The sequence below is a fragment of the Eurosta solidaginis genome, chromosome 2 (assembly GCF_040869045.1).
Source record: "Eurosta solidaginis isolate ZX-2024a chromosome 2, ASM4086904v1, whole genome shotgun sequence".
NCBI lineage: Eukaryota > Metazoa > Arthropoda > Insecta > Diptera > Tephritidae > Eurosta > Eurosta solidaginis.
The window spans coordinates 77287815-77431993 of NC_090320.1; the positions used below are offsets into that span (position 1 = coordinate 77287815).

At 37.6% G+C, this 144179-nt stretch overlaps 5 protein-coding genes across 11 annotated transcripts; 4 read left to right on the plus strand and 1 right to left on the minus strand.

The window, feature by feature from the left end:
- The first annotated feature begins 15542 nt into the window (after window positions 1-15542).
- LOC137239988 (uncharacterized) lies at window positions 15543-47105 on the plus strand. Of its 4 annotated transcripts, XM_067765844.1 has the most exons (6): window positions 22951-23136; window positions 35015-35085; window positions 35149-35356; window positions 46181-46252; window positions 46415-46607; window positions 46681-47103. In XM_067765844.1, the coding sequence occupies exons 2-6, from the start codon at window positions 35031-35033 to the stop codon at window positions 46858-46860; spliced, it is 708 nt and encodes a 235-aa protein (XP_067621945.1). In that variant the 5' UTR covers window positions 22951-23136; window positions 35015-35030; the 3' UTR covers window positions 46861-47103. The 4 variants fall into 4 exon arrangements, with proteins under 4 accessions (XP_067621944.1, XP_067621943.1, XP_067621945.1 ...); XM_067765843.1 differs by lacking the exon at window positions 22951-23136 and adding an exon at window positions 15543-15695 and having other exon boundaries at window positions 35015-35356; window positions 46681-47105; XM_067765842.1 differs by having other exon boundaries at window positions 22950-23136; window positions 35015-35356; window positions 46681-47105.
- Window positions 35370-46174, plus strand: LOC137239987 (uncharacterized). Of its 2 annotated transcripts, none has more exons than XM_067765840.1 (2): window positions 35370-39138; window positions 39200-46174. In XM_067765840.1, the coding sequence occupies exon 2, from the start codon at window positions 42423-42425 to the stop codon at window positions 44433-44435; it is 2013 nt and encodes a 670-aa protein (XP_067621941.1). In that variant the 5' UTR covers window positions 35370-39138; window positions 39200-42422; the 3' UTR covers window positions 44436-46174. The 2 variants fall into 2 exon arrangements, with proteins under 2 accessions (XP_067621941.1, XP_067621942.1); XM_067765841.1 differs by having other exon boundaries at window positions 35370-35643; window positions 35699-46174.
- A 5258-nt stretch (window positions 47106-52363) lies between the features above and the next one.
- On the plus strand, window positions 52364-53944 carry LOC137242227 (uncharacterized). Its single transcript, XM_067769594.1, has 2 exons — window positions 52364-53552; window positions 53621-53944. Exons 1-2 carry the CDS (start codon window positions 53039-53041, stop codon window positions 53677-53679), a joined length of 573 nt encoding a protein of 190 aa, XP_067625695.1. The 5' UTR covers window positions 52364-53038; the 3' UTR covers window positions 53680-53944.
- Window positions 53945-62205: 8261 nt separating this feature from the next.
- fon (fondue) lies at window positions 62206-78941 on the plus strand. 3 transcript variants are annotated; one of them, XM_067765848.1, is made up of 8 exons: window positions 62206-62381; window positions 69806-69821; window positions 69978-69995; window positions 70192-70266; window positions 76989-77749; window positions 77897-78004; window positions 78072-78580; window positions 78649-78941. In XM_067765848.1, the coding sequence occupies exons 1-8, from the start codon at window positions 62327-62329 to the stop codon at window positions 78799-78801; spliced, it is 1695 nt and encodes a 564-aa protein (XP_067621949.1). In that variant the 5' UTR covers window positions 62206-62326; the 3' UTR covers window positions 78802-78941. The 3 variants fall into 3 exon arrangements, with proteins under 3 accessions (XP_067621949.1, XP_067621948.1, XP_067621947.1); XM_067765847.1 differs by having other exon boundaries at window positions 62207-62381; window positions 77816-78004; XM_067765846.1 differs by having other exon boundaries at window positions 62207-62381; window positions 76989-78004.
- LOC137239991 (uncharacterized) lies at window positions 76925-93383 on the minus strand. The gene is made up of 4 exons (XM_067765849.1): window positions 93164-93383; window positions 79737-80003; window positions 79519-79659; window positions 76925-79454 (listed from the first exon to the last, which is right to left on the minus strand). The coding sequence occupies exons 1-4, from the start codon at window positions 93249-93251 to the stop codon at window positions 78964-78966; spliced, it is 987 nt and encodes a 328-aa protein (XP_067621950.1). The 5' UTR covers window positions 93252-93383; the 3' UTR covers window positions 76925-78963.
- Window positions 93384-144179: the final 50796 nt, after the last annotated feature.

A 144179-nucleotide genomic window follows, 5' to 3' on the forward strand; every position in this document is an offset into this window, starting at 1 on the left:
TGGCTAAGGGTGCTTTCACATTTTTCTAGTGAAATTATTTTACTCACTTGTTGGTACTTCTCTAAAAATTTTCAAAGTTAAGAGCTGCAATTTCACAAATGAACAGGACACAAAATGTGTTAGCAAATTTCTTGTATACTGGATATGTTTATAACAGTGCTTCGCGAAATTTTTTATGTAAATGGGCAAGGGGAAATAAACTTCAATTGCCAAGTCTGATGTTGCTTTATATTGTAACGAATTTACTGAAATTCCGCTTATTGCAAATCTTCTGCTAACGTTCGAATCGCTAAACTGTTGAATAAATAATTCCAATATTAAATAATGCAAAAATGGACTTTATTAAAGTACTTCACAATAACACTTCTATTGCTCGCCAGATAGCGTCTTAAATCAAACTGATTGTCGTGTCTCTACTGTTGCCGCTTTTATACTGTCCGGTTTCCTCACCGGCATATTTCTAGGCGCTTCTATTTCCAGAACTTACTAGTTAGTTATCAGCTATAAATTTCTAAGCTATAACTACAGATGCACGGTTTTTATAGCTTCTCTCATAGTCCATGCGCTTGTATATGTGAGTAATACTTGCACAATTACTGCATACTTTCAGGAGTATCTCAGATATCTGCATGTGGTTGTGCGTTGCTTCTCCGCTGCGTGTAGGTACATATGTGTAGACATGATGATTGATTCTTTTATGTAGATAAAAGTGACTGCCTGCCTTATTGTTGTGTGGCTTCATTTACTTAGCATTCGATCTTTGCGTCGTTTTGAAGCAAACATTGCCGACATTGCAGCTGTCTTTGAACACCCGCATTTCCATTGCTATGGCAATGCCAAAGTAACGAAAAAAGGAATTCAAAATCTTATGTCTTCAAATTTTTAAATTTCTTTTCTATTAGTATTTTTATTTTGGGTACATACTTTCGTTTTCTATCAAAAAAATTTAGACTTTTATATTATTCCTAGCGACAAAATATTAAAGTGTGAATTTCTTTTACCTTCATTGTGGCAGGGAAACTTTCAAAGTGACGCCAACTCATAAGTCAAACGTATTCGGTCTTTTATTCCGCAACTTTCTTTGTCCGACATAAGAAATTTCCGGACATATTAAAAACAGCTAACAAATTATTGCACAAAACTTCATAAATGAAAAACGCGAATAAGCCATGGGAGTTGAGATATTTTCATAAATTCAATTAAAATATGTTGAAACATATTTGTGAGGTCCGAGACTTTTGAATATGTGTACAATTTTCTATTTTCTCATATCTAATTCCAGTGTGACCCTCGTTTTCCTTATAATGACAAGGCGGGAAAAATTATAAGTTCATCTTTAATTTTATAGCATAAAATCATGTAACTAAAATAACATTTACTTTTTGTTAAAATTGTTGTCATTCTTAAGGAATGAGTAAACAAATACTTATTCCATTTCTGTTAAACTTATAAACTGATTAAAGATTTTAACTAAAATATCGATTTTGGGTTTTTCAATATTTTAAAAATTACTGTACTCGAAGAATCTAATACTTAGTAAAAAACTCCATTCTATCAAAAGAAGGGGTATAACAGCCAATTAGTAATTGTCGAAAAAAACGAAGTAATTGAAAAATTCTTAGTGTAACAAATATATTTGTGATTCAAGCGGTGATTTTATGAGGTCATAGTAACTTTTTGGACCATAAGAAAATGTTTTTAAAACACAAGCACTGCTTTCAATTACTTGCAATTCATTTCTTCTCGGCATATGTGAGGAAGGTTATGGTAAGATTGTATCATCGTAGTTTAGATTTGCTGTTGAGTGGCCGGCCAATTGCTTTGTACGTGGCTAGCAACGTTTCTTCATCTTTTCCCCAAGTGCTATTGGCAAGCGACTTTGTACTTTAGATACAACTTCGATGACATACGTCTTGAAGGTGAGAGTGTGACCGAATGTTACTGTTGTTGTTGTAGCCATAAGGTTTCTCCCTGAAGGCTTTGGGAGGTGTTATCGATGTGATGGTCCTTTGCCGGATACAGATCCGGTACGCTCCGGTAACACAGCACCATTAAGGTGCTAGCACGACCATCTCGGAAACGATTTATATGGCCACATTAAACCTTCAGGCCATCCCTCCCTCGCCACCCCAAAATTCCATGAGAAGCTTAGGGTCGCCAGAGCCTCGTCTGTTAGTGAAACAGGATTCGCTGCGGATAGGTGGGGTTGACAATTGGGTTTGGAGACGCTATATGTAGCGCTGGCAACCGGAATTGGTTGCGCTACACAGCCCCTTGAATCTAGTATTTTAGTCGCCTCTTACGACAGGCATACCTACCACCGGTATATTCTGACCCTCTACCCCGCTGGGTGAACCGAATGTTACTCATAAGATATTTTAACGGCTGACGATCGGTAGCGCAACACCATCGACGTGAACGTCCAATATTCCACATCGCAAAACAGTGACCGTGGATTTGGTCGGCCAGGTTCAGATAATTTGCACTTTATCTTTTTATACCGCTCACGCATGTCTTCGAGTCACCGGGGTTGTATCGCCAAAGGCGGTGGATAAATTATCATTGTGTTTTTTCGGGTTAGATAAGGACTTTACAGAATCTTTTAATTAATTTTTAAACATATGTCAGGTGAGCTAGAATCATAGCGCTGAGCCTGGTGATATTGCAGCACAATGGAAATCAATGTATAGATCCCAATGTCCAACCCTGTATCGGTATATTCGTATTCTGAATCTGCAGAAGTCGTAGTGTATCCTTCGACTTCATCACGCATGGTAGCCATACTTTACCTTTTGGTACCATGGGGATTTGCGCTTTATCCAGCACCTCGAACTTCGCGTTCGTGCCTTGGCTTTGGAGGTTTGGAACCACTTCCTCCAGCCACACCAAGCTCGCAGACGCTATCATCTTCACACCAGGGCCTTACGTGGTTGTTCCTGTATCATCTTAAGCATTAAGTTAATAATCTCCTTTTCCACAAAACTCCACCTTTCAGTAGTCAGCTGTCCGGAAGGAATCCTACGACCAACTATTGCCAACGTCAGTGACTACCTTGCCACATCATTCATATTCTCGGAAAAAGCCGGAGTCTTAGCTTTATCTCCCTTTGGATTATCTCCTACTTCTCTAGTTGGCACCTCGCCACTTTTTATGTACTTACTCTGACTTGCAGCTTTCGAGTTAGTTGCTCTCTCGCTATTGGGGCCACCTGTCCTACAGCTTTAGGCCTACTTATCTTGTCTATACGGCTGCCCTGCCTCGCAGCTCTGGGACTGGGCCTTTCGGACTCTTGAAAGCAGACTTTTCGCCTTCCGCCGAACGGTGCCTCTTCATTCTGCTATTCGAAGCTTCTTCCTACTCGAACCGGTTGCAGTGCTGAGATGCAAAATCTATTCAAATATTTGTTTTTCCTTTTTGTACCTTTCATGAAAATTAAATGGTATATTAATTTCGATCTGGTTCTCGGAAATTGTATGTCCTTAAAGGAGAAGAGAAAAACAAACAAGCATAACAAAATGACCAGGATAAGGAACTGTTGCTATCCTCCGTCTGTCTGTTTGAACGCAAGCTATTGCCTCAATTTTTGACATTTCTTGAAATTAAGAGAGCGAGTATATTTTGGTGCCCCATACAACCGATTTTTCAGAAAAAGGAAATTTCGCCAATTGGTACTTGTTTAAACAATGTGGCAAGCATTGGTGTCTGGAAAAATCGTCAAAAACGCCGGAAAGAAATTACAAGGAAATCGCTCCATAAATTAATTTTGTTTAAAATATGTCGGCCCCTGGTTAATTTCCCGGAAAAATAAGAAAGAAAACGGACCAAGCTGTGAATCTAAAGCATCCACAATTCTCCTTGAATATATAAAAAAATATTCATTAAAATGGGTCCAGTTTTGTAGGAGGAGTTTAGTCATAAACACACGTGCATTTGATGTACACATATATTTTAACGTAGGTCTTATAGGAATAATGGGGATACCATTACCTAAAAACTCACAAATTTTGCGTAACGCCTCACTGCCAAAGCGAGAGAGATGATAAACTGTCTAACATAGTCCTTGGACCTGGTACCAGGACAAACATCGTACTGTGAGGAGGTGGAAATGCAAATATCTCGACTTAAAATCAATGAGGCACAGAAGAACATCTGACCACAAAACTTTTTAAACAAGGAAGCGAAACGATGCATAATTTTTACGCAAACTTTTAAATACAAAAAAGCATTAGGCATTCACAAATGTGGTAGCACCTGGTGCCGCTATACCTTAATTACACTTCACTTCAAACGCTTCTGAGGTTTTATACGGACGACTTGTCATTGTCTGCTCTAATATTCAGCCCTATTCTGTATTTCGACTTGGATTGGAATTTTTCGATTTGGCAATTTTGTTTTTCTGTGTTCCAATCTCTTTCGATCCAACTTCGAATCGTTCGATTTTGTGTATTCTGCATTTGGATCGTATTTCCGTTTTTCTAAGTTGCAAATTTGTTGGCGGAAAAATATTTTCTTTTTATTTTTTTATTAATATATAACAGAATTTTAACAAAAATGTAAGTAAAACTTGTTAAGAAACGTAAAGGGCTTGATGGTGATTGTTTTTTATATGTTTCCAGGTCAAAAACAACATGCCGATGTCGAAGTCCTTGAAGGTATTTGCCTCGCAAAAATATCTAACACATAGTTGAAAGCATCCTTGCTAAGTCGAAAGTTTTTTTAACCTAAATAAGAAAATAAGTCATTAAACTTTACCACTTTTAAGTTCAATTTCTTACAATTCGTCACTCATCTCACATGGATTACACAAATCTCACAATATTTGCCTTTCCATTCTCGCCTGGCTATTATCGTATGCGTTGCTGGGCTTTTGATTTCGCTCTGCAGAACTTTTTGATTTTCTTCTACTTAATATCACCCGCCTATGGAAGCAGAGGTAGAGGGCGGCCCCCACTCCGTTGGAAGGACCAGGTGGAAAACGATTTAAAATCCCTTGGTGTGACCAACTGGCGCCGGTTGGCGGAGCGAAGGAGCGACTGGTGCGCCTTGTTGGACGGCCATAACCGTTTAGACGGTTAAGCGCCAATTAAGTAAGTAAGTAAGTAATATCACAGGTGTCACACAGCCATTTTCAAAGTTTTTTCTAAAGTTATATTTTGCGTCAATAAACCAATCCAATTATCATGTTTCATCCCCTTTTTCGTATTTGGTAGAGAATTATGGCGTTTTTTTTTCATTTGTCGTAATTTTCGATATCGCAAAAGTGGGCGTGGTCATAGTCAGATTTCGGCTATTTTTTACACCAATACAAAGTGAGTTCAGATAAGTAAGTGAACTGAGTTTAGTAAAGATATATCGATTTTTGCTCAAGTTATCGTGTTAACGGAAGAGCGGAAGGACAGGCGGGCGACTGTGTATAAAAACTGGGCGTGGGTTCAACCGATTTCGCCCTTTTTCACAGAAAACAGTTATTGTCCTATCTAAGCCCCTACCAAATTTCAAAAGGATTTGTAAATTTTTGTTTGACTTATGGCATTAAAAGTATCATAGACAAATTAAATGAAAAAGGGCGGAGCCACGCCCATTTAAAAATTTTCTTTTATTTTTGTGTTTTATTGTACCATATTATTACTGGAGTCGAATGTTAACATAATTTACTTATATACTGTAAAGATATTAAATTTTTTGTTAAAATTTGACTTAAAAAAAAATTTTTTTTAAAGTGGGCGTGGTCGTTTTCCGATTTTGCTATTTTTTATTAAACATACACACAGTAATAGGAATAACGTTCCTGCCAAATTTCATCATGATATCTTCAACGACTTCCAAATTACAGCTTGCAAAAGTTTTAAATTAACTTCTTTTAAAAGTGGGCCGTGCGACGCCCATTGCCCAAAATTTTACTATTTTTTTTTCTATTCTACGTCATAAGTTCAACTCACCTACCAAGTTTCATCGCTTTATCCGTCTTTGGTAATGAATTATCGCACTTTTCGGTTTTTCGAAATTTTCGATATCGAAAAAGTGGGCGTGGTTATAGTCCGATATTGGTCATTTTAAATAGCCAAATTTCATCAAGATACCCCAAAATTTACTCAAGTTATCGTGTTAACAGACAGAAGGATGAACGGACATGGCTCAATCAAATTTTTTTTGGATACTGATGATTTTGTCACATAAACACATTCCAGGTTTACCCTAGGTTCATTTTCCTACATTGTGATTTTCCCTTATTTTGCCTCCAAAGCTCTCAGCTGAGTATGTAATGTTCGGTTACACCTGAACTTACCCTTCCTTACATATGTAACAATGTTCTTATGAGGGTCATTATTTTGGCGCGTTAGAGCAGCACGACAATCAATCACGAATACCGTTGAGGCCAGATTATACCTAATTCTATTTTTGGGTAGCAACAATGAGTGGCGTCTGTATCATAAAAAAAAAGGAATTAACCAATAATATAAGCCAAATTCATTCTTTTATGCGTTTTTTAAACATAATGATTAGTTTTTTAAAAATTGTTCACTTCTGTTTTCTTTAATTTACATTTTGGTATCGTCAGCATAAAGCTTAATAGACGCATTATGGCAGCAAGTGACTATATCGTTAATAAATAGAGTAAATTATATTGGGCCTAGGATAGATCCTTGCGGAACACAAGACATTATTGGTTTCAAATCATCACACTGAATTTGCTGAAAGCGGACAGTGAGATAGCCTTGCAACTGGCCGGCCGCTGGCATGCTACTGTCCCTAATATTGTCAGCGACCCTAAGAGATACTCAGTGGAAGAAACTACACCCCTGTCAAAATACCGCCCTCAGAACTGCTACACGTTGTCTTCTTATGTCCCCAGAACACTATTTACACAGTGAGGCTAGAGTACTCCTCATAAGGGACAGAAATGAAATGCTGAGCAAACACTTTCTGCTGAATACCAAGAAACCATTTTTTAAATACAAAAAAAAAAAAAAAAAAATTTCAGTGTATATAGAATTTTGTACATGTATTGTTATTTATTATACAAAAAGGCGGGCACTTTGTGGTATGCCTTATGGTACAAAAAAAAGTTTGAGTGGCAACACTGCTTGCAGTTAGAATAAAATAAGAACATGTAAATATGTACGACTTCACTCGAGCTGGGTGATTCCCAATAATAAAATTTATTGAAGATTCTATTCGTTTCGCAACTATTTTGCGCCTTCTGTCATCATCAAGCTATTATTATTATACTCAGTTGAGCAGAGCTCACAGAGTATATTAACTTTGATTGGATAACGGTTGGTTGTACAGGTATAAAGGAATCGAGATAGATATAGACTTCCATATATCAAAATCATCAGTATCGAAAAAAAATTCGATTGAGCCATGTCCGTCCGTCCGTCTGCCCGTTAACACGATAACTTGAGTAAATTTTGAGGTATCTTGATGAAATTTGGTATGTAGGTTCCTGGGCACTCATCTCCGATCGCTATTTAAAATGCACGATATCGGACAATAACCACGCCCACTTTTTCGATATCGAAAATTTCGAAAAATCGAAAAAGTGCGATAATTCATTACCAAATACGGATTAAGCGATGAAACTTGGTAGGTGAGTTGAACTTATGACGCAGAATAGAAAACTGGTAAAATTTTGGACAATGGGCGTGGCACCGCCCACTTTTAAAAGAAGGTAATTTGGAAGTTTTGCAAGCTGTAATTTGGCAGTCGTTGCAGATATCATGATGAAATTTGGCAGGAACTTATTACTATATGTCTGCTTAATAAAAATTAGCAAAATCGGAGAACGACCACGCCCACTTTTCAAAAAAAAAATTTTTTAATTCAAATTTTAAAAGGAAAGTTAATATCTTTACAGTATATAAGAAAATTATGTCAACATTCAACTCCAGTAATGATATGTTGCAACAAAATATAAAAATAAAAGAAAATTTCAAAATGGGCGTGGCTCCGCCCTTCCATTTAATTTGTCTAGGATACTTTTAATGCCATAAGACGAACAAAAATTTACCAATCCTTGTGAAATTTGGTAGAGGCTTAGATTCTAGGACGATAACTGTTTTCTGTGAAAAAGGGCGAAATCGGTTGAAGCCACGCCCAGTTTTTATACACAGTCGACCGTCTGTTCTTCCGCTCGGCCGCTAGCACGATAACTTGAGCAAAAATCGATATATCTTTACTAAACTCAGTTCACGTACTTACCTGAACTCACTTTTTATTGGTGTAAAAAATGGCCGAAATCCGACTATGACCACGCCCACTTTTTCGATATCGAAAATTACGAAAAATGAAAAAAATGCCATAATTATATACCAAATACGAAAAAAGGGATGAAACGTGGTAATTGTATTGGTCTATTGACGCAAAATATAACTTTAGAAAAAAACTTGGTAAAATGGGTGTGACACCTACCATATTAAGTAGAAGAAAATGCAAAAGTTTTGCAGGGCGAAATCAAAAGCCCTTGGAATCTTGGAAGGAATACTGTTCGTGGTATGACATATATAAATAAATTAGCGGTACCCGACAGATGATGTTCTGGATCACCCTGGTCCACATTTTGGTCGATATCACGAAAACGCCTTCACATATACAACTAAGGACCACTCCCTTTTAAAACCCTCATTAATCCTTTAATTTGATACCCATATCGTACAAACACATTCTAGAGTCACCCCTGGTCCACGTTTATGGCGATATCTCGAAAAGGCGTCCACATATAGAACTAAGGCCCACTCCTTTTTAAAATACTCATTAACACCTTTCATTTGATACCCATATTGTACAAAAAAATTCTAGAGTCACCCCTGGCCCACCTTTATAGCGATATCTCGAAAAGGCATCCACCTATAAAACTAAGGCCCACTCCCTTTTAAAATACACATTAACACCTTTAATTTGATACCCATATCGTACAAACAAATTCTAGAGTCACCCCTGGTCCACCTTTATGGCGATATTTTGAAAAGGCGTCCACCTATAGAACTAAGGCCCACGCCCTTTTAAAATACTCATTAACACCTTTCATTTCATACCCATATCGTACAAACAAATTCTGGAGTCACCCCTGGTGCACCTTTATGGCGATATCTCGAAAAGGCGTCCTTCTATAGAACTTAGGCCCACGCCCTTTTAAAATACTCATTAATACCTTTCATTTGATACCCATATCGTACAAACAAATTCTAGAGTCAGGCCTGGTCCACCTTTATGGCGATATCCCTAAATGGCGTCCATCTATAAAACTATGGCCCACTGCCTCTTAAAATACTGTTTAATACCTTCCATTTGACACTAGGTTCTTTTTACAACATGGTAATTTTCCCTTACTTTGTCTCCACAGCTATCAACTGAGTATGTAATGTTCGGTTACACCCGAACTCAGCCTTCCTTACTTGTTATTATTGTATTTTGTTTCAATATTACTTATTCTATATTTAATAAGGGAATATTCGCATATTTTTGCAACAACATAAATTTCTCTTTTTTGTTTATTGCTTAATGTTATACCTTCGTTATTTTATTGTATATTTATTCATTCCGTCGAAAATTAAAAAAAAGTAAAAAGGGAGGGCAACTATGTATACACCATTGATCATCATTAATTAGTGCTTAACAGGCAGTGGCGTTGTTGTTGTTGTCGTAGCAGTGCTTCGCCCCACCTAATAGGTGCGACCGATCACAAATTGTCATCAATATCCTCTAACGGGAGTCCAAGGAAACTTGCTGTTTCAACAGGGGTAGACCATAATGAGAGGGGTGTTAGAGGAGTTGGTTCCACATTACAATTAAAGAGATGGTTGGTGTCATGTGGGGACACATTGCAAGCGGGGCATACATTTTGTATGTCGGGGTTGATTCTGGATAGGTAAGAGTTTATCCTGTTACAGTATCCAGAACGAAGTTGAGCTAGAGTGACTCGCATTTGCCTGGAGATAATGTGTTCCTCTTCCGCAAGTTTTGGGTACTGTTCTTTGAGTACTGGATTCACCGGGCAATTCCTGGCATAAAGGTCCGACGCCTGTTTGTGGAGTTCACTAAGGACATGCTTGTGTTTTTTGCTTCCTACGGCTGAGTTCTCAGGTGCCGTATTTCGTCATAATACTTACGGAGATGACTCCTTAAGCGCCTAGGCGGTGTTGGCTCATCAATCAGATGTCTGTTGGGATGCCCAGGTTTCTGGGTATTCAACAGGAACTGTTTGGTTAGCATCTCATTCTCTCCCTGATGGGGAGTATTCTCGCCTCATTATGTAGATGGTGTTTTGGGGACATAAGAAGAGAGCCCGTGGCGGTTCTGAGCGCAGTATTTTGGCAGGCCTGTAGCTTCTTCCAGTGGGTAGTTTTTAGGCTTGGCGACCATATAGGGGACGCGTAGCACGCAAACGGCTGGCCAATTGCTTTACGTGTGGTAATGAGCGTTTCTATGTCTTTTCCCCAAGTACTGCCAGCAAGGGATTTGAGGATTTTATTACGGCTCTGGATTTTCGGTACAATTGCGGCTGCATGCTTACCAAAATGTAGATCCTGATCAAACGTCACACCCAAGATTTTGGGGTGTAGGACATTCGGTAGCGTAGTGCCATCGACGTGGATGTTCGAAATGGTCGACATTTGGGACGTCCATGTTGTAAATAAGGTCGCAGAGGATTTAGTCGGTGCTAATGCCAGGTTTCGCGAGGCGAAAAAATTGGAGAGATCAGGGAGGTAGCCGTTTATTTTATTGCATAGCTCATCGATCTTTGGGCCTGGGCCTGTGGCCATTATTGTGCAGTCATCGGCGTAGGAAACGATTGTGACTCTTTCCGGTGGTGAAGGTAGCTTAGATATGCAGAAATTAAACAAAAGTGGGGATATGATACCACCCTCTGGCACCCCTTGTTTAATTCTTCCTGGTTTTGATGTTTCGTTTCTAAATTGCACCGATGCCTGTCGATCATCCAGATAATTTCCGGTCCACCTTTTAAGACCTGGGGGAGGGGTAGACGCTTCCAGGTCTTGAGATAAGGTGCCACGGTTGACCGTATCAAAAGCTTTTGATAGGTCTAGCATAACGAGTACTGTTCTATGGTCGGGGTTTTGATTTAAACCGCAATTTATCTGGGTGCTAATGGCATTTAGCGCGGTGGTGGTGCTATGGAGTTTCCTGAAGCCATGCTGATGACAGTCTAGCTGCAAATTTGCTTTGAAGTAGGGGAGCAAAATGGCTTCACGCGTCTTGGCTACTGGCGACAGGAGAGATATCGCGCGATATGACTCTCCTATGTTAGCTGGTTTCCCAGGCTTTAGTAGCGGGACCATCTTGGCCATTTTCCACTTTTTGGGAATGACAAAGGTGGAAAGAGACAGGCTGAAGGCATGTGATAAATATTTGAAACCCTCTTTCCCTAGGCTTTTAAGTATCGGCATGGCTATGTCATCTGGGTCCACTGCATTGGATATTTTAGCATGACCTATGGCATACTCAACCTCTTTGGCGGTGATGGTAATTGGTGACGCGCTGAATTTGTGTTTATGTGCGTGTCTGTTGGCCCTCCGTCTATCTTTGTCGGCAGAAAGCGCTCGCTCATTTTTTCGCATTCGACAGCACTTTATCGCCAAAGGCGATGGAAAGTTTGTCATTGTACCTAGACGGATTCGATTGGGATTTTACAGTGGACCAAAGTTTACTTACACCGACAGAGAGGTTACAACCGCTTAGGTGCTCCTCCCATTTCGCCGGTTTGTGTTCATCCACAAGCAATCTGATGCGTTGGTTTATATCCCTTATTTGGGAGTCGCCGGGATCGAGCTGTCTTATAAGGTCACGTTCTCTCGTTAAATTTGCGGCCTCCTCCGGAAAGTGGGGCTGAATTTCGGGAATTCTACCGGAGGGAATGAAGCGAGCCGTGGCGGATTCAATGACCTTGCGGAAAGCACGCTTCCCTTGGCGGGCATCAGTCCGGATAGGGAGGGCAGCAAAGCGGTTGTCTGTAAAGGATTTGTATTCGTCCCACTTTACTTTTTTGAAGTTCATGAAAGTGCGTTTTTCTGTGGCGATGAAGTTGGCGGCACGCTCGATCGAAGGAAGTATAGGCAGGTGGTCGGATACCAATGTTACCATCGGCTGCCAGTTGACGCAGTTTACGAGTCCTGCGCTCACGATTGATATATCCGGCGAATTGTGACAGCTTCCTACCATACGTGTGGGGCGTCCCCATTTATTGTGCAGAACTTCGTTTCTTCTATTGGATCCGCCAACATCTCACCCCTACTGTTCGCCCGCAAGTTTGCCATAGATCGTGATGGGCATTGAAATCGAATAAGATAATGCGATTGTTGCCAGTGAGTGAGGCGCTGATACTATGGCGGTATCCCCTGGGAAACAGGGTGCAGGAGGGATGTAGATGTTGATGATTTCTAGGTTTGCACCGCCTGACAGGACAGATAAGCCTTGACGTTCTAAGACACTGTCCCTGCGGCCGATGTCAGGATCAAATGTATGATATTGCACAGAGTGATGTATGATAAACGCGAAGCCGCCTCCATTTCCGCTCTCGCGATCTTTTCTGTGGACATTATATCCAGAACAGGACTGCAGAGCACATCTTGCTATGAGTTTAGTCTCTTGAATCGCAGCAATGCGGATGTTGTGCCGGTGGATGAAATCGGCTATATCCGTCATCTTCCCAGTTAATCCATTACAGTTTAACTGCAGAATTCTAAAGTGCAAGGGGGAGACGTCGTCACTCTGGGGGTAAGTGACCGGTGACTACGCCTGTGTTGTGGAAGGCTAGGACGCAACTGCTGTTGTAGCCCTGGGACTGGACGTGCTTGGGTGAGCATTGGGATACTCGGTGTATTTGGGTATACGGCCTGGCGACATGACGCAATGAAACCCGTCGGGGGGTTGCCGTCGTGGAGACCAGAACATATAAGAAAATGGCACCGTCCATTGCAGGAGCTGTATGTGCTGGCAAACGGTGCAAAGGGAGGTAGGGACTAAGAGTCTGTTTTCCTGACCTACACAATTGCTGCCGGAAAAGAGGTGGGGAGAAGACGGGGGCAGGGGCAGGTGCTCGGCATTGCCCCCGACTCTACTACGGAGATTGTAGGTATGAGTGGGAGCAGCCGTATGAGTTGGTGGCGCCATGGGGCGCGAGCAGCAGCGGCTACTTGTTGTGGGGCTGCTGGAAGGTAGTGGGGCGCTAAAGCGTAGACTACGGGTTGCCCTAGAGCGTGAACAGCAAGGAGCCATAAAAGATTTATAGAAGGTACGTGTACGTATGGTTTTGGGATCTAGCCCAGAACAACCTGTCCGATGCAACCATCCCTTAACCGAGACACACTGACAAGAGTATGACTGTCCTAAAAAGCTTCTTTTCCGGCAGATGCAGCAAAACCATTTCTCAGGACCAGTTCCAGGAGACGGACCCGGATTGGGTTCGATATCTTCCCGGAGCAAGAGAATATGGAGCAAAGGAGCTGCTCGGAGGATGACAATTTGTGGGAGGTACGCAACAAATTAAATGGGGTTACACTGAAATGACAGTCCTTGGTCGGGAAAAATCCCGAGTCGCTCCGGTACACAGAACCACCCCCTTGGGAAGCGAAGCAGTAGCGTAGTGAGGTTTTCTTGCTCCTGGGGCAAAATATTTTGCTAGAAATTTCACATTCTGCGGAAAACCCAACATCTCAGTTATTATAAAAAAATCACTTATAATAAAAATACAAATTATCCAGGAAGTTCTGCTTCGTGGACCATTTGGAGCCCCTCTGTTAGTAGCGCCCGGGGCAAGATGGCCGCGCCTCCCCCTTACTACGCCACTGGTCACAGGAGCAGAAAGACAGGTTAGATTTTCCTTTACCTGCTTTGCAGAACTTAATGAAAGTCTCCCGATTCCTCTGCTACCAAACACCGGCGTCGGAATTATTTACGGGCTGGAGCGTATTCATACATTAGGCTTTTATACGTTTCGCTATGTTCATATATGTGTAAAGGTATTTTATAACCATCCATTTTTCGGGAAACTTTTTCTCAAATACTAAAAGCGCTATCTCACTTCTCTCGACACCGCCACGATTCCGAGTCATATATAAAGGAGGGAGTGATTCGCCGTTTTGGTTTTAGGCTGTCATTGCTTTCGCTGCTGTACTGGTTGCCTACAGGAAAGTTCTCTTACATCTGTCGACACACATTTGGCTGTCATGCGCCGTTAATTTGATGAAAGCAAGTACTTTGTCGATAAGGCTTCAAGAAGCTTTTATCATTATCTCGATCTGATCTATCAGCAAAGTAAATAACGCTGTCGTTGTATTCGTCATGTACAACTCTCTGAACGTTCTTTCAGAATTGCCGCATACGCAATTGACAGCGGTGTAAATGAAATGACTAACAGGCGAGATGGAATTCTACAAAGCTGGAGAGGCTAGTGACGGAGTTCTGCGTTTATTGGGTTGTGTTTCTTCGATGTGCAGACTGTACTGAAAAACTACTTTTGGGAATCTTCAAAATGAAAAGTACTTACAAGTTATGAAATTTTTCCATGGGTCCCCGTCCCTAAATTTTACCAAAAAAGCTTTATAATAACAATTCTTTTTATATATTTTGTGGTATCTCATGTTAAAAAGTAACACTGTTAAAAACTTTAGCTTACATATAAAATTGTTTGGACAACATATGTATTTTTTTTTTCAACCTACCTAGGTTAGGTTAAAACGACTGGGCCAAGAAGTTGCGTCTTAGCGGGCACTTAGGCCAGCAATGAGCGCATTGTAATGCTTTAAACGGTAAGTAACCATTACTGTACCAGTTACTGCGACTCGAACCACGTTGGGAACAGTAAAATTAACTATCGCTACACGCTTTTCTCCTCCTCAATACACTTGTAGCAGCGGAAGTAACGGTAAGATTCAAGATATCAAACAGTGATCAATAAGAATTCTTACCAGGGCCGAAAGCTCTTACTTATTCAGGGTCAAAAGAGCCTTTGTGCATCCTGGAAGCGCTAACCAAAACTTGATAGGGGCCATAGCAAAGAAGTTAAGTCTTTTCAGGTTTTCCCCTTCCTCTGCTTCCAAACTTCGGAGTCCACTGAATTACTTTCTTGGCAGGAGCGTATTCGACTATTCGCAAAACATGACCTAGTCATCGAAGCCTTTGGGCTTTTATTCGCTTTACTATCTTCATATCTGCGTAAAGCTCATCATTATACCTCCTTCGAGACTCCCCGTCATCATCACTGATATGACCATAAATCTTCCGGGGAGTTTTTCGCTCGACCACTCCAGGAGTCATCTCATCTTCTCTCGACACCGTCCAGATTCGGAGCCATACATTAGGACAGGTATGTTGAGCGATTTTTAGGGGTTGATTTTTGTTCGTTTAGAGAAGAATTTTCAAGACCCAATACATTTATTTCGTTAATGTAACAAGAAAAATTAACAAGATTTCTACAAGTCACCTTTTTACACCAAAGTCTAAAAAAGGGTTAACAATGCTGTCGGTACTATTTAAAATGATGCTTTCACGAATTTACATATAAGTGACAGACTAAATACCTTTTGAGCTTATTCGTCAAATGAGTATCGTGCAGATAAGACGCTTTCCTTGTGGTCTCCGTCATAAGATAAAATTCATAACCAATCATTTAAAGTTGATACTTTCGCGCAGAAGAGAACAATACAAAAGAGAGAAACTGGGTGCAGAGTGAGAAAGTGAGTGCAACAATTAATGAAGAATAAATAAGAAAGTTTCTTAGCCATTGGTTACAAGTAAAACATGGTTGAATGATATCATTTAAGTGAATTGATTCAAATAATAAACACAATAACAAATATAAAGCAGATAACAATTTAACAAGGTGTGCTCGTTAGATGTTGTGATGTATGGTTGGAGTTAGTATGTGCAAAAAATCGTATAATGTTATACTTACTTCGCTAAGCTATGGAAGTGGGTCTTTGTACTTCCATCCGAGTGTCTTATAGCTTTAAGGAAGCATTCGAAGTGGCACGCCAATAATTACGAAAAAAGCTTGGCCTAAATAGAAAGAAATATGATATTCGAATATCCAAAAACCGCTTAAAATAAATAGCTTAAACATATTAAAATATGTCTATATAATTATTACTTACTTACTTAATTGGCGCTTAACCATCTAAACGATTATGGTCGTCCAACAAGGCGCGCCAGTCGCTCCTTCGCTCCACCAACCGGCGCCAATTGGTCACACCAAGAGAGTTTAAATCGTTTTCCACCTGGTCCTACCAACTGAGTGAGGACCGTCGTCTACCTCTGCTTCCATAGGCGGGCTCCGATAGAAACACTTTCTTGGCCGGAGCATCATCTTTCATTCGTGTATCATGGCCTAGCCAGCGCAGCCGCTGCGTTTTAATTCGCTGGACTATGTGAATGTCTGCGTATAGCTCGTACAGCTCATCATTAAATCTTCTTCGGTACTCGCCATCGCCAACGGGTAGAAGTCCATAAATCTTTCGAAGAACTTTTCTCTCGAACACTCCCAAAGCCGCTTCATCTGCTGTTTTCATGGTCCATGCCTCTGCCCCATATAGCAGAACAGGTACGATAAGTGACTTGTAGAGTATGATTTTCGTTCGCCGAGATAGGACTTTACTTTTCAATTGCTTACCTAGTCCAAAGTGGCATTTATTGGCAAGATTGATTCTTCGCTGGATTTCAGTGCTGATGTTGTTGCTAGTGTTGATACTGGTTCCCAAAATTATATTGAATTATTAATTATATTGAGTTATTGAACATTTTTCTAAATATTAATTATCTTACTTCTCAGAGGTCACTCCAAATTGGTGGCATATTAAATATATTACAAGTAGGTACGGCATATAGTTATATCTAAACTTGCTCAATTAAACAGAAGTACTTTATTCTGATTTAAAGTGGAGGTGAGACATTTTATAAAACTGCTTATTAGAGCATGTAAAAAAATTGTTTTTGTTCGCAGCCTCGGTAAAAAGTTTTGTTTAGATGCCAAAATAAGCTCCTAAAAATATCATTTGCTGATATTAAATACTAAAATGACCCCAGCGGGTTAGGGGGCTTAGAATATACCCACCGTAGGTATGCGTATCGTAAGAGGCGACTAAAATACTCAAATGATTCAAGGGATTGTGTTGCGCAATTTATAGCCTATCCAACCCAATTTTCAACCTCACCTACCCGTAGCGAATCTCGTTTCTTTAGCATCGGAAGCTCTGGTGACCCCAAGTTTCTAATGGAACTAGAGGGTGGGGGTGTAATGGCCTATAAAGTTCAATGTGGTCATATTAAATCGTTCCCAGGATGATCGATCTTGTATCTTAAAGGAGCTTGTTGCCGAAACGTACCGGATACCATCAAAATCGCAACACTACCCAAAACCTTCACTACAACAACAACAACATTGAATGAACCACATCGGATCTTTCATTTTCTTGTTTATTCATGTTATGATTCTTGAAAACTCATGTTCTGAAAAATCATTTGACATATATATGTGTTTTAGAAAATTGAATGCTCTGCAAAAAAGTTACATCTAATTTCATTTGGAGTTGGTTTTCGCTGAAAATTCCATTTAAGTAAAATATAATCTTCATTAGCTTTTTAACCATTAGACTTAGCGAAGAGTAATATTAATATTATGGTCACTTATTTCCAGAGGCATTTTTGGCATTAAATTTTTTTTCTAAAACGCCCTAATGCTTATTCTTTAAAGTGTACCTTGTTTACCAACTTAGTTTCATTTATACAAAGCCCACTAATATTTGAGTTTACTTTTACTAACTTAATTGGCGCATTTAACTTTTAAACGAGTTTAGCCGCATCTTCGCTGGGTTAACTTGCACCAATTGGTAACACCAAGAGAATTTAAATTGTTTCCATCTGATTTTTCTAGTGGAGTGGGACCACTCGTAGGCGGATTCCGATATGAATTTTTAACCGGATCATCATCTATCATTCGCATAACATTGCATACTTAGTCTAATGTACAGTTCTTAGCAAGTGTGAGTCTTCCTTGGATTTATAGGCTGATGTTGTTGCCACAAGCAAAGAAGTCTCACCACTAAACCCATCTTTTCCAGTTTTGGGGGAGCAAACCTTACGGTGTTGGCGTTCAGGCCACGTCTTAAAAAATATTGCTCTAGAGCAGTTCAGTTCTGCAGCTTATATAATTTCTTGTAACAGCAAAAAAATGCATGATAGGGGGTCACTCTGTGCAAAACCTCCCTTAGCTTCGAAGGGCTCGTAGAGATCCTTTCCACTTCTGACTGAGCTGATGGAGTTGCCCAAAGTCATACGTAAGTTTTTCGGGGAAACCAAATTCTGATATAGCCGCGGCCAGCTCCTTTTATTGCTGTCGAATGTGGCGTTAAAATCGACGAAGAGGCGATATGTGTCAATTCTTGCGATGGTCAGTGGTGGATATACCACGTCTGGAGCCGCACTGAAAAGGTTCAACCAGCCAATGCATGGTGGGCTTCAATCTTTCGCATTATACGCTCGACACAACCATATATGCGATACTAGAAAGGCTAATTTCGCGATAATTAGCACAGTTTGCAGGATATTCATTCTTTAGGATTTGCCAAAAAACACTAATCTAAAAACTAATGCATGCGCCATACCAACTCCTCACCGCCGTATTCGAGTACATCCGCATGCAATCCATCAGCGCCTACGGCCTTGGTGTTTGTTTTTTGTATTACAATTCTGACTTCGTGAAAGTCAGGTTGGGGAACCTTAAGTCCATCATCATCGATTATTAACTCGTATATTTCATCATAGTCAGTCTCAAAATTTAACGAAGTCCGTCAATCCCCCTACGCATGGACAAAGGTGACACTTACCTCCGCCTTAATGGAATAACATGATGTATCCACCTTCAATTGAATGATCTGATATATCTTCTTCTTATGGAAAAAATATAAGTCCGTGTTTTAAGGGAAAAATTATAAGTACAGCTTATACTGCGGTTTTTATTTTTTGCCCCGTTTTTACGAATATAGTTATAAGTTTCGCTTTTATTCACTTTTTCATATAAGATTATGTGTATTTCCTTGTTATAAATTAAGAATTTTTCTATTATTTAAAGTTGGAAAAACTAGTAGACAAATAGCGGACACTCCAATATACATATTTATACCAACTACATACGTACATGCTTACCTCAACATATACCTAAAAACGTAGGTGTAGTCATCTTTGCCATACTAACAGCAGCACAGACGCTAAATTCACTATGTTGGGAAACTTCAAGTTTTCTTCTTCAATGTTTTGCTATTTATTTGCCTGACTGTCTTTGTGTTTCGGAATTATATTCGAAAACAGTGTGGCGAATTCGGGAACAAAGCTGACAATTTCATAAAGTATTTGCGAAAAACATATTCTTTGAAGGCTTCACTTTGTAAATAGCGAAAATTTAAATGCATATGGACAAGTCAAATAATTAGAAATGATGCGAACAAAAATTACGAAAGACTTAAGAAACGAACTTGAATTAGTTCTCATGCGCATGTTTATGTAATGCCTAAAGATTGTACTTATTTCCTTAAACCTGCATTGTAAAATTAAAAAAAGTATACAATTTATATATAAAATTGGCAAACTCCAGGTAAAAGGCGAAGTCAACAAAAAATTCAAAATTATCTCTGTTCCCCCTTTCCCAAAAATAAATATTGTTCTTTTAACTTCATTGAAAACTCTTTAACATTAAATTTTAATCATTTTCGTTGTCATAGTTAACATTTTTTAATCACATTCTGCGAAGCTTCAGATCAGATTTTAAGGAAGTTAGCATTAACTTATTCTATTCGATTTCGTATAAATTTACGGCATTCACGTCAGCCTAACTAACAAATCATCTGTTTGAATATAATTTCTTGCTAGTTTATTTTGTTTGCTGGCTCACTTGTTACACGCGCCCTAATTTCTTCCTTGTTTGGCCTGGATGAAGGGGTAAAAAATTGGGGTTTTTCGGTGAACAAGGCCCACACGGAAAGATAGAATCAGCACACTTGCGCCTTGGCAGCAGGTCACGGTTCGCATATTCAAATTCGAAACAGTGAAGGAATTTTTCTATTTGAGGACCAGCATTTACAGTGACAGCAACGTCTGCCTAGAAATCCAATGGACAATCACACTTGCCAACAAATTTTGAGCTGAGCAGAAAAAATTTACAGTCAACGATTTTTCTGTGTACCTGATTGTTATCAAATTTGTTTCCTTTTCTTTTATTGTAATATTAGTAGATAATATTACTTTAAAATATGAGACAATAACTATTTATTTTAAACAAGTTTTTTCAAAGTTGGCTGTACCATTTGTTTTATTGGGAAACTAAGATCCAATTTGCATCTAAACATAACTTGTGCATAAAACAAAAAATAAAAATTATAAGGAAAGTAAGAAGTCATAGGGGTGCAATCACAACAGTTTGCAATAATTTCACAGCTCGGCTCTAATACCTGCTCTCTGAGAACACAAGTAAACTTGACGAGGCGCAGAAGCAGTGGAAGCATATCTCTAAAACACTTCGTGCCGCCGCCGAGGAAAAAACTGATTACCGGCGACCACGGATGCACATCTTATACTATATGACGCGTTACAAGCAAGGAAGCTGCCTACAGGTTTATGTTAAAAGCAAGCAAAAAAAAATAAAAAATATACGCACACTATTATGAGCAGAAGCAGAAAGGCATTAGTGCCAGGAGCTTCAGCTGCTAGCCACCAGTAATGACGACTGCAAAAGACCTGGTAACCGATATCCGGGGGGTACTTATACTATGGACGGAAAACTTTGCTGTGCCCCCAAATGAAAAACAGCAATGAAACGCTCAGGGAAGATGATGAACTCCAGCAATCGATGATGATATAACTAATGTTCCTCTACTCAACTATGATGAAGACAGAATAGCATTAACTAGATTAAAAAGCAGCAAAGCGCGGATGCTGATTGATTGTCTGCAGATGGTAAGGCGCATGCGTCAACTTCTATGCAAAATAGGGTTGGACGAGTGCATGCCCAACGATCGCAAACACCACTACGCTCGACTTCTTTCCTACTACAAGAAATTATTCCCTTATATGAATGGTGCCTTAACGTTGCCGATGAAGGAATTTAGCAGTTCCCAAAATTTATATAACGAGCTATGGCAGTTGTCTTAATTTTTTTTTTCTTATAAAACAATTTTTTTCAATTAAGAAAAAAAGTATATTATAATAATAATGACAAAAAATTATTGTTAAGGCTTTGAGGTCGACTCGAACCCACGATCTTACAAATCAATAGGCTGGTAAAGCAACAACAAACCGTAAACATGTTTTTGGGTGTTGGAGAAATCAAATATCTTTTTAGTAGTGTAGTGTTTTTATTTTATCATGGTAATAGCTGCCGCCTCTATTTTCCACTCAAAACGAGTTTTTGCTACTGATTGAATGGGGACGGTTTCAGGATATGGTCGTAAAAGAAAATTGTGTGTTTATTGTTCAGAGACGTTTAGGCCCGGGTTTTCAGTAGCTGGCTAAGCTAAGCTTAAACTAACTTTGCTTAAACTCTCGCCAAATATAAACTCCAGTTAAACTACTGAGCAGATTTTCAGTCACAGTTTAAGGCCGCCTTTGGGGTAGGCTGTTTTGTGCGGTAACATTGTTTTTTTTATTATAATATAATAGATAATTTGTAGATACAGCAACAGCTCGCTTTTGTTTACCCAACAAACATTGAAAACAAATATCTCTAGCGAAATATATCCAGTTCCGGAGGGGATATCGAACATCATTCTTTAATTATTCTTAAATCAGATAGTTCTCTAGTGGATATCCAACTTCATTCTCTAATCACTATCCAACATTTGAGAAATTTTGTAAAATGTATAGTTCTCCAATCTCCAAATTCGAAACCTTCCTTAAGACGTCATTCTTAAATTATTTTCCGATCTTTGAGAGATTTTGAGAAATGTACAGTTCTCAAATGAATATTCAACACATTTATTCAGCTGATATCCTACATTGCAAATCGAGTAGAGGTGGAGTTGGAAAAATCTGCAAGGTGGTACCACCAAAATCAAAAGCTTTTTATAGTAGAAATAAACACCTGCTTGATAGCAGTAATGAAGCGTAATTAATCAAAATAAAATGTATATATATTTTATTTTATTTCCGTGAAAATACTCTGGTATGGAATCGTACATTCGAGACCAGTTAGAGAACAACAAGTTGGGAATTAGATTTTTTCAGCTTTAGTGATAGCATTTTTTGCTTTATAAAATATTCCCGCTTTTGCTGAGTACGCTATGATTCTATATTTTAGAAGTATGCCTAGTTATCAACATGAGCTCTAATGGTACTCAAGCCAAAATGCTTGTTGAGTATATTCGACGCCATTTAGACCGAACGCAAATAACTGATAGGATAACTAGAGTTTAACCGTGCCATATCGGCCGTTTAAGCTCAACTTAAACTTTAGTTAAAGTAGGCTGAAAACTACAGAACAATGTTAAGCGTAGTTTAACTGACAAACTGAGTTGAACTTGAACTGAAAAGCCGGGCTATATATATATAAATATATTTTGTTTAATAAAAAAGGCTATTAACTTCTTATCAAAATAAAATTATTAAAGATAAAACCTGCTAACACAAACAAAATTATGAATGATCAATTCAGTTTTTTCGCTCTACTCTCAAATTTTGCTGCATAGAGTTAGCAGCTTTTACCGCGTCGTCGACAAAGTGTTTTATTTACCTTTACTTCCCAATACTCACAAAATAACTGTAAATTCACTTTTCCATGACACTGTGCACTCACTCATTCCCAACTTTTACAAATTATTTTGCTCCTCTCCCAACTCACGTAACTAGTTTGCTTCAAGTGAGAAATATTAGCTGAGATTAAAATCTGCCGTAAAATTCTGAGCTTGTGAAGCGTCACATAGTCGTGTTAGCATTACTAATTCTATTTCATAGATTCAGTCGAGTCGCAGCGCTCTTAATAAACTAACCAAGAAGAAGCTTCCAGCTCGTTTTGAGTGTTTTTTAGCTGTTTTTTGTGAGACAATACATTATTTTGGCATTGAACTTGAGTAACCGGACATTTTGATCATCAAGCGAAAATTGCGTTGTACTAGTACCCCTTTGCTGGGTTCTTCTGTAAGTCTTGACCTCCATTTACTTTATATACTTAAAATGTAGATTGTACATACTGAAATGTGAAATCGTTTATTCGTCCGCAATTTAATTTTCTCAGCACAATTATGTATATATGTATGCATTGAGAAATTCAAGGGTGACGGTACTAAAGTCATCAAGGTGGGATAATATTAGACTGACCAGAAAAGGGAAGTGCGTAGTTTTTGAAGCACATGATTTAAGTGTTGAAAAAACTTAAACTTTTAATTTATGAACACTTATAATTGCTAATGCAAATTTTTCATTTTGGCTTTTATGAAAAAAAAAACTTTTTAATACATTTTAACAGGTACAAAATTCTCTTTGACACGTACATAGGCCTTTAAAACTAGTCACACTATTATAAGTGTTAGGGTGGTCCATACCACGCTTTTTATTTACTCATACAAATTGCATGCTGAAAATCTGTTTACCACGTTCTGACATCTTTTGATATATTTCTGTAAACATTCTAATACATTTGAAAAACTCAGCAAAGACTACATCCCAGCAGCTGTTAACATCGTTCATATTTTTTAAAAAATGAGTTAAAAGTTTCCTTTTATAGCATCTTGTTAGATATTTATACCAGTAGGCAGATAAAAATAACGTTCCCATAAAATTTGTAAGTAAAATTCAAAAATCCGAGGCGGCATACTTCTATATTTGAGGCTCATATTTTAAGATACCGATTCCGGCATCTAAGCACAACTTTGGTTTGTGCTTCCGAGAAAAAAATAAACAAATTCCTTTTTAAACACCCTAATGTATGTACAGAAGTCTATGTAGTAAGATTTCATGTGGTTTAACCAGTTCATATTAATCGTCTTGAATTATACCATTTTCTGCTTTATTTAATTTTTAAAAGAATTTGGTATTTTCTGAATTTTTATAATATTTTTAATGTTACCGGGAGTCAAGGCCGAGGACTTCTAATCGTAGTATTTATCATTAGATTTGCATGCTGTTTTCTAAAATAGTTTTTTAAAATAGCAGCAAACAAAGTACGAATTTGTCCGATGAAATCTCTTTCGCATTATTTTGGTGATGTCAATTGACCACATTTTAAGACGTATTTTTGTTGTCTTTACTTAAGTGTAGTTTAATATGGCGTATCCAAAACACTTACCACTTACCTAAAATGGGGAAATCATTTTCTATAGAAATTTGGAAATATCTTTTTACTAGTCCCGGAGTTATCCCTTGCGAGGCTACTTTGCTTCACCCCAAGCATATCTGAGCACAAGCATGATATTTTGTGCCCTCACTCTTGAGAAAATAAATATGCATGTTCTAGGCAGGAGAATGATAAAAAATCTTCCCCATACTTCCCAAGAACAATAAGGGAGTTTCTGGTAATATATTTGTATTTCTTACAAACAAGCCATGAGCAAGTTGTAAGGAGGCCCTTGAAAACATTTCAGACGTATTCTATCAATATCGCACTTTCCTGTTTAGTTTAGTATGAAGATGTTTTTTGGAATAATTTCTCATACCTATAAAGTCATTCAGAATATTGCTTCGGAGTCAGCATAACAGCTTTAGGTCTCACCAATTTTTATGAAGAAAACAAATTTTAAGTATACTGCTCCCAATTGTAATGAAATCCATTCGTAGAAATATAGCGCCAAGTAAATGTACTTTTTCCGAAATTACTAGAAAAGGACAGTAAACCATGCATTTGTGTTTCAATTGGGCAAAATTTATTGTATCTTTGGTGCCTTATGCTTGGGATTTCTATAAAAGTATGAAGTAAAGATTCCATGCTTTATTTTCACTGAGACACATTAGTCGATAAGAAAAGTTAATGCTGTTTGATTTTTTCATTGAATGTGATTCTACTCTATGATACAATTTTTTCAATGATTGTGCTTTTTGTATTTTCTGAAAATAATATAAAAGATTATTCATGAAAAATTTAATTTTTTAGTTACATCCTAAGTATGTAGATTTTGCTAGTCGAACAATTTTTAAAAAGTTGCTAAAAAATTATCCTTACTTATTGAATTGGAAAAAAAGCTAACGGATTGAAATTTTTTTCTATAATAACAGTTTTAAGAATTTTTACAACGAAACTGAGGGATATAAACAATCACAATATCCATGTTAACACTTATTTCGAACTTTCAAACAGAAAGAAAACTATTCTTTCATATTTTTTTTCTAAAAATCAATCAAAAAACCATCAACTTAGAGAAAATGCTTCCGTGGAAAAGATTGGCATTTAAAAACTAACTACCCAGGAGAACAATCTCATATTCCAATAGCTAATTTAATCAAATCAAACTTTTTTCTGCTGGGTTATTTGATACAAATGTTTGTTTGGTGGTTTCAAATTTGAAAATATTTGACTATCAAGTCGGTTCCAGAATATCTTCTTCAGTGGGCCATATGCATGAAAGTAGAAATGTCCATTTTGAATAATAATAATCTAAAAATTATATTGGAATTTCAAGTGATTGTTTCGAAAAAAGGTTTCACTGGTTGTATGCATATAGTCCAATATTATTTACAATTTTTACATGTGCGAGTTACCTCAATGGGTAGCACACTCGTCTTTGACAGTTGAGCATTTCGATTCGAAATCCACTGCTGTGACAATACACAAGGTACAGCGCAAAAACGACCGGGGAAATTGCCCAAAAAGGGGAAATAGCGCCCGCGGATGTTATTACTTATTTCCTTGGGCGTTATTGCTCTGCACCAATACACAATTTAATTTTGTTAATTTTGTCTACTAAATGATTCTCCGTTCTTAAGAAAATGATACATATAGCCAAGGAAAATAAATAATTTAATTTTTAATAAAACTGCTTTTATAGATTGAGCAGATGATTGCCATAGTGAAAAATTACTCCCATTTTTTCTTATTGTAAAAGCTATTTTTCTTGTTTTTGGGAAACATTTTCTTAAGTGTAATGAGCCGCATCGCACAGTGATTAAACGCTGCCGATGAAGCCCCCTTAAACCACTCATAGGTTCAGTGGCTACCCCTGCCATTCCCTTGTGTCGCCACCGTAGTGAACCGAAACATGTCTCTGTTTGGCCTAATGTGTATCCAAATGTGCACTGAGGTGTCCGCAATTTACCAACTTGGTCTTTTCAAGCGGCCCACCTATATATTCATTATAAAGCGCCCAAACTAAAGTTTCTGAAAATATGTATTTGCTTCAACGAGGAATCAGGACACGTATCGTGTTTTAGGATAACGGATCAAAAACTATTTTCACTGAAACGTTAGATATGAATCGGTTAACCATTGAAACCGACAATCAATTATGGATATTATGAGGACGAACGGAGGGCTACGATTCACCATCTTAGAGCTATTGTGATTTCAAAAATAGTTTTCGATCACGGATCGTAAACACGATACGGGCACAGTATTTTTACGAAACAGTGAACGTTCTACAAAAAAAAAATGTAATTAATAAATATTTGACAATATATGTCACCCATTAAAAAGTTATCCGAATTGAACACTTAATATTTTGTGCAGTATAGTCTGTAATAAATATGCTAAATATATCTATGCAATTCTCACCGTTGTAAACATTGTGAATTCATACAAGTGAAAAACCTTTCTATTCCTCCATTGCCATACCTACCTTTGAAATGACAGCTGACAGGCAGAACGGCTGTCGCGAACGGCCAGAGAATGGAAGAAAGGTTTGTTTTTTGCTCACGATTATTAATTTGAAGTGCCATGAATTGCCCATTTGTGTTTCAAATCAGCTTTTCTTTTAAATGTCTATACAGAAAATCAGAATACATATTAATATTAATTTCTAAAATCTAGTTAATAGATTAAATGTGAGCAGCCAGTTAAGCAAGCATTTTAAAATATGTAAATATTGCAATATACCAGTCGTTTACAAAAATGTTTGAAAAACACTATTGAACAAATAACTTAAGTAATCGAACAGCGATTGAACAGGTGATCGAGGCTGTTTACTATTGTGAACGTTTTTATCAAACATTCGCATCAATTCACAATGGGTGTAAATTAGTATTCCCAGGGATAAATATTTTTATACAGTTACGAAATCCCACATTATTTTATACGAAAAATTTATAATTTTTGACATGGTTTAAATTAAAAATAATGACTTTTATTGCTTCAATTATTCGTTTCTTTCTTCAGTTAAAAATACCGTACAGCTCGTAACGAACCGTGGTGTAGAGATTTGCGTATCACGTTGTGCTTAAAGGCCAGATTATGTATGACATTTCATAATTCATTTCATTCAGGTTTACTGTCACTCACTGAAATGAATGAATGCTCTTATATGATAGGAATTTTAGCTCATACGAGAAGAAATGACTCGTTGCTTTATACATAATTTGCCCCTTAATCAATTTTAAATCGAAGATAGTAATGGAGCATGTAAAGATCTGTTTATTTGTATTTCAACTAAGAAAGAAAAAACTAATGCGTTTAGTGTTTATTTTTAAAATTCAATAACAAAATTCAAGTTCATCCGATAAGATTAATTTGTTGTAATATTTATAAAAGGTTGGCATGCCCTAAGCCAGTTTTGCCAATTAAACTTAAACAATGCTGAAATGCTTTAAAACAAATTGATTTTTTTATAATCTTCGGAATGTTAAGTGGGAAGATAGTTACTTGTAACAGGCTTAGCAACGGGGGTCGAAGTCCCGAAGATCATGGGTTCAAGTCCCAGGAAAAGCAACATCAAAAATTTAGAAACAAGTTTTTTCAATTAGAAAGTCTTTCTTAGCGGGGTCACCCGTCGGCAGTGATTTGGCAAACACTTCGAGTGTATTTCTGCCACGAAAAGCTTTCCAGTTAAAATTCGTCTTCCTTATATATGCCATTCAGAGTCGGCGTAAAATATGTAGGTCGCGTCCCGCCAATTTGTAGGAAAAAAGGAGCACGACACAAATCGGGAGAGGAGATCGGCCTTAAACTCTTCGAAGGTTCATCGCGGCTTACATTTATTAATCTTATTTACTTGTGGTCTCATAATTTGTTTATCGATAAGCACTAACAATAAAAATTGCACGATTGTCAAAAGTTTGGACGTCCAAACGCTGTTGAAAATGTTCTCTTATTTCCTCCTAAATTTGCTCACAACTGGTGCAATTATAGTCCTTTATTAACTATTCGTACAACGCTTCTATGTAGCATAAACTAATTCGTCAAATTCTCGTTATCTAAAATATGAGGTACGTTTTCGGAACATCCGAACAGTATCTTTGAATGACCATAAAATAGCTGCTTATAGACAATTTTTGGAATTTCATTGCATATGCATCTGGGAATATAGTTCATATCAAAAGCCAATTTTCTGACCCAATGGCTGGTATAGACTTGATGGAACGTCCGTAACGTTGGAAACACACATCTGAATGTATACACCCACCATCTCTGGTTAACAATACTTGGCACTTAATTTGATAGAAATTGTTCGGTAGTTTGTCAAATAAATTGCCAGTTATCGGCATCCGGGTATGGCGAAAATTAATCAAAAAGTTTATGTTATGATCTCAAACCAATTTCCACTTTATGAGCATTGAATTCTGATCTTAATTCCTGAGAAAATTACTTCCATTGTGGATAAGACAAGTGTGATAACTTCTGCATAGACGTCAAAATTACAAATAGAACCGATCACCTGATTTTTAATTGATTATCATGGTCTCATTCTGTATCTCTTTCTATCACCCGCTGACGCGACGCCATGTTGAACATCCTGTCACAACACTGCCAAAATGCTAAACAGTAGCCATCTTGAACATCCTATCAGGCAGTTGAAATATAAGATATCACACTTGTTTTATCCACAACGATTACTTCGTTTGATGGAGTAAACCATTTCATGTCGAAAAATTATTCCCCCTTTTCGTCATTTTAATGTCTGCAGTTCTTTTCAGTTTAGTATTTTTTATTTTTAGTGTAATAAACACAAATTCATACAAATGTATATTTAAATTTTTATGCCTTAATCATTTAAACAAAAAGTACTTGAAAGTATTGTGTAATTAAAAATGTAAACACGTCATTTCGAACCGGTTGAAGAGGCGGCAATAGTCTCAACTTATGTTCTATGACACCCAATCACTTCAGCGGTATGAGAATTTCATTTTATTATTATTCAAGTAATTGGGTTTTCCATATCATCTTCACGTTTTAACAATTTTTGTATTCGCTAATTCTTTTTTTTTCTTTTCTGAGAGATTTATTAATATAATGTATGTATGTATATCACATATAGATTAGACTGTCCACAGAATGTATGGGATTTGCTAAAGTTTAAAATTTATTTCGCTCCACCAGCAATTTCTGACAGATTGGATATAAAAAACAACATGCGTAAAAATAACTGGACATCTGTAATAGAAAAATTTCATACGAAATTGACATAAATGCTGAAAATGCATAAAAATTGGCCTTTATGGCTAATATCTCCTTAAGAAGTGATTTAGGAACAAATAGCGGTATGGAAACTTTTGTGTACAACACAATCAGCAATAAATTCTCCATATAAACTTTTCTACTGCAGGTGTCCTTTGAAGGACTTTTAATAAAGCGAAGTAAATTTTTTAAAAACATTTTTCTTTTAACGCCTACCAAAATTTTTTTAAATTAATGAATTATATTAGTTTTGGTCATTTTGCGGGGCGTTTAGTATAGTTTCGTTTGGCGATGAAATTTCAAGTTTAAATGCATTTTTACAAATGATCCTAAACTGAAAACAACATTTTTTTTTAATTTTCCGACTTTCCGACGTTATATATAGTGCTTCTGTTACTTACATTTGTCGCTAAGAAAGTTATTTTTTTTTTTAAATTTCCAAAGGAACTACATCAAATTATTTAATCATATAATTAGAAACCAAATGTTTCATTAGGTATTTTTTTACGCTGAGTATGAATCACTGGTTCAAAATTTTCCAGGATACCCCTTTTTCGATAAATGGGGTCGAATTATTATAATAATTTGACCATACACGCTGATCTTGGGATGCATCTTTATAACTTGGTTTCCTGCTCCCATAAAGAAAAAGATCCAGGCAACATTTTCTGATACAAAGTTGTATTCTAGATAACATGGAAAATTTCTGACCAATCTTTTAAAATATGACACATGCAGCTTACGATTGACACTTACAATATTATCCTAGGCAGAACTTTATTTTTTCTCTTGGTTGACACTTTTACGGAAATAGCTATGTATATATTTGTATATTGCAGTTATGATATTTTTATTAGATTTGAAAACATGTGATGGCAAACGAGGAGGTTTTTTAAAAAAAGACTCAAAATTTAGCTTTGTAGATAAAAAAAAGTGCGCCTAACCTCTGTTAATAATATTCATTGATATGGCAACGCTAATATTTTGCTCGTTAGTCTCTAAGCCCATTATATACTTGATATATGAACACATACATGATATTTTTCACATCTTTGTATTTAGTCGCATTATATTCATTAAACGTAATACATTAAACTAAAAGCCCGTGTCGTTAATATTTCTCTTGGTGTTCCTCCAACATTGGTTATGGGCCCAGAGACACGTGTAAAATCGAAATATTAACGCGAATCGAAAAATTATATTTGCAAAGGCAAATTAAAGAAAGTTAAAGTTTTTTATGCACAATGAATGCGACGGGTTTGCTGCAAATCGAGAAGTTGGATGGCCAGAACTACGACAGTTGGAGTGTGCAAATGAAGAGCATACTTATACATGCGGATCTATGGAAAGTGGTGGTCGGTAGACTTGTGAAAACTGCAGCGACTGCAGAAAAGTGGGATGAGCTCGATGAAAAGGCTTTGGCAACATTAACTCTAGGAGTGAAGCCGACGCAGCTTATGCATATTAAGAAATGCAAAACGTCAAAGGAAGCATGGATAACGTTAAAAAATTTTTATAAAGCAGCTGGTCCTGTTCGTAAAGTTTCGCTTTACAAAAAACTAATGAACATGCAAATGAATGAAGGTGAGGACATGCAAAAGCATCTAAATGAATTTAGCAACGTAGCAGACAAATTGGCAGAAATGGATACACCACTTCTATATGAATTGTTGGTAATTATGTTTTTGTCCAGTTTGCCTAAAAGCTTTGATCATTTTGTGATAGCTATGGAAACGAGAGACAGTCTTCCCAATTTTAGTTTTGTGACCTCTAAAGTCATTGAGGAAAGTGAACGTAAACGAGAAAAATCAGGTGATGCTAGCGGCATTCAAGTATATGCACAGGTGCATACAAATAAAAGCAGCAACAACACGAAAACAACAAAGGCAGAAAAGATTTGAAGTGCTTTACTTGCGGGCGTACAGGCCATTTCGCGGGAAAATGCCGATATAAAGAAAAGAAAAAAGTCCTTCACAGAGAGCAAAAGTCATTTACAATGTTAGCAGCAACAAATACATCGGTCATCAATTGTAATACTTAGTGCGTGGATAGTGGAGCTACAGCACATATGAGCAGAGATCGGGCGATGTTCACGAAATTTGAAGAACATACAGAGAGAGTAACACTGACTGGTGGTAAATATATATATTCGGAAGGAATAGGTGAAGTGGAGATAAAAACTGCCGAGGGTGATATATTATTAAAAGATGTTTTGTACATACCTGGCATGGGAGGTAATTTTGTATCAGTAAGCAAAGCTGTACAAAAGGGGTTTCGTGTTAAATTTTCGCAAATGCAAGCAGTCGTTTGTGACAAGTATGGCCAATCAATATTAAAAGCAAGACAAAGCGGTGGTCTATTTTTAATTGATGATATAAAAAATAAGTGTTTTAGTTTAAATAGTAGCGATTGTGTACAATGGCACGCAAGATATGGGCATTTAAATTATGCAAGCTTACAAGAGCTAGCCTCAAAGAAGATGGTTCTTGGGTTAGAAAACATGAAATTCATAAAAGGTGAAAGTTGTATAGCATGTATGAAATGTAAAATCACCACACAACCGTTTCCACATAATTCTACTGAGCGCGCTAAAGATTTGCTCGATATTATTCATACGGATGTTTGTGGCCCCTTTAGAACTAATTCGTTGGTTGGTGCTAGGTACTTCGTAACGTTCATTGACGACAAATCTCGCAGAATATTTATATATTTTATTAAGACCAAAGATGAAGTTTATGAAAAATTCATTGTATTTAAAAACTTAGTTGAAAGACAAACTGGGAAGAAGATAAAGATAGTGCGAAGCGACAACGGTTTGGAGTACGTGAATAAGAATTTTGAGAACTTGTTTAAGCACTGTGGTATAAAGAGGCAGCTCACCGTTCCATATTCCCCACGGCAAAATGGGGTGGCGGAGCGGATGAACTGAACAATTGTTGAGATGGCGAGAACGATGATGACGTATGCGAATGCTTCTGAAATGCTATGGGCAGAAGCGATGGCAACAGCAGTGTATATAAGAAACCGTTCGCCAACGAAAGCGTTGAGCGACATGACACCGTACGAGGTGTGGACGGGTAGAAAGCCATCGGTAAGTCACTTAAGAGTATTTGGTTCGACAGCGGTTTGCTTGGATAAGACTGAGAAAAACAAATTACTGGCCAAAGGCAAAGAATATAAGATGGTAGGCTACTCACTTACGGCGAAAGCCTATCGGCTATACGGCCAGCAGGGTCGAAGAATAATCGAGGCACGCGATGTTAGGTTCGCTGAATTAGTAAACAATAATGATAATTCTGCCATAGATTTGGTGGACGATATACAACCATACGTATTTAATAATGATTCAGAAGAGCAAGATGATGAGGGCCTTTCAAATCAAAAGCGTGCTCGCGAGGATGATGATGACTGTGTTAGAATGCAAAAGCGTGGTCGCGGAAATTGTTAGTTTGATAATAATGACGAAATTGTAGTTGAGGAGGAGCCGCATACACGCTGTGGTCGTGGCAGGCCTAAGTTAGAACGCACTGGTTTGCGCGGTAGGCCAAAGAAAATAAGAAGCTGTTATGCCTTTATGCTAGGCGGGAGTGCAATATCATGGCAGTCTAAAAAACAGCAGACAGTAGCACTAAGCAGCACAGAGGCCGAATATGTTGCACTTACAGAAGGCGTAAAAGAGGCGATATTTCTCCGTAACCTAATGAATGAAATTGGACGTAAGCAAGAGGTACCAATAATTATCTTCGGCGATAATTTAGGTGCGCAGCATTTGTCCAAAAACCAAACGTTTCATGGTAGAAGTAAACACATCGACATCAAGCACCACTTCATTAGAGATATAATAAAGCACGGTGATATTGAGATCAAATTTGTTCCTACTAATGAAATGATTGCTGACGTTCTAACGAAAAATTTGAGTAAAGAAAAACATTTGAGATTTTCAAAACGCTTGGGATAAAACGAGGACCAGTAACTTAACCAAAACATTCACGTTGAGGAGGAGTGTTAATAATATTCATTGATATGGCAACGCTAATATTTTGCTCGTTAGTCTCTAAGCCCGTTATATACTTGATATATGAACACATACATGATATTTTTTTACATCTTTGTATTTAGTCGCATTATATTCATTAAACGTAATACATTAAACTAAAAGCTCGTGTCGTTAATATATCTCTTGGTGTTCCTCCAACAACCTCACTTTGCATGAGTTTGATTAAAATTTAAAAAAGTTGTCTCTATTTTCTTATTATAATTTGTCTAATAATGAATTTATATGTTAAAAGTGTCAGAAAACAAGGGGGAATATACATATATATTTTTATATTGTTAAATTTCTGCACGTTTATCTTGAAAGAAATACCGGAGAAATGCAAAAGAACGAGACTACAAAGAAATTTTTGAATATAACATCTTTGAGCATTTGTAAAGCTAAAAATTTAATTTTTTACTTAAAAATAAATATTCTAACCCTGCCAGAATTTCCTATCGTCGAAATCAGTAATAACATACGGTATTTTCTTTTTTTGAAAATCATCTTCGATCATATTGCTTTACTTTTGAAATCTTATCCGTTTTCGGGAAGACTGGTCCGCCAAAGCGGGAACAGGGACCATTTAAATAGAAATTGAAGCTACTGAGTTGAAACGACTAAAAGTGGCGACGAAGATACTTTTTCTGTATCGCAAAGAAATGGATTCATTAGAATATTCTTTATATTTTGAATACGATAATTTAAGCATGCACAGAAAAGTTGCATTCCTAACGTCTTCAAAAACAGTCATAACACAAAATCAGGCAGAATTTATTTCCCAGAAGCATAACAATCACAAAATTTTAACAGACTAAATTTAGAAAAGCTTGACTAAAGTTATATGGTTGAATACTGAGGCAAATAAGGAATTACCAAAGACATTAAAGTCTTCATTCACCTCTCCCTTCCTACTTTCTGAGCCGGAGAGTGTTCAATCATTCTCACAGCTTGACCTAGTCAGCAAAGCCTTAAAGCTTTTGTTCATTTCATCGTTGACTACACATCTAATCATTAATCCTCCTTCGACGCACACCGTTAGCATCACGGACAGAACCGTAAGAGCTTTGCACTTTCTAAAGACTGTCGCACCTTTTGTCAACACCGTCCATGATTCTGAGGCATACATCAAGACATTTCAAAGTACGATTTCTTGGCAAGAGTGATTTTTCGTTTGAATATTTTTTTGCAATTCGAAAAACTATTTTCAAAATTTGCGAGCTTAAAGTAAGATTACTCTGACCGTGACTTGATTTTTAAAAAGGCTTTAAGCTTTTGTCGTCCTTTTTTGTGAATAATTAACCACGGCCTTTTTTTGTATTTTTTGTTTGTTTTTGTTCTTATAAGTGGCGGAGTGCTATATTTTTGTAAACTTTACTCTCTAAAGTTTTTAATAAAGTAACCAATTTTCGAAACTTTTGAAAATACGTATAAATTTTTTATTACAGACAACATTCCCTGGAGATGTGGAGATTACTAGCGATTTCCATAATCGCTGTAATGGTGATGAATTGTGAAGGTGATACACAAGTTAGAACGAAAAGCAGACCTAAAATTAAACTAAAATATTCTATTCCATTAGCACGCGCTCAAAAACGTTATGCAACCGAATATACAAGTAGCAACGGTGGCAACTATGCAAGCGCTGGCACAGGCAACGCAGCCAGCTATGGCGGCGGATTTGATGACTACGACTATGGCTACGCTCCCGATTATGGCTTTATAGATCCACTTTTGTTTCATCAGCAGTTAACAGAGCAAATTTTGGCAAATCATGCGGCACAAAATCAGTGAGTAATTAATTATTTTTATTCTTACATAATTTAGTACATATTTTGACTATTTACATTGGTTGGTGCATATCTACACTAGGTCGGGTCAATTTGCATGAACCCATTTTTTCGACGTTGTTCCTAGCATGTTCGCATAATTGTAAAGATATTCTATATTCCCAGGCGTGTTAATCGTAACACTCTCGTAAACATTCCGTTTCCAGCTTTTATTTATAATCATAATGAAGCCGAAATATTTGGCTTCAGAAGGGAGACTGTTCGTTAAGAAGTTCAATTTTAGCAAGGTGAAAGAGGAGATATTTGTTTTTTCTAATGAACTGAACAAGTTTCGTTTTGTAGGACTCACCCTTACTCGTTTTGCCGTGCCCATCGCAAAATGCATCAAAGTGCCGTTTCCAAAAGCTCACTAATCACTGGCAGCATTTTATCTGGAATTCACTAAGGCTTCAGCGTATGCGAATACAATTTATAATTTTACTTTGAACTTTTCTGGGATTTCCTTAATTGCCAGTAACCATACGAGAAGCAACAGCGCGCCTCTCTAAGGGTTGCCCCTGGTAGTCACTCTATATGCCAAGTCCCCGCCTGAAGTTGTTTTCGAATACCAAAATAATAATAGTAACTTGGCGCGATATACCGCAGATTTAGGCCCAGCCTTTGTTTAAATATGTGGCATGCTACGTTTAATATTTTCATTTCGACAAAATCGTTTCGAGACAATTTTTTTATATATTCTGATACAACTTTTTCTGAGACTGGAACCTTGTCAGAACCCTACCTTCCTACGGCGGAAGCCCTTATATTTTTCCTTGGAAATATTAAAATACCCGCTGATACGACGAGTAAATTCGCAAGTATTTACTTTCTGTCGGCCGTCATGGTTACTCTGCTTATCACACCGAAGATTCTGAGCTTACGCCCTGGGCAAAGCAACATAAAAATTTTAGAAACAAGTTTTTACAATTATAGGAAAGTTTTCCTAAGAGGGGTCACCCGTCTGCAGTGATTTGGCAAGCACTCCGAGTGTATTTCTGCCATGAATCATCTGTCTTGCAAATGCCGTTCGGAGGCGGCATAAAAAATGTGGATCTCGTCCCGCCAATTTGCAATAAAAATTAAAAGCAGCACGACGCAATTTGGAGGGAATCTCGGCCTAAAATCTCTTAGGAGGTTAATGTGCTTTAACTTTTATTTACTTTCTGAAATGTATAATACCTACTTCCGACAAACCGGGAGACAATCGTGTTATTTTTTTTTTTTTTTTGTGATTGATGTTCATTCTTTTAGGAATTTTCAATAAAAGAAACTTTGCTTCGATTTACGTGGTACTCCTTATACTTTTTTTTACAAATTGGCGGGACGGGACCGACATGGTTTCTGCCGACTCCGAACGGCGGATGCATTTTTACTAAAAAGCTGTAAATGGCAAAAATACTTTCGATGTGACGACGCCACACCATTTCCGAGGGGCGACCCCGCTTAGAAAAACTTTTTTCCTAATTGAAAAAACGTTTTCCTAAATTTTTGATGTTGCTTTGCCCGGCGACTTGAGCCCAGGACCTTCGGTATGGTGAGCGGAGCACAGTGTTACCACATCACGGCAGCCGCCAGATTTTACAATATACTTAGTAAATTACGATAATGGTGGATTAACTCTCTCCCCCCAAGGCAAGCCGTCTCAATTCCTGTATCCGTCCCTATGCTCTATCCCTTATCATTTCCTTTATGTTTCCCTTTCGCTCCACTCTAACATCACAAATTAGTTGGTACCAAACGGGGAAAAACATATTACCGGTTATACAGATCTGCAACTTTGTATGCAACCTGTAGAGCTATCTAATAATATAAGGAGCTTTAAGTCAAGGCTTTGTTCAGCAAAAAAAAGCATTATATATTCGGCTTTGGTCAACGCATAATGTCTAATAAGAAACATCATATCTCCGTTTTAGTTGATAAAAAAGCTCTACCTGGTGAATCCAAGTTATTACAAAACCTCGAGCACATGCAATGAGGCATCTTTCATCGGATACAACTTTTTTTATTTTACATAAATTCCGAATCTGCTAGGAACGAATTCGAAAATGTATTTGATCCATCTAAATATACAAACACGCAGCTGCTAGCACAAAAATAGTTGTGAAAAATCTTTGCAAATTTTTTGCAATTCTTTTCTTCTTTCGTTTGCTGTCATTAATTTTAGAAAAATCTCAAACTGGAAACTATGTATACCGATCTTAAAAATGTTTTCGAAAAAGTTCAAAAATTCGAGTTGCTTAAAAACCTGCTTGATTAATTACACTAGTGGACAAAATAACAGCTCGTGTTTTTGAAATACGGACATCATACCAAAAAGCACTTTGCAGTTAACTTATTACCATATAGGTGTAGTAACTGCTGTAATCCATTGCGTTATTTATTAAGAGTTCATCATAGAGAATGTGTGTAAAAAAATACAAAACATTTTTATGTTATTTGTGGCGTGTATATGTTCAAGAAGTTTTGTTTGAGTCCGTCAACCTAGTAAAACGAGCTTATATGGACTTATTCGGTTACCCATATGAAACTAATAACAAACCCTGGATTCCAAGTTTCGTATGCAAAAGTTGTGTTTAGTAATTATGCTTATAGGCAAATAAAAAAAATCATTTCAAGTACGAATCTCTTGTGATATGGCGTGAATCGTCTGTTATTTCTTTGTGGTAAACATAAGAGGAATTAGCTGCAGAGATCACTCTAACTAAATTTATCCCAACCTACTGACTGCTACCGTATAATATTACCTCCTCTGCATATCAAATTGGCTGTTATGAAACAATATTTAAAGGCTTTAGGCAAAAGTGGTTGATGTTTCAAATACATTTCTAAATATTTTCCAAAACTAAGTTTTGAAAAGTTGAAAGTTGAGATTTTCGATGGCCTACAGATTGAAAACTAATTTGTGATCTAGAGTTCACTAGCCGCTTCAAAGCACCTGAAAAATATACATGGGACGAGTTCCTTTGGCTTGTAAAAAACTTCTTACGAAACAGGAAGTTACCTAACTTCTCTGAGAAAATTAGTGATGGAACGATATTTCGCTATTGGTGATTTCATCGCCGCTATTGACAAATCGCTAATATCTATAGTTATTACAATCCAAATATATCAGTGATTGGCGATTTTCCTTCATTCGATTCTTTTGAATGACAATCACCTCTGGCAGAATATCGCCAATAGCGATTATATCGATTGGCGATTTTCCTTCAGCATGAAATTCTAATACTAATAGTGATAGCGGGGATGCAATCATCGATAGTCAAATATCGTTCATCACTACTCATCTGTGTTCTTTACTTTCCGACTGAGTAAAAAAGTTTATTGGATACAAAAAGGAATAATTTTCTCGAAAATTGGAAAAACAAAAGTTTGCCAGCTATTATTGAAAAATGGGGATAGTTGTCTTAAGAACTGCACAACGAAAAAAGTGTGCTTTTTGTGCAGATAAATTGTGGAAACGGCGAACGGAACAAAGCAAACTTGTGCAACAACAATTTCGACGACGAAGTGATGTGCAATAATTGCAAAAAATGGTTTTGCAATGGGTGTGGAAGCACATCTGGATCCCAAATTGTTAATCTTTCGGTGATGGCTAAACATAAGGAAGTCACCCTACATTCTGAAGGTCTACCTGGAGAAACAGTACTAAAAATGTTACTCGTGTAGCGTACGTAATATATTTGTATTAGGATTCAATCCAGCACAGGCACAGCACAGGAATATATTGTAGTGTTGTTATGGCGGTAAGCTGAAAATGGAGTAAATATTAAAAGGTGTATTTAAACGAATAAATTTAAATTTTAGTCAATCATGTGCAGCGGAAAACTCTTTGAACAATATTAATTGTCATCAAGAACAATGGAAACCACTTATAACTGATCGTTCGTTTTTGCCGTGGTTGGTTAAGGTACCTACCGAGCAAGAGCAGTGGCGTGCACGACAAATATCAGCAGCAAAAATAAACAAATCAGACGAATTATGGAAGGAAAATATTGATGCAACATTTCAGGATTTAGAGAAGCCAGGTATAGATACTGAACCATGACAAGTGCTATTGCGTTATGAAGATGGTTATCAATACGAGAAAGTTTTTGGTCCACTTGTGCGCCTAGAAACAGAATACGATAAAAATTAAAAAAAATCGCAAACACAGGAGGGTATAGAAATAAGATGGGATGTTGGGGTAAACAACAAAACAATATCATATTTTACGCTTGCTAAAACTGATTCGGACATGAAACTAATGCATGTGTTATTCATAAGTTAATACTTCTAGGCTGTAGCCGTTAACAGTTGTATAAAATTTGTGTTTTTGATGGAAAAATAAAATAATTATAGAAAGATACATATATCACTCGTCTTATTGTAAACAGATTAACTCAAAATTTAAGTTTTTTGGGAGAATGCAATTCAAGCTTTGTAATATGGTTTGTATATGGTTGAATTCACCGGCTAATTTCTAGGGCACTGAAATGGGTGGCTAATTTTCTGCTAAAGAATATTTTTATAATAGTTTGAAGAATTTAGTATATTTTTCCTCTGTATTTTTCATTAAAAATTGATTCAATTTACTATACAAATACTAGAAGACCCGGCAGACGTTGTCCTGCCCTAAATTTGGCCAATCTGCAAACGTTTTAATAAGCGTTTTCCATCTGACTCTGCCCTCCCCCTCTTCTCTTTTTCCTAATCCTTTTACTCACTCCTCCCTCCGTCTTTTTCGCTTCATCTATCTCCATCTTCGTCTCATTCTATCTCTTTCTCAATCTCCTTCTCTCTTTTCTCAATTTCTTCTCATTCTTCTGCATCCCTTATTGCCTGTCCCAGAAGGTGGTATGTATTTATTCCAGTCCCAGTCCCAGTCCCACTCCCAGGCCCGTGCGAGTCTCCGAGTCAGACCTAGTCCTAATCCCAGTCCCAGTCCGTCTCTGGATAATATATTACTCTGTACTAAAGCACTCATTAACAGCTTTCATTTGATATTCATATTGTATAAACACTGTCTAGGCATTCACTGGCCCACGTTTTGTCCTATATCTCGAGACCCTAGTCACCCAGGGGTATGAAAATAACCCTCTGATAAAGCACTCATCAACAGCTTTCATTTGATATCAATATTCTATAAACACATTCTAGGGGTACCCGGGTCCACTTTTTGGCCTATATCTCGAGACCCTAGTCACCCAGTCACCTATCCTATATTTAAAGTTAGATCAAACTACACACGGGGAGCAAAACAAATTCAAAATCGGTTCAGTAGTTTAGGAGTCCATTGGCCTCAATTGTGTGACACGTGTTTTTTCTATATTAATATTATGCAGCCAAATACAACTTTCAGAATAAATTCATACGGAGTATTTCTGAATACATCGGTGTAGTATAATATAGTAAATAAATCATGTTTTTATGGTGTTACATATACATATTTATTTCGGATTGATTCATCTTATATTTAAAAATCAAAGCATTTTCAATTAGCAAAATTTATAAAACAAAGATGCATATACATCTATTTTAGCTAGTTTCATCTCATTGAGTGTAATACGAGACTGAACATATTATCGTAAGCCAGTTAATAATATATATCATAACATCTCAGAAAATTAGAATTTCACATTACATCAGTTTACAATAAAAGGTACATATTTTTGTCTTTTTATTCCGACTTTGGTTCATACATTCTGTATACTAAATTAAATTAATGTATAACATTCAATCTACTCCGGTAAACAAACTTAAACATTCATTTTTTATATCCAAGTATACAAATAATTGCAGATTCGCTTATCAAAGATAAATGAAAGATTAGCCGTGTTTTTTTACACGTATATACGTTTACGCTTGCACCTAAAAAAACGCGTATCCTCACTTAGATAATGCTTAGGAGACCCATTCAGCGGCAGTGATTAAATAAATAGTTACAGAACATGTTGTACCGAAAAGCGCAGACACAAAACTCTGGTGGCCATAGTGTATAACATATAGCTCAATCGGTTGCGATGAATAGTGGATACTAGGGTGTCCCTTATTTTTAGAAGTCTTTTTTTTGTAACGCATACCCTTCAGATCGGTTCTCCTTAATCCAATATACTCAATAAAAAAATATAAGCTCATTACGAAAACTCTAAACCGTGCCGAATTACTTTGGAAACAAGTTGGTTCAGGTTCAACGGTTAACATTCGATCAAATTCTTTCAAACCCTCCCCGTAGGACTCGATTTTCTATGGAAAAACACAAAAAAAGGCAATTTTACTGGCAAAAGAACTCTTTGAAAGCCAAATACCACCAAATACCACGCAAATGCTCTTTCGAAACAACAAATTGTTCCATATGGATCACACTGTTATTAAATTTTCATGTTAAATGTTCATCCGTCAGTGGCGCCACCTTCTGTATTAGAACAACAACGCAACGCAGTGCAGCTTTATACAGAAATATAGCCCGGCTACATTCAAAACGACGACTGCGAACGACAACGGCGAAAAACTGAAGCTTGACGATAATTGCCGCCAAGCACCGACGACTGATTATAATGAAAGCGACAACGACAGTTCTGCATTAGCTCAAACAACAACAAAAAATTTAGAAAAAAGTATTGCATGTGTTAAAACAATTTATAATAAATCAATTTCAATACATATTTAAGGCTATTTGCATTTATTTTGATTTTTATTCACAAAAAGAAAAAAGGACGCCACGACCGTCGCCTGTCAAAATAGAAATAGATCTAATCTAGCGACAGCGGCATTCATGATTAATTGCCGCTTTGTCGTGTCGTACCCAAAAAATTCCTCCCCATAAGAACATGTGTAAAAATAATTTGACAGATGCCGCACCGTCGTTGTCGTCTTGAATCTGTTTTCCCTAATACGCTAGCTTTTTCCAAATAAAAACAATTTGATAATATTAGGCCAACTGATTTGGTGGCGTTTCTTATTAATAGAAAAAAATGTCTACATAACTGTTCGTTCAAATAAGACGTGCACGGATTATCATTCTTGAGTTGTCGGGTTTTTCATTTCGAAAATGTCAGTGGAACTAAGAAGCAATAAAAACAGTATATTTCTGGTGGGTGAGATTAATCACCAAATAACAGGCGCAAAATTACCGTCGAATCGTCAAATTTTTGGGGTTCTGTTTTTCAACATTCGCGAAATAAAGTTAAATATTAGTGAAAGTGCAAATCTTGTGGCTCGGGAGTGCATTATATTCTGGGAAAAAGCTAGAATACCCACCAGAGCTTTCCCTAATTGTGTTAAAAAAATTGTGGATCTTTATCAGTTCTGGCGAGAGCTGCAAAAAAATTGTAAAAAGATACCGGATTTTTATAAACGTCGCGAGGAGGAGTTTCAACAGGATTTGGATAATTTATTCGATATCGCACATGCTGATGCTCTCAACAGAATTAAAATAGAAGAAGATAAAGTATTCTTACGTAAACAGAGAGAGCCAGGCCGCCCAGGTTGCTTAATGGGTGTAGACAAAAAGTTGGCTGTAATTGAAGAAAAGGCAAGGTTAAGACAACTAGCAAAAGAGAAATATAGATTAAAACAAATGCCCTCAGATGCCGTATCGACATCTGTTGCTGCTTACAAGGATATGACACATACAGAATTACATGACAAATCTGCAAGCTCTGAAGAAAGTCTGAACGAACCGACTCCTTCCACTTCTCAATCAATTCGTTCTTTAAGTGCAGTAGCAAAAAGAGGAAGAAAAAATTTCATCACGCCAAAATTGGTTGCGACTTTAGACAGATGTCAACTCAGCATTCGAGATTCTGTTTATGTAGTTCAAGCTGTAGTGGAAGCACTAGGTCTTAACTGTGACGATTACCCAATTAACAAATCCTCTATTCAACGCATTCGAACGCAAATGAGAAAACATAGAGCAGAATCCATTAAATCTGATTTTCAGAATAACATACCCGAAGTTGTTGCTGTTCATTGGGATGGAAAACTGTTACCTAGTCTCAACGTAAAAAGCTCTAAAGAAGAACGCTTGCCAATTGTTATTTCGTTTGAAGAGAAAGAACAAATTCTTGCAGTCCCGAAATTAGAGAGCTCTTCCGGCAAAAATCAAGCAAATGCAGTACTAAATACGCTAAATGATTGGAACCTTAATGATAAGGTACAAATAATGTGCTGTGATACGACAGCATCTAATACAGGTCGCTTGAATGGAGCTTGTGTGCTTTTGGAGCAAGCATTAGAAAGAGAATTGTTACTTTTTGCTTGTCGTCATCATGTTTACGAACTTGTGCTCAAAAGTGTATTTCAAACTAAAATCCAAGAGGACAGTACCAGTCCCGAGATTCCACTATTTAAAAAGTTCAAAGATAACTGGAAGAATATTAATCCTAATGCTATCGAACCCTGCTCTAATTTCGTAAAACAACACTTTTGTGAGACGATGATAAATGAATTGGTGGAGTTTTATTACAACGAATTGGAGAAGTCAATTGTACGAGATGATCATCGGGAACTGATTGAACTAGCTATTATTTTTTTGGGAGGAAACTCTGAGAATAAAATTAAAATCAGACCTCCAGGCGCATTGCATCAAGCTCGGTGGATGGCAAGAGCTATTTACTCTATAAAGATATGTTTGTTGCAGTCTCAATTTAAAATGAGCGTCAAGGACGAACAAGGGCTTAGAGATATTTCTTTATTCATTGTGACAGTTTATGTTAAGCCCTGGCTAAGATGCAGTTTAGCAGTAAAAGCGCCGAATCAAGACTTACTCTTTTTAAAGACCCTGAAGGATTACGAAAGAGTTGACAAGTTGATTTCCAAAGCAGCTTTAGGAAAATTCAGTCACCACCTGTGGTATTTATCAGAAGAAATAACCCTGCTATCAATTTTTGACGAAGACGTTGATGAACAAACCAAGAAGAACATTGTAATTAACTTAAAAAGAGAAAGCTTTGATGATTCCGGAAAGAGATACGTTCCATCGAAGGATGAAACGTCGATATCTTTATATGGTGAATATTTATTCATATGTATTAAGCTATGCTCACTATTTACTAAACGCTAAACTTTTGTTCTTGTTTTAGAAAAATCTTTGAGTGATTTCATCACTATTAGAAGCAAAAATATATTTTCGAGGCTAAAAGTTGACTGCAGTTTCCTTCAGGAAAATATATCTTCGTGGGAAGAAAACGTGGCCTATATAGAAGCAAAAAAGAAGATTTTGTGCTTAAAAGCAGTTAATGACACAGCTGAAAGAGCTGTTAAACTTATGCAAGACTTTCATGGTTTGATAACCGCAGACGAAGAACAAAAGCAGTTCCTTTTACGCTGTGTGCAAGAACATATAGATATGTATCCAGATTGTAAAAAACAGACTTTAAAAAGAAAATGTTCTGAGTAATCCTATTAACAATATTTAAATTAAACAATCTTTAATACAAATTTCTATTATTAAACAAAGCAATGAACATTTTCGTTGATCTAGCTACTAGATGAAGAAAGAAACTGCTATTTTTGAGGCCCTGTCGGCACGGGTTAAAGTTTATGTGGAAAGTTAAAATTTGTTATTTAAGCAGAGGTTTGTATACTGAACCGAATTAGAGGGTATGCGTTTTGATAATTGCAAAACGAAATATTTCGTTCATATAGGGGACACCCTAGTGGATACACACCATTTGTAGAGGTGATACATAGAATTAGTGTAGAGGTGAAACATAGACATAGACATATTTAAGTTGCATCTGAGTATAATGCGTATTGAAATTTAGGAGTACTAATTTTATGCGCAGCAATTTCAGAAGAGTAGATAAAGTTTAACGCTTAGCAGTCCATATAAAGTTTAAGCGTCACGTATATAGATGTTAAAAAAAACACAGCTATTAATAAAAACTATTTTTCCTAAAAACTTTATTATTAACTATTTCGTAAACTAGATCTGCTAGGAAAAATGTTTTCTACAATTGAAGTTAGGTTAAAAAAATTTTCAAATCTCGTCGGAAAAAATATTGTCGAAAATAAATGCGACACTTTGGCGGACTAAAATTAATTGAGCTACTAAACTGGACTCATATCCTGTTATACGATCACTGATGAAAAACCAATTTCACTCAAATTATAACTAAGAATCTGTGAAACTGTGAAACTGTTTATAAAAATTGTAATAAAACATGTATCTAATGAGTACGTTATGTCACTAATAAACATATGTCATTCAAAGGATTCACCATTTCAGAGCTATAGTGATTTAAAAAATTAATTTCGATCACGGATCGTATAACACGATACGAGCCCTGTATACAATCTCGAAACATTTCAGATGATTTCAAAAACAATCTTAGGGCCACATTCTCTATTACGAAACGCACGTTCGTTTGGTATCAGAGACAAATCGCTAGTGTATTTGCACTATGTTAAGCGATGGCAACATATCATATACGATTGCACTCGCCTTGCTGTTTGACATACATAAAGTAAGAAACGAAAAGGCCGAACGAAAATGATAAAGAGTACTAGACGAAATTGTTTGGAGACGAACCGTTCGTCTGAGCTATCTGTCGCAATACATAATGAAGCTGATTGAAATTTTTATACAAGATAAGATTGGTTTGCATAGTTTCATTTACACAGTTCATTGCACCTTTCTCTAAAGTTAACAAAATTAAACAAAAGAAGAAAATTTTGTAAGAATTTGCCAAAACTTTTCGCAGCTATATCGACCGCGCCATATATTAATCTACTTTATCCATGTAAAAACGCATTATGAAACTGCTATGCCTAGGTTTACTTTATTTGCTCTATATATTTTCTTAGCGCTATCGTATCGGTGTTTTCTTCCGGTCCAGCTATGGTTACTGCTCATGCCGCACTTTTGCCAAACGATAAGTAATTAGTTGTTACAACAGTTTTGTGAATATTGTGCGAGTTTTTGAATGTTCCTCATTTATGTTTGTTGTATATGTTATGAAATGTTTATTTGTTATTGTTAACATATTTACTACACACGCTTATTTATATATGTGTACCATACCCTCCATGTTTTCACAGTCGTATTCAACAACAAATCGCTCAGCAACAAGCCTATTTCCAAGACGCCAACACCCCGAATTACTACGATGGCGGCGCTGGTGGTGGCAGTTATGGCACTGCGAACCGTTATGCGCCTAACCATTCAGTAGCTGCTGCCTCTATTGGACCGGGCGGTTCTTACCAAACTGCGTATATCAATCCAGAGAATCTGGTATTTAAATAAAAAAAATTTATATAGAATTTAGACCATAAAATAATTGTTCATTTATGTGGTTATTTCTTAGGAAATCCCAAATATTAGCACACGCTTTGGTGGACCCTCCTCGCCAGGCGGCTACAAAGGTGTTTCAGTTAGCTCGTTTTCCAGCAGTTCCGATATTAACGGCCAAAAGACGAGTCACCGTGCGGCACAAACAACAATCAACGACAATGGCAAAGTCACCACATACAGGGTGCAATCTTAAATACGCCAATTTATTTGACGATTTATTTTTTATATTATTTAAAAAACTCTAGAAAGTATTTATTTTACGGATGTGCATTTGTATGTATCTCTAAATCATTTAACTGCTAATCAAATGCAAGGCAACGAGTGCATAATATTGGCATAGTATTAAGTTTTTAAATAATTATTTATATTGGGCAGTTTCGAAATATATTTACAAATATACTATTTAATGTGAATGAAAAAAGTTTTGTAATTTGACTGCATTGAAATCACTGATCTTGAAAAATTACAACACGTTTTGGGCTCAGCATGTACGTGTAAACAAGGGTAGATATAACTTTGATTGGACAACGGTAGTACGGTAACCAGAGCAAAACTTTAGATGTCTTTAGAAAAGATTGATAACTTGAAAAAATTGATATGTGTTAGGGTTGACCTTATGACGCCAGATAGAAATGTGCACTAATTGTGAATAATCGGCGTGGCACCACACACATTTAGAAGAACAAATGTAGAAATTTCTCAAGCCGTAAATTAAAAGACGTTAAAGACATCATGTTTAAATTTGCTGCTCGGCCCCGCCCCTTTTATAGATAATCATCCTATAATGATCTTCCTTTAAAAATGGTTGGAGACCACGCCCACTTTTTGTATCCAGCCTTACGTCTATCCGTTAACATGATAGATTAAGCAAGAACTTAGATGTCTTTACCAAATTTAGTACACGGGCTTATCTGAACTCAAAAAGTATATGCATTGAAAATGGTTTAAATCGGATAGTAACAACGCACAGTGATCGGTTACAATATAAAAAAATCAAAGTGAAAAGCTTGCCGCCAATGGTGTCGCTAGTATCTCTTATTAGAACAGCCTTTTAAAAGGTATATTGGTTTTTATTGTGTTCGAACTGTACTCTTTAAGAATAGCTTCAAAATTGAGGTTATGGTTATAGGGTTATCTACTTTATATAAATATACTATTTTTTGTAAATTATTTTTGAATTACTGAAAAATATTTTCTTTTTGAAATAATCTTCAAAATAAAGTAATTCAAAAATAATTTACAAAAATATAGTATATTTAAATAAAGTAGATAACCCTATAATGGTATTAGATGGTTTTTGCAGTGCGAGCAAGTTAAAAATAAAGTGCAAGTTTGAGCTATTTAAAAATACATAAAATATCATTGTATTGAAATAAGTAAAAATGAACATTGAATTCAAAGATATTTACTTCATTTTGAAATAATTTTAGTGTATTTAGTTTGTTGTGTGCTTTTTTGTTATTTAAAATTTCACCAGTGCCTTTATTAGTGCTTATTTGCACAAATATTTCAATCTCAGCTAACGTTTTAATTGAGTTCCTCATCGATCCTCACGTTGGGACTTATATCTCATTATTAGTCAAACCTCTAGGATTCTAAAGTGTTAATATCAGCTGCCACTTTCTGCCACTAACTATGTTTTGCGACAGTTTTCTGATAGCGTCACACTGATAAATTATTGTCGTATGTTATATGTGCTCACGTGTTTGTGCCACTTTCCTATATGTTCTGGTCTAAACGGCGGCAACCCCCTCACGAGTTTCATTGCGCCATGTTTCCAGGCCGCAAACCCAACTACACCGGGTACTCAATGATTACCCAGGTACGTCCAGTCACAGGGCCACAACAGCACTTACGTCTTAGCCTCGCCCAACTCAGACGAAGTGACCCGTTACTTACCCCCAGAGTCACGACGTCTCTCCCCTTGCACTTCAGAATACTACAGTTAAACTCTAATGGGTTAACTGGGAATATCACGAAGATGTCCTGGAACATCAAGGCATATCTGTTCGGTCAGGCGATGTAAATTTAGAAATCATCAACATCTACAGCCCTCCTGCCACCTGTTACCCCAGTGCATACTGCCCAGACATCAGCGCACTAAATACTGGAGCTATCTCAGGCGATTTCAATGCCCATCATGATCTATGGCATTCTAACCTACAGGCGGACAGCAGGGGCGAGATGCTGGCGGACCAAATAGAAGAAACGACGTTCTGCACAATAAACGGAGACACCACACTCGTATGGTAGGAAGCTGTCACAGTTCGCCAGATATAACAATCGTAAGCGCAGGACTAGTAAACTTCGTCACCTGGCAGCCGATGGTAACATTGGCATCCGACCACCTAACCATACGCCGAGGAGCAGTTAAATAATTGTAACCTCTCTGCCGGTGTAGGTAAGCTATGTTCGACCATAAAGTCACTATCGAACCCGACTAAGCACAATGACAAAATCTCCATTACCTTTGGCTGTCGGATGCGAAAAAATGCGCGAGCGCTTTTTGCCGGCAATATGTACTGCATTCTACGGTTGACAAAGCCAGACGGCGCGCCAACAGACGCGCAGACAAGCATAAATATAGCGCGTCCCCAATTACCATCACCGCCAAAGAGGTTGAAGATGGCATCGTTCATGCGAAACCATCTAAAGCCGTAGGCCCAGACGGCATAGCCATGCCGATGCTTAAAAAACTATGCAAAGGGGGATTTTATTATCTAGCGTATGTCTTCAACCTGTACTTGTCCACCTTCGTCATCCCCAAAAAAATGGAAAATGGTCATGGTGGTTCCGCTATTAAAGACTGGGAAACCCGCAAACATGGGAGACTCTTATCGTCCGATATCTCTCCGATCGCCAGAAGCGAAGACACTTGAAACATTCTGCTTCCCTACTTTAATGCAAATTTGTGTCTTGCCAACCATCAGCATGGCTTTCGAAAACTGCATAGCTCTACCACCGCACTAAATGCCATTAAATCGCGGATTAAATTAAAAACCTCACCATAGGGCAGTACTCGTTGCGCTAGACCTGTCAAACGTTTTTGATACGGTCAACCACGGCACGTTACTGTAAGACCTGGAAGGGTCACCCCTCCCCAAAGTCTCAATAGGCGGACCGCAAATTATCTGTCTGGTTGGCAATCATAGGTGCATTTCAGCAACACAACATCTAAACCCAGAAGAAATAAACAAGGTGTGTACCCCTACAGGTACTGGATGGCGTCCTATCCCCACTTCTGTTTAAGTTCTACATATCGAAGCTCTCTTCCCCACTAGTAGGAGTCACTATCGTTTCCTACGCCGATGACTGCACATCCCAGGCTTCTAATAAAATAAACAGCTATTTCCCTGATCTCTCAAGTTTTTTCGCCTCGTAACAACATGGAGGCGCCAAATGTCGAACATATTGAGCATCCACGTCATTGGCATTACGCTACCGACTGTCTTACACCCAAAAATCTTGGGTGTGCCGTTCGATCAGGATCTACATTTTGGGGAGCATGCAACCGCAATTGTTCCTAAAATCCAGAGCCGTAATAAACCCCCAAAAATCTCTTACCGGCAGCACTTGGGGCAAAGACAAATAAACGCTCATTACTACTTACAAAGCAATTGGCCGACCTATTGGATGCTACGCGTCCCCGATATGATCGCCAATCCTAAAGGTTACTCACTGGAAGAAAATACATGCCTGCCAAAATACTGCCCTCATAACCGTTACGGGCTGTCTTCTTATGCCCCCAGAAAACCACCTACACAATGAGGCGAGATTACTCCTCATTTGGGAGAGAAACGAAATGCCGAACAAACAGTTTCTATTGAATTCCCAGAAACCTGGGCATCCCAAAAGACATCTGATGGATGAGGATACACCTGCCAGGGGCTTAAAGGGTAATCTCCATAAGCATTATGAGAAAATACGGCACCTGAGAACACAGCCGTATGAAGCAAAAAAGCACAAGCAGGTCCTCAGCGATATCCACAAACAGGCGTCGGACCTCTATACCAGGAATTGCCCGCCTAATCCAGTTCTTAAAGAAAAATACCCAGAACTTGCAGAAGAGGAAAGCACTCTCCCTGGGGAAACTCGCGTCACTCTAGCTCAACTTCGATCTGTGTACTGTAACAGGTTATACTCTTACCTATCCAGAATCAACCCCGACATACAAAACATATGTCCTGCTTGCAATGTGTCCCCACATGACGCCAACCATCTCTGTAAGTATATTGTGTTCACCCCTGTTGAAACACCAAGTTTCCTTGGACTCCCGTTAGAGGCCATTGATGACAATTTTTGGTCGCACAAGTGATTGATCGCACCTATTGGATGGTGCGAAGCCCTGCTACAACAACAACAACAAAAGCGAAAAAATGCCAGAAAAACTTTTTCTCGCCATTGATATGGAAACCACCACCGAACTTTGGTATAAAAGTTGCACAAAGTTTGATTCAAGATTTTACTTGTCTATATATATATATATAAGATTTAGAAAGCTTCAATAGTATTATTTGTGAAAATAAAAAAACGCCGCAGGCTTCATATTATAAAACGATATTAAGAAATTTTTTCGAAGTAATTCATAACATGAAATAAAAATTTAGAATTAAAAATCGCTCGATTTTTATTCTAAATTTTCGACTGCGGCGCTTTTAATGGAGATTTTGGATTTGGAATCATTGACGTTAGTTCCATCAACACTATTATACGTCACCGCAAACCTGTATTGTGGCTCCGAGATCCCCGTTGAAGAGAACACAATATCAGCTCTATCTATAAAACATACAAATTACTGCCTGCTATCTATGTAAGTATATCGAGAATGTAAATTTCCTGAACCAAAAACTTAACCCTCAAATGGGTAAGATATTCTTCTTTTTTTTGCCTTCAGAGTCCAGAATACACATTTTTGCCACCTAAAATAACGGTGAATAAGTGAAAATTACTTTTAGTAATATTTTGATGCATTATCGAATGTATTGTGACAACGCATTTCAGAGTTATTATCAGTAAAGTGCGAGCAACGAGTGAGGTTAGGTTAGGTTGAACTGGTCGCTCCATGACAACCTCACATAGACTGATTGAGTCCGTAGTATTACTAGAAGTTTGTTTTAATGACGAAACTGAAAAACCCTATCAAAAACCAGGACCTATGTTATAAAATAACTCCGTCCTCTTGGCAAATACTAGAAGCTTCCTAGGATTTAAGCCACTTGCCGCTTCTAGATCTGATAGCTGTATCACTCCTAATAGCTGAAGTCTTAGCCTGGCGAGCGCATGGTACGAGCACAAAACTTTCTCGATCGTTTCCTCCACCAACCCGAACCTCCTAAAGCTGTAATCACTGACCAAGCCTAATTTAAAGGCATATGACGCCAGAAGGCAGTGTCCACTCAGAATACCCGTCATGAGTCTACAGTCCTCTCTTTTTGATGATAAAAGCAACTTGGTTAGCTAAGGTTGTAAGACCTACACATAATCTTCGACACTTTACAGCCCCGCGCTTGAACCCACGTTTTTCCCGCTTGGTCGATCATGTGCACCTCTCGCCTTCGCTTAATCTCGCCCAGTTTAATTGGGACGTGTACGGAGCAAGCTTCAATGGATGCGCCCTTTTTAGCTAGTTCACCCGATTTTCTTTCCCATCTATTCCCATATGCCCTGGGACCCAATATAGATGTATGCTTCTCCCTCTCCCGATTCTCTCCAGAGACTACTTACACTCTGACACGCATATTGCCTTAATTGCCGCTTGACTGTAAATATAAAAGTTAACACGGTTGCAGCTTAAGCTATTCTCTTCCAGGGTTTCTACTGCTTTCGTTACGGCTAATATTTCCGCTTGGAAAACGCAACAGTAATCCGGCAGCCTGTAGGATCTGTTGATTTCCGGCTCAGCACAGTATACCCCAGACCCTACTCCTTCCACTACTTTGGAACAATCTATGTACACACGTACGCCATTTGAGCACCCTTGCGCCAACCGGCCACATCTATTGTGGCATCAAGATCTCCCTCGAAGCACAGATAGGGAATCAGGTAATATGTTCGTCGTGTGATTGATGACGCTATACTACTATGGCAACGAATGAAGTAGCGTTAAAAATTGTATATCCAGTTTAGCGTTTTTCATTTTAAAAAAAGATACATTTAGAATAAAAAAATCAAGTTCATAATTTTACGGTAAGTACCTTACATATTCTTTTCGAGTTTTAAAAATGGTTTGGAGTGAAAAAGTAACTGAAAGTTGGATTCGAAAAAAGCAAGGCCGTCTCAAGGCGGTGATAGTGGTTTGTGGGTGAAAAATTATTCCATACTGACATAAAGATGTGCTTTCATTGCAGGTGAATAATAGTTTTGTGGTAAATATGGATCGCTCTGGACGTTCTGATAAAAGGAAAATAAATTTGGAAGCATTATCCGATGAAGAATTGATAGAATTCATTGATTCCGTGGAAGTCAAAGACCTTGACTATGTCGTTGATAACGTTGAGGGTAATGACTCAGCTGAACAGATAATTGCAGAATGCATAAATAAAATGAATGAGGTTGAGAATACGGCTGCATTAAATTCATCGATGAATGTAAGTTCAATCGAAGAACTAGTAGCTGGTTCAACACTGATTTTCGACGAATCGATTGGTTCACAAACCCCATACACATCATCCACACCCATAGCAAAAAGATGGTTAAGATCATCCAAAAGGCCTATATCTCCTAACACACCAGATCCTGGAGCCTCTTCAAATATTGGCATTCGCTTATCAAAACCGATTTCCGATTTTGTACATCACATACTATATTTTGATAATTTCTATACATCATTACCTCTGTTAGTATACTTACAAGCTCGTGGAATATATAGTTTGGGTACAGTGAGAGGTAAGGGATTTCTTGGTGGGCTTGAATCGCATTTTTATTTCAACGTGAATACGATTTTTTATTTACAGCCAATCGCATTCCTGATTGCAAGCTGCCAACTTACGCTGACGTGAGCAAAAAAGCATAGAATTTTCCGCCTAATATATGACCTCATTTCAAGGAGTCGATGTGAGTAAGGTGTTATGGAAGGATAATGAATGTGTACCTTTTTTGAGAGCGAATACTGATATTCAACCAGCGAAAGGTTTTGCGCTTTCAAGGTACGAATTTCAAATGCAGTTGTATTTTTTTTTTTTTTTTTTCAAGAAAATTTATCTTTGGTGTCATTGCTGCATGCTCCGATTTTAAAACAGTTAAAACTTCAAAACACTTTTTCACCCCTCATCTTTATGTCTGGCTATGTTCATGGGTATTTACAACCAGGTCAAGTACGGGTGAACAGTTTTAGAGTGGTTTGCAGCACTCTACTTACTTGAATCAGGTTCCGCGGAACCTAATTTAGGAAACTCTGCTTTAAACAGCTATCAAGTTTTTTTTAAATTTATTCTGCGTTTAGTGTTTGTATATTATGTAAAATAATGTTTCATGATATTTTGAAATGTAACAATGAAATTGAACTAAGTATATTATAAATATAAACTGATCGAGAGAGCAATTTGTATTGATGCAGACGTCTACGTATTTCTACATCCGACTGGGCTGTAAACAATTACATATAGCATATAAAAAGAAGACATAACTAATCCATTTCCGCTAGTTTATTCATGTTTGTCTGAAAAAACAATATTTAAAAGTCAAGGTTTTAGTTTACTATCGATTCTCAAAGCAAACTAAAGCTATGCTCACACTTATGTATATGTACCTAACTACATTTATATTTTAGATGCTTATTTGAGGAAAGGGGCGATATACTCCTTGTTTTCTCTATCTTTAGTACCCCGCTTTGTAGACAGACTTACTTTTGATGTACGTGTCGTGTGTTGAAGATTAGTTTAGCCTCTCAAGGATTTTGAGCAGAGAGTTTAGTTCATTGCCATTTTAGTTTAGTTCATTACAATTGGTTGATCTTTCTCGCCTTTGCACTATGGTTCAAAATCGAAATATTGAGGAATTAAACCCAATTATCGACTTTTGATTTTCCCAAAAAAAATAATTAACTTTTATTAGACATCACTGTAGTAAATAAAAAATTTTAAAAATAATGTCAGCTGGCTACCACTTGTTTGTCAGAAAGCTTTCAAAGTCTTGGTTTTGATTTTTGTATTCGTAAAACAGATTTTACTCAAATTATATAAAAATCTCAAGTGGTGATAAAAAGCTAACGAATTTGAATAAAGGGTGTTTATAAAATGGAAAATATTAATAAAGTTATTTAAAATCAGGAACAACAAACTTTTTTCTGAAACAATAATAATCGTTAATATATTTTTGAGTTTAAATAAGCCGTGTTCTGTTTTGATTTTTGTGAGTTTTTTCTGTGTTAAATATGTAGAATACAACTAAGTTGGATCAAATAGGATCAATATAAATTATATATGTAGTTACAGCTAATAGTGTCCTCCTTAACGTAAATGTTATTTTATCTGCAAGAGTTTGCAAGCGAGGCTAAAATTTCATTTTTTTCAATTTTTTTAGAGCAAAGTGTAGTCAAAAATGGCGAAATTTTCAAAGTTTGGATTGATAACAAAAAAGATTTTGTTGCGGTGTTCGATTGGGTTGTTGGAAGATTGAAAAACAGCTATGGGGAGGAAGAAATTGAATCAATAAAAAAAAATAAATAAACAAAGTTAAAATTTTTTGTAGAAACGCCAATAGAAGGTGGCAGAAACACAGTCGAAGTTTTGCAATTTAAAAAAAACCGATCGCGAGTGGGTAGAGTGCGAGGCAGAACTTCTCGAAACCGTTACTGCAAAGCCTCGAGGCCGACCAAAACTCCAATATGATATGGTTTGCGAAAGGCAGAAAAGTAAAATAGCGTCTACAGTGTTTATCATTCATCTTTCTTACAAACTTGATCTAAAAATATGGCAAGTAAGAAGCAAAGAACATAAAGAGCAAATAGAAAAAAAAGAAGCGGGAAATTCAAAAACATTTCTGGGACGAAATGGGTCTACATGTCGACAAACCCAAGACAAACGGAAGCGGTAGTATCAACGATGGTAACACAGCGAGAAGAGCATTCTCAAACGCAGAATTGTTTGCTTCAATTACTAAAATAGATTTAAGTTTTTTAAAACGCTTACACATAATACTCGTAGCAATATCGTGTGAATACGAAATAAATACCCAGCTATTTCAGAACTACTGTGAGGAAACAGCAAAATTGTATTTTCAGCTTTACGATTGGAATCCGATGACACCAACTCTTCATAAACTGTTAGTGCACTCTTCGCAAATATTGCAGTTTGCGATACTGCCACTCGGTGTTTTAGGCAAAAACGCGTCGGAAGCGCGTAACAAAATTTATAAAAGTGATCGTATCGGACATACCAGGAAAGATTCAAGAGTGCACAATATGGAGGATGTTTTCGGCAGAGCTATGGACTTTTATGATCCACTATTATCTTCATTACGGAAAAACAATAAAGCCAAACAAAAGTTGTCTCTGCCACCTGCAGAAGTCTCCCTTTTAAAATTGCCTGACCTCTCTAATGAATGTGAATTACCTTCCACCTCAAAAGCGGCACTAAGCGAAACTCACTACGAATCTGAGGAGGACATTTATGAATCTCTTTATTCATTCGAATTTGAAACTGATCATTCTTTTGATAATTGTAACGAAAAGATTTTAAAAACACATTTCAAATAAACAAACTTTAAAGTAATATAATTTCAGATGGAGATGTTCCTGATGCAAAGGCGAACTTCTTTTAGGTTTTGATTTTGTCTTTTTTCGAGTTCAATAAATACTGTTTATATCGAAATATATAAAAAACTATCCTGTTTGAAATTAAATTTATAGTTTCCACTTTGTATCGCAGCAGTAGTGAAAATTGGGCGTGGCCTGCCCATTTTTGCCACAAGACGTTATTTTCATCTATAAATACCCCATGCAAAATTTTAGACCGATAGCTTAACCCCAACTATTTTATTCCTCAAAAATTCAATTTTGAACCAATGTGCTTTGGTAGGAAATGACGTAAGCCATTCACTGAGAGTTTGGCATATAATTCAGTCATATACCGACGAGAAATGGGCGTCAAATATGTGGGCTATTTTGCTCCTTAATCCTTGAACCTTCTGCAGAAGGTTGCCCATGAATTCTTATTCCTGTTGTAATTTTCCGTTTGAAACTCCTATTCATAGCAGAGTTACTAGGTTCCTTAAAGTTTACACTTTAAAAATAAAAGAGTACTCAGCTTTGCCTTGGGATGATGGAGGTTTACTTTAGCTCTGAAAGACAGAGGTATTATACAGATTTATAAACGTTTGATTAAGATGCTATTGCGCTCCTTCAAGAGCCTCCTAATTTGCCCCCTCCATCACCTTTGCCGTCAGCTCCCTACCTAGTTCTCTTGCCCCGCTAACTTCATTGTTTTAAGATCCCGTATTCGCTACTTCTGCCGTATTGTAATTTTTGTTCTTTGGACTTATGTTCTCAGCTATATACTTCTCATACTCCAGAACATTTATCCACACTCTTGGTATTATTACTCAGCTTTCCTGTTATTTGGAGGATGTAGTGCCGACCCTACTCTGTAGACAGAAATAATCGAATTTTTATATGTGAATATCTGCGTTCAAGAACTAATATACGTATGAACGACCGGAAATAAAAAAAAATTATTTATATTAAGAATGGTTTGCGTAATGTCGGGATACATCGCATGGTTCTGGATTAGTAAGGGTTTCACTTGTATGTACTTGTACTACCGATCATATAAATAAATGTCAGCCTCACCTATACCCGTCGAAACCTGTATCTTTAGCAGATGAGGCTCTGGTGACCCCAAGTTTCTTATGGAACTAAGGGGTGTGGGGGGATGCCCTAAACGGTTCAATGTGTTCAATTAATGGTGCCAGTTACCGGAACGTACCGGGTCTGTATCCGACAAAGGACCATGATGTTGTTGTTTTTGTAGCAGTGCTTCGCCCCATCCCGATCACAAATTGTCATCAATATCCTCTAACTAAGGAAACATGCAGTTTCAATAAGGGTGGACCATAGTGAGATGGGTGTTATAGGCGTTGGTTCCACATTACAATTGTAGAGATGGTTGGTGTCATGTGGGGACACATTGCAAGCAGGACAAATGTTTTGTATGTCGGGGTTGATTCTGGATAAGTAAGAATTTAACTTGTTACAGTACATAGATCGAAGTTGAGCTAGAGTGACGCGCGTTTCCCCAGGGAGAGTGCTTTCCTCTTCTGCAAGTTCTGGGTATTTTTCTTTAAGAACTGAATTAGCCGGGCAATTCCTGACATAGAGGTCCGACGCCTGTTTGTGGATATCGCTGGGGACCTGCTTGTGCTTTTTGCTTCATACGGCTGTGTTCTCACGTGCCGTATTTCCTCATAATGCTTACGGAGATGACCACTTAAGCCCCTGGTAAGTGTATCCTCATCACTCAGATGTCTGTTGGGATGCCAAGGTTTCTGGGTATTCAATAGAAACTGTTTGTTCGGAATTTGATTTCTCTCCCAAATGTGGAGTACTCTCGCCTCATTGTATAGGTGGTTTTCTGGGGGCATAAGAAGACAGCCCGTAACGTTTCTGGGCCAGTATATCGGCAGGCCTGTATTTTCTTCCAGTGAGTAGCCTTTAGGCTTGGCGGCCATATCGTGGACGCGTAGCATGGAATCGGCCGGTCAATTGCTTTGTAAGTGGTAATGAGCGTTTGTTTATCATTACCTCACGTGCTGCGGCTCTGAATTTTAGGTACAATTGCGGTTGCATGCTCTCCAAAATGTAGATCCTGATCGAAATTCCCACCCAAAATTTGTGTGTATAAGGTAGCGGAATGCCATCGACGTGGATGTTCAAAATGGTCGACATTTGGGACGTCCACGTTGTAAATAAGGTCTCCGATGATTTGGTAGGTGACAATGTCAGGTTTCGCGAGGCGATAAAACTGGAGAGATCAGGGAGATAGCTGTTAATTTTATTACAAAGCTCGTCGATGCGTGGGCCTGGGCCTGTGGCCATTATTGTGCAGTCATCGGTGAAGGTAGCTTCGATATGTAGAAGTTAAATAAAAGCAGGGATAGGACACCACCCTGTGGTACCTCTTATTTAATTCTTCTGGGTTTAGATGTTATGTTCAGTGTAAAGAACCCTGATCATCGATGACGCTTCCCAAAGGACTTATCAATTTCAGAACTTTTACACAAATGGAATTCAAAATTAACGCAAATAAAGTGTTGAAAAACTTAAAGAGTTAAAAATATCAGATAACTGTTCCCAGAAGCAGAGGGAGAACGTTACAGACTGCCGAATTACGGCACGGCTAAAACTTTTGGTAATATTATATAACAATTTTACGAGTAGCCTTATTGCTCAAAAAAGCCGATTAATGTTTTAAAATGTAGGCAAAAATGTGTCTCAATTTCTATTTACTTCAATGATTTGATTTTACTAATTTGATTTCTCCAAATTAAGGGTAGGCCTTTTCCACGAGGCACAGACCAGGCTTCTATGTGTATAAATCCACTCGGACCCTGCTACTAGTTCAATGTGCAACAAGTCCTGGAAGGATTTCAGTATTTGTCAAGACAACAAATTGGCGGCCTTCACAGGCGGTCCTAACCTCGTTCAAAACTAATTATTGCAGCTAAGATAGTTTTTAAGACGATATCAATGGTGTCAACCCAGTAAAGAGCATGAATAAATAAATAAATGTAATACGCGATAATCTCCGAAAAGATTTTAGGCCGAGATTCTCTTCCAATTTACTTCGCTCTCCTTTTAATTTTTCTTACAAATTGGCGTGAGAGGATCTACTTGTTTAATCCGAACGGCCTCCTCAAGGCAGATGAGTTCATGGCAGAATTGCACTCGGAGTGCTTGGCAAACACTGCCAGGCGACCCCGTTAGAAAAATTGTGTTCTAATTGAAAAAATTTTTTTCTAAAATTTTGGTGTTGCTTTGCCCGAGTCGTAGACGGGTGGAGCACGCTACCATCACACCTCCGCGGCCAACAAAACTAAGTTATTTCAATGAATCCAGTAAAAAATATCATCTAAAAGTTAGCTTGTTTTAGCAATTGATAACACTGGTCAACACAAAATTAGACTTTGACTTCAAAGCATTAAATTTCAATTCTTTACGTCGTAATTAGACAAAAAAAAAAATATATGGCATGAAACAGTTTGCTTTCCTATTTCGGAAATCGCTTGAACAATTTTTTTTCAAAGTCTGTGGTTTTAATTTTTAGTTGAAATTGAAATAATTCAAATAAATATTTTTATTAAGTTTTATTATCGAAATAACTTACAAAAAAGTGGAAAATGATTTAAAGGTGTACATTTTTACTTTTTCTTTTATGTTCATAAGTACTATGCCTCAATAAACGCCAAATATAGTCCCCCATCATGGTTTCATTATATTGTCCTTGATAACGCTGTTCGAAGTTCATAATGTCTTGAAGAAAACGTTATCCTTGCTCTTCTGAATGCGCTCCCATCTTGTTTTTGAATTTATTTAAATAAACGTGCAGCATGTGTACTTTTACTGGCATCCTGGAGCCCAACGCCTTAAAATTTTTTTTAGCATATTTTCAACCTTTCGCAGCTTTTGACTTAGCTATTTCCTAAAAATCCAGACACGACTGCTTTGAACTGTTCCAACTCGCTTTTTGAGTACGATTCAGAAATATTGGAAATTTTTCATCGGCAAAAACGTTTTGTCTGATTTGTGGACAAACAACCTTTAATTTTTGCTTCCGATAACTTTGGAAATAAATTTCTCAATATTCAAATGCTTATGAAGTTTGATCTAGTTTCTTGACAAATTGTTTCATCAACCCTAATTTAATGACAAGAGGCGGCATTAACACCTTTCCACCTCAATTGCCTCACATTTTACGTTTTCTTTCCCGGCACAAAAATTCTGCTCTTACAGGGCACGACCGTTGAGTACAAAGCCTAACACCCGCTTTCCTGTCCCATAAGCACAAATAAAACGAATGCTTTGTATATCCGCATTGAAGTCCCATCAAAAAACCCACCATTTTAAAATCTCCAATCATCAGTTGAACTCGCAAAATCTTGACACTTTCATAATTTCCTTTAAGATGTACTGAGCGAGCAATTGGAAGAGATGGAAATTTATTTCCGTTGTGTAATAAAACAGCTTTTTGTTGAGCTGTCGGTGAATAAACGCCATTCGCTAGGAACACAGATTTGCCAATTACTTCGAACATACCAATTATGTCATTACAAAAACAAAAGTCCATTTTCTTTTGTGAGAAATGTTGAAAATGTTTAATGCTTAGTCCGCTGATCCGTGATATTAACATCATCAAGCAAATTCCACTGTTTTGAGCGAGAGCCTAAAAGCTCTGCTTTACTTTTTGGTAAATTTAAATCTCTAATCAAATCACTAAAATCTTCAGTAGTGACGAAATGATGTTTTGGTTGTTCTTGTCGGTAAAACCTCCTTATCGGAATTGGTTTTATAAGAACTAAGAGATGAGCCACTTTTCTGCTATAATTTTTTCGGTGGCTCAGGTACTGGTAGTGTCAGATCGTGTGCGACTGGAATAGAAGAAAATTCAAGATTAGGATATTCGATAGGTTTTGCATTTTTACCTCTCGTCTTTTACTCGGATACACAATGCAAAAGTAGCAGTGTTTAACGTGGTCTCTTGGTTCTCGCCAGATTCTTGGTATTGCAAATTTCAAAGTCTTTTCTCACCTCGATACCAACCTAAAATATGGAACGAGAAATAAATAAAATTTGCTGACTTCCCAAACATCTTTTACAACAACTACAAGCAGCATATCTCGCACTTTAATAAATTATAATAAAAAGCATCAGCTTCATATTTACACTTTCGCGACGACATTTTAGGTTATTCTAGATTTGTGCAAAACACCTAATCGTTTTTTGTCACTCTAGCGCTATCTAGCGGCAGTGTGTAAATGTTAAAACCACACTCTAATCGAGCGGTATTTTTTAATGTATTAAAAATACTTAAAATACATAAAAAATAAAAAAAATAAACGAGTATTGTTACTATAACTATTACGAGAGCAAACTTTAGACCGAAAGAAAGTATTTTCTTTTCGTTTTAGTTTATAATTAAACAGAAAATCATGAAAAAAACTTTATAACAAAGAACGAAAATTTTTTTGTAGAGTCGTGTAATTGATACTCTGTATGGTAATAAAATAAATACTATAAAGGTATGTTCATTGGAATAAGCATTTTAATCTCTGAAAATAAATTCATTATCTCCATCAATGTTTTCTTCTCTAGGTCAAAAGGTATCAGCGGGTAATTAATTTCAGTTTCGTCGTTCAAAGCCATGCTTAAGTATTTATGTACGTGCGATGGCGGTCAGCATTTGTGATTCGCTCTATTTCCAAATCTACGTCCGAATTCCTTATCAGAATATTATGCCGAGCTTTCTTGTAAGCTATGAGATCAACTCGTGTATGTATTAAATCAACTTAAGACGGATTCCGAGAACTTAGTTGTAAACTTAAGTCGTATTTGCAATTAATTTCATTAATATAAAGTTGCTGACTTTGAAAAGACGTTCTTGTAATTTGAGTTGTGTAAAAAGTGAAAATTCATTACACCTACCATTATAAAAAATTAAACGGGCAATATGAAGTTTTTTGTAGCCATTGCCTTGGCGTTCTGTGTCTGCACAGCTGCTGCAGGTAAAGCAATCTAATTCATATTTTTAATTAAATATATTATTTATTTATTTACTACTACTGATTTAATTATCGGAAAAAAAAACCATCCCACGTGAAGGAAATTAAACACCCAGTGGTCTACGACAACAAAGGTCCTGATTACAAGTCCCGAGCAAAGCAACATCGATATTGAGCAACAAGTTTTTGTCAATTAGAGAAAAGTTTTTCTTAGCGGGGTCGCCTCTCGGCAGTGGTTTCACCAATTTGTAGTTCGATCAAAATCTCATTAGGGGGAAATCACGCCAATTATTTTGTTTAAAATAGTTGTACTAAAACAAGCTCCTGCCATTGAGTTATATGCATTTGCTCTCTTTCAGATAATTGATCGGATAGAGAATACGATAACTATTTGTTTTGAAATAAAACAATTTTAGGTGCACTTTCTTGGTATGTGAAATGTTCGATAGGCAGCTTAAGATTGTTCTACACTTGGAACTTTTCACAATTTTCCGAAAATAACATAATACTTTTGTCGTCCGCATAGTCAATAATGATATTCACCTAACCATTGGTAGATAGAAGATGATAACACTCAACCAGATCTACATATATAGCCATCAAATAAAAAACAAAACAAAAAAAAACAAAAAAGCTCATAGAGGAAGTTTTTGTATGCATAGCTTCGAGATTTTGGAGTTAGGTCTCTTGTTGTTGTTGTAGCGATAAGGTCACTCCCCGAAGGCCTTGAGGAGTGTTATCGATCTTGATGGTCCTTTGCCGGATGCAGATCCGGTGCGATCAGATAATAAGCACGATTAAAGTACTAGCCAGACCATCTCGGAAACGATTTAGTATAACCTCATGAAACCTTCAAGGCCATGCCGCTTTCCCACCCCCTAGATCCATGAGGAACTTGGGGTCGCCAGAGCCTCGGCTGTTAAAGAAACAGGATTCGCCACAAATAGGTGAGGTTGACTGGGTTGGAGAAGCTATATATTGCGCTGGCAGCCCCTTGAAAGAGTTGCACTACACAACCCCTTGAATCAATTTGGTATTTTAGTCGCCTTTTACGACAGGCATGCCTGCCCTAACCCGCTGGGGGAGTTGGGTCCCTTCAGATCTCGGGGGTTCGATATGATCCCTTTTGACGGCACATTTTTTCAAATCGTTTCAGTTATTTGCTCTATTTTTATTCACAAGCTGATTCTTTCACATTGGGGGAAAGAAAAACCCCATTGCCCACAATAAATCTTTGGCTAGAGTAATAAATGTTGATATGCCATCAATGCCTTAATAAAGATTCAATATTAAAACTGTGTACATACAAAATATTTGTAAGAAATAGATTTTCTGTGGACAAATACGTTATTCATACAAAAAAAAAGTTCATGAGTCGAAGCGGTTGTGGTTGTTCGCCTGTATTGTAAACCCACTACCAATCGGCTAAGGTACAAAATACAATTTTTTGGAAACATTTCAATCGTAATATGTTTTAACAATTTTAATAAAATGTGATATTTTTACCACGGCCATAGGTTTACTTTTTATTCAAAAATTTGGAGTAGAAAATTGTGCTAGAACTAGCAAAATTGCTTAATTGCTGAGATTTGACTTAGCCTGACTTCATAGCGCCCGACTATGTGACTGAGCAACTTAGGAGCCTGCACTTACGATGCTCTGCTTCATAGGAGGTCTTTAATAATACCGTTCTGTCTCGAGAAGTATTGGAGGCCTTAGCACAGCAAGGGGCGCTAATAAGGCGGAAAGTTATTTTAATACCCAGCTGTACTTGTGCACAGGGTATTATAACTTTGATTGGATAACGGTTGGTTGTACAGGTATAAAGGAATCGAGATAGGTATAGACTTGCATACATCAAAATCATCAGTCCGTACGTCCGTCTGTCCGTTAACACGATAACTTGAGTAAATATTGAGATATCTCCACCAAATTTGGTACACGAGCTTATCTGGACCCAGAATAGATTGGTATTGAAAATGAGCGAAATCGGATGATAACCACGTCCACTTTTTATATATATAACATTTTGGAAAACACAAAAAACCTGATTATTTAGTAAATAATACACCTAGAATGTTGAAATTTGACGTGTGGACTGATACTGAGACTCTTGATAAAAATTTGAAAAAAAAAATTTAAATGGGAGTGGCACCGCCCACTTGTGATAAAATCAATTTTACAAATATTATTAATCATAAATCAAAACTCGTTAAACCTATCGTAACAAAACTCGGCAGGCAGGTTGCCTCTACTATAAGGAATGCTTTGAAGTAAAATTAACGAAATCGGTTAAGGACCATGCCCGCTTGTATATAAAAGATTTTTAAAAGGGTCGTGGGCGAATAAAGTAAGCTATATCTTTACAAAAAAGAGCTTTATATCAATGATTTTTCATTTCCCTAGTGGATTTATAACAATAAATAGGAACAACTTCAAATTTAAAAAAAATGGGCGTGGCACCGCCCATTTTATGACTAAGCAACTTTCTATGTTTCGGGAATAGTTCAGAATAGAACCATATGTATATGTAATATTGCGCAGCCTTGTAACACTATTAAGCACACAAAACAATTAACAACAGCATTTCAAGTGTACAGCTGGGTGTATAATGTTCGAATTCATCCGAACTTAGGCTTCCTTACTTGTGTAATACTATACGGCAGGGTCCTTCTTTTCGGACAGAAGAACGTACAACCAATATGGTTAGTGTGAAAGTACGTTTCATTGGGGTTTTGGAAAGCTGAAACATGATGGGAACCACATCACTGTTGTCAGCCATTATTTAGAAGTAGTAAAGGGTTTCCTTTTTTCATGGAACCATCATTAATACAAACAATAATTTCAGCCTAAAAATCCAGCGACGAATTTCTCTTGCCAAAAAAAATTTACTTGGGATGAGAAAGCTATTGTAACGTAAATTATTCTGTTAGCAAACGAATATCAAGCAGCACCGTTCGGTTCACCAAGTGGTAGATCAATCGCACTCTTCTTAGGTTGGATATTAAAAACAGGACTGTTCAAAAATGTATATATTGAAGTGCAAATCACAATACGTATAGAAAATTATACGTACATTGAAACTTTTTTAAATCGAAAAAAAATGTATATATATTTTAATTGTTTAAGGAATTTTGATGGTGCCCTTAATGAATAAATGTTGAAAAGAAACAATTTCTCAGTACTACAATAGTTTTTAAAAGTTTTTGTTATTGTAAATTTAAATATCATACCGAAGTTCCTTGACTTCATATGGAAGTGCTTTTTCTTTGCACTTTCATATGAAATTCAGGCACTTTCATATGAATCGTATATATAACTGAGGGATATGGGAGTGCTATGAATTTTTTATTATATTCAAAGTGTGAATTTGTATCTGTGCATATTCTTCAGAGCAAAACAAAAACAAAAGTGCTATAAGTGTATAGGGGTTGAGCAGCTCTATTAAAAAATTGTTTCCACAATATTTAAAATCGACAAAACTTTGTAAGAAACTTTCTGGAAAAATATAAGTTGTTTTGGAATAATTTGGAAAGAAAACCCATAACATATGAAGGTGCATGTAAGTTTTAGATATCTTTTTCTATATTTAAGAAGTCCACTTATAGAAAAGGTGACCATCCTCTAGGGTTTCCACAACAGATCTATGAGCCTATTAATAAGCACACGACATATATTCCCAGAAGAAGGAGTTGGAACAGACTGGAATTTCGCTACGACTTTGCAGTAAATGCCTCTGCATACTGATAGCCTCTGTCTTCACTTGTCACATCCCTTCAGCGTATGTCAATCACCCTTTTTCAAAGTTAGACAGTATCCAGGCCTAAAGTCCCACGGAAATGAATTTCGTTTTTTTGTGATGACCAAAGTGGAAAAAATTACCTCCCATCTTATCAATCTACTTTAACCTTGCCCTGAGCTGCCACCGACTGTGCAGAAAATATCGCTACAGCACAGGTTGCACAAAGTAGCTTATTATAGACAAGCCAGTTAAGGAAATGAGCTTAACCCAGGCGAGGCTATATGATAGTGCGCTAGCCGCAGGCGTTGCAGAAGCCTTTCTTACTCCTTAAGCCAATTTGACGAAGCTATTGTAAGAGTGGCGGTCAATATCATTAGGCTCTTAGGTTCGTTCGAAAAGAACCGTCTAATGCCATTTCGTCATTAGTGCAAAAGTCACTCTCTTGAGTTCGTATTAGATCCGAAAAATTCTAGTGCCTTTACTATAGACGTCAGCATCTATAGATATGCCATCAAATATCTCATGCGGCATTAAGCGAATTTAGTAGAATTCAAACAGTGCGAGCTTCTAAACATGATGCCATAATACGTCTAATCATTTTGAGGAATGCTGATAGCTTTTAACCTTATGACAAGTAATTGTACAATAAGAACCAGAGAGATTATCGCTGATGTAACCACATTCGTATTTATAGAATCTTTATAGAAATTCAATTAGAATTACAAAGTTTTCTTTAAAAAAATTGTACATATATGTACATATGTACACTGATGAGGAAGTTGAATGAATAAAAAAATTTTGTTTGCATTGAGCAAAACTTCTATTGAATGAGGAAGAACTTCTAATTTTCGTATGAAACTTTTCATTAATTCGAGGGTAAATTTTTCTTTAATCTCTTCAATCACTTTTTTTTTATTCCGGAAAAATTTGAGTCTGACTTTTAAGGAGGGCTGGAATACTCCCTTGCGAGTAAGGGACTACTTCGCTTCACTCCATACCAATTTTTAGTACAGGCATGCTGCTTTGTGCCCTCTCTCGAAACTTAAAATATGTTCTAGGCAAGATAGCAATAAAGAAGCTTCCTCTTACTTCTCTAGTCTGCTGTTTACTGTGTCGATCCGGAAATAAGTGGATCCTTCAGGCTGCCAGATTACTGCAGGGTCTTTCAGGCGGAAACTATAGACGCGAAGAAAGCATGGGAAACCTAGTACAAATATCTAGGAATCATTGAAGAGATTAAAATTTCCTGGAAGCTCAACGTAGAAGAGAGAGCGAAGAAGACTTCAACGGTACCTTATGAATATGAAGGAATTTTGGGGTGTGTGTGGGGCATATCACCCTCTTTCTCCCATATCTACAGCAATTGTTGAGCCTATTCTATACTACTCCGGGACTCCGTTTGGTGGACGGCTGCGCAAAAAAGAACGTACCTCAAAAATTGGAGGGGATAAACAGGCTATCAATCATTGGCATAACGGTAACCTTGAAAACAACCCTGACGGCTGCACTGTATGCCATTCAGCACATTCCACCTGTGAAGTTGGTGGCGAAGAACATAGCGCTAACAACTGCAACGAGACTCAATGCCTCGGCACAGCTTGAGTGCAGAAGTTATGGGCATCTAGCGGCTATTATTGAAGAAGGCAGTGGTTAAATAACTCGCTATAAAAGGAGTTGTGCTCAATAGCGGAGACACGAACCTCTGTGCGTGCTACGACGTATTATTTAGTTTTATTAAGGTGCGTCCACACCAGTAACAAAACGTGTTACAAACAGTTATATAACCAATGTTATGTAACTTGTTAGAAATTCAACTGAAAAATGTTGTGTAACACGATGTTGTATAACTTTTTTTCTGTTTTTATAGCAGGTTACATGTTACCAAGAGGTTGTCGGTGAAGATCAAAGGAATTAGATAACTTGGGTGTATAACAAGTTGCAATTGTTTTAAAACAATTGTTATACAACTTTGATATTTCGTTACCGGTGTGGACGTACCTTTATATTTATTTGCAGTGAATTTCTGAAACTATTGCCAAGAAAATGTATACAAATTCCATATAATCATCAAATTAAAATTGTTTATTGTTAGACGTCCTCGAAACGGAAACAGCTTTGAAATTACAACATTTTTAACCGGCCTCCTGAGATATAAATATATTAACGGCTTCGCTCAGATACAGCCTTTTCAAAAACAAACTTTTGGGTAACGACTTTTCCATTAGCATGGGCCGATATGGGAATAGACGCCCCAATCAGATTGGGCGATATTAAAAGAAGGCGAGAACTGCATATTACCGACCAAGCAGAAAAGGTGTGGAACCTTATCAAAACTCATGTGCAGGTCTTACAACCTTAGACTGACAAAGTTACTTTTATCATTGAGGGGACTGTAGGCTTATGATATGTAGTCAGTGATAGCAGTTGTAGGTAGTGCAGGATGGAGGAGGAAACGATTGAGCTCGTGTGCTGAGCTTACTTGGCTAAGGCTCCAGCTATTACGAGTGACACAACTATCAGATCTAGAAACAGCAAGTGGCCTAGGTCTTAGCAAGCTTACAGTACTTACGAAGACAACGGAGTTATTTTATAATATACATATGTAAGTCCTGGTTTATGATAAGGCTTTTCAGTTGTGACGTTGAACAAACTTCTGGAAACACTATGGACCCATTCAGTCTATGTGAGGTCCTTCCGGACCAGCTAGTTCAATCTAATTTTATCTATGCATTTACATAAGACCTAAAGTTATTTATCTTTAAATTAATTAAATTAATTAAAAATTCATATATGTATATTAGAGCGGGTCAAATTGTATAGATGGATTTTTTCCCGTCAGGAGTATAGCAAAAACGTAATCTACAGATGATTCTAAGAAAAATTGCTGAAGACACCATAGCTCTAAGTCCCATTTCGAGGTCCCCACTTTGCCCCCACTTGGCCAAAAAATCTTCATAGCTTCTGATAGAATTATAGCGAAAATATCATATTGGACTTACTTTAAAGGTATTTTACGTACATTTCAGAATCTGTGATAATATCTATAGTGTTTTTGTATTTTAGTAGAGATATCAGGCTTAAATGATTAGAAATTTGCCTAAAATGAACTTTTAATTACTATATTATCATTTTTAACAAATTTCTTATGGAAATTTTTTTTCTTTACAGCTAAAATAAGTTCAGAACATTTCCAACAACTTACATTCAGACAGTTTTTCTTTTGCTTATGTTTGCTTATTACTTGAAAATATATGTTTTTTTTTTTGAAAATTATATTGGGCTTACATATGATATTTTTTCTATAATTCTATCAGAAGATATGAAGATTTTTTGGCCAAACCCTACATTCAAATGCAAAATATCTATTTTGCAAAAGTGGGGACCTCGAAATTGGACTTAGAGCTATGGTGTATTCAGCAATTTTTCTTAGAATAATCTGTAGATCACGTTTTTGCTATACTCCTGATGGGCAAACAATTTGACCCGCTCTAATGTATATAGCAGTAGTAGTAAAGTATTTAGAGAATTCACGTCGCACTGCTTATCACGTTATCAGTTTAAACGTTGTTTCTCTGTATAGTGTAAGCTGCGTTAAATATTTAAGCACATAACCCTAATAAGCGGACCTACGTAAATACAGAATCTGTTTCGCATTCAATAATTTATTTCTCTTTTATTTTTTCAGAGGAAATGGAAAACAGGTATTGGTAATAATTATTACATTTGAAAATTGTTTTAAAGCTTTTGATTACCTGAATCAAAATTTGCAAGCTCTTTTTATTTACCTAAACAAATATTTAAAAATATAATACTAAAATATTTAATATACTAAAATTTTCTAATTATTCCCCTTTAAGCCGCAACTTCCACAGATTGTAAGTACCTAAACAATAAAGGAAACATTTAAGTACCAACATTTGATTTGTATTCCTAATTGGCTTGGTACAAAATTAAAAAAAAAAAAAAACAATTTTCTTTTACTTATTCGAAACTCAAAATTGCATACACAGTGTTTATTTATGCTTTATAATTTTTGTAATTTAACACAATTAATTTATTTTAAAAATTTAGACACTACAGTCAACATCAGCAAACTGTGCAAGAGGCTAAGCAAAAAATTGGAGATGTTGCGACTGGATTCGACGGGTATGTAAAACTGAAATCATATATATCCAGCTGGTTAAAAAGGTTTACAGTTTATCCAAGTCCAGCTGTCACAAAAGTCAATTCAAATTTCAAGCATGCATAAACCTTCTTAGAGCGATAACACCTAACCCCGCCCAAACCAGTTAGAAGATTACCGTAAATTGTTCCTACATTTTTGGAGTTCTACGCAGAGCAGATTTTTGATAAACAAATGTTATCCTTCCGGAGTTCGTATTAGATTGGATGAATAAAGTTGCACCTGACTTTTCCGAGCATTCCTGGGGTAGTTTATAACAGAAATATATTTAATTCGGAACTCTTTTGTGTTTTGCCCAATCGTTGGTAAATGGGAACCCGCAATATGCAGCAATTACAGCGAAATCAGTATACATAATATCGTATACAAGATATAGGGCATAAGACTCTATCTAGCTTATTGTGCTCGAAATAGAGTGCAAAGTGAACGAACTAATTGAACCCTGTTCAGTGCCGTTTTCGAGCTGCCGACGAGATTTCCACGATGTGCCAAATTCTATAGAAGACTAATAACAAGGCTTCATAGCTTTCATAGTGCTAAAGAAGCCTGCTATAAACAGGTGAATCGAAGTTCCCTGCAAAGATTTTACAACTATACCTAATGTACAAGGATCAACCATCAGCCCCGTCAGAATTGCGAAGAACTTCTCCGAGCCATGCAAAAATAAACAAGATTCCAATAAAAGAATTCTAGCAGTAAATCTAAACAACAATCGACAAATTACAACCTCCTTGTTGCTGAAAGATACTCTAAACTCCAACGTCAGTATTAACAGTGAAAACAATGTCAGCCTAGAAATGAACTGATCCTACATAGTCTTACTTACAATAAAAAAGTCCTCTTTGAAAATAAAACAACAAACAAACAAAACTAACTCTCCATAAGTCGCTCAACGTGTCTGATCTAATAAATCGCTAGAAATTTGGATGACCCTTGAAGAATTAGGGAGGAACGTTTTATCATCATCATCACTACTGCCTAGGCGATTTTAGTCATTGTGTACCAAGTCACGCCAGTGACAACGACTGGGCGCAACAAGGGAGTTCAAGTCTTTATTCGTCTGTCCTTCCTAACTCTGCTTCCATATACGGGTGCCGATGGGAATAATTTTTGGGCCTTCTTTCATTCTCATAACATGGCTTGTCTTTTATTCGTTGCACTATGCTTGTGTCTGCGTAAAGCTCATAAAGGGCATTACTTAACCACCTTCGATCCACATCGTTGTGACGAACAGGACAGGAAAACTCTTGAACACTCTAGGGATCGTCTTATCTTCCCTCGCTGCCGTCTATGCTTCGATGTTGATTCCTGTTCCCAGACAGGTGAAGTGTTTTACACTTGCGTATTTGAATATATGAACAGTCATGTGGCTGGAAAGGCGCGAATGTGCTTATTTTTTCTTTGATGGCAACCATTGCTTCCTCTTGTCCTAATTCACTGCAATACTCACATTTCTGCCATCCAATTAAGTAAAAGCAGAACTTACTGTGCATTTGTTATAGCCAATCATTGCTGTGTACTATCATAATGGATTTTATCATCACGGTTTAGATCTGTTGCTATAATTATCCTCACCAGGATAAGGTTAGAAATCGCACGAAAGGGAGTCGTTTTGTCTGACGATTTGCTTGGCCCGGAGAGGGTTTTCCCAATCCTAACGAAGCTGGTGGTGTTGCTCAACGTCATTTGGCAAAGCTTCATTAGATTTTAGGTATCTTAAACTCATACAAAGCAACATACAAGGAACTCCTTCTCGCGTCAAAAGACGACTTTGTGCTTCTTTCGCACAATGCGCTAGATGGAAATGCATACACGATATAAAGCAGGCTAATTCTGCGATACATGGCGTTTGATTTATGCTTTTTATCAAGTCTTCGCTTACGTGCGTGAGCAGCTCTCCGGAAGTTTGTCGTTACCTGGCCCTTGTTACTCTTTAGCGGGTATATTGCCATTCTCTATTCGTCACATCCACGCGGCGGGACGTATTCCGTCAGCAGCGGTTGTGGTATCGGACTCGTCTTTTCCCGGAAGAAATAATTTTCACACTTTAATATTAGTAATAATAACTTCGCGCGACAAGACTCCGAGGAGTTTTAGGGCGACCTTATTTTCTCATTTCATCGTGTTATTTTAAAATATTTCCTGCAAATTGGCGACACGGGGCCTACATGCTTTATGACGGCTCCGAACGATATCTGCGAAGCAGACGAGTCGCTGAGGAACTTTTTATGGCAGAATTACACGTGAAGTACTATTTGGAAAACCACTTCCCATGGGCGACTCCATTTAGAAACAAGTTAGGAAGGCTAAGTTCGGGTGTAACCGAACATTACATACTCAGCTGAGAGCTTTGGAGACAAATGTTGGGGTTCAATGTTGACATAGTTTACTTATATACTCTAAATATATTAAATTTTTTGTTAAAATTTGTCTTAAAAAAAATTTTTTTTTAAGTGGGCCTGTTCGTTATTCGATTTTGTTAATTATACTCAGTTGAGCAGAGCTCACAGAGTATATTAACTTTGATTGGATAACGGTTGGTTGTACAGGTATAAAGGAATCGAGATAGATATAGACTTCCATATATCAAAATCATCAGGATCGAAAAAAAATTTGATTGAGCCATGTTCGTCCGTCCGTCCATCAGTTAACACGATAACTTGAGTAAATTTTGAGGTATCTTGATGAAATTTGGTGCATAGGTTCCTGAGCACTCATCATAGATCGCTATTTAAAATGAACGATATCGGATTATAACCACTCCCACTTTTTCGATATCGAAAATTTCGAAAAACCGAAAAAGTGTGATAATTCATTACCAAAGAGGGATAAAGCGATGAATATTGTTAGGTGAGTTCAGCTTATGACGCAGAATTTTGTAAAATTTTGGACAATGGGCGTGGCACCGCCCACTCTTAGAAGAAGGTAATTTAAAATTTTGCAAGTTGTAATTTGGCAGTCGTTGAAGATATCATGATGAAATTTGGCAGGAACTTTACTACTATTACTATATGTATGCTTAATAAAAATTAGCAAAATCGGAGAACGACCACGCCCACTTTAAAAAATAAAATTTTTTTCAAGTCAAATTTTAACAAAAAATTTAATATCTTTACAGTATATGCTTAAATTATGTCAACATTCAACTCCAGTAACGATATGGTGCAACAAAATACAAAAATAAAAGAAAATTTCAAAATGGGCGTGGATCCACCCTTTTTCATTTAATTTGTCTAGGATACTATTAATGCCATAAGTCGAACAAAAATTTACCACTCCTTGTGAAATTTGGTAGGAGCTTAGAGTCTAGGACGATAACTTATTTCTGTGAAAAAGGGCGAAATCGGTTAAAGCCACGCCCAGTTTTTATACACAGTCGGCCGTCTGTCCTTCCGCTCGGCCGTTAACAAGATAACTTGAGCAAAAATTGATATATCTTTACTAAACTCAGTTCACGTACTTACATGAACTCACTTTGTATTGGTATAAAAAATGGCCGCAATCCGACTATGACCACGCCCACTTTTTCGATATCGAAAATTACGAAAAATGAAAAAATGCCATGATAAATGAAACATGGTAATTGGATTGGTTTATTGACGCAAAATATAACTTTAGAAAAAATCTTTGTAAAATGGGTGTGACACCTACCATATTAAGTAGAAGAAGATGAAAAAGTTATGCAGAGCGAAACAAAAAACCATTGAAATTTTGGCATTACATATATAAATAAATTAGCGGTATCCGACAGATGATGTTCTGGGCCACCCTGGTCCACATTTTGGTCGATATCTGGAAAACGCCTTCACATATGCAACTACCACAACTCCCTTTTAGAACCCTCATTCATACCTTTAATTTGATAGCCATATCGTACAAACACATTCTAGAGTCACCCCTGGTCCACCTTTATGGCGGTATCTCGAAAAGGCGTCCACCTATAGAACTAAGCCCCACGCCCTTTTAAAATACTCATTAACACCTTTCGTTTGATACCCATATCGTACAAACAAATTCTAGGGTCACCCCTGGTCCTCCTTTACGACGATATCTGAAAAAGGCGTCCACCTATAGAACTAAGCCCACGTCCTTTTAAAATACTAATTAACACCTTTCATTTGATACTCATATCGTACAAACAAATTCTAGGGTCACCCCTGGTCCTCCTTTACGACGATATCTGAAAAAGGCGTCCACCTATAGAACTAAGCCCCACGCCCTTTTAAAATACTCATTAACACCTTTCGTTTGATACCCATATCGTACAAACAAATTCTAGGGTCACCCCTGGTCCTCCTTTACGACGATATCTGAAAAAGGCGTCCACCTATAGAACTAAGCCCCACGCCCTTTTAAAATACTCATTAACACCTTTCGTTTGATACCCATATCGTACAAACAAATTCTAGGGTCACCCCTGGTCCTCCTTTACGACGATATCTGAAAAAGGCGTCCACCTATAGAACTAAGCCCACGTCCTTTTAAAATACTAATTAACACCTTTCATTTGATACTCATATCGTACAAATTCTAGGGTCACCCCTGGTCCACCTTTATGGCGATATCCCTAAATGGCGTCCACCTATAGAACTATGGCCGACTCCCTCATAAAATACTCTTTAATACCTTTCATTTGATACACATGTCATACAAACACATTCCAGGGTTACCCTCGGTTCATTTTCCTACATGGTTATTTTCCCTTATGTTGCCACCATAGCTCTCAACTGAGTATGTAATGTTCGGTTACACCCGAACTTAACCTTCCTTACTTGTTTCTTTTTGGAGTTTATTTTTCTCTTTAGAAATTTATTAAGTCAGAACATATGTAAATGAAAAAATGAATTTAACTTAGTAATAGAAAAGAAATTTAAAAAAATTATAAAAATTAGCGTTTATACAACCCCCTTTTAAAACCAAGGCATCACTGTAATGCATTTGCATGTCGTAAACATAGTTGTGTGGGTTTTTTATTCAACCGTTTTAAAAAATGAAGGTATCACTGTGACACAATTGCAAATCGTAAAATTGCTTGTGTTGTTCTTTTTAAGCCACCAAAAGACACAGCAGGTAGAATTGAAATTTCCCCTACCCAAAACTTCGACCCAAAGGGGGGGGGGGGGCATCAGAATTCGTTTTAGAGGTATGGTTCCTTCGGCAAAATTTCTTATTTAGATCCCTAGAATACGATTTTCACAGAGCAATGAGCGATGCCCCCCCCCCCCCCCAGGTAGGGGCAAATTTTGAAAAATCCCACTTTGACCCATTTTGAGTGCTCCACTCGAGTCCAAATGTATGACCGACCCCCACTAACTTTGGAGGCCCGACCCACCGACGCCAGTGGCACACCCCCTGGAACCCCCTGGGGGTTCGCCATACATTTCATTTCATTCATATCATTTTTTATTCATTTTCTTTCAAAACAGCATATATGTTACAATAGCGACTTAAATTAAATTAACCATAATTACAGAAAGAAAAGTAAGGCATTCTGTAAAAATATATGTATTTTAGTATGTTTCCTTCGGCAAAGTTTCTTATTTTGATCCCTAGAATACGATTTTCACAGAGCAATGAGCGATTTTTAAATCGACCCGCCCTAATATATATATATATATATATATATATATATATATAAGTCTTATAAAATAAAGTCGCTAAATTCCATGCACGCACATAACTTCACACAGAATGCTCCGATTTTAAAACGGTTTTTTGCATTTGAAAGCTTAGCAACGTGAGATGGCACAGTTAATATAATTTGAAGGTATATATTATAGGGGCGTGGCAAATTGCCAAAATGTAGTAAAAAATCATAAAATTTTTGTCTATATAGCTATAACTCATAAACGGATGGATGGAATTAAAAAATTCTACTTTTCAGTAAAACTTTGAAATATTTACCTTCGTTCTGCATCAAAAAAAATACTTGATTCCTTTCTTATATCAGCCAAATTGTTTAAACAAAAGCAACATTTTTACTAAAAAATACGTGTGTGTGGTTGTTCGGTGTCAACTGTGAGCGCAAATTGCTTTTGAGTGAGGCGACACATATGTAGCATTCGCTGCGTTATTTAACTTTGTGAGTACATTTATATGTATTTTCATATCATATCAGCTTGACATATGTATGTACATACATATGTATGCGTTGTTGCCAAGTTAATGCAACATAAATGGTTAAGAATGCAAACATCTTTTGAAAAATACACTTTCGTTAAAAATATTGAACATTTCCTTAAAATTCTTAAACAAAATTTTTATTTTTTGGTACTTTTGCATGTATATGCTAATATTTGTGCACTAAGGAATAATAACTCTTCGGGACTGAGACTCGGAGTGGGACTGGGACTCGGAATGGGACTAGAACAAAATAGATACCACCCTCTGGGACTGGGATTGAACAGCTCATTGAGTATTCTTTCGTTGCTCGGCGCTACATAAGAAGATATGCTGATAACAAAACTATAAGGGAAAGGCTGCTGGAGCTATCGATAAGCCATATTTTACCCATAGCTTTGAATCAACCGGACTCAACACCCACCTCTAAAGCAATTTTAACACACATGGTTTTTGAAAGCTTTTAGAGTTGGTCATGTATTGCCATTCTTCAATTAAATATTTTTTTTAATCTATTTTGTTTTTTCTTTTTAATTGAGATATAAATTTTGTATATTTTTTCTAGTCAACATCAAGCTTCATTTGAAGAGGTTGGCTCATATGGCGGTGTCGGTACCGTTGGACTAGAAAGTGGCATATTGGGTTCCTCAGCTCTATCAGGCCTCTCAGCCGCCGAATTGGCAAGTGGTTCTTCATATGGCGCATCTAGCAACAGCGCTGCTTCATTCGGTGCCAGTCACACAGCCAACTTTGGAAGCTCTTCCTCATTTGGTGCTAGCTCAAACATTGCAAGCGGTGGTACCAGTGGTGCAGCTGTTGTCATACCCGTTGCATCCGGCAGTAGTTTATCCAGCAGCTTAACAGAACAAACTGAAAGCGTTCAACAAGTTGTGCCCGAAATTGTGGTATCAGGAGGCAGCTCAGGTGGTCGCGAAAGTTATGTACATCACGAGGAACGTCGCACTCAAAGCCAACCCGTTGTTACTTACACAGCACCCATCGGTGGCTCTGAAAACTATGTACATCATGAAGAACGTCGCGTACATGGTCAAACAGCAACTCCAATTGTAACATATGCACCATCAGGTGGTCACGAAAATTATGTGCATCATGAAGAACGCCGTACTCAAAGTCAGCCTGTTATCCAATACACAGCACCAGTAGGTGGCGCCGAAAACTATTACCATCACGAGGAACGTCGCGTTCAAGCGCAACCGGTTATCCAATACACTGTACCCAGTGGGGGTGCTGAAAACTATGTACATCATGAAGAACGTCGTGTACAAAGCCAAGCAGTACCTGTTATCCATTATACAGCACCATCAGGTGGGTCAGAAAAATATGTACACTTTAAAGAGCAACACATTCAAGCTGCTCCTGTACAAATTGTAGCTCCATCTGGTCAAGAGTCCTATGTTAAGTACCGTAAAGTTGTTAGTTCATCACAACCACATTTGATTGTACCAACCGTAGGTGGTTCGCATGCTTCATACGTACATTCTGCTAACTCAGCTTCCCAACTAAGCAATCTTTTGAGTGGTGCTTTGACAACTGGTCAAACAGCTAACTCGGCTGGTTTCGGTAAGGCTAAGCAATCAAATAGAAATAATAAAGGGTGTATGAACTAAACGATTTTCATACGCTTTAGGTTCAAGCGCACTAACAGCTGGTTCCACTAGCGGTTTCGGCGCACAAAGCCATTTCGGTGCTCAGAGTGGTTTTAGCGCTCAACATGGCTTTGGAGCACAAAGTAACTTCGGTGCTACTTCCAACGCTGCACTTACTCAGGCTTCTCAATTCGGCTCTGGTTTTGGCACACAATCTAAGTATGGATCACAATTTGGTGCAGAATCCAATTATAACTCCAAATTCGGATCAAACTTTGGAGCAGAGTCTGCATATGGGGCAAACTCAGGTTTAACAGCTGGTGTAGGCGCTTCGGGCTTACATCATTACATCTCTGAGTCTGAACGTTTGGCAAAGGCGCAAGTCCAAGAAATTGGTGTGGGTGGTGTTCGTTCCGGTGCTAGCCAATTGGCTGACATGTCAGCTGGATATGGCAGCAATGCAGGTTTATCAGCAGGCTATGGAGGTGCTGGTAGTGGTTACAAAAGCAAATCTTGGGAGAAAGCATCGAAATGGTCTTCACAATCCGAGGTAGTATTTCAGTCGTGAGTTATGAGAACAATTTTTTTTAATTTAATCATATTATTTTCCAAACGCAGTTCGGATCAGATGGTCAAGTCAAAAATTATAAGGAGCTATCAACTGGCGAAAGCGAGAACTACGACGTGAATGGACATCGTGTCGGTTACAAAGCTGCCACCACGACACTCGACGACAATGGCAAAGTCAGCAGCTACAGTCTTCACACATAAGACTTTATTCGTACTCTATAAACAGTTTAAATATTTAATTGTGTTCTTTTACACTAAGATTATGTAGGTATGTTTTTTTTTTCTTTTTAATTACAAAATATAAATAAAATATCCCAAATAGTTTTAATTAAATAAAGCCATATAGCTTAGACCTTAATTCAATTACCGCTGTGAGAATAGTTTTTCTAATTTACCATCCACTACTTTAATTACTGAGCTTGTGGGTTGAATAGGAGGCTTGGCTATGACGATATGATGGTGTGCTCGTCGTCTTCTATTATCGACAATAGCGGTCATACAATAACATGGCTTCCAGCTGGGAGTTCGAAGTCCTGTAACAGTATTGGGACGATATTGCTCGTTGTGTGTTCGCTCAGTGGTCCATATATTTTGGGATGGTGTATAACTGTTCCAGCCGTCTCCTGGACGATAACCGGTGCTGCTACCTCCATTGCCAGTAGGCACATACACTGGCACGTTATTGGGATAGTATTGTGGATAATAATACGCAGGACCTGTGCTTTGACCTCTGCCTTCATAGCTTCGTCGTTCTGAGGAAAAATTCGGATTCCAATGACTCTTGGGATCTTGTGATTTTCGTGTTTCTTGCGTTGGACCACTACGTCCCTTATAAATGGGTACACTTGCGTCTTCTGTTTGGAAATAAAAGATGGTAGATTCAAATAAAAAATAATCCATATGGTGGTCGGAACTAACCTTTATCATCATCTTGCGCTGAACTTGTTACATTCGCATCACTTCCTCCATCTGTTGATATTTCGAATGTTATATCAGTATGTATTCCAACACGTTTCCTATGTTTTCCCCCATCGGCTATTTCCACGCTTTCGGTATTCTCTAAATCGAGAGGTATAATTATTTGAAATTTGTTGCAACCAAAGCCTTTTACCGAATGGCATTTTAACTTTACTTACCTTTGGATTTTTGTGTATCGCCCGTGTCCACGGTTACACGCACACCATGTATTTTTGGTCCAGACTTACCGCCACCAGCACTGCCGCTATTTTTAGTAGTTCCTGTATCGGTTCCCCTTCCACTTACGCCATCTTCTGGGCCATTTCGATTTTGATTACCATCTCCTCTACCACCTTGACCTGTGCCAGGTATTATTGGCACCTCTGAGCTGTTTTTATTTTCTGCTTCGTCAAAATCCAACTTCGGTGATACTTTATTCGCTTGCGCTAATGGCAGAACAGAAAATTTGTTTGTTGTTACAGGGGCAGTTTTTGTATTAATAAGTTTATAAGGTTCATCACATACAGAACATAAAAAATGGTTAGATTTTAATTTTATCACTCCGCTATTAAGGTCAACTATGTATATGATGTGGATATAAAACCATTTCTAATTTACCTTAATCCCAAATCGAGAAAAACTAGCTCAGAAAAAGGCGGCGACTTCCGACTGTAGAACAACCAAGCCGCCAAGCATTAGTTTGATGTCATGGCAGGACCAGCGATCGTATTCTTTTCTAATTTATCAGGAAAGGGTTTCCCTATCTACGTCGCCCCCATCACCTCTTAGCGCGTAGGCAGATAAACTGTATGTTGAAAAATCTCTCCCTGTTGCGGATGGCGGCAAGACGCTCGCTCATAGCGTGAGCAACAGTCGTTGGCGGCGAAGGCTCTTTTCAACCACAAATCCCAAACCATGGTTACGGGGTCCATTTAAATTTCTTTGGCTATTGTGGTAGATGTCGCAAGGCCGCATTGATCTCAGCCTTTGCATTTACGACGAATCGGAAGCTCCTTAATATTTAAAGTAAATTCCCTCAAATCATTTTACTTTAAACGTTTTCCGATGTCGTCACTAGAAAAGAGTTCTCATCCCAAGCTGGCAAATATTTTTCATTAGAAAGGATTTTTACCCCAAAACCAAGATACGGGGTACATAGATAGTTACATATTTATTTGACGAGCCACTTGATCTAACTCTGGCTCTTAAGGCCCAAATGTCATTAAGCCCTTAACACCGGAATGGACCCCTACGCTTCTTCTCTTTCAGCCCCGATCGTGGACGTCCCACGGCACCAAGATTGCCCAGTTTAATGAATCAAGTTTGTAGTTTTCATTTCATATCTAGTTTGTATTTCATATCTGGTACGAGTTCTGTTATTAACTTGATCCATACGCCACATCCCCACTTTCTCCTCCAATTTTGTTTCCTTTTATTGCTTTGCCTCGGTCCTCTGAAAGGTGAGGGGTTTCAAGTAGATACCTCAATGGGAAGTTTCTTTAAAATGTATTGCAAGATTCCATCTGATCCCTAAGATGTTTCCAAATATATAGATATCTCTACCGAAAATTGTTGTCATATTTGTTACACTGTTATTGACCACTGAACCAAATGTTAAGTTTGAAGTCGCGAGCTTGATGGAAACTGGCTTAAAAACGGATAACAATAATCTAAATATCGCATGATTTTTTTCTAATTTTCTCGACGCGTGTCCCACGTAGCGAAACGTTGCTCCAAACCCCTAAAAATATATGAGTTTAACCCCTTATGTCAGGGTAACTCTGAGTTAAAAACTCAACTTGCCGTTCTACAAGTAGGCCCTAAAAATTTAATTTTAATGTTTTCAATACAAAAAATTTCAGTGTATATACAATTTTATACATGTATTGTGATCAGAGCTGGCTAATTTCAATTCCATTACATTACCCATTACATTCCTCAGTACTAGGAAAAAGTAATCAATTCCTGTTCTGCACAGCAAAGGTATTGATTACATTTCAATTCCCCAAAAAAAAAAATATCAAAAGTTATTTCGGTTTTTTGAGGCTCAATTACAAAAAATAGTTTGTAATTGAAAATAAAATAATAAATGGTTTTATTGGTAACAATACTTGCATGAAATAATAATAATACTAAAAGCTAGAAAATAATTAGGTAGGTCCTAGGTACTAGTCATATCACTCCTCATCAATCTGAGGCATTGATCAGACAATTAAATAAAAGCGTTTTGCGCGTGAAATTTCTAAAAATGTGAGGCGTAGCATAACCTCATTAAGGTTCAGTTGGTCTTATATATGACTATCAATAGAAATTTGACGCGTCCAACGCTTTTATTTAATTGTCTGATCAACGCCCTAGATTGATGAGGAGTATGATGACTAGTACCTAGGACCTACCTAATTATTTTCTAGCTTTTATTATTATTATTACTTCATGTAATGTAGTATTATGCATGGTGCCTCCTTATGTCAATACGTTTGTAGTATTATGCAGCATACTCTAATACGCCAATGTACTTTCTATGCAGACCACCCATATTGCATTCACATTACAATATCGCATTGACCAATTCATTAATAGCGTGACCGCGTGTCAATGACAATTCGTCAATGCGCCTGCCAAAATATTTCTACAGTTACAATTTGTTAAACTAGGTCGAACTAATATGCTGCATAGTCGAATGAGCCAAGATCTCGCATTCCGGAATTGTTGTATTTGTAATCGAATTTCAAAAAAAAGTTTGATGACGTAGCGTTTTTGAAATTTTTCGATTTATAACATTTCTCTCTTATTTCGCTACCAGTGTTCAGAGTATTTAAAACTGTTACCTAAGTAAACGACTACACCGGAGTAAAAATTGAATTTTCGGACTATATTTTTTCTTCCTTTTTGAAAGCGGGCGAACAACTAACATCAAATTGATTTGGTGGATTGGCAAATATTCTATCTACCCGGATATTTACCGCGAAAAAATATTATTATTATTATTTTCGGTTTACTATACATATTTAATGCTCTTTTTAATGACAGAAGGTTTCAGGACCGAGGCAAATTCCTGTAGGAACGATAATGGCGACCTGGTAACTGACGTACAGAGTGTGGACGAAGACGACCCGATACTCCGATCGCCGATGATGAAAATCATACCCACCGGGCTGTTCAAACATGAAGGCGAAGAGTTGGTATAAGAAAAAAGCAAAAGAGTGGTTCTTGCACTAAATGTGGACAAGACGAAGTACTTGCTGTCATCGTGGCCTTTGTACCCACGTCACTGTTGACGGATATAAATTTGAGACTGTGAGGGATCTCGTCTATTTGGGAAGCAGCATTAAAAGCAAAAACAATGTCGGCCTAGAAATCCAACGGAGAATGACTCTTCCCAACAAGTGCTTTTTCAAGCAATTGAAAAGTAAAGTTTTTTCTCGACAAAGAAAAATCTCGCTCTACAAGTCACTCATTATAGCTGTCCTGACGTATGGAGAATTCGAGAGAAAACTTCTCCGTAAGATTTATAGTCATATCACTGATGTCGACGGCTGGTAACGAAGGAGGTATTAGCTACATGAGCTTTTCACAGATATGATGATAGTGCAGCGAATAAAAACAGAAAGCTTCGCTAGCTAGATCATGTTATGCGGATGAACGAATACGCTCCTAACTTACTCAAAAGATATTAAGTAGTTATACTATTTATTAGTAGGAGGCAAGAGCGGAGCAAGATACTCCGATTGGAATAAGGTCTGAACACTATCTCAGCAATAAAACATGTTGCCAAAAACGTGACGTCATGCCAAGGAAATTTATTTCCCAGCCAACTATGATTTTTGTGCTCTCTCATTTTTTAATGCGGGATCTGTTTATTGGTTCATGAATATGCTGACTCAGTATGTAAATGTTAAGAATGTAGTGTATTAGTGTTAGTGCAAATACGTATGTGTAGAATAGATAATTTTGTATAAAAGGAAAGACAATTCTAAAATAAAGAGAATCGTTTTTAACGTTATACATCGGCGTTTCAATAAACCTATCGTTTCACATTTATTATGTTTATCTTTAATTTGTTTAGCCTATGATCAGAACTAATCTTACAGACTAGATACACAAGTAATTAAAAACTAAATAAACAACTTATAACTACACAAAAATGTGAAAATATGAATAGCATAAGCAAAAATAAAAAAAAAAAAAATACAAATAGATATTGCAAGTTAGAGTTGACTTGAAAATATTTCTCGAAAAAGAGAAATCAATAAAAAACCTCCCCGAGAGTTTATTAAATTCAGTAAGCGCGCGAAAAATTGAGTCAAAACTACAATATATAGCCCTGCAAGCACGTAATTAAAATGGTAAAAATGTACGAAGACTCCTATTGGGAACATTAAATGACAACTTCGCTAAGAGAGCCGAGCAATCCAGAGAGCCAGAGATGAGATCATAAACGAACATTAGCAGATGTACTACCCTTCTGGATTCGAAAGGTTGGAGATTTATGAGTAAGCAGCGTGAGTAATAGGATAGGATAGGACATGGCGATCCTGCCAGGAGTGATCACTAGTTGGCGGACAATTTGCTAAACCAGCAAAACTGCTAAACGATCACACTGGACAAAGATCCTACCAAGTTTTTGTTTAAAGAAAAAAGTTATTTTTTTTAATTAAAATCCACAAACTGGTGCTATACAGGCCACACGGATGAAGATACAACTAGTTCGTTACTACATCCACAAATATGTTAACAAAAAACAACAAAAGTATTGAGAAAGGATTCGATGGAATAATCCAAACAAGCGAGGCAGGTCAAAGCAGAAAAGAGTGGAATAAGGACCCAGCTAAATAAAAACAACTATAAACGACTGATTGCATGCTATCAGGGTGACATAATCGAGTGGAATAGTATACCAGACTGACAGCATAATCAAGTGAAAATCCCGGATATTTTAGAATGGTAACAGTAAAACAACTACACTGACTGGCAACAAGCTGGAGAAATTTTTGTACATAAGTATAATTAGAATCAATTGAGCGGCCTCAGCGATGCTAAACTATGAGCAAAAACTTCGTTTTTGCTTAGGAAATTTTTTTTCCTCCTTCTTCATTTAAGTTAGAATCAAGATTTCACAGTAGGACTAGTTTAATTGAAAAATTTTGCAAAAAAAAAGGAGAAAAATAAAAAATTTCAAATAATTTGTCAAAAAAAAAATGTTTTTTTAAAATGTCAGATCATTATAATAACTAAATAAGTAAGTAAATTGGAATGCTCAGGTCATCCTTATAAAAACCCTTAAATTTGGAATTCTTCTTTTATGCTCACTGATGTTTTCCCAAGGTAGAAATGAACAAATGGGACCAAATTTATGAGGCGTTATCTGAAGAAAAAATTAAAGCAGAAAAAACATACAAATGCATAAATAAAAATACCACAATAAAACCAGAAACAATAGTAAAATATTTGAACATGATCGCAGAAGCTCTAAATAATAGAGGACAGGTGATCAATACGGTAAATAATATACTCACCAAAGAGCACCAAACAGAAGCTTACCAATTCTTTTCCTACGTACGAGATAAATTAGTATCTTCTTTAGCCAGATACAACATAGAAATAACTATACCAACTACAGTAGAAGAAAACCTTCAGGTTGATTTTAATTCAGCTCTAACAGAACTTTCCCGAAACCGCACCCTATCACCATCGTTGAGTCAGACTTCATCGGTGAAAGAAAAGAAACTATTAAATCTCCCACTCTTTAATATCACAATGAAACAAACCGTAGAATTCATCAAAACCGCCCCATCAGTGCTAGCAGAGTTTGATGGTAAGCCTGAAAATTTGCATAGTTTCCTGACGCCATTGATATCATCGACCAAAGCAAGAATAATCACGAAACTTTAGCAATAACGCTGATAAAAACAAAATTAAAAGGCACAGCAAGAAATTTTATTAGCAACGAAACTACAATTGGACAAATAAAATTAAAATTAAGAACTGCAATAAAAGGCGAATCAGTGGAGGTTTTGACAGTAAACTCCCGAATATCCAACAGCGCAGTAAAACAGCAAACCAATACACTGCGGATATAGAAAAGATAACTAGGTCATTGGAGGGAGCATACATATGAGGGATGGCTTAAACCCAGACTTGGCAACCATATATGCTACCCAAGCAGCAGTCAAAGCCATGTGTAAGAACTCCTCCAATGATAAAGTGAAAATGATCATGCAACCGGGAACATTCACAACAATGAACGATGCAATTTCAAAATTCACAAACAGCTGCACGGAAATCACAGGCAGCTCGAACACAATTTTAAATATACGGAAACAAAATCAATATTGAAATAAATTCCGTGGAGGTTATAAAAATAGGAACTACGGAAGTTATAGAGGCAGAAGGTTTAGATCACAATCAAAGTATAACAATAACAATACCCCGAGATCAAATAATAATACCCAAAGGGTTAAAAAAAAAATAAATGTAAGGCGCGATAACCTCCGAAGAGATCTAAGGCCGAGCTTCTCTTCCAATTTGCGTCGTGCTCCTCTTGATTTTCCCTACAAATTGGCCGGACGGGACCTACATGTTTTATGCCGACTCCGAACGGCATCTGCAAGGCAGATGAGTTTTCAATGAGAGCTTTTCATGGCAGAAATACACCCGGAGCGCTTGCCAAACATTGCCGAGGGGCGACCCCGCTTAGACAAATTTTTTTCTAATTGAAAAACCTTATTTCTAAAATTTTGATGTTGCTTGCCCGGTGTGAACCCAGGGCATACGGTGTGGTAGGCGGAGGACGCTACCATCACACCACGGTGGCCGCCCAACCCAAAGGGTTGCAACCCAAAATTTTACGCACCAGGAAAACCAGTGAAATCTGCTGCTTCAAGAGCAATAAGTAGAAAAATATGTGTACCAAACCTACACTGAAATATCTACATATCCACTAAAAAGACTCTAAGTAACTCAGTTTCAAACCTCCTAGTAGATACAGAAGTAGATACAGGAGTAGATAGAAAATAGAGGATAAACTAATCCTAAGACCATATGATTTTCCCCAAAACAATAAAAATGCACCTAACAAATTGTCTGCCCGTCAACACAATTACGATGCCTGCCAGATCTGAAGTCATTATACAAGTAACAGTAAATACTGATAGGCAATTTTATAGCAAATACAATCACAAATAAAGATGACACTTTCGTCAGAATTTTTAACACAACAAATAAAAACACAACTATTTAAAACTACAAAATTAATACTGAAAATTTAGAAGACTACACACTAATTGAAACAAACACACACAATAATAAAATTTTTTACTTTTTAGTTCGTTTTATTAACAAGTAATAGAAGCTTGTTCTTAGAAAAGCCTTTTTCTTAAATTTAATTTAAATAGGAATTTTTTTTAAATTTTAGTAGGGTAAAATATTGTTTAAATTAGTTACGTAATCTTTACTTAGTTATTTGTACCGTTTCTCATTCTATCCATTTCTTTTAATGCATCAACTTACTTTTTAGTTAATTTTATTAGCCAATAATAAAAGCTTATTTTTAAAAGTTTTTTTTTTTAATTTTATTTTTTTCTTTAATTTTATTATTCATAATCGAAATAAAATGTGACTAAGTTAGTTGAAGCATTTTTGACAGAGAGCACATATTAAATTATGTCAAACAGTGTTAAATAACTTAACTTTGCCTATGCCGCGTTCAGTTTACAACTACTTATTGCAGATCTCTCATCTGTGGGTTAAATCTGTTTTAAAATAAAATTCTACTTTCGCTTAGCTAAAATTCCATCGCCAAAAATCTGTAAAACAAAATCAAGTGCGCAGAAAAGTATGCAACACTTACCGATAACAGCCTAACGGCGTTAGCGTTCGTTGTATCACAGAATTTTTACACTTTGAAAATGACGGCTGTTGTTTGCAAGGTTGCATTCCTTTGAGTCTTCGTTTTCACCATCTGGATTAACAAAGTCATGAGCCTGGACATTCGTGCAATTTTAGTGATGTAAATTGCATGGCGCCAGCGCCAATGCGGTGCCAGCTCAATGGTAGCTCATTGACGAAATGACTCCAATCGAATATTTGACGTTACTTAGTAGTGAGTGCGTAGTACATTTCACTTACGCTATTGAGTGAAACGACTTTTGTGTGTCAGGCAGGAGTTTGGTGTTATTGGCGCTACTGGCAATGATGACAAAGAGCTGATGGCGGTAGCGCTGGTAGTTCAGCTTTTGAGTTGTATATTTTAAATTTAATTCACAATTAATATGGGTGTGTTTGAGCGGCCAAATAATAACAGTAGTATTGCTAACGTGCTGCTAAGTTAATGGAATGTCGATAATTTCCTAGCGATTATCAATAGATTGTCAATATTTCGTTCAACGGGCACGCGTAATTGCCACATCTGCTCAAATTTTCCAAGTTTTTCCATTCTTTATTTAACTTAAGCTGTTATACCAATATTTTTCTGCCAGTTTTTTTCAAATACGTAATTTTTCCAAAAGCAAAATAAATTACAGAAAAGATTACAGAGTTAAACAGCCTTAAAAATTCAGCTATGTTGGTGATACACAGAAATACAACAGAGGGTTGTGTCTCCGCTTTTCGCAAGCGTTGAGATTCACCACGCGTGACACGCGTGATTCACCACGTCCAAATATCACAATCCACGGATAGGTACCGGCGGGTTTGTATGGGACTTAGGCTGTTATGCCAAAGTAAATACAAATCTTTACCGATAACTGTGTTATCGATTAATTTATCGAATTCTAACAAAGTAATATTGCATTGTCATCGGAGTTATACATGTGTGCAAAATTTCAGCTCAATCGGACACCGGGAAGTGTATCAAATTTAACTTGCAAGATTCCATTACAGACAACAAAAGTGAAACTAAATAAAAGCTTATAAAAATAATAATGATACAGAAAAATTAAAAAGATTAGCCAAAAACTTCCCAAAATTTGTCAATTCTCAATTAACATCATTATGCACAGAGTTCATAGACATATTTGCACTAGAAACAGAACCAATTTCCTCTAATAATTTTTACAAACAAAAATTACACATGAAAGACGACACCCCGGTATACATAAAAAACTATAGATTGCCTCAGACACAAAAAGGGGAAATAAACAAACAGGTTAATAAGTTGATCGAAGATGACATTATGGAACCCTCAATATCAGAATACAACAGTCCAATTTTATTAGTACCCAAAAAATCACTCCCAGGGAACACAGAAAAAAGATGGAGGTTGGAAGTTGACTACAGACAAGTAAAAGTTAGCAGCGGATAAATTCCCACTTCCCAGAATTGATGATATTTTAAACTAACTTGGAAGAGAAAAATATTTTTCATGCCTAGACCTTATGTCAGGTTTTCATCAAATAAAATTAGACCCCGATTCAAGGGGCATAACCTTATTCCCAGCTGAAAATGGCACATACAGAAAGTAGCACCAAATTCATTCCAAAGGATGATGGCACTAGCATTTGCGGATCTCAAACCATCTCAAGCGTTCCTTTATATTAATGACTTAGTTGCATGTTAAAAAACTTACGAGATGTGTTCTCCACATGTAGAAAATACAACCTAAAATTACATCCAGATAAATGTCTATTTTTCAGCCAAGAAGTAACCTATTTAGACCATAAATGTACAAGCACGGGAATACTACCGGACCCAAGCAAATTTGAAACAGTTCAAAACTACCCAACACCAAAAGCAGCTGATGACGTTAAAAGGTTCGTAGCGTTGTTTTCAATAAAACCGTTTAACTTAAATTTGTTTTTTTAATTATTTTATTTTAAAGTTTTTAGTCTTTATTTAATTGCCTATTATTTCTCATTCTATTTAGTTCATTTAGTGACTCATTATTACAAGGACTCTTTCCTGACAGTTTGTTACAATCTAAGTCTTCAATACATAATCCTTCCAAAGACTTTACTTGACTCTGCGCCACGTATGCTTGTCCCTCCTCGGACTCCAAAATATTTTAGTGTCACTTCTACCGGACTGTATGTAATAATTGTTCCAAATATGAGTCAAATCGGACATCATAAGTCGCTTTCTATTGATGTATGTATTATGTGTTCCAAATATGTACCAAAACGTACCACAAATACGATTTTTTTGAATATCTCGATCCTTGCACCACCTAGCGATTTTTTATAGGCCGCTTTCTATTCATATATGTATTATCTGTTCCAAGTATGAGCCAAATCCGACCACAAATGCGATTTTTTTAAATATTTCGATCCATGCGCCACCTACGGATTTTTTTCTTATTATTGCACTGTCATCGGGTTCTGAACTATATTCCAAGTTTGAAGCTTGTAGCTTATCGGAAAGTTACTTAAATTTCAATTACAAAATTCGTGCCTGCCAGCCAGCCAAGTCAAGCTAATAAAACCATTTAGAAAATACTTTGCACAATTGCAATTTCTTTCCCAGTACTTTCGAAATGAATGGGAATTGCTATAAAAAAACTTGAAACACGTTTTCAAGCCTGGGAAACCGGCTAATGAAGGTGAGTCATAACGACCGGTATCACTCCGTTCGTCAGTAGCGAAGACAATGGAAAACTTCCTGCTCCATCAGTTTACTGCGAGTCTTCGCCTAGCCACTCATAACCATGGTTTCCGCAAAATGCATAGCACTACCAGCGCTGTCAAAAGCTTTTGGCACAGTCAACCACGGCAGTCTTCACTAAGATATATAAGGTTCACCCTTTTCCCTTTGTATAAAAAGATGAACTGCAAATTATCTGAACCTAACCGACCAAATCCACGGCCACTCTGTTTTGCGACGTGGAATATTGGACGTTCACGTCGATGTTGTTGCGCTCCCGACTGTCAGTCATTCAAAGGACTTAGGGGTAAGATTCGGCGACACTCTCACCTTAAAGGCGTATGCCCTCGAAGTTGTATCTAAAGTACAAAGCCGCAACAAGTCGCTTGTCAGCAGCACTTGGGGAACATATAAGGAAACGTTGCTAGCCACGTACAAAGCAATTGTCCGGCCGCTCAACAGCAAATCTAAACTACAATGGATACAATCTTACTGTACTCGTCCTCATATATATGGCGAGGAGAGATGAATTTGCCAGTCATAGAAGACAGTGCTTCCGTTTTACAAAAATTTTCTTATGATCCAAGGAGTTACTATGGCCTCATAAAATCACTGCTTGAATCGCAAAAATATTTTTTACATTAAGAATTTTTTAATTACTCGAGCCTCAAAAATACGAAATTACTTTTGGTATTTTTTTGCTGTGGAGAAAGGAGTTGATTACTTTCCTCAAGTACATATAATTGGGAATTGAATACCTAAAGCAGGGATGCACCTTAACGTTAAGCTAATCGTTTATCAAAAAATTTCCACCGTTTCCGTTGAAACACTTCGAAATATTATCGATAAAGAAATTATCAAGATAAATTGTATCTCGTTTTTATCCGAAACGAAAAGCTTTCGTTAACGTTAAAAACGTTAACAAAAACGTGATACTTTATGTTTGAATTGTGCTGGCAATGCTATAGCCATGGTGAAGCCGTAAGGTGGTAACAACGAGCGCACATACACACACAAACTCCATATAATTTGTTTGTGTAATTCGTTGGTGGTAATGTCAAAAACACTCTGAGAAATGTTCGTACTGTCAAAATTCATGAGAAAAGTTGCAATCAGCTTGGCTATTGCTTTCACCTTTAATGACTCCGCCATCAATCAGCTTTGCCAGCATAGTTTGAAATTAATAATGAACATAAACGATTTGATTCCGTTTTGATATGGCAGAAAACGAAACGAAATCATTTCGTTAATTTGACGTTTTTAACGTTAATAAACGAAACGAAATGACTTTGTTTCGTTTATTAACGTTAATTATCGTAACGAAATGATATCGGTTCGTTGGTTAAGCATGCCTGACCTAAAGTAATCATTACTAACCATCTTTGATTGTGATTTGAATTTCAATATAAACATTTTTCTTTTTTTTCTTTGTAAAAAACTTTTCATTTATTTAAGGAAAAGTTTTTATTAAATTGTTTCATCAGAATACTAGGTTGAATATTTTTCACAATATTTATGTACATGTACGAATAGCTCAGTGAATAAGAGTACTCGACTATAAAGCAGACAGTTACACAATTTAATTATACCTTTCATGAAAATGAAATGGTATATCAACTTTGTCACGAATCTCAAAATTGTAAGTCCTTAAAAAAAATAAATAGACCCACCAAAAAGTATACCGAAATAATCAGGATGAAGAGCTGAGTTGATTTAGCCACGTCCGTCTGTCCGTCTGTCTGTTTGTATGCAAACTAGTCCCTAAATTTTTGGGATATCTTGATAAAATTTGGTGAGTGGGTGTATTTAGGTGTCCGATTAATTTGTCGAACCGACCGGATCGGACCACTATAGCATATATCCCCCATACAACCCATTTTTCAGAAAAGAGGATTGTTGTCATATATTCCTCAATTTATCAGATTGCAGCTTCAAACTTCACCATATGCTTTTGCATATTGCACATATTATTGGATGAGATCCGTCGTATATATAGCATATATCTCCCACAACCGATTGTTCAGATAAGAAGCTTTTCGTAATTACTGCCCCATTTTAACAGTTAGAGGATTCAAATTTCACTGAATGCTTACGTTTACGTCATATATTGTTGAGATAAGTGTTCATGGTCATAGCTATTTCATGCAGACCACAAAAAACGTTAAACTTTGCATCCTCACACAAACTATCTACCTATTTTTATACTCAGCTGAGCAGAGCTCACAGAGAACAATAATTTTGTTCGCAAAACGCTATCCCATAACGGCATAAACTAATCGGGATAGATATAAAGGTCTATATATCAAAATTATTTGGGCGAAAAAAGAAATTCATTTAGCCACGTCCGGCCATCCGTCCGTCCGTGCAAGCTGTAGTATGGCAGCTGAGTATGTAATGTTCGGTTACACTCGAACTTAGCCTTCCTTACTTGTTTATTTTATATTTATCTTAAAAGTCGCTTAGGTATATATGTACATCTGTTCACTATATATTTTATATCTTATACAGCCGATTATTTGGATATTACGAATGGGATAAGATTATTGTTCAGCCCCATTCATGAAAGGTATGAAGTCTTAGGCACAGTCCCGTCCCTACTTGGTTTTTTAATTTTTTTTATAAAATTATCGCCTTTTTTAAGAAAATGATTACTATAACCGAAGAAAACCCAACATCTTAGTTTTTGAGAAAATTGTTGGTCTAGATTAAAGGAGGCGCATCTGTGGCGCAAAATGAATCCTATTATTTATTCGATTTCAGAAATATTTATAAATTTATTTTTCAGTGTACGTGATAGTATATCACGGTACGTGCCTACGACATATGTACGAATTTTCCTACCAAGCTGGCATAGAGTTATATTTTTCGATTTAACTATTTCAATAATATGCTCTGCGAAGTAAATTTTTGATTATTTACATTTGTACCACAACAAGCTTTACGTATATACATATATTTGAATTAAAAAAATAATGGTATTAGTTTTATGTTTTCTTAGAGAACACTATTTTGAATGATTTCACGGGCGTACCTTTGACATTTTGAGGCAACAACACGGCGATAATCAATAATAATAATAAGCAGATCGATGTTATTCTTGATAGAAATTGCGCACTCATTTCATAGAAATTATCCAGTCATCAGATCATTTAATTGGTAAATAAATCTTGTTTAATCCAGTACTTAAAAAAAACGAGGGTTTTTACAACACGATTTTCGCCGTTCACGCCTAAAGTCGGCTTACAACTAAACTCAACTGATTGTTCAAATACTTCACAGAACCTTTTGATTGTTATTTTTAAAATAAACGAAAAACCCATTCATTATTATTGTGTTTACATAAAGATATGTAGATATTTGATAGTAATAAAAGGAAACGCAATTCAAAACAAAAAAAATATAAAAATGTTTGTTGTAGCAAACAACAAAATTAGCTAAATAAGAAACAATTTAGAATCTTAGAACAATAAAGTAAAAAAAAACACATACAATATCCGCTCTGAGTTGTGAGCTTCAAAGCGTTTCATGTTTAAAATTACCTGCAATAAAATAAAATCGTTGGAGATATTTTTCGCACGTTTAACCGACATCTGCACCGCCCAACGGCGCATCCAGCAGATAATCTTAGTTTATTGCCATCAGCAGCAATTCATATATGTATGTACATTGGAGCGTATTACAAAAAAATTTTGAAAATACGCCCCTCTGGTTCGAACAAACATCTTTTGAGCAGCCTGTAAAATCAACGTAATTAGTTTTTATACCCAGCGTTCCTTGTACACAAGAGTATCACAACTTCGGTTGAATAAAGGTGGTACATGATGGCATACAGGAATCGTGATAGATATATACTTCCTTGGATCAAAATTATCAGCAACGAAAAAAGGTTTGAATTGAGCCATGTCCGTCCAAAATTAGACATCATTACCAACTTTTGTATACTCTCTTATGTGTATCGAGGCTAGAATTGTATTGAAAATGGGCGAAATTGAACTACAGCCATGTCCACCGTTTCATTACCATAGACCGATTAAGTGTTTGTTAAATTTATGATGAAAAATAAAAATTTCGGTAAAATTTTGTAAAAGAGGCGTGGCACTTCCCACAGTTATAAGAAGTAATATTCATATCTTTCTCATCAACATTATTATTTGTGTTTGTGTGTTTAATGGTGTGATAGTTATACATTTCATGAACATGAAATGGTATATTAACTTTGGTCCGATTTTTGTAACGTTGAGAAATATAGAAGATAGAGCCGTTATTAAGTGAGCCGTTTATTTTGAAAGTGGCATAAGTCATTTCCAACTCATGGTCTTAAATGCATTGTTATTTTTGAACGAATGCATATATAGATGGTTCTACAATTATAAAATAATAATAAGAATTGCATCTTTTGGATATTGGACTCTAACAAACTGGAGGCGAGGAGAGATACAAACAAATTATCACTGAACCTAAACGACATGAAATGACTTATGCCACTTTCAAACTAAACGGTTCAAGTATACCGAATTGATCAGGGCGACGAACTGTGTTGATATAGCCATGTCCGTCTGTCTGTTTGAACGCAAACTAGTCCCTCAAATTTTGAGCTATCTCAATGAAATTTGGCACAAGGATGTATTTTTGTATTATATTAGACATTTATCGGATCCGGTAGGACCGGACCACTATAACATATATCTCCCATACAACCGATCGTTCAAATAAGACAATTTTGGTCATTCCTGCCGCATTTAGAAAGTATAAACATGAAACTCGGTGGTATATATTTTAATACATCATAGAAGATTTTCTGGAAAAATCACTTTGATCGGAGCTATATATAGTATATATCCCATACAACCGATCGTTCAGATAGAAAGATTTTTGGCCACTTCTCCCTTAATTTCCAATATAAAAACGTTAAACTTGGTGATATTTATTCTAATATATCTTAAAAGATTTCCTGAAAAAATCACTTTGATCGGAGCTATATGTATATAGTATATATCTATCCCATACAACCGATCCTTCAGACAAAAAATTTTTTGGCCATTTCTCCCTTAGTTTCCAATATAAAAAAGTTAAACTTGGTGATATTTATTCTAAAACATCATAGAAGATTTCCTGTGAAAATCATTGCGATCGGAGCTATATATAATATATATCCCATACAACCGATCGTTCAGAGAAGGGGGTTTTTTGCCATTTTTATTTTATATTTATCTTAAAAATCGTTTAGGTATGTACATCTGATCACTATATATTTCTTATCTTATACATCCCATTATGTGGAGATTACGAACGGGATAAGATTATTGTTCAGCCCCATTCATGAAAGGTAGGAAGTCTTCGGCACAGCCGAAGACAGTCACGTACTTACTTGTTTTACTTAATTTTAAAGAAGTGAATAGCTTAGCATTATTCATATAACACAATACCCGTGTTTTTTTTACACGCTTATGTTTACGTTTGCGCGTAAAAAAACGCTTATCCTCGCTTAGATAAAGCTTAAGAGACCCATCGAGCGGCAGTGGTTATATAAATAGCTACAGCACAGGATGTACCGAAAAGCGGAGACACAAACCGCTGTTGTATGTCTGTGTATAACCTATAGCTGAATCAGTTGCCATGAATTGTGTTCGCGCACCATTTTAAGAGGTGATACATAGAATTAGGGTAGAGGTGAAGCATAGACACATATTTCAGTTACATCTGAGTATAATGCGTATTCAGAGGTTATTTAAAGTTTGACGCTTAGCAGTCAATATAAAGTTTTAGCGTAAACATCTATAGATGTAAAAAAAAAGACAGCTAATATTACAAAAAAACAAGTAAGGAAAGCCAAGTTCGGGTGTAACCGAACATTACTCAGTTGAGAGATATGGAGACAAAATAAGGGAAAATCATGATGTTGTAAAAAGAACCTAGGGTAACCCTGGAATGTGTTTGTATGACATGTGTATCAAATGGAAGTGGGCCATAGTTCTATAGATGGACGCCTTTTCGAGATATCGCCATAAAGGTGGACCAGGGGTGACTCTAGAATTTATTTTGTACGATATGGGTATCAAATGAAAGGTACTAATGAGTATTTTAAAACGGCGTGGGCCTAAGTTCTATAGATGGACGCCTTTTCGAGATATGGCCATAAAGATGGACCAGGAGTGACTCTAGAATTTGTTTGTACTATATGGGTATCAAATGAAAGGTGGGAATGAGTATTTTAAAAGGGAGTGGGCCTTAGTTCTATAGGTGGACGCCTTTTCAAGATATCGCCATAAACGTGGACCAGGGGTGACTCTAGAATGCGTTTGTACAATATGGGTATCAAATGAAAGGTGTTAATGAGTATTTTAAAAGGGCGTGGGCCTTAGTTCTATAGGTGGACGCCTTTTCGGAATATCGTTATAAAAGTGGACCAGGGTTGACTCTAGAATGCTTTTGTACAATACGGGTATCAAACGAAAGGTGTTAATAAGTGTTTTAAAATGGAGTGGGCCTTAGTTCTATGGGTGGACGCCTTTTCGGGATATCGCCATAAACGTGGACCAGGGGTGACTCTAGAATTTGTGTGTACGATATGGTATCAAATGAAAGGTGTTAATGAGTATTTTAAAAGGGCGTGGGCCTTAGTTCTATAGGTGGACGCCTTTTCGAGATATCGCCATAAACGTGGACCAGGGGTGACTCTAGAATGGGTTTGTACGATGTGGGTATCAAATTAAAGGTGTTAATGAGGGTTTTAAAAGGGAGAGGCCCTTAGTTGTATATGTGAAGGCGTTTTCGAGATATCGACCAAAATGCGGACCAGGGTGATCCAGAACACCATCTGTCGGGTACCGCTAATTTATTTATATATGTAATACCACGAACGCTATTCCTTCCAAGATTCCAAGGGCTTTTGATTTCGCCCTGCAAAACTTTTTCATTTTCTTCTACTTAATATGGTAGGTATCACACCCATTTTACCAAGTTTTTTTCTAAAGTTATATTTTGCGTCAATAGACCAATACAATTACCATGTTTCATCCCTTTTTTCGTATTTGGTATAGAATTATGGCATTTTTTTCATTTTTCGTAATTTTCGATATCGAAAAAGTGGGCGTCGTCATAGTCGGATTTCGGCCATTTTTTACACCAATACAAAGTGAGTTCTGATAAGTACGTGAACTGAGTTTAGTAAAGATATATCGATTTTTGCTCAAGTTATCGTGTTAACGGCCGAGCTGAAGGACAGACGGTCGACTGTGTATAAAAACTGGGCGTGGCTTCAACCGTTTTCGCCCTTTTTCACAGAAAACAGTTATCGTCCTAGAATCTAAGCCTCTACCAAAATTCACAAGGATTGGTAAATTTTTGTTCGACTTATGGCATTAAAAGTATCCTAGACAAATTAAATGAAAAAGGGCGGAGCCACGCCCATTTTGAAACTTTTTTTATTTTTGTATTTTGTTGCAACATATCTTTACTGGAGTTGAATGTTGACATAATTTACTTATATACTGTAAAGATATTAAATTTTTTGTTAAAATTTTACTTAAAAAAAATTTTTTTTTTAAAGTGGGCGTGGTCCTTCTCCGATTTTGCTAATTTTTATTAAGCGGACATATAGTAATAGGAGTAACGTTCCTGCCAAATTTCATCATGATATCTTCAACGACTGCCAAATTACAGCTTGCAAAACTTTTAAATTATCTTCTTTTAAAAGTGGGCGGTGCCACGCCCATTGTCCAAAATTTTACTAATTTTCTATTCTGCGTCATAAGTTCAACTCATCTACCAAGTTGCGTCGCTTTATCTCTCTTTTGTAATGAATTATCGCAATTTTTCGGTTTTTCGAAATTTTCGATATCGAAAAAGTGGGCGTGGTTATAGTCCGATATCGTTCATTTTTAATAGCGATGTGAGATGGGTGCTCAGGAACCTACATACCAAATTTCATCAAGATACCTCAAAATTTACTCAAGTTATCGTGTTAACGGACGGACGGACGTGGCTCAATCAAATTTTTTTTCGATCCTGATTATTTTGATATATGGAAGTCTATATCTATCTCGATTCCTTTATATATGTACAACCAACCGTTATCCAATCAAACTTAATATACTCTGTGAGCTCTGCTCAACTGAGTATAAAAAAACATAAATAAAGGTTAAAATAAATGAGAAGTCATACCATTTTTCTAGTAGATATCGAAGATTTTAGAATGACTGCACAGTGTTGACAGATTGATGATGCCGTCGTCATATTGACGATTTTCAATGAATGGCGCTTGGACGATTTTGTAATGAAAAATGATGATTTAAGCCTGCCTTCTATGTAAGATTTATTTTAAATATTCAAACATCAAAAAATTACATAATGTGACGAATATTAGTGACACTAAGTGATACTCACATCACTAATCTGATACTAAGTAAATAAAGCCCCAACAACAATAAAGCAAGCTGCTACACTTGTATGTACGTAAACAAATTAATCATTATGTCTGCACACATACGTACGGGGCAACAGAGAGATACTCACAAGCACATGCCATCATCAGCCGCTCACATATACACACGCATATGGATCCAAATTGCAAATATTCGTGTATATAGCTGGTAAACAAGCATCAGGTTAACGAAATTACTAGACCTTAGGAGAAATGGGTGAACGAGGAAACCGAAGAGTATAAAAGCGACACAGGCTGAGGCATCACGAATTCAGTTTGTTTTAAACACTCTATCAGTTGCGAAGTGAAGTTTTATTGTGCAGTACTTTGAAAGCAGTCTAATAAAGACCATTTTGTAATATGGAATATTGGAGTGTTTTATTCAAAAGTTTAGCGATACGAACGTTAGCTGAAGGTTGCAAATAAGCGGAATTGCACTAAATTCGTTACAATACATATATTATAAATTGGGATACAAGCTTTTTACCAATTTGCACTTTTATGCCATTTCCAACACTAAGTTTATTGACATTTTCGCTTATCTTTTATATACGCTTACTAGAATGACATTAGATGTATGTCCATACAAGCCGCGCAAGAAGAATTCTTTCGTGCGATAAAGAATAACCGCCTAAGTCCTATGTAAAAGTCATTTCTGCGCAGCTTCTAATAGCTTTAGGGATTTCCTGCCTCTGGTTGGCCATCATTTACACTAACTGCCTTAGGCTTAGCTATATTCCGAAGTCTTGGAGCACGGTCAAGGTTATCTTTCTTCCAAAGGCCGGCAGAAGTTCTCGTGTATCACGTAAGGATTTCAGGCCATTCAGAGTCTCGTCGTTTCTTCTTAAAACGTTTGAACGGTTGATTGACCTGTACCTACGTGAAGAGATTCCCGGGGATTACTGTCGGCTTCGCAGAATGCTTATTGCAAAGGGAGATCAACGGAAACGGCTTTCCATTCGATTGTAAAGCAAACAGAGGGGTCCCTAGAACACTGGAAGAAAATAGCTTAAACTGCAGCCGTGTTAACTTTTATATTAACAGTCAAGCAGCAATTAAGGCAATAACTTCGCATAGCATAGCATCTAAAAGTGTGTTAGAGTGTAAGCAGTCTCTGGAAAGAATCGGGACAGGGAGAAGCATACATCTACATATATTGTGTCACAGGGCATACGGGAATAGATGGAAATGAAAAAGCAGATGACCTAGCTAAAAAGGGCGCATCTCTTGAAGCTTGCTCCGTAGACGTCCCAATTAGACTGGGCAAGATTAAGCGAAGGCGAAAGGTGCACATGATCGACCATGCGGTAAAGGCGTGGGTCCAAGCGGGGGCTGTAAAGTGTCGAAGATTATAGGTAGGTCTTACAACCTTAGACTAATAAAGTTGCTTCTCTCATTAAAAAGAGAGGACTGTAGACTCATGGCGGGTATTCTGACTGCACACTGCCTTCTGGCGTCACATGCCTTTAAATTAGGCTTGGTCAGTGATCGCAGATGTAGGAAGTTCGGGTTGGAGGAGGGACTATCGAGCATATTTTGCTCTCGTGCCCTTGCGCTTCCCAGGCTAAGATTCCAACTATTAGGAGTGACACAGCTGTCTAGGTAGAAGAAAGCAAGTGGGTATAGGTCCTAGAAAGCATCTAGTATTTGCCAAAAGGACGGGGCTATTTTATAACAAAAGTCCTGGTTTTTGATAGGGTTTTTCAGTTTGGTCATTAAATAAGCTGCTGGTAACACCAAGGACTCATTAAGTCTATGAGAGCTCGTCATGGACCGGCCAGTTCAACCAAACCTAAGCTTTGAAAAAAACAAGACCTGACTGAAGTTCAAAGTAATGCAACATGTTATAGTATTGCTCGTGACTGTAGGTATGTATATTTTTTCCGCTTCCTGCATTTATTTTTTTGTAGAAAAATAGGAATCAGCCTAATGTTCATGTACGTGCATTTTTGTCAGCAGACATCTCGATTGGCGTTTCAAATAGTGTTCGATAAGATCTCCAAGCTGCCGGCTAAACCACTGGCAAATTACCGGAGATTATGCCTATTTTCCTCGAAGTTTACATAAAGCAGAAAAATAGCAGTGCCAGCTTTTTCAAATTTTCGCCAACTAAAGTCTTTCTATACCCAACGTGTATTTGGACACGTCCGTCCGCCCGTCAACACGACAACTTGAATTAAAAATTTAAATTTCTTTAAGAATTTTGGTATATTGGCTAAGCTGGGCCCAAAATGGATCTGTATTCAAAATGAGCGAAATCTAACGATAATCACGCCCACTTTTTTTGCATTGAAAAATGAATAAAGTGATGAAACTTGACATGTTGATTGACTAAAAATTTAAATAAAGAAAATTCTTGTAGAATATGAAGAAAATTTGAAATTCCTCTTTGTCATAAATCCTAAGCCTTTTAGAAAAAAGTTGGAAAAGTGGGAGGTGCCACGCCCCCTATTAGAAAAATTGTAAATTCATCTATTATCCGCAATTATTTAAACAGGTATTTAATATCTGGTATAAAGATTCCATATATGAGAAAATTGAGGTGAGAGTGGGAGGAGGAGTAGTAGTAGGAGTGGTAGTGAGATGAGAGGGGGAGTGGGAATGGGATAGAGAATAGGGGGTGGCCAATAATAAGAATACAATAAACGATAAAGTAGAAGAGAATGGAATAGAGACTAAGAGGGGAAGCGAAGCTAACTAATTAAATGTTATCGTCATATCGTTAGAGTTGCTACATTTAGAAAAAAATCCCTAAAAATTCCTGAGAACGTAGAAAAAATGGGATTGGTTTAGCGCCATAGATGCGCTTCCCTTAATCTAGTAGTTTTCTCAAACCTAAGATCTTTTTCCTTAGTTATGGGATAATTTGCTTGCGAATGTAGAAAATTGTGTGAGAAAAGTTGAAATTAAATTTAAAAAAATTAATTGTGTAACTGCCACGGCCGTGTTTTTCTAGCCGAGGTCGACAATTTTACAGTCGAGTGAGTACTCGATTTTCACTGAACTAACTCGTAAATATAAATATTGTGAGAAAGTTTCAATCAAGTATTTTTGATTGGAAAAATTTAAGAGAAATATTTCCTCAAATTTATGAAAAGTCGTAAGAAAATCTTACTCAATACATTGAAATTTTCCTCAATTAAAAGAAAATATTTTTATGAAATGTTTTTCCTCATTTGGATTCTAAGCTAAAAAAACTGACGAGACTTTATGGGAACTTCAATATACAAAAACAATTTCTACCATGAGAAAGCGAGACTACTATAACCCCAAAATTAGTAAGTTTGGCATGTTTTTGTTTATGTTTCAAATTTTATTTTTACATTAACATTTTTAAAAATTATTTCGGTATCTGATGGTTAATTTTTTTTTGTCACGAGAAAGCTGATTTTAGTTGTGTTTTTATGCACAAAATTTTAAAACTAAAAACAACATATTAATTTGTCAGAAAAAATAAAGAAAAAACGGCCGAATTTCAAACAAAAAAAAAAAAAAAACTGTCAAAATACAAACTTGCTCGTTTGTTTTCAAGGAACTAGGTTGTACTTTTCTTGTATTTCGTTAGTTATTTGAAATATAGTTTACACACTTACACTAGTACTAAAACCATATTAGGAGAGAGGGCAACAAAAAATATAAGAGAAAATAAAGTAGTGTCATATAGGTATGTGTGAATAGAAAAATCGGTATCGTAATCGAAAAATTGTTACTTAAAATTTTGACAAATCGCATCGTCAAAAGTGGCGGGAATTGCACTTGTATGAGGTCGCCCTTTTATAGTGGCTCGTAGACTGCCGTATGTGTTTATGCCATAAAAGTGTCCATGCGAAAATTTATGTTATGATTATGACTTGAGCTTGATATTACAATAACTATTAACTCGTAAAAGTTAAACCTGCAAGCCCGTATGTGGCAGAGACATAAATAAGTCCCTACTATCTTCTTACCTGTTTAATTAAATTTTTTATTAAAAGAAACCTGTTTTTACAATTGGACAAACTCGTTCAAATTATGATTTTTTTATTCGCATTGCAATTAAAAACATTTTTAACGTTCTTTAATTGTGTTCATAAATATTTTTATCCACAAACATACATACATATGTAGGTACATATGTATGCGCAAATATCAAAAGCCAACAGCTAACAAATTTTTCCTAAACACTAACAAATATCTATAAAAGAGCAAAATTAAGACATTTAAGCGTCAATTTATCTATAATTAAATTTTGCATAAACACAATTGAAATTAACGAGAAAAAAATTACTTACAAAAGCGAGTGAAAAGTGGTGTACTAAGAACAATGAAACAAGAACAATAAAACAAAAAGACGTACTGATCTTATCAAACCAAAATTTACATGAGCTGACATTGGTATCGCATAGCAGTATTCAATTTACTTACTATGTTAGATACCTACATACTAATTGGCGTATGTATATACATTAGACTATACTAAAAACTACAAACGGAGGTAAAAAATTGATTGTTAACATTTGAGGAGTTCCAAACTAAAACGAAATAAGTGACTCATAACAAATAAGTTCCTAGATAAATGAGAACAAGTGAGGACGGGACTTCATACCTTTCATCAATGGGGCTGAACAATATTCTTATCCCATTCGTAATATCCAAATAATCGGCTGTATAAGATAAGAAATATATAGAGAACAGATGTACATACCTAAGCGATTTTCAAGATAAATATAAAATAAAACAAGTAAGAAAGTCTAAGTTCGGGTGAAACTGAACATTACATACCCGGCTGTATACTTGAAATGCTGTTGTTGTTTGTTTTGTGTGCTTAATTGTGTTACAAGGATGCGCAATAATACTAACTAATAATTTTTCTTCGAGTTATGGCTCCCGAAACTTAGAAAATTGCTTATTCATAAAAGGGGCGGTGTTACGCCCATTTTTTTTTTTATTTGAAGTTTTTCCTATTTATTGTTATAAATCCACTTGGGAAATGAAATACCATTGATAGAAAGCTCTTTTTTGCAAAGATATAGCTTATTTTATTCGTCCACGACCCTTTTAAAAATCTTTTACATAAAATTGGGCGTGTCGTTAACCGATTTCGTTAATTTTTCTTCAAAGCATTTCTTATAGTAAAGGCAACCTCTCTGCTGAATTTTGTTACAATAGGTTTAACGATTTTTGATTTATGATTAATAATATTTGGAAAATTGATTTTGAGGGAGATATGACAAAAATCGTCTTTTTCTGAAAAATCGGTTGTATGGAGGATATATGCTAAGTGGTCCGACCCTGCCGGTTCCAGCAAATGTCTAATGGGACTCCTAAATACACCCGCTCACCAAATTATATCAATATATCTCAAAAATTTAGGGACTAGTTTGCATACAAACAGACAGACGGACAGACGGACGTGGCTAAATCAACTCAGCTCTTCATCCTGATTATTTCGGTATACTTAATGGCAGGTCTATCTATTTTCCTTTAAGGACTTACAATTTTGGGATTCGTGACGAAGTTAATATAGCATTTCATTTTCATGAAAGGTATAAAAATGGGGCTAGTCGTTTGAAATTCGCCAAAAATTATGTTTTGAAGGATTCGACATTTTGGAAAACTGTAATATTTTCTGACGAGTCCAAATTTAATATATTTGGGTCGGCCGAAGGGTTGATGGTTTGGCGTCAGCCCAACAAACAACTTTATACGAAGAATGTTGGGTTTAAACCCGAAACCCCTTCCCCCTTAAATCAGCCACTGCATGCAAGCATTTTATACATGTAGTTTTGATTGTAATCCTTTATTATTTTAATCACTTAAAACTACTTACAAAAAAGGTTATGAAAAAAGTATGATTGCACTAACATGTGCTTGCGATGGCGGCGATGAAAAGATAGAGACAAAAAGTAATTGTTTTTGTTCTACATTTTACATTTCGACAACAGGCTGTGGTGAACTTTGCTATCAGCTGTTGGAGCAGCCATATCATAGGAGAGGTGTGGAAATCCGTGTTGCCACAGTACTCCCCCTGTAGTGTGTCCATGGGATATTTTACTGATCATGGGTCAAAAAAGCAGGCTTTAACCGATCTATCGATGCTTTCGTCTCTCTGCCATCTACGTCGAGTATGAAATATTTTGGAGTACGCTTTACGATTTTGTGTGGACCTGAGTACGGTGGCGAAAGCGACGGTCTTATTAGGTCGTCTCTGAGGAAAAATTGCTCACAGGTTTGTAGATGCGGATAGACAAACGGTTTTTTGACAGTATGCCACGCTGTATCAACGGGACGTAGGTCACGCATGACATCACGTAGCTGTTGAATGATCTCGGATTCGGCTCTTTTGTCATCGCTAACGAAAAATTCGGATGGTAACTTAAGCGTGGTACCATACACAAGTTCTGCTGATGTGCAATGTATGTCCTCTTTAAAAGTGGAACGTAATCCCAGTAGTATTATTGGCAAGTACGATGTCCATCTTTGAGAGTCATGACACAGAATCGCTGTTTTTAGCGTTCTATGCCAGCGCTCTATTATCCCATTTGCCTGCGGATGATATGGCGTGGTGCGCAGGTGACGTATTCCCAATAAGTTCATCAGTTCCTGGAATATCGATCCTACGAACTGTCGCCCTAAATCGGACGTAACATCAATAGGAACACCAAATCTCGAAATCCACCCACTGATCAAGGCGCGTGCCACTGTGTTGGCAGTCGAGTCGGCGATGGGAATAGCTTCTGGCCAAGGGGTGAAGCGGTCGATGATGGTCAGACAGTATCGACAACCATCTACTAGCGGAAACGGGCCCACAATATCAATGTTAATATGAGCAAACCTCTGCGACGGAAGGCTCCTTCTAACAAGTGGTGTGGTCGCATGACGGCTTATTTTGTTGCATTGGCATTGTACGCATGAGCGAGCGAATTCGATGCTGTCTTTGCGAATACTGGGCCATACAAAGCGTTCACACAAAAGCTTTGCAGTGCCCCTTGAACCAGGATGTGATAGGCCGTGGGTAGATCGTAAAATTTGTCTTCGGAACTTTTTAGTGATGAATGGTCGAATTCGGTCATTTGAGACGTCACTATATACTAAGTTCGCGCTGAAAGGAAAAGCAAAACGTTTTAATTTTAAAGAATGAGTACTACCTTCCTCCATCAGCATTCGTAGCTCTTCGTCGTTTGCTTGGTCTTCAGCTAGGTCGTCATAATTTATTGGCATTGAATCGATCTGTTGGACGCTGTTAGTGTCTAGCGAAGTGTTGATTGGTTGATCTATTTCTGTACTGGTGTTGATTTGTTGTATACGCGAGAGTAAATCAGCAACGATGTTGTTTTTACCCTCCACGAAGCGTATGTCCGTCGTTATTTGGCCGACGAAATCAAGTTGACGAGCTTGTCGATCTGATGCCTTTTCGAGCTTTTGCTTGAATGCAAAGTCAAAGGCTTATGATCGGTGTAAATATGACAACGTCTTCCTTCGATGAGATAGCGAAAGTAGCGTGTCGCAGCGTACATGGCAGTTAGTTCCCTGTCATAGGTGCTGTATCGCATCTCGGCGGCCGAAAATTTACGCGAAAAAAATCCCAGAGGCACAGTTCCTTTTTTAATGATCTGGTTGAGGACGGCACCGGCGGCAAAATTTGATGCGTCCACCCATAGTGAAAGTTCAGCGTCCGGGGATGGATGTGCCAGTAATGTACAGTTTGCCAACTGTTGCTTGCACTCCTCGAAATATCGTATACTTTCTGGTGTCCAATCAAGCAAGGTATTGTCGTTACGTTGGTTTCCCGGAACCATTTTAAAGAGCGGCGATTGAGTTTGTATTGCATCCTTCAAAAATCGGCGGTAGAAATTCATCATCGCCAAAAATCGTTTTAGCTCCTTTGCAACCGTCGGAAGTGGGTACTCGATTAAAGCTTTAACGCGCTCTGGAAGAGGTAGAATGCCTTCACTGGTAATGCGATGACCAAGAAAGTTTAGCTCCGAGGCGCCTAACTCGAACTTGGCAACATTGATGGTTAGTCCATTATCTTTAAGTCGTTGAAATACGATGTGAAGGTGCGATTCGTGTTCCTCTGGTGTTGCCGAAGCAATGCAAACGTCATCGAGGTAGGCGAACACAAAATCAAGGCCTCGAAAAACCTCATGTATCAGCCTTTAAAAGGTTTGCGCAGCGTTGCGCAACCCAAAGGTGATATAATGAAATTCGTAGAGCCCAAACGGCGTAGTTATTGCCGTCTTGGCTACGTCGTCTGGGTGTATGGGTACCTGGTGGAATGCTTTCTGAAGATCGATCTTGGAGAATACCGTTTTCCCAAAGAGGGCGGCAGAAAAATCGTGTAAATATGGGAGCGGGTAACGATCCGACACCGTATTGGCGTTTAAGGCGCGATAATCGCCACAAGGTCTCCAAGAACCTTCCGCTTTTCTCACCATATGCAGTGGGCTCGCCCAGTTGCTGCATGACGGACGACAAATGCCTAGCTTCATAAGTGTTTCGAATTCAGCACGTGCTGCGCTAAGTTTCTCCGGTGATAATCGGCGAGGCTTCGCAAACACGGGCTGTCCTGTAGTTTCAATGCGGTGTACGACCGTTGCTTTTGGTTTTGCTTCAGGATTCGGAGTACGTGTAATTTCGGGGTACTGTTTTAAAATGTTCGAGAAGGGCACGCCGACATCAATAGTTTTAACTGATCCTGTATTATACGCCCCTTTCTCACAAACTGTTTTAAGCGAAGTTAATTCGTCACGCAAGCACTTATGCTTCAAGTCGACTACAAGACTGAAATTAGCTAAGAAATCTGCCCCTATAATTGCATGGCTCACGTCTGCAATTAAAAAAATTCCAAATAAATTCGTGGCGCAGGCCTGGACTAAGTTTTAGTAGAAATTGGCCATAGACGTTTATAGCGCTGCCGTTTGCGGCGAACAATTTTGTGGATGTAGGTGTAGCTCGAGCTGAATGTTCACTTTTTGGAACAACTGATACATCAGCACCCGTATCTATCAAAAAAATTATGTTTGTTGTTACACCACGAATGCATAGGCGCGATGTATTTACAATTTCGGAGCGTTCGCCTAACTCCGATATTTCAGCTGAGCTGGCCTACTGCGAAGATGGGTTGTTAGAATTTGCCTTTCTAACAAAAGCACATGGTGGTCTAAAATTCTTTGCTTTCTCCTTATACGTGGCGTGATACCAACATACATCATCGGCAGATTTACGATTATTAGATCGGGACCGTGAGTGCGAGCGGGAGCGTGAATGGGAACGTGGACGATGTGCGCGGTTATCTAAAAGTGTATGAACATCACGCGAAAGTGCTGAAATTTCATTTTGCATTTTCTGCATATCACTTAAAGTTGATGAAACTGCTGCCACTTCAGTAGTAGAAGCATTTAAAGATTCTATGATTGAGTCTGCAATACGTAACCTTTGCGCCAATTGAACTTCTGCCGCAATAATTGCTGCACGTGCATGCGGTGGTAGACGACCGATCCAAAGATTGAGCAACACTTTGTCACTCAGCGAAGTGCCTGCTACGCGCCTCATTTCATTGTATAGTTCACTTGGTTTTTTGTTTGATAGAGGCATTTCCGAGAGCACCCTTTGCAAGCGCCGCTGCTCGCTGTCGGCAAAATGTTCAATCACTTTCTGTTTTATAAATTCGTATTTCCCGGTGATAGGTGTTGTTTCGATCGCAGGCCGAAGCTCTATTAAACGATGTGGAGGAACGCTTGCTAATACAATATTGTATTTACGTGTGTCCCCAATGATCATGCACGCCTCAAACCAGAACTCGAGAGAATAGAAGTACGCCTCAATGTTGCTTTCTGAAAGTGTAGGCAGAGGCAATTTGGGCAAAGAAAGCGTGTGGATGCCCTGCATATTTCTAGAGTCCGGCGTTTGGGAAATTGAAGTGCTGTCATCTTCCGCCATCTCAAAAAATTGTCGGGGTCACCAATTGTAGTTTTGATTGTAATTCTTTATTATTTTAATCACTTAAAACTACTTACAAAAAAGGTTATGAAAAAAGTATGATTGCACTAACATGTGCTTGCGATGGCGGCGATGAAAAGATAGAGAAAAAAAGCAATTGTTTTTGTTCTACATTTTACATTTCGACAACTGGCTGTGGTGAACTTTGCTATCAGCTGTTGGAGCAGCCATATCATAGGAGAGGTGTGGAAATGCGTGTTGCCACATACATATGCACTATATCTTAACTTTCTCGTTATATAAGATAACAATTCCAGGGGCAGTTTTCACCATCTTCGGTTAACGCTAACAAACAATTTATTTGAAAGAAATCGTTCAGTGATTTGTCAAAAAAGGTGTCGCTTTGAAGTAAAGCTAACGCGCATGTGTTCAAAGTCAGATGTACACGCAACGCAAGTGCCAAAACGACGCAAAAGTCATTGTGAATGAAGCTAAGTGTGATATCTTATCTGTCAACTGCCTGACAGGATGTTCAATATGGCTACTTTTTAGCGTTTTGACAGGATGTTGAATATGGCGGCGCCTATCTTCAGCGGGTGATAGAAGAGATACAGAATGAGACAGCGATAGTCAATTACAAATCAGGTGATCCAATCACTTTGGAATTTTTAACGTCTATGCAGAAAATATCACACTTAGTTTCATTCACAATGGCAAAAGTCACCTTAGGCGTATTTGTCTTTCGTGTTATTTATCAATATTAATTAAAAATGTTGGATCTCCTAAAAAGCTGAACTTAGGCAAGATACACACGAGGCGTAGCTTCGTAGACGCCTGCATAGTATGGCATGCAGCTAAGATCTCTCTACACCTCAAGATTGCTTATGCTGTACCTAATACGCGTCTATGAAGCTACGCCTCGTGTCCATCCTCTAGATTATATTTCAAAAAAAAATGTTTGTCTGTCTATTGGTTAATTCGTTGTAGCTCTATATATCGAACAAAAGCAACACCAAGCTTCTTCGAAACCGCCTTACCAACGCATAACTTTACCATATGATGAATGAATGAATAAAGAAAATACATATTCAAAGAAGGCAATTGGGTTAAAGTTTACAACAACTAAGGCATGACGTGGCTGAATGCGTTAGTAACACTTCAACTATCGTAGGAGTGCGGGTTCAAATCCCACTCCCGGGAGAAAAGGCTTTGAAGAGATTTACAAAGTATAATCGAAACAGATGTCGCCTTGTCCGTGCTGATGTCACGTTGTTTAAAATTTTCCCAAATTATTAAATAGAAAAATTTTTTAGACTATGGCAATCGCTTGCATTTCATTATTTAAAAAAAAATTTAGTTCGAAAAAATGCAACCTGATCACGTGCATTCTCAAACACGGTTGCCACACCATGTTTTCATTCGGGACCAAAATGTATCGAAAAAAGGGCCATACCTCAAAAAACAGGACCAAATTTTAGTTTTATTTTATTGGCATACAAACAATTCGGCAAGTTACTAGAGTATCGTATTTGCTGTAAAAAGCAAAAATTGTAGGATGTTTCAGTGGATTCCTATATAAAATTTTAAAGTTCAAACTGCACAAACAAAAATAGTTTACCTTTAGGTATTACATTTTCAAATTTCTAGGATAAGACTATGTCTTTCACCAGCAAATGTTGGGAACCTAGTTTTGCTTGATTGCAATGAAATAAAATGTATAGCTCAGTTAGGTTTTAGTAAGGAAATGTTAAAAAATTTGCGTTGTGGCAAACTCAATAAATCGTGAATGAAACTAAACAATTGTGTTAATGCTATTTTTATAGATGCTTACATTTTCCCTAGCAGTTTAAACTTCATACCAGAGCCTAGATTCAGTAAGTGTGAGTTTTGAACTCAGACTAAAAATGAGGCGTCTTAAAAGTTTCAACTGTATAATAATTGAGTACCGATCGAAATATCTAACCACTAAAACAAGTCTTTTTCTGATAAGTCCATTGTTTCATCAAAAATTAATGACAATGTGTTTGTCCGAACATTTAACACTTCCTTTTTAATGCCTCGCCTAAATTATCTCCCAGATGAAATGTCATTGTTCTGCTACATTTTATTGATAGAGCAATTTTCGTGGTAAGAATTCTATTGAAGTAAATTGAAAATTATATTGGGTCATAAATTTGCGGCAAATTTTTTTAGCAGTGTTTTGAATTTTTGTTTCAGTGGAAAAGAAATAAAAGTACCGAAACCGTGCCGAAAAAGAACCAAAATTGAAAAAAGGGACCAGCGGACCATATAAGGTTGGAAGGGACCATTTTTGGTCCAAATGGACTGAAGTGGCAACCGTGTTCTCAAATACAAGCTTCCACATCAAATACATAAGGGCCCATTACTCATACTTAGCGTAGACCATTGTGTACAGTACCAGTGTGTCAACTAAGCGATAATGTCAAAATTACAAACAGCCTCGCTCACCTGATGCAAATCTCAGGTCTAGAGTTGCATTTTTGGTACCTAAGAGTACTTTAAGCTGAGTTGCATTTGATAGTTTACTAAAACTTTGTAGTTTTAACAGATGAAATAGTTGCATAAGTTTCCGCGGAAATATAAATAATAGAAAATTTGTAGCCTCCAACAATGCGGAAAGATACCAAAAGCAAAATTTATTTAAATTAAAGTCAAAAAGATCTAGAGAAACTTAACAAAATATAAAGCGTGAAAATTTTTACTTTTATGGCTCTTTGCACAAATGTATACAGCAAAATTATATAAAAGCTTTGGTCGCTTCAAAGCAAAGATAACGCAAGGCGTTTGATTGTTTTTCGTATGGCGTCGTCAAAGCGTAGGCACGCAACCAAAACGTTTATGTAGATATTTTGATGCGTCGCCGATAGATGAGTTAAATTTATGGCAGCTTCTATATTTTGCCAAGAAAAGTTTGTTGAATGTTAAAGGACTCAAAAAGTTGAGAAATTCTCAAAGGAGGATTTACAACTCTCATCGCTTCAAAGCGAAGAAAATCGCAAGGAGTCTCATTTTTATATTATGGGCCTGTCAAGGCTTCAGATCGATGCAACACAACCAAAACGTCTATGTAAATCCGCCTTAATTTTTGTCGCTGTGAAAGTCTCCCGCAAATAAAACGGTGCTGTGAGCGGAAGCAAACCAAAGAAGCGGCCAAAAATATGAATGATTGAAAGTTTAACTATTAGATACATTTTTATGCAATAAAATTGTTGGTTTTTCGTTTAAAAATGCTGTTACGAAACTCTTTTATTAAACAAATATAATGAACTTGGGTACAGAAATTCAGAAATCCTAGAAAATATTTTACCGATATACTTTGTTGTTGAGTTTAAAAAGTTTTTCACAATAATTTGAAAAACTCTACGTTTTCTATGCTTTTCACACTTAGAGAAGTAACCTTGTATAATAAATTAAATTTTTAATGAAAGTCAATAACTCTGAACAATTTTCGCCATGAAAAAAATTAAAATGCTGTGGAACAGGGGCAACACTTTTGTGACTACATAAACCCTGTTTCAATCTTTTACGTCCCTGCACAGAACCCTAATTGACCGTTTTCAACCGAAACAACAATGGTAACCCAGATTTTCCCGTTATGCTCACTTAAGCGAGTGCCTGTAAAGGCTCCATTACTGATACTTAGCATTGACTTAACTTGACTTGAGAACTGTCACTTACAGTTCTGTTAAATGAACAGTGCATGTTACTGATTACTCAAAACTTGGCAACACTTAACTTGACTTAGAAGTCTGTTGAATTTTCATTTTTTATGTAAGTTCTAAGTGACGTTTACATTTTGAGATGCCATTTGTGTGTTTCCATGTCATTTTGACATTTTGTCATACAAATTGACATTTATTTAAAAATGAATTTCAAGCTTGATTATGTGGCTAAGTTGCCAAGTTTACGCCAATTCAAGTCAAGTCCAGGCTAAGTATCAGTAATGGGCCCTATATGCATATAAGTACTTCGGCATTACGAAATACATTGCCGCGTTCTGAGGCAAAGTATTGTTGCGTAAAACCTTTTTGACCACCACAATACCACAGATTAAATATAAAATTTCACAAAAATAATAATTTTTTTTTGAAAAATCACACAGAACATCCGCAGTCATTGTTTACGAATTTAGAAACAATGAGAATGGCAAGTACGAATGTGTATGAAATGTAATGTCAAAACGTATATGCACATGGTTGTATTTATATGCACGAAAATGCTTTAAAAAAGCATGAAATTGTTAAAATCAAGTCGAAAAAAAATTATAAATACTTTAATATAAATAAAAAGATTCTTTTAATAACAACAAAAAAGCTTTATATATTCTATACTAGCCCTTACCCGCGGCTCCGTCCGTAAGGAGAAAATGAAATATATGGGATATTCAGTTTAGCCTGCTTATCAAGTTATCTGTTTAAAAATTTGTTTCTGTCTAATGCATTTTGTATTTGTAATTGAGTAAAAAAAGAACTAAATGAGCTGATAACCTGATAGGATCCCCAAATGATACCGAAATTATCCATAAAAAGCCACGAAATGACACCGACGCTATCGCGGACGAGTCCCTAAAACCATCCAGAAATGCCCCGGAAGGGTCTCCAAAAGTTCCCGGAATAGACCCAAAAAACCCGAAATGACGACACGATTCTAGACTTATTCTGAGAACCACACAGAAATGATCCCTGAAGGGTACCAAAATGATCCCGATAAAGTTCCGAAATGACCCTCACGGGCTCCCGGACGGATCTCAAAAACCATCCAGAAAATATCCAGGAAGGGTTCCTAAATTATCCCGACATAGTCCAGAAAAATTTCCGAAGTGGCCCCGAGGGGATCCACAACGTATCGCGAAAACCATGCAGAAATGATTCCCGAAGGGACCCAAAATAATCCCGAAATAGTCCGGAAATGACCCCGATGGGATCCCGAACGGATCCAGAATTGATCCCGGAAGGGACCCAAAACTATCCCGAAAAAGTAAAAAAAATCTCGAAATGACTCCTACGGCATCCCGGACAGATCCAGAAATGACCTCGGAAGGGTCGACAAATGATCCCAAAATGGTCCCGAAATTACCCTGATGGATCCGGCAAACAATCAAGAATTGATGCCGGAAGGGTCCCCAAATAATCCCGAAATAATACAGAAAAAGTCATGAAATGACCCCTAAAGGGTCTCCAAATGATCCCGAAAAAGTCCCGAAATTACCCAGATGGGTCCCCGTACATATCCCGAAATCTATCCTGAAGTGATGCCGTCAGGGTCCCCAAATGATCCCGTATTAGCCCTGAAAAAGTTCCGAAATTACCCAGACGGGCTCGCGAACGGTTCCCGAAAACCATCCAAAAATTATCCCGAAATAGTCCCGAAGAAGTACCGAAATGACCCTGACAGGATCTCGAACGGATACCTAAATGACCCTGACGGGATCACGGACAGATCACGAAATTCATCCAGGAATGATTTTAGAAGGGTCCCAAAATGGTTCTGAATTAGTCTCGGAAAAGTCCAGAAATTACCCTGACGGGATCCCGGACAGATCCTGAAAACCATGCTTAAGTGATCCCGAAAAAGTCCCGAAATGATCCCGATACCATCCATGATTCCGAAAGGCTCCCCAAATCATCCCGTATTAGTCCCAAAAAAGTCCCGAAATGACCTCGACTGGATCCCGAACGGATACCGAAAACCATCCAGAAATGATGCCGGAAATGTCCCCAAATAATCCCCTAAAAGTCCCGAAATGACCCCGACGGGATCCCAGACCCATCCCGAAAACCATCCAGAAATGATGCCGAAAGGATCCCCAAATGATCCCGTATTAGTCGAGAAAAAGTTCCGAAATAACCCCAACGGGATCCCGGACGGATCCCCGAAACCAACCAGAAATGATGCCGGTAGGTACCCCAAATAATCCCGAAATTGCCCCGTCGGGATCCCGGACGGATCCCGAAAACTATCCAGAAATGATGCCGGAAAGGTTCCTTAATAGTCGCGAAATGACGCTGACGGAATCCCGGACGGATCCCCAAAACCATCTAGAAATGATGCCGGAAGGTACTAAAATCATACAGGAATGATTACGGAAGGGATCCAAAATAACGCCGAAAAAGTCCGGTTGTGATCCCGGAAACCATAAAGAATTTATCCTCAAAGGTACGCAAATGATCCCGAAAATACCCCGACGGGATGCCGGACGGATCCCGAAATCCATCCAGAAATGATGCCCGAAGGGTCCCCAAATGATCGCGAAATAGTCCCGAAATTATCCCGGAATAGTCCCGAAAATGTCCCAAAATAACCCCGACGGGATCCCGGACGGATCCCGAAAACTATACATAAATTATCCCGGAAGGGTCCCAAAATGATCCCGAAATAGTCCCGAAATGACCCCGGCGTGATCCCGAAAACCATCCAGAAATGATCCCGGAAGGGTCTCGATATGACTAATTATAAAACCATGTTAATAAGGCAGCAGGCGCGTTGGAGCGAATGAAGAGTTATGTAGAAACATACAGGTAAAGCTAATAAAAGCATGCTAATAAAAACAATTGAAGGAGGGCGGATGGCGGCAGGAGAAAGAGAGACCATTGATCGTTTTTCCAAAATTGTTTAGATCTCGATCTGTAGGTGCCAGATACCAAAAACCATTGATTTAGGAGAAAATTTATATTGAGTTATAACAATTTATAGATCTTACACCTGAGGGAGAGAAGGGGGAGAGGGGGCGAAGTGTGTCACTGCTCACTTTGTAAGTCCTCGACTTATTTGACCCATTGAGTCTATAATGTGAAGGCCCGTATACGTAAAGTTATAATGTGTAAAAATTTCAAAAAAGCAATTGTTCGAAGGGGTCGTAGGACATCCACCCCCTTTCCATGTTCAAAAAAAATTTAATATTGTCTGTCACAAATTTCATCAAAATCCATGTAGCCGTTCTAGCGTGATTCAGTCACAAATATGAAAAAATACAAAAATTAAATTATAACTGTTCCTAGGGGGCGTGGACCTCCACCCTTTTCAAAAAAATATAGCTATTAAATCCTTCTAGACTATTGTCTATATGTGTGCCAAATTTCATCCAAATCGGTCCAGCCGTTCTTGCGTGATTGAGTCACAAAGACAAACGTCTGGACAAACATTCAAACATCCAAACTTTCCCATTTATAATAGCCGTGTTTTTTTTTACACGCGTATACGTTTCGCCTATTCTCGCTTAGATAATGCTTAGGAGACCCATCTAGCGACAGTGGTTAAACAACTAGCTACAGCACAGGGTGTACAGAAAAGCGGAGACACAACCCTCTGTTGTATTTCTGTGTATAACATATAGCTGAATCAGTTGTGATAAATAGTGGACGCGCATACAAAACATAGAATTAGTGCAGAGGGTGAAACATAAACACATATTTCAGCTAAATCTGAGTATAATGCGTATTGAAATTTAGTAGTACTAATAGCTGTGTTTTTTTCACATCTATAGCCGTGTTTTTTCTACACGTAAACGTCTATACGCTTAAACTTTATATGGACTGCTAAGCGTCAAACTTTAAATACACCTCTGAAATTGCTGCGCATAAAATGTGTACTACTAAATTTCTATACGCATTATACTCAGATGTAACTGAAATATGTATTTTTGTTTCACCCTCTACACTAATTCTATGTATTCTATGTGTGTTCACAATTCATCGCAATTGATTTAGCTATATGTTATACCCAATGTCCATCAGAGGGTTGTGTCTCCGCTTTTCGGTACACCCTGTGGCTGCAGCTAGTTATTGAACCACTGCCGCTAGATGGGTCTCCTAAGCATTATCTAAGCGAGGATAGGCGTTTTTTTCACGCGCAAACGTAAACGTATACGCGTGTATAAAAAAACACGACTTATATACTGTAACGAATTTTCTGCAAATCCTCTTATTTGCCCTTTTGCTAGGTTCGTATCGCTAAACTGTTGAATAAATAAATCCAATATTGAATAATGGAAAAATGGCCTTTATTAAAATACTTCACAATAACACTCAAACTGTGCAACGAATAGCTTAATAACCAAACTGATAGCTTAAAGGAAACTGACTTTCTAAATAATACTGCTATTGCTCGCTAGATATCGTCTTAGTCGTAACTGCTTGACAACTCAAATCAAACTGAATTCCAGCGCCTCTATATCTGCGCCTTTTTATTCTCTGGTTTCCTCGTTCGCATCTTCTAGAATCTACTAGCATTGTCAATGAGCTCTCAAACTTCTCAGCTGTAACTACAATTGCACAATTTTATACATCTTCTAGGCGCTTCCAGAATCTACTAGTCCTGTAGCTCTCAAACTTCTCAGCTGTAACTACAATTGCACAATTTTATAGTTTTTCTCATTGCATACTTATAGGAGTATCTCAGATATATGCATGTGTTAGTGCATTGACTCTCCGCTGCTCGTATACGTACATGGTACATATATGTAGACGTAGTTATTGTTTCGTTTATGTAGATACATAATGATTGAATTATTGATGTGCATTCACGTCACTGCTTAGCATCGGCTTAGAGACGGCAGCACTCCTTAGTTTTGCTAATATTCGTAACACTGCCTCCACCTAAGTCTGATCGTCCCGATTAGACAAATCTCTCGATTTAACCGCTGCTAGCCTCTCCAAATGAACCACTTTCATTTTGGTTCGTGGTTTGCCAATGGTTTGTATGCGGTACACTACATCGTTGATCCGTTTTACAACTTTGTAAGGGCCTTCCCAGTTACACCGCAATTTCGGGGACAAACCTTTTTTTCGTTGTGGGTTGTATAGCAGCACCAAATCTCCTTCCTGAAACCCTTCCGAATTAATTGCTTTATCGCACCTCGCTTTCATCTTGTCACTCATAATCTTTGCTCGTTGCCTTACCAGATCGTGTATCTCTCTCAGCTCTTCTTCCAAGACACCAGTGGATTTCTTGACATTCCTCTCCGCTTCGGCATCTATCCCATACTTCAGATCAGCTGGCAGTCGAAGGTCATTGCCAAAAATTACCTTTACGGGAGTTTGGCCCGTTGTGTTATGTACTGCCGATCGGTAGGCCATCAAGAATAACGATATGTGTGTATCCCAGTCCTTATGGTACTTGTCTACTACTTTCCTTAAATGCTCCTCCAATGTTCTATTGAAGCGTTCCACCATACCATCGGACTGAGGATGCAATGCAGTTGTCCGTGTTTTTCGAATGCCCAACTTCCTGCACATTTCTTGGAACACAGCTGATTCAAAATTCCTGCCTTGGTCAGAATGTAACTCCATTGGTACACCATACCTTGCAACCCATTCGTTTTTAACCACTTCTGCCACTGTTTCTGCTTCTTGGTTTGGGATTGGGTATACCTCTGGCCATTTACTGAAATAATCCATAACCACCAGTACGGATTTGTTTCCGCGGTTGCTAGTAGGAAATGGACCTGCGACATCCATGGCGCTCCTTTCAAATGGTGCACCTGAAATATACTGCTTCATCTGGCCATGACTTCGGGTTTTGGGCCCTTTCGCTCTGTTGCATACCTCGCAATTGGCAATCCACTCGGTGACCGACTGACGGCAACCAACCCAATAGAATCTCTGCTTAATTTTCTCGAGTGTCTTCGTGATTCCAATATGACTTCCACTTGGACCATTGTGCAGCTCGCTGAGCACGTCAGGAATCCTCTTTCTGGGAACAACTATCAATTTCTTCTTGCATTGACCATCCTCACTCTCCCATACTCGATGCAAGCAACCGGATATCAATTCTAAACTGTTCCACTGTGCCCAATATGACTTCGCAATGGGACTCTCTGCTGACATCTCCTCTCTGCTTGGTCTTTCGTTTCGTTCGAGCCCTTGCATAACATGTGACAGATCTGTATCTTCTAGCTGACACTTCCTTAGTTGTTCCTTGTCCCATTCATCCGTACACGTTATAGTCATTAGCCGGACATCTATAATGTCTTCTTTAGCCTCGGCCTTTGAACAGAGCTTGCATTCCAAACTACATGGCCTTCGTGACATTGCATCGGCATTTCCATGGGTACTACCTTTTCGATGCTCAATGGAAAAGTCATAGCTTTGTAGCCGCTCGATCCACCGTGCCAATTGTCCTTCCGGATTACGGAACTGCAGAAGCCATTTCAACGCTACGTGATCTGTCCTGACACGGAATCGCTGGCCGTAGAGGTATTTGTGAGATCGTTTAATGCACTCTACCAATGCCAAAAGCTCTCTCCGCGTAACACAGTAGTTCCTCTGGTTTTCCAATCGAACGGCTGTAATATGCACCTACCTTCTCCTGTCCATCGACCAGTTGTGATAAAACGCCTCCTATAGCATATCCACTCGAATCTGTATCTAGAATAAATGTTGCTCCTGGAATCGGATATGCTAACATTGGGGCAGTGCACAAACGCTCCTTCAATGTTTGGAAAGCCACTTCTTGCTCCTTCTTCCATTCAAAAGCTTTATTTTTTCTTGCAAGCTCATGGACGCTATGGGCTACGCTGGAAAAATTTGGTACAAATCGGCGGTAATATGTGCACAGCCCAAGGAAACTTCTTAATTCATGTAGGTTCTGTGGTCTTGGCCAATCCTTTACAGCCTCTATCTTTTCGTTCGCAGTGCAGATGCCCTCGGTCGTTACCTTGTGACCAAAATAATTTACTTCCTTTTTAAACAGCGCACACTTTTTGGGACTTAACTTCAGACCAGCGCCAGCTATTCTTTGGAAAACTTCCTCCAAGTTCCTAAGATGTTCATCAAAATTCTTGCCCAATACGATGATGTCGTCCAGGTACACCAAGCATGTTTTCCAATGTAGTCCTTTCAGTACCTGGTCCATGAGTCTCTCAAAAGTAGCTGGTGCATTACAAAGTCCAAAAGGCATCACTGTAAATTGCCAAAGACCATCACCGACACTGAAGCTGTTTTCTCTTTATCTTCCTCCTTCACTTCCACTTGCCAGTAGCCGCTTTTCAAGTCCAGCGTGGAAAACCATTTCGTACCAGATAGCGAGTCCAGATTGTCGTCAATTCTTGGCAATGGGTAGCTATCCTTTTTCGTTACGTCATTAAACTTCCGGTAGTCCACGCAAAACCTCATTTTCCATCCTTCTTTTTTACAAGTACTACCGGTGAGCTCCATGGACTAGCTGATGGTTTGATGACGCCGCTGTCGCTCATTTCTTGAATGATTTGACTCACGACTTCCCGCTTCGCCAGTGGAACACTACGTGGAGCTTGACGGATCGGCCTCGCATTTCCAGTGTCAATTTGATGTTTCACAACGTTGGTGCGGCCTGGTTTAGAATCATCCTGGTCAAATATGTTCGCGTACTTTAGGAGCAGTTGTTTTGCCTTACTCTGATATGCTTCCTCTAGCCCCTGCGTCCATGCCGTGATGTCATTTGAAAGATCAGTATTACTAGCTGAAACGTGTTCCTGGAGCTGTTCACAGTTAATAACTACTTCAGCCTCTTGGCATTTTCCCAAAATAGCTCCTTTAGTCAGTTTGAGGGGTGACTTGAACTCATTGAGTACTCTTACCGGAATACGTCCATCTTGTTTTGTCATAGCCAGGGTTTTTCCTACAAGTATGTTTAGTGCTGATTTGTTTGCTGCTTCGACAACCCACAATTTGTTTGTCCCACAATCTCCATCAACCTTTGCCCAGATGACTGCTTCGGATTTTGGTGGTATTTGCTGACTCTCTTCCACCAGTACTCGTTTACTGCTGTAGCCTCTCTCGTAGCCGAAATTAAGTGGTACATCCATGTTTTTATATCGCATCGTCTTGCTTTGCATGTCGATCTTGATGCCCTGGTCGATTAAGAAGTCCACTCCAATTATGATTTCATCAACAATTTCTGCCACTATAAAATTGTGTACTACCGTGACGTTCCCAATTGCGACTTCACATTCTACTTCTCCAATTACCTGGGTGTCCTCTCCCGTGGCTGTACGTAATCTTGCTCCAAGCAATGGTCTTATCTTTTTGTTGACTAAATCCGCTCGAATGATGGAATGAGAACACCCGTATCTACAGTCAGTAAACGTTCCTTTCCATCCACATGTCCTCCAACAGTAAGATTGCTCGATCTTCTTCCAATCTGCGAGATAGAGATTATGGGGCATTCAATTGCGGGAGCCAGCTGTCGCCCCTTGCGGCTGACTCGATTTAGTTTAACGATTGAGTGGTCTTGGAGATTTGCTCATCACCTTCTGCTCTGCGTTTCCAACCACCCACATTGTTGGAGCTATTGGGACCGCTGCTGCAATGTCGTGCAATATGACCTGGGTTGCCGCACTTGAAACATTTAATAACTCCGGCATTTTTCTGTTGTGATCCCTTCAGTGATTCCAAAATTGTGTCTACCCAATCTGGTCTTTCCACTTCCACACGATGAGCTTTGTATGCTGGTTTACTCAATAATGAGGCCGTTTCCTGAGTCAATGCATGTGATACCGTTTCAGCAAATGTCAGCTTTGGGTTTGCGTATGTAGCTCGCTTCGTTTCCACGTCCCGTATTCCATTTATGAAACTCTGGATTTTTACCCTTTCAGTGTATTCCACGGGTGCGTCCGCATTTGCAAGATGAGCCAAAATTTCAATATCTGAAGCAAACTCCTGCAATGTCTCATTTACTTTTTTTACATTTTAGCGGTTTTGCAACTCAATTTGGAATATTTGTTTTCTATGCTCGCTTCCATAACGTCGTTCTACAGCAGCCATCAATGCTTCATAATTGTTCCGCTCTCCTTCGGGAATCGTCTGTAGGATTTCCGCTGCTGGCCCCTTCAATGCCACGAACAGTGCAGCAACTTTATCTTCCGCATTCCAGTTGTTCACTGCTGCGGTCTTCTCAAACTGTAGCTTGAAGACCTGGAAAAGAACAGAACCGTCAAAAGATGGAGTTTTTACCTTCGTATTACTCGCTGAAGCAGCCGGCCGATTAAGTTGCAATTCCTGTATACGACCTCTCAACGCATCCACCTCTGCCTCGAATTTTTCTTCAAACTGCATTATTTTTTCGTCCATGCGCGCTTCGAGTTTTGATGATATACGCGCCTCTTGTGCTTCTAGTTGTACTGTTATGCGTGTCTCTTGTTCTTTCAGTTGGGTTGCCACATATGTCTTTTGTTCTTCCAGCTGTGATGACATATTTGTGGATATTTGTGATGACATTTCTGTTATACGTGCCTCTTATGCTTCCATCTTGGATGTTAAACGTGTCTCCTGCGATTCTAGTTGTGATGACATATATGTCTTCTGCTCTTCCAGTTGAGATGACACTGTCGATGTTTGAGCAGATATTGCAGCTAAAATCATGTTCACGTCTGTGCTGGTAATCGTCTGCGATGTTTCGTTTTTCACATCAATTTTTGTTGTCTCCTCGCCATAAAGATAAGGTAAAGAAAGACATACTCATCCACATCAATCCCTTCTGCTTCCATTGCCTCTCGTAGCCGTGCCTGAAGTTCAAGTTTAACGCCGCTTGTATTCAATCCACGGCTCTCCAACTCCTTCTTTAGTTGCTGGATCTTCAATTCACTGAACTTTGCCATGTCCTTGTTGTCCTCTGGAATTTATTCAACAATTCCTCTTGTGACACCAATTGTAACGAATTTTCTGCAAATCCTCTTATTTGCCCTTTTGCTAGGTTCGTATCGCTAAACTGTTCAATAAATAAATCCAATATTGAATAATGGAAAAATGGCCTTTATTAAAATACTTCACAATAACACTCAAACTGTGCAACGAATAGCTTAATAACCAAACTGATAGCTTAAAGGAAACTGACTTTCAAAATAATACTGCTATTGCTCGCTAGATATCGTCTTAGTCGTAACTGCTTGACAACTCAAATCAAACTGAATTCCAGCCCCTCTACATCTGCGCCTTTTTATACTCTCTGGTTTCCTCGTTCGCATCTTCTAGAATCTACTAGCATTGTCCATGAGCTCTCAAACTTCTCAGCTGTAACTACAATTGCACAATTTTATACCTCTTCTAGGCGCTTCCAGAATCTACTAGTCCATTAGCTCTCAAGCTTCTCAGCTGTAACTACAATTGCACAATTTTATAGTTTTTCTCATTGCATACTTATAGGAGTATCTCAGATATATGCATGTGTTAGTGCATTGACTCTCCGCTGCTCGTATATGTACATGGTACATATATGTAGACGCAGTTATTGTTTCGTTTATGTAGATACATAATGATTGAATTATTGATGTGCATTCACGTCACTGCTTAGCATCGGCTTAGAGACGGCAGCACTACTTAGTTTTGCTAATATTCGTAACAATACGTTTACGCTTAAACTTTATATGGACTGCTAAGCGACAAACTTTAAATACACCTCTGAAATTGCTACGCATTACATTAGCCGTGTTTTTTATACACGCGTATACGTTTTGTTTGCGCGTGAAAAAAAACGCCTATCCTCGCTTAGATAATGCTTAGGAGGTCCATCTAGCGGCAGTGGTTAAACAACTAGCTACAGCACAGGGTGTACCGAAAAGCGGAGACACAACCCTCAAAAAGGGCGAAATCGGTTGAAGCCACGCCCAGTTTTTATACACAGTCGACCGTCTGTCCTTCCGCTCGGCCGTTAATATGATAACTTAAGCAGAAATCGATATATCTTTACTAAACTCAGTTCACGTACTTATCTGAACTCACTTTGTATTGGTATACAAAATGGCCGAAATCCGACTATGACCACGCCCACTTTTTCGATATCGAAAACTTCGAAAAATGAAACAAATGCCATAATGTTATACGAAATACGAAAACAGGGATGAAACATGGTGATTGGATTGGTTTCCCGACGCAAAATATAACGTTAGAAAAAACTTTGTAAAATGGGTATGACACCTACCATATTAAGTAGAAGAAAATAAAAAATGTCTGCAGGGCGAAATCAAAAGCCCTTGGAATCAGAGCAGCAATACTGTTCGTGGTATTACATATATAAATAAATTAGCGGTACCAGACAGATGATGTTCTGGGTCACCCTGGTCCACATTTTGGTCGATATCAAAAATGCCTTCACATACCTTTAATTTGATACCCATATCATACAAACACATTATAGAGTCACCCCTGGTCCACCTTTATGGCGATATCTCGAAAAGGCGTCCACCTATAGAACTAAGCCCCACGCCCTTTTGAAATACTCATTATTACGTTTGATACCCATATTGTACAAACATATTCTAGAGTCACCCATGGCGATATCTTTATGGCGATATCTCGAAAAGGCGACCACCTATAGAACTAAGGCCCACTCCCTTTTAAAAAGCCTCATTAACACCTTTCCTTTGATACCCTTTTCGTACAAACAAAGTGTAGAGTCCCCCCCTGGCCCTCCTTTATGGCGATATCTCGAAAAGGCGTCCACCTATAGAACTAAGCCTCACGCCCTTTTGAAATACTCATTATCACCTTTCGTTTGATACCCATATTGTACAAACGCATTCTAGAGTCACCCCTGGTCCACCATTTTGGCGATATCTCGAAAAGGCGTCCACCTATAGAATTAACCCCACGCCCTTTTGAAATACTCATTATCACCTTTCGTTTGATACCCATATTGTACAAACGCATTCTAGAGTCACCCCTGGTCCACCTTTAAGGCGATATCTCGAAAAGGCGTCCACCTATACAACTAAGCCCCACGCCCTTTTTAAATACACATTATCACCTTTCGTTTGATACCCATATTGTACAAACGCATTCGAGAGTCACCCCTGGTCCACCTTTATGGCGATATCTCGAAAGGCGTCCACCTATGGAACTAAAGGCCACGCCCTTTTAAAATACTCATTAACACTTTTCATTTGATACCCTTTTCGTACAAACAAAGTGTACAGTCTCCCCTGGTCCACCCTTATGGCGATATCTAGAAGAGGCGTCCACCTATAGAACTAAGCCCCACGCCATTTTGAAATACTCATTATCACCTTTCGTTTGATACCCATATTGTACAAACGCATTCTAGAGTCACCCCTGGTCCACCTTTATGGCGATATCTCGAAAATGCGTCCACCTATAGAACTAAGGCCCACGCCATTTTAAAATACTCATTAACACCTTTCGTTTGATACTCATATTGTACAAACGCATTCTATAGAACTAAGCCCCACGCCCTTTTGAAAAACTCATTATCACCTTTCGTTTGATACCCATATTGTACAAACATATTCTAGAGTCACCCCTGGTCCACCTTTATGCCGATATCTCGAAAGGGCGACCACCTATAGAACTAAGCCCCACGCCCTTTTGAAATACTCATTAACACCTTTCATTTGATACCCATATCGTACAAACATATTCTAGAGTCACCCCTGGTCCACCTTTATGGCGATATCTCGAAAAGGCGTCCACCTATAGAACTAAGCCCCACGCCCTTTTGAAATACTCATTAACACCTTTTATTTGATACCCATATCGTACAAACATATTCTAGAGTCACCCCTGGTCCCCCTTTATGGCGATATCTCGAAAAGGCGACCACCTATAGAACTAAGGCCCACTCCCTTTTAAAAAGACTCATTAACACCTTTCATTTGATACCCTTTTCGTACAAACAAAGTGTAGAGTCCCCCTGGTCCACCTTTATGGCGATATCTCGAAAAAGGCGTCCACCTATAGAACTAAGCCCCACGCCCTTTTGAAATACTCATTAACACCTTTCATTTGATACCCATATCGTACAAACATATTCTAGAGTCACCCCTGGTCCACCTTTATGGCGATATCTCGAAAAGGCTTCCACCTATAGAACTAAGGCCCACGCCCTTTTAAAATACTCATTAGCACCTTTCATTTGATACCCTTTTCGTACAAACAAAGTGTAGAGTCCCCCCTGCTCCACCTTTATGGCGATATCTCGAAAAGGCGTCCACCTATAGAACTAACCCCCACTCATTTTTAAAATACTCATTAACACCTTTCATTTGATACCCATATCGTACAAACATATTCTAGAGTCACCCCTGGTCCACCTTTATGGCGATATCTCGAAAAGGCGTCCACCTATAGAACTAATCCCCACGCCCTTTTGAAATACTCATTAACACCTTTCTTTTGATACCCATATCGTACAAACAAATTTTTGAGTCACCCCTGGTCCACCTTTATGGCGACATCTCGAAAAGCCGTCCACCTATAGAACTTAGGCCCACTCCCTCTCAACTGAATATGTAATGTTAGGTTACACCCGAACTTAACCTTCCTTACTTGTTTATCTTTTAATTACATCCACTAATTTTATGTTATATTAACTGTGTACAAAATTCAAATTTTTCCTTAAAAATATGATAAATAAAGAAATTGGTTTTATGTGTACCGGCTCGAGGTCAATATATTTAGTAATAAAAACACCAGTTTTTATTTTTTATTCCGATATATTTCGGTTACACGTCGGTAACCGTCTTCAAGGGACTATACAAAACAATGTAAAAACAAATTATCATACATGTAATATGTCATATTTTATAAACATACATACATTTTTGAGTTAAACGTCCGTTCGCGTTGGCGTGGAGTTTTGTACTGTCGATTTTGTTGTAAGTGTTTGTACAAGTGAGCGACGTTGATCGTGTCTGTTTTGAAGTTTAGTCGTATGTCAGGTGGTGTATGTATTATGTGTAACATTTCCAGTGTTAATCTCTTTCTATAGTGATTTTGTTGTTGTAATACCGACGCTTTCTCAAAGTTTGGACAGTGGCCACTAGATGCACAGTGGGCTGTTAGTGCAGTTTTTTGGTTATTTAAATTATGACAATGTTTCATGTCCGATTTGTGCTGTGCTATTCTCGTTTTTAACTTCGATTTGGTGGTGCCTACGGAAAAACTTCTGCATGCTTCGTAGTTGTTGCCATTGCACGGAATTTTGTAAATGACGTTGCTTTTTTCCATAGGAGGTATTATGGACTTGGTTTTATTGAACATGCTTTTGAGTGTGTTGCAGGGTTTATGAGCTATTTTAAATTGTTTATTATTGTAACAGTTGGACTTGATAAGACCCTCTGATATTTGAGGTACGTAGATCACCGATTTAAACGTTTTTGGTGTTGCGGATTTTTCTAGATTACCTGCACACATCGATCTTCTTATTAATGTCCTTATAATATTTTCAGGAAAATCATTTAGTTTGAGTAGCGAAAAAATTTCTTGTCTAATTTCTTGATGATAGACATCGTCTGATATCTGTAGCATGCGTCGTATACAGCTCATTGCTGTATTCATAATCATACTCTTCGGGTGTTTAGAGTACAAATTTATTAGTCGCCCTGACGCAGTTGGTTTCTTATACCATATAAGTTTTAACTGGCTATCTCTTTTTATAACCATAAAGTCTAAATAAGGTAGTTTACCTTCTTCTTCCTGTTCTATGGTGAACTTTATGTTTTTATGAAAAGTGTTCAGCGCGTTCAGGGTATTCTGTATTTCATCATGTTTTACAATTGCGAATAAATCGTCCACATATTTTGTCATAATTCTTGGTTTATGCACTCATTTTTCAATCGTATTGTTCAAAAGTTCTTCCATTATAATATCCGCGATAACTGGAGATGCCGGCGATCCCATGGGCATACCTTTTAATTGTGTATAAACCGTGTCATTGGATTTAAAGTATCTGTTTTCTTCGATACAAAACTTCAATATGTCCATAAATAGTTGTTTGGGCATATTAGTATGTTCTTTTATAATCGTCCATTTATTACGTATGATGTCAAGTGCCATTTGTGTTGGTATACTTGGAAACAATGAAACCACGTCAAAGGAGCTGAGTTTTTCATCTTCGCAAATGAAGGTATTATTGATTCTATCTTTAAATTCAAGTGTGTTCTTAACGTTGTATTTGGAGTCAGCCGTGATATTTTTGACATATTGAAGTTTTGTATCGAAGAAAACAGATACTTTAAATTCAATGACACGGTTTATACACAATTAAAAGGTATGCCCATGGGATCGCCGGCATCTCCAGTTATCGCGGACATTATAATGGAAGAACTTTTGAACAATACGATTGAAAAATTAGTGCATAAACCAAGAATTATGACAAAATATGTGGATGATTTATTCGCAATTGTAAAACATGATGAAATACAGAATACCCTGAACGCGCTGAACACTTTTCATAAAAACATAAAGTTCACCATAGAACAGGAAGAAGAAGGTAAAATACCTTATTTAGACTCTATGGTTATTAAAAGAGATAACCAGTTAAAACTTATATGGTATAAGAAACCAACTGCGTCAGGGCGACTAATAAATTTTTACTCTAAACACCCGAAGAGTATGATTATGAATACAGCAATGAGCTGTATACGACGCATGCTACAGATATCAGACGATGTCTATCATCAAGAAATTAGACAAGAAATTTTTTCGCTACTCAAACTAAATGATTTTCCTGAAAATATTATAAGGACATTAATAAGAAGATCGATGTGTGCAGGTAATCTAGAAAAATCCGCAACACCAAAAACGTTTAAATCGGTAATCTACGTACCTCAACTATCAGAGCGTCTTATCAAGTCCAACTGTTACAATAATAAACAATTTAAAATAGCTCATAAACCCTGCAACACACTCAAAAGCATGTTCAATAAAACCAAGTCCATAATACCTCCTATGGAAAAAAGCATCGTCATTTACAAAATTCCGTGCAATGGCAACAACTACGAAGCATGCAGAAGTTTTTACGTAGGCACCACCAAATCGAAGTTAAAAACGAGAATAGCACAGCACAAATCGGACATGAAACATTGTCATAATTTAAATAACCAAAAAACTGCACTAACAGCCCACTGTGCATCTAGTGGCCACTGTCCAAACTTTGAGAAAGCGTCGGTATTACAACAACAAAATCACTATAGACTAAACTTCAAAAGTGCCAGGTACGTAAAGTACTATGTGTTGTACATATATACATATGTGGATATAGTCAGTGAAAGTACTCCTATGCATATGTAATCAGTGTGAATGCAAGCCGGCAAAATTGTATAATAGGGGTCTAGTGCTAATACGCGTCCATAAATATGGAGAGGTGTTCAAAGACGCGCATTATTCTCGACAACAATAATCCGAACGCGGAAAAGAAAAATTGTATCACTGTCCGGAGATATTTGCAGTTGAATTTGGCAATTTTCATGTGGTTGTTGTAATGTTGTTATGCAAGCGCCATGTTTGCTATATATATAGATCTGAACACCTTAACAACTCTGGTTCAGGAAGATTTTTTAACACGGCTGAATTTGTACTATTTTTTGACAAATTGTTTAACATTTTTAATAGTATAGTCTTTGGAGCGGTTGGAAATTTTAAGAAACCCTTCACAGCCTCTCCTGATCAAATAAGTTTTCTTGAGGAGGCCGAGCAACTTTTGAATTCTATGGAAGTTTACGATGACAAAGGAAATAACATAACAAACAATTTTTCCTTTATCAAAGGGTGGATCCAAAATATTAAGTTTGCAGTATTTATGGAACCAATTGGCGCCGGTTGGCAGAGAGGAACGACTGGCGCGCCTTGTTGGACGGCCATAACCGTTTAAACGGTTAAGCCTGAATTAAGTAAATAAGTAAGTATTTGTGGAATATTTTGTCAAATGCAGGCTTCACCCACGTGATGGTTAGGAAGTTAAGCTCATACAAAATAGAAATCTTCTTTGGTCATATACGTAGAGGTGGAGGATTTGATTTAAGAATAACTCCTCACCGATTTTCATACCTTTTCCGGCAAGCTTGGGGGATAGGATATATTCGCGGTGTTGATAAAGGAAATTGTGAACTTTTGCCTGAAGATAATATGGAATTTTTTGCAAATAATGTGATTACCACTGCTTGCAATGATAATTTAGTTATAGACACTTCTGGGCAAACTGTTCACGGATTGCGCGAGTCCTCCACAAGCTCATTTCAAAATTTACAATTCGGTTTAACTTTTGCAGTCGATGAGAGTAGTTTTCTTCGCCGTAGCCCTTTAGTGGACTTTTGCGGGTACCTGTACTTTAAATACTTAAGCTCCACAGCTGTTTAATGCCTTTGCCGAGATTTGATAGCGGAATCTCAGAAAAAGATTTTCCATTTACTGCCGAGAAACAATTTAGTAATAGTCAACTTGTGAGACCTCCCAATGAATTTATTTCTTTTATAAGTAAACTTAAAAAATGAATGCAGATCACTTTGATCTAAACTGCCATTAAGTTGGTCTCTCGCAAATACTTTTTGAGAAAATGATGGATGTCCAGCCTTATATTTGTTGCGATAATTGTGATACGATAAAATAAATTTTTATTAGAATAAGAACATATTTTTTAATGAATTGTTTTAATAAAGAGGCAAAAAACCCATATTCAGAAAACAAAAAATGTTTAGGTATGAAATACTAATAGTGTTTTTCATATTTTCTTTGCTATCATTTAGTTAAACTGGCACTGTTTGGTTATCCTTTTTTATGCTAGGTTTCGGGTATTTTTTCTAGGCTTAGGCCCTTATTCCAGCCGCACCTGTTTCTCGTCTAAATCCTAGCTCTTAGGAAAGATATATCTACGGGTGATTACCAATTTTTGTAAATATATATTTTTTTTCTATCCAGCAAATCTTTTCGTTCCTGATGATGACTTCAGGTTGAAGTTGAAATATCGACCAATTACTTAAATATTTTTAAAAGGAAATTAAACGTGTTTTATTTACTTTATGGCCTCAAGCTCATCAAACATACATAAGTAAATATTTTTTTTATTTTGTATATATTATTTTTATTTTGTAAATATTATTTTTATGTATGATATGCTAATCGTATACTTTATTTATGTACCTGAATTATGAACTGCAGTATTTTCGTTTGTATTTTAAATAAAAGATATATTTATGGGTGAAAATAGGCCTACAGGGGAACCGAACACCCAAAAAAAAATCGGTAGCGCGCCTAATTTGCAACCACGAGTGTGATGCGGAAGGCTAACCTCAAATTTCGAGAATCTGCTGAAGGAGCCTTATTTTTAACTCGATTCGACAGACATTTTTATCGGATTCGAATCTCATTTAATTCGAATCGAGTTAGAGAATAAGCCCCCGGGTCCTTTCTGTAAAAAATAGACAAATGTGACATCCAAGTGTTCATAATAGTAACGTTACTATGCTTTCAAGTTATATATTTTATAGAAGTTCGTGAGAGTTATCTTTTCTTTCACGTATACATATACATATGCAGACTTGGTCGCGAACCGAAGTTTTCTAATGGTAACTGTACTGGACCGCCGATTTTTTTTTAATTTTACATACCAATTAAACTAAATTTTTCCTACTAATAATTGCAACTCTGTGAAAAAGCGACTCTGCGCAATCAGATGAACGCAGCTGTTTACTGTTGAGACCTTTTTTCAGACATTCGCCAATTTTATGAATTCACAATGGTAAGGCTGATTATGAAATGTCTAGTACTTGTAATGATTTTTAAATAAAAAACAATGCTAATATTACTGTGTCTTTTACATTTTTTTGAATGTCTTTTTTAGATCAAATGATATGGGATTTGAAAGATTATTTTTGTGACTGCATCAAATAAGATGACACTCACTGTATGTTTTAAACTTAATTTTAACTTTTTGCGGCAAGACACTTCAATAATCCATATAAAGAGTTAACTATAGGGTCCAAGTTATCTTTGGTGTTCCTGGAACTCAGGTTTCTTTCGGGCGTACAAGGGAATATTGATGAAGGTTTGCTAGAAGATATTATTATCATTAATCTCTCTAATTCTGCTACGTCTACTTATGTATGTATGTATATGTTAGAGATATACGCCGCCGATAAACGCCGCCGCCGCCGCCGATTAGCGTGCTTTTTTGCACGCCGCCGCCGGTTGTCAAAATTATCGGCGCGTTACTATATTTTATACTCATTTAAGACTGTCTAGGCCATTTATTGTTCATCTCGAAAATTGGTCCGATATGGTCGAAAGGGGTATCAAGGGATGCGTATCACTGCCAGTTATAAAAATCCTATTGCGAAATTTAATACTTTCTAACCGTTCAAAAGTTATTTGAGAAAACAGGCGCTTTCAATCCCGGATTTCGCACTACCGAATTCACCAAGTTATTAAAACAAAACATTTAAAGAAAAGTTATATATAATAAATTTGTGAGCTTTTAAATTTTTTTCAATAAATTAATAAACAAAAATGAATTTAAATAAAATGTCCCAAAATGTAGAACACATTTTCAAAATGTCCTCAAGTCAATTTTATATCCCGAGTGACCGAAAGAATAAATATGTATTAAGTATGCTCCAGTGGTTTAAATTTAAGAAGGGATTGAAAAATCACTTTATTTGCTGAACTATAAAATAGCTTCTGAAATCTTAATTTTGATTTTCACAATTCATCATTCAACACTCAAGTCTCCCGGTTTGACATTTCCTAAAGTTGGTGGCCCTATCCCCAACCAGTCCTTGGAGTGCATCTTATTGATTATAGCCTATCAACCAAGTTTAAATATCACCTACACGTTACGGCTCCTGTTACAAATGTGGATACGTAAGCACATATATTTACCAGGTGAGGCTTTGTCCTTCGCAAGAACACTCAAAGTGGTGAAGCAAAAGCTTTCTCAGGACAGTCGAACAGATGACCTTTTGTTCTGCTACCCTAACGTAGGGGATAGTCGAGCTAGTCTGAAAACTGAAGGCGGTCATCCATAATGAGCTCTTATATCATAAGGCCGGAAATGAAGACTATTGAAGTAAATTTATCGAACACAAACGTATGCAAATTTTGGTCCACATTTTAAAACTTTTATCCACGGTCCTTGCAAGTTTAAATTATGTAGATGCGCCAAGGATTATACGTTTTTCGCCCATGAGTTACGCAATGATATCCACTTAGACTGCTTATGAATAGTTACTTCCTAATGTTTCAAGGTGTTTTTTTGGTGTAGCTCGGAAGCATAGCACGACAAAAACATCCGTCAGAAAGTCTTCGGAGCTACACCTAGAGCTTCTAGAAAAGTGAAGTCGACGAAGGTATGAGTTCGAAGTCGCAGTTCTATATCTTCTGTGCTGACATATTGTATAAGGGCCAGAATGCGTGGTAGCGACTGGTGGTCGGGATTGCCACTGGTCGCAAGTCGGGAATTGTAGCTCTTAGAAAGAGCCGAAACAATTGAAGCATTGATGCTAATCGTTAAAACTGTGCCACGAGGGTCATGACTTTTAATAGACTATCAATAGCAACCGTAAGTCGCCTTTGTGCGTAACCAACAAGGAGCCACAAATGATTTAAAGAAATCGTGCCGACGACGGGTATTATAGTTAGCCCAGAACATCTTCTTCAGTGAAACTACGTTATAAAAGTGTTACCATTTTAAGTATTTCTCCCTCTCCCTGCAAGAAAATTTTCTGAACGATCCGCGAGAAGCAAAAACCGCGGATCTTTCCAAAATGGCCGAAACGTCAATTTCCTTAAATATATATAAACAAAACTTTTCCAAATATTATTCTTTTAAATTTTCGCTTTACAAGCCATCCGCAAGTTAATGATGTTGTTCCAGATCGTCAAACATACCATTGACGTCAGTAGTATGTTTCCATATTCATTAGTTGTGGACAATGTGATACTCTGAAGTGCAGCCATTCAATTCAGAGGTTTACGCCGATCACTTTGTCGGCGCGCCGAACACGCCGCCGCCGCCGATTAAGTGACCGGCGTAAACCTCTAGTATACGTATATCGTCAACGACGCGATAAATTTTGCTAATTGAATGAAAACGTCTTTTCTGAATCAGCAACAAAGGAGGGTAATTTTAGGGCTATTTTGAAATTTTTAGTCGCTGCGGTCATAAAGAGCTTGAAGAACTTTTAAATTCTACACATCCAAGAGCTACTTATATAAGCAACACGACTCAAAACGATCTTATTCAATGCTGCAAAGATGAAATATTGAATATATTTTGATAGAGAGGGTTAAAAAGCTAGATTTTTTGCAATTATTTTCGATGAAACTACTGATTGTAGTCATACTGAGCAACTCAGCCTTTGTTTGCGGTATTTATATGATGGCAATATAAGAGAAGATTTTGTAACTTTCCTTGATGCGTACGATTCGATCCGAGAAGATGTTATAAATGGAGAAAAAAATTGACAGGTGTAGCCTTGGCACACATAGTGATCGATATTTTTAATAATTTATGACTACCCTTCGAAGAATGCGTTGGAATTGGAACGGATGGATGTTCTGTAATAACATCAGAAGTTAAGGGAGCTGTGCAGGAACTTCTTAAAATATGTACCAATACTAATCATTGTCCGTGTTGCAACCATTGTCTTAATAACTCGCTTGCGAAAACGTCGAAAGTTCTTCAAAAAAGGATTGTATTGCGTTGATGAAAAAAATTATCAGTTTTCCAAATCAGTCTCCGAAACGTATCATAGTTTTCAAAAAACATCTGCAGGAATCATTAAGTGGACTATGTGAAACGCACTAGTCTGAAAAACATGATGGTATAATGCAGTTTGAAAAAAACATCACAAAAATTGTTGCTTCGTTTCAAGAAATTTCTACTTGGCAAGATTCAACAACAAGTTCTGAGGCCCGTTCTATGTTGAAATCTATTTGCGAGACAGAGTTCGTGATTTCAATGATTTGTTTGAGCAATGAACTTTCTGTTACACGACCACTAAGCTTACTTTTGCAAACACCGTCAATAGATTTGAATCAAGCTTCTGAAGCATTGAGTGACACTTTGCGAACATTAAAAAACCATAGACTTTAAGCAGAAAGTCGTTTTTCGGGACTTTACAAATAATAGTCGCTTTAGCAGATGAGTTGAAGTTTGATATTGTCCTCCCACGAATTGCTAAAAAGCAAATACATCGAGGGAATCAGACGCTGAAGAGTATTATCGAAAAGCAATTTATATACCTTTTCTTCATCATATCATTCTTGATTTACAAGGTAGATTACCTGAAGATGCATTGCAAGTTTTTATACTCAGTTGAGCAGAGCTCACAGAGTATATTAACTTTGATTGGATAACGGTTGGTTGTACAGGTATAAAGGAATCGAGATAGGTATAGACTTCCATATATCAAAATCATCAGTATCGAAAAAAAATTTGATTAAGCCATGTCCGTCCGTCCGTCCGTCCGTCTGTCCGTTAACACGATAACTTGAGTAAATTTTGAGATATCTTGACGAAATTTGGTATGTAGATTCCTGGGCGCTCATCTCAGATCGCTATTTAAAATGAACGATATCGGACTATAACCACGCCCACTTTTTCGATATCGAGAATTTCGAAAAATCGAAAAATTGAGATAATTCATTACCAAAGAGGGATAAAGCGATGAAACTTGGTAGGTGCGTTTAACTTATAACGCAGAATAGAAAATAAGTAAAATTTTGGACAGTGGGCATGGCACCGCCCACTTTTAAAAGAAGGTAATTTAGAAATTTTGCAAGCTGTAATTTGGCAGTCGTTGAAGATATCATGATGAAATTTGGCAGGAACGTTACTCCTATTAATATATGCATGCTTAATAAAAATTAGCAAAATCGGAGAACGACCACGCCCACTTTTAAAAAAAATTTTTTTTTAAAGTGAAATTTTTACAAAAAATTTAATATCTTTACAGTATATAAGTAAATTATGTAAACATTCAACTCCAGTAATGATATGGTGCAACAAAATACAAAAATAAAACAAAATTTCAAAATGGGCGTGGCTCTGCCCTTTTTCATTTGATTTGTCTAGGATATATTTAATGCCATAAGTCGAACAAAAATTTACCAATCCTTGTGAAATTTGGTAGCGGCTTAGATTCTGGGACGATAACTGTTTTCTGTGAAAAAGGGCGAAATCGGTTGAAGCCACGCCCAGTTTTTATACACAGTCGACCGTCTGTCCTACCGCTCGGCCATTAACACGATAACTTGAGCAAAAATCGATATATCTTTACTAAACTCAGTTCACATAATTATCCGAACTCACTTTCTATTGGTATAAAAAATGGCCGACATCTGACTATGACCACGCCCACTTTTTCGATATCGAAAATTACGAAAAATTAAATAAGTGCCCTAATTCTATACCAAATACGAAAAAAGGGGTGAAACATGGTGATTGGATTGGTTTCCCGACGCAAAATATAACGTTAGAAAAAACTTTGTAAAATGGGTATGACACCTACCATATTAAGTAAAAGAAAATGAAAAAGTTCTGCAGGGCGAAATCAAAAGCCCTTGGAATCATGGCAGGAATACTGTTCGTGGTATTACATATATAAATAAATTAGCGGTACCCGACAGATGATGTTCTGGGTCACCCTGTTCCACATTTTGGTCGATATCTCGAAAACGCTTTCACATATACAACTACCACCACTCCCTTTTAAAATTCTTATTAATACCTTTAATTTGACACCCATATTGTACAAACACATTATAGAGTCACCCCTGGTCCACCTTTATGGCGATATATGGAAAAGGCGTCCACCTATAGAACTATGGCCCACTCCCTTTTAAAACACTCATTATCACCTTTCGTTTGATACCCATAATGTACAAACGCATTCTAGAGTCAACCCTGGTCCACCTTTATAACGATATCCCGAAAAGGCGTCCACCTATAGAATTAAGGCCCACTCCCTTTTAAAATACTCGTTAACACCTTTCATTTGATAATTATATCGTAAAAAATTTTAAAGTCACCCCTGGTCCACCTTTATGGCAATATCTCGAAAAGGCGTCCACCCATAGAACTAAGGCCCACTCCCTTTTAAAATACTCATTAACACCATTTATTTGGTACCCATATCGTACAAACTAATTCTAGAGTCACCCCTGGTCCACCTTTATAATAAGGCCTACTCCCTTTTAAAATACTCATTAACAGCTTTCATTTGATACCCATATCGTACAAACAAATTCTAGAGTCACCCCTGGTCCACCTTTATAACGATATCCCGAAAAGGCGTCCACCTATAGAACTAAGGCCCACTTCCTTTTAAAATACTCATTAAAACCTTTCATTTGATACCCATATCGTACAAATAAATTCCAGAGTCACCCCTGGTCCACCTTTATGGCGATATCTCGAAAAGGCTTCCACCTATAGAACCACCTATATCCCAACTCCGTTTTAAAATACTCATTACCACCTTTCATTTGATACCCATATCGTACAAACAAATTCTAGAGTCAGCCCTGGTCCACCCTTATGGCGATATCTCGAAAAGGTGTCCACCTATAGAACTATGGCCCACTCTCTCTTAATATACTCTTTAATTCCTGCTATTTGATACGCATGTCATACAAACACATTACAGGGTTACCCGATGTTCATTTTCCTACATGGTGATTTTCCCTTATTTTGTCTCCATAGCTCTCAACTGAGTATGTAATGTTCGGTTACACCCGAACTTAGCCTTCCTTACTTGTTAATCTTAATTTGCTACTGCCATCGCGAATTATCAAAGATAATACACTGCAAAAAAAGAATTTGTCTAAAGAGCTTGTCCAAGATCTTGGTAAACGATACGCATCTCTTATTGGAGGAAATACAATTAATCTAGATGGAGAGTACGAAGTGTGGTCAGAACGCTGGTCTGATAAGCAACACAAAAAATCAATTCCACTATCAGCTGAAAAAGTTTTAAATGATTGCAATGAATATGCGTTTCCATTAATAAATGCTCTTATTAAAATTCTGGTCACGCTTCCAGCTAGCAATGCTTGTTCTGAAAGGAGTTTTTCGACATTTCGCCGGCTGAAAACGTGGTTACGGTCCACAATGTCCCAGAACAGACTCACTGGTCTTGCACTTTTAAATACCCATTTCGATATTGAGATTGATATTGATCATATAATTGAAATATATGTATGTAAAAAAACGGAAGCATAGAATTAAATTTACTGTTTGAATATGAACTATGCAGAAGATAAAAATGATGTCAAAAAATTGGATGTACTATTGTTAATTTGAATAACTAAATGAAACCAAATATATGTATGAAATTATTAAACAATGTAAAAAATACTAATAAATTTACCCATAAAAAATAACGGTCTATACGTTTCCCTTGTTGTTTTTTGTCTTGCATTTTCAAGTATAAATTATCTTGATGTGAACTTTGTTCAAAACACATTAGCTACTGGGAGAAACAATTACTGACTGGATCCGCCACTGGGATTTTTTTATTTATTCTACCTAAAAGAACTTCATAAAAGTGTTGACAAGTAAATGCATCTGTTTAATGATATTCCACATTACAAAACTACCTGCTTCCTTGAAATTAAGCAATTTAAGATAAAGTGCAAATGGGGCATCTGAAACTTCATCTCCACCGCGCAACAATGGTGAAACAATAAAATTATTTTATCTTTTAAGCAGTAAATCAATTCCTTTGGGAACAAATTCATTTAACAGGGTGCTACCCCTGTTGCAATGTAGTAGATTTGACTTGATATATATGTACTTTTATATATATGTAGAAACGGCCGTCGTGGTGTAGTGGTAGAGTGCTCCGCCTACCACACCAAAGGTCCTGCGTTCAGTTCCCGGTCAAAGGAATATCAAAAATTTGAAAACAAGTTTTTCCAAGCCGGGTCGCTCCACGGTAGCGATTTAGCAAACATGCCGCGTATATTTCTGCCACGAAAAGCTTCTCAGTGAAAACTAATCTGCCTTGTATAAGCCGTTCGGAAACGTAAGACTTAAAGGTCTCGTCCCGCCAATTTGTAGGGTGTCCTATCTCCTCTCCTCTGGGTTGTGGTAGTCAACGAGCTTCTTGTGGAGCTGGAAGCCAATGGTTGTCGGGTAGTTGCCTATGCAGATGACCTCGCCATCCTAGTCAGAGGCAAATTTCTGGGCACCCTGCGCGATGATCTGCAGGACTACCTGGATACTGTGGCTAGGTGGGCTGGCTTTATGAGATGGTGGTCAAACCGATTCTGCTATATGGGGTGCTGGTCTGGTGGAAAGCACTGGACATGGCGAGCACCTCCAAAATGTTAGTGTCAGTGCAACTGACGGCGCTGATCGGTATCAGTGGCGCAACACCTACCTTCGCACTGAACGTCATGCTGAACATATACCCAGTAGATATTGCGGGAAAGGCGGCCGCGGCAAGGTCGTTGGCCAGGCTTCGTGATATGGGATATAGACTTTCTGACCGCGGACACTCTAACCTTCTTACCAGTTTCGACTTCATCCTGGACAGAACGGACTACTGTATACCGATAACTGCTCCCTATACAACCTTCACCCCAGTTATTCCAGAGAGAGAGGATTGGGGAAGAGGAATTATCTGGGGCATGGGACCGGTTAACTTGTTCACGGATGGGTCGAAGCTGGATGGAAAGGTTGGTGGGGGGTCTTTTGTCAAGAGCTAAATTTAAGCCGCAAGTTTAAGTTGGCTGATCACTGCAGTGTATTTCAAGCAGAAATTGCTGCGATTAAGGATGCGGTGGATGGAATGCTATCCAGTGCTACCACGGTTAGGGAATTTAACATCTACTCTGATAGCCAAGCGGCTATCAAGGCCTTGAGCTCAACTACAGTGCGATCGAGGGTGGTCTGGGAGTGCCTGACCTCGATTGCGATTGCAACGAATTATTTTACAATTAAGATTATCTGGGTCCCGGGCCATAGTGATATCCCGGGTAACTGTCAAGCGGATCTCTTAGCCCGCATCGGTACAACTGAACCGGATGAAGATGGCTGTAGGGATTTCGGGATCCCGCTGGCCACCTGTAGATTGCTCCTCCATAGCTGGGCCTCGAATCAGCTCAGCAAACGTTGGGCGGATACCACGTCTTGCAGGGTAGCAAGATCTTTCTGGCCAAAAGTGGATGGCAGGAGGTCTGCTAAAATAATTGGGTTCACTAAGGCTCACCTATCAATGGTCATTGGGGTTTTGACAGGGCACTGTCCCATGGGTATCCATGCGGTACGTCTTAATATACTGGAAACTCCATCCTGCTGCAGCTGTATGGAGGATGGTGAGGCGGAATCACCAAATCACTTTATGCTTGATTGTCCAGCTTTTGCCAGAACTAGGCGAAAGTACTTCGGTCGTGACTCACTTGGATCTCCCGAGGATATATCCAAAGTTGAGATCGGTATCATTCGGAGCTTTATGGTTGCTACCCAACGATTCTCTAAGTAGCTAGATCTAAGTCACCGTTATTTTTGGTGTATGTGGTATCACAACGGACCTTAGTGTTGTCCAAGTGATCTATCCTTATCAGGGCAGCTACCACCTAACCTATCCTATCCTATCCTTGACATGTTTCTTGTTATGTGATGTTGTTTGTTTTGAATACTCAGCAACACGGCGACTAACATTATCAACAGCAGCAGAAGAATCGAAAAAAGCAACGCCTGCTTGAATATCAGCTTCAGAAACAGCAGGAGAAACAACAGCTTGAGCAGCAGCAGAAGAGCTTAACAAAGTAGCACTGGAAAGAGTATCAGCGCCAAAATTGTTCTCCGCAGTGGCGGACTAGCTTGACTAGCACTCAAAGGTGATGAGATTTGATTGTTTGTGTTATCAGCCGACTCAGTGGCCAACTCAGCGCCATTTAATTTTTTAGCAACACTTCTTTGAGAACGTAGATTATATGGAATGTTGGTAGACTTTTCAGGTGGATTGCACTGAGACGAGTTAGTTACAGTTTTGTTATTGTGCGAAAAATCGTCGAATTTACTCTTTAGAGAGTTAATTTCTTTAGTTAAGTTTGATATCATTGCAAAGAGATTTACTGAGATGTTTAAACAGTTATTGCAGATAAAAAAAAATGTTTTTGCAATTAATAAATATTTTAGAAGAATCATCAAATTCAACTCTAACACAATAATTATGAGACTTAGAGTCACATAATTTACAGGTAACACCGGTATCGACTTTAATGCGATTAGAACAGTCCAAACAAGTTGTTGTTTGATGCGAAGACATAGTGAAAATAACTTAAGAAAGCGGAGCGAAAATTAATACGTGCGCGCACGACAGTTGACAATCAAAGACGATAAGGAAGAGTTTAACCTGTTACAGTATCCATATCAAAGTTGAGCTAACGTAACAGGCGCCTCCTCTTCTGCGAGTTAAGGGTATTTATCTTTAAGAACTGGGTTTGACGGGCAACGTCACACCCAGTATTTTTCGGGTTTAAGACAGCCGGTAGCGTTATGCCATCGACGTGGATGTCCAATATGGTCGCCATTCGCCGTGTCCATTTTGTAAATGAGGTCGCCGATGATTCGGTCGATGATCGTGTCAGGTTTTGCGAGGCGAAAAAACTGGGGATAACAGGGAGATAGCTGTTTATTTAATTAAATAGCTCATCGATGGGTGGGTCGGGACCTGTGGCCATTATAGTGCAGTCATCGGCGTAGGATACAATGGTAACTCCTTCTCTTCGATATGTTGAAGTTAAACAAAAGCGGGGATGGGACATCACCCTGAGATATCCCTTGTTTAATTCTTCTTGGTTTAGATGTTACGTTTCTGTATTGCACCGATGCTTGCCGACCAGAGAAATAACTTGCGGTCCTCCTTTTGAGACTAGAAGGAAGGGAAGAGCTTTCCAAGCCCTGCAGTAATGTGCTGTGGTTGACTGTATCAAAAGCTTTTGATAAGTCTAGCGCCATAAGTACTGTTTTGTAGTGAGATTTTTGATTCGATCCCCAATTTATCTGCGTGTTGAATTCGCGATGGTAGTGCTATGTAGTTTTCGAAAGCCATGCTGATGATTGACAAGACGCAAGTCAATGGCTTTTCTAACCTCCGTGGTGGTGATGATAATGGAAGACTAGATTTGTCGAGCGAAAAATGCATTACATATTGCCGCACGCTCATTTCTTCGCCTCCGATAGTACTTTATCGCCGAAGGCGATGGATACTTTGACTTCGTGCTTAATCGGATTTTTAGTTCTTTAGTTTTTCCTCCCGTTTCCCCGCTAGTATTTGTCTGATACGCAGGTTTGTGTCCCTGATATTAGGGTCGCCATGGTCTTGCTGTCTCAGAAGGTAACACTCTCTCGTTTAAGTTGCGGTCTCTATTTTAAAGTGCGGTCGGGTTTGCGGAATTCTTCCAGCGGGAATGAAAAGAGCTGAAGCGACTTCAATGAATCACGTTTCCCTTGACGAACATTAATCGGGATTGGGAGCGCAGCGAAGGGATTAAGTGCTCATGCCTTATATTTTTTCCACTTCACTGTTTTAAAGTTAATGAAAGCTAAAGCAATAGGAGTATCGGTAGATAGTCGGATGCTAATGTTACCATCGGCTGTCAGTTGACGCAGCTTACTATGGAGATATCTGGCGAGCTATCATTCGTGTGGCGGCTTTCTCGTTTTATGTGCAGGATGCCAAGTCCTCTATTTGATCCAATAATACCACACCTATTCTGTCTGCTTGCAAATCTGATATCAGGGCAATATCTACTAGGGCAGCAGGTGATGCATCGCGTGAACGGACAGATATTCTTTATTCCCAGCACCCTATCTCAGCGACCGATGTCGGGATCAAATAGATTATACTGCACAGAGTGTAAGTTATAAATTCGAGTTCGCCTCCATTTCCTTTTGCACAATTTTTTTCTACGGACAATGTAGGCAGAATTCCCTTACAAAAGCTGTCCACTTAGAGACTTCTTCAGTTCCTCGAATATCTTTCAACACAAAAGGAAACAACTTGTTATTGGTGTTTGAACCCAAACAATCAAGGAAATTTCGAATTCTTCTTATTCACTTCCCCCTACAAATTTGTGCATATTACCTTATTTTTTTCAATGAACCCAGCTTCTATATAGAAAATATAATTCTAATAAATGAGCCAAGGAAGTTGACTATTTTGATAAGGGGGTGGGTATGAGGTGTTTCTTTGCACACGTCCCGCATACGTCAATATTTCCCATTAACATTTTTGTTTGGAACCAATCCCAAATATTATTTATCTTTGCGATTTCAGTACTATTCAAACAATTCATTCCCAAATTATCACGTTGTTTTTTCAATCGAAATCTCCCCTCAGTAATCTGGCTTGCCAAATATGCATTGAAGTGTTCAATAGTTGTGGTTTCCTACTACACAAATTCAGCATCTGCCCATCAGACCTACAGATGTTATTTATGATTTTTAAGGGTGGATGAGTAAAATGCTTAATTGTACCCCATAAGTGAATAGCAATATGAAATCTGAGGCGTCGCAGCTTAGGACGTGATAAAGAAGGCGAGAAAGTCGTTGGAAATCGTAATTTGATAATGTTATGTTTGCCAATCTTATTCGAAATTAAATTCTCGTAGTTTGCGATTATGACTTTACTGACATATGAATACATATATCTAGGTACGAGTCTCTTGCAATTCGTAGATACATACGTATTTACATACATTAAATAAATAAAGGTCACTTTGAGACCTCTTACCAATAATTCACCGAAGATCAATGTAGTTTATAGTTGCTCATGTATGGTTTCAACATGTTAGTTTGCCGGTTGCTCTAAGAAAAATATAATCAGAACACCCAATACACCCAACACATTTCTATATACATCTGCATTCAGCTCGCCAGATTCAACTCATCGTCTTCTAAATATAACAACCCGTTTTCCAGCTTGCATCCATCAGATAATCCGATTAGCGCTGACTTAACAGGTGCAAGAGTTGGCACCTTTATCATCACTGTTCAATAATAGCGAACGCATTTAAAATACGTAAACCGAGTTCATAGAGCAATACCCAGTAGCTCAACGAAAATGGTGTGCCAGTGCCATCAGCCAAGGAGTGGGTATAGTGGTGAACAAGTTGAATACGTCATTGTTGACAAAAAAGAGTGAAAACTGCTAAGGACTTAGTCTATTTGAGATCTAGAGTCAATGAGGAATAATGTGGTCCAAGACATTCAAAAGAACATCATCACTCTTCACAACAAGTAGTCGTTTGGACTGAATAGGCAAATGAGAAATTAAGTCCATACAAGATTAAGAAATAGCACTGGTCTTAAGATTTAAGTTCAACAAAGTGGCTTGAAGTGATACAATTTCAAAATTTCTTGTGCCGTTTCCTTCACTTTGGAGTAGCCCAACTAAAACTAGTTTTGTAAACATTACACACATTTCTGAATATGAATGCAAAGAGAATAATTTATGTTTATTTTTTCTATGATAACTTCTTAGAAATTGATCGCAGGGCTCCTGCACCCGAATTCCAACATTCGGTAACGCTAAAACTCCATCGTCAAAAATATCCAAAACAGTAAAAAGTGCGTTGAAAAGTATGCAACATTTAGTAGTATATGATTACAAGGAATAAATAACAGCCTAAAGGCCCCATTACTGATACTTAGCATAGACTTGACTTGGCTTGAGAACTGCCACTTACAGTTCTGTTAAATGAACATTGCATGTTATTGATTACACAAAACTTAGCAACACTTAACTTGACTTAGAAGTGTGTTGAATTTTGATTTTCTATGTAAGTTCTAAGTGACGTTTACATTTTGAGATGCCATTTGTTTGTTTCCATTTCATTTTGACATTTTGTCATACAAATTGACATTTATTGATTATGATTGTATGCGCTAAGTGGAGTATAATCAAGGCTAAGTTGCCAAGTTTACGCCAAGTCAAGTCAAGTCAAGTCTATGCTAAGTATCAGTA

Excerpts from the sequence above, each read along its gene's own strand:
- LOC137239988 (XM_067765843.1), top strand. The coding sequence starts at position 35,031 with ATGTGGAGATTACTAGCGATTTCCATAATCGCTGTAATGGTGATGAAT. Across the intron at positions 46,253-46,414 it reads GCACTTTTGCCAAACGATAA|TCGTATTCAACAACAAATCG; the intron begins GTAATTAGTTGT and ends ATGTTTTCACAG. Across the intron at positions 46,608-46,680 it reads ATATCAATCCAGAGAATCTG|GAAATCCCAAATATTAGCAC; the intron begins GTATTTAAATAA and ends GTTATTTCTTAG.
- LOC137239987 (XM_067765840.1), top strand. The coding sequence starts at position 42,423 with ATGTCAGTGGAACTAAGAAGCAATAAAAACAGTATATTTCTGGTGGGT.
- LOC137242227 (XM_067769594.1), top strand. The coding sequence starts at position 53,039 with ATGGATCGCTCTGGACGTTCTGATAAAAGGAAAATAAATTTGGAAGCA. Across the intron at positions 53,553-53,620 it reads TAGTTTGGGTACAGTGAGAG|CCAATCGCATTCCTGATTGC; the intron begins GTAAGGGATTTC and ends TTTTATTTACAG.
- fon (XM_067765846.1), top strand. The coding sequence starts at position 62,327 with ATGAAGTTTTTTGTAGCCATTGCCTTGGCGTTCTGTGTCTGCACAGCT. Across the intron at positions 70,267-76,988 it reads GTTGCGACTGGATTCGACGG|TCAACATCAAGCTTCATTTG; the intron begins GTATGTAAAACT and ends TATTTTTTCTAG. Across the intron at positions 78,581-78,648 it reads AATGGTCTTCACAATCCGAG|TTCGGATCAGATGGTCAAGT; the intron begins GTAGTATTTCAG and ends TTCCAAACGCAG.
- LOC137239991 (XM_067765849.1), bottom strand. The coding sequence starts at position 93,251 with ATGAGTGCGCAATTTCTATCAAGAATAACATCGATCTGCTTATTATTA. Across the intron at positions 80,004-93,163 it reads GTTGCCTCAAAATGTCAAAG|CGCAAGCGAATAAAGTATCA; the intron begins GTACGCCCGTGA and ends TTCTGCCATTAG. Across the intron at positions 79,455-79,518 it reads AGCGCAAGATGATGATAAAG|AAGACGCAAGTGTACCCATT; the intron begins GTTAGTTCCGAC and ends ATTTCCAAACAG.